General features: G+C 46.8%; 1 protein-coding gene across 3 annotated transcripts; it reads left to right on the forward strand.

Moving 5' to 3' along the window:
* Window positions 1–43,082: 43,082 nt before the first annotated feature.
* Window positions 43,083–115,914, forward strand: LOC147111463 (Krueppel-like factor 5). Of its 3 annotated transcripts, none has more exons than XM_085998485.1 (4): window positions 43,083–43,449; window positions 70,056–70,923; window positions 85,791–85,850; window positions 113,498–115,914. In XM_085998485.1, the coding sequence occupies exons 1-4, from the start codon at window positions 43,273–43,275 to the stop codon at window positions 113,674–113,676; spliced, it is 1,284 nt and encodes a 427-aa protein (XP_085854611.1). In that variant the 5' UTR covers window positions 43,083–43,272; the 3' UTR covers window positions 113,677–115,914. The 3 variants fall into 3 exon arrangements, with proteins under 3 accessions (XP_085854611.1, XP_085854612.1, XP_085854613.1); XM_085998486.1 differs by having other exon boundaries at window positions 43,083–43,350; XM_085998487.1 differs by having other exon boundaries at window positions 43,316–43,449; window positions 70,061–70,923.
* The last annotated feature ends 28,265 nt before the right edge of the window (window positions 115,915–144,179 follow it).

A 144,179-nucleotide genomic window follows, 5' to 3' on the forward strand; every position in this document is an offset into this window, starting at 1 on the left:
TTAATCTGCTGAATCTAGCTCCCTTACCCTGGCAGAAAAAATGATAGATTCAGTTTTTCATGAGCCTGCTACCAGGATAGGGAGACGAGCACGTGGGCACTGGTCTCCAGGCATCCGAACTGAAAAAAGCACCTATTAAAGAGCACACCTTCTCACACTGAGTAACTCCAATCCAAAATTTAAAGAAGTGCATAGGCGATGTGTTCAGAATACATAAAACAAGTGCTATTAGCTTGGCAACAACTACCAAGGTTTTCCAGAGCTGCACCGTTGGAGGTGTCATCTTTCGCTGCCGCGTTTCCTACATTACAACAGTGACTACAGTTCAAAAGTACTTTGAGGAGACCAAACGCAGATTGGGTGACCGCTTTGCAGAACACCTCCGTTCAGTCCGTAAGGGTGACCCCGAGCTTCCGGTTGCCTGTCACTTTAATTCTCCGCTCCACTCCCACTCTGACCTCTCCGCCCTCAGCCTCTTACATTGTTCCAATGAAGCTCAACGTAAGCCCGAGGAACAGCACCTCATCTTTCGATTAGGCACTTTGCAGCCTTCTGGACTCAACATCGAGTTCAACAATTTCAGATCATAACCTCTGCCCCTATTCTTTTTTTTTCATTTTCTTCTCTCACATGACAGCGGGACTACTGCTTGTCGGGTTTTACCACCTCCATCAACTTGTGGCCAATCCACGCTATTTTCCCTTGATTGACCTTGTTAAGCCCGCCCAGCAGGCTTAGCAGGCCAATTAAGGAAAGGCCGGTGACAGAGAATGACAACGTATGATGTTTCATCTGTCAAATATTTTTGACAGATGAATTGTCATCGTTTGGCAGCTTTGAGAAGCTGTCAAACATTGACATTCTCTGTTGTTTGGGGAGTTCTTGTACTCAAGACTCACCAAACCTATTTCCTGAGCAGAAAACAGATGGCCGTTGCATCGGAGAATGTAGCAGCCATTTTGTCATCTCTGCTGTGAAGATGAGGAGCCTCCGGATCCCCAACGATTGAAGCCTGCAGGAAGAAACAAAGGTAAGGAAATAAAAAGAGAAAATGCTGGAGAAACTCAGTAGGTCAGGCAGCATCTGCGTCTACCATCAATCTAGGGCAATTAGCACACTGTTGTATACTAAGGGGGAAAAACTGGGTTGCTTTGTGCCTCCCGTTAGCACTCTAAGAGCACGCTAATGGGGCACAAAGCAACTAGCGCCCGGGTGCAGCTCCGCCCACGCCGCTCGCAAAATTCAGCGGGAGGTTAGCGGCGGTGCTAACCGGTAGCGCCCCGCGGCGCTGTGCCACTGGCGATGATATCATCGCCATGCACAGCACCCTGCTTGCGCCCCAGCCGCGATCTTCAGGAGCGCCCCCTGACTTACCGCTGGACGCTATGTCCGACGGGGTCAGGGGGGCCTACCTGCGGCTGGGGAGGCGCTATTTAAAGGCGAGGTACGGGACAGCCATTTTTGTTGCTGGCCGGCTGCCAGCACCTGCCTGCGCTCTTGTTCCTGGCCTCCTGAACCGCACCCCACCCCCCCCCCCGCGCGGAGTGCCGGCTGCGCGCCAAGAGCCCGGCACTTCCCTTGCGTGCCGGGCTCTTTTGCCGGCACTCCCAATGCCCCGGGGCACAGCTGGGCCCCGGGTCGCGCTGCACAAGGCCCCTCCTCTTTAAGGAGGGGAGGAAGGCCTGCAATACTGCGGCGTGACGTGATATTGACTCGCAGCCCCCCAAGAGGGATGCGGGGTGCTTCCAGTAGCGCCCCGCTTCCCTCTTGGGGCACAACCACACAATTTCCGGCGCAGGGGCGCTAGCGCCCCGGCGAATTTAGCACCACAAATGGGATGCTACTCAATTTTTAGCCCTAAGTATTTGTTGTTACATGGTGGTGAGAAATATGAGTACCACATATTTAATAATGCATAATTATTTAATTCAGAAGAACCTGTTAATTAAAAGGAGATAGAACCACCAGCAAGTGTGCCAGTCAATTATTGCTTATTCTTATGCTTCATGCTTGAAGACTTCTGGTAGACTTCCCATCTTCAGTGTAGTGTATGTATCTTTAAGAGCCCCTGTGTACTGTAATACCGGTAGTGACCAATCGGGTATATAAGCCTGTATAGTGTCTTGTATCTTTTAGTTCACCTCCAGACTTTGTTCAGTAAACACCTGTTAAACCAACTCCTGCATTCCGTGTCCCCATTAATACACGGATACAACAGTGGCGACGAATTGGAAATGGACTTACCTGCAATTCGGCAGCACCTCAAAGAGATCGATTCCTCAGACAAAGGTCGAAGAAAAAAAAAAAGAAAAAAAACTGTGGTTTCACCAGCTAGCCAGGCTGGTGGCAGGTACTGCACTAATCCTTCCTGGGCGGCAGGCTGGGGCTCGATCGGGTGGCTCTGCAGCGGGGCCGAGCAGCGAGTCGGAAGGCGGAGGCAAACAGAGATGGAGGGTGGAGCACTCGGGAGACGGCCGGCGCTGCAAAGCAGGTCGGCGTTCGGACCAAGCAGAGGGAGGGAAAAATCCCAGAGAGTCCAGCGGGAACGAGTCTCCAACTATTAAAAATATCTGTGTAAATAAAAACCGCGGAGAACAGCGTTGTCAGCAGTGGCGGTGGCGGGAAAGCGCGGGAGGCACCATTTTTTCTCGGCAGGGAAGAAAGGAAAGCGCGAGAGGCGCCATTTTTGATTTTCAGGATGCCTAAGACTGGCAATATTACTGCTTTCAATAGTAATATAGAGGATTGGACCACATATGTGGAAAGAGTGGAGGTATATTGCACAGCGAATGAAGTAGAGGATGATAAAAAGGCATCGGTACTTCTAAATCTGATGGGCGCAAGGACATACGGGCTGTTACGAAACTTAATCACTCCAGCCAAACCGATGGACAAGAATTTTAAGGAAATTGTTGATACCCTACAGGAGCACTTAAACCCAACACCACTGCTGATAGCGGAACGATTCAAATTCTTCAGGAGGAATCAGCACAAGAATGAAAGTAATGCTGATTACCTCACCGAATTAAGAAAGCTGTCAAAGCACTACCAATTCGGGGCAGGACTGGCAGACTCTCTACGAGACAAATTCGTCTGCGGTCTCCTAAGTGAAGGAACACAGAAAAGGCTACTTTCTGAGAAAGATTTGACACTGGACAAGGCTTTCAGTGTGGCTGTATCATACGAAGCAGCAGCAAGAGGAGCTGCAGAGATACAGCAAAAGCCACAGGACTTCGGCACCCATGAAATGACACGGGGTTTCGAGAGATGTTATTGCTGCGGCAGATCCACCCATGACCAGAGGGACTGCTGGTTCAAGGACAAAGCATGCAGGCAATGCGGAAAGATGGGACACATTGCACGTGTATGCCGATCTGGAAACAAAAAATCCACTGACAGAAAAAAAATCAATATGGAAAAGTACAGAAAGGTACAAATGATGACGGACAGTAGCTCCGACGACCAGAAGAGCGATAGTGATTCCGGAAACAAGAGACTAAGCTGTCTCAAATTACATAATGTAATTGCCAAAGAAGATTACCAGACCATTTGGGTTACCCTCACGATAGCGGGGTCCCCAGTTAAAATGGAGCTAGATACAGGATCAGCTATGACCGTCAGAAGTCGACGGGATTACGAGCGGCTATTTCCGCATATACCTTTGAAAGACACATCCATTATCTTGAAGACATATACGGGGCAGAAAGTATACCCCAGAGGGAAAATAAGGGTGCCTGTTGTATACAACGGCAAGGAAATACAGAAGTTGTATTTATACGTTCTGCAAGATGGTGGTCCACCGCTGTTGGGACGTGAATGGATCAGGAAGATACGTTTAGACTGGCACTCCATTCAGGCACTGACGGTGACCAGTAAGAAAAAAAATGATGATGACGTCATACCTGAACGATTAAAAGACATCTTGGCCAACGCCAAAGAAGTGTTTCAACAGGAACTAGGAACCTTGAAAGGCGCCACCGCCTCAATAAAAGTGGAAGATGTGGCAATTCCCAAGTTTTTTAAGGCAAGGCCGGTGCCATACGCAATTCGTCCAGCAGTCGAGGCAGAGCTGGAGAATTTGGAAAAGGTAGGCGTGTTATCCCAGGTAGATTGGAGCGAGTGGGCAACACCCATCGTCCCGGTCATGAAGAAAACGTTGAATAATGATAAACCTGAAGAACAGAGAAAAATTTGCATCTGTGGGGACTTCAAGGTGACTGTAAACCCGGTTCTTCACACGGTACAGTATCCTCTTCCGAGGATAGAAGATATTTTCGCTTCACTATCCGGAGGGAAGCGTTTCACCAAAATTGACTTGGCACAGGCATATCTACAGATGGAGGTTGAGGAGGCCTCTAAAAAGTATCTCACGATAAACACACACAAAGGCCTGTACCAGTACAATCGACTGGTTTTCGGAGTAGCATCAGCTCCAGCTATCTGGCAAAGAGCTATGGAGCAAGTCCTCCAAGGGATTCCGGGGACTCAATGCTACCTAGACGACATCCTTGTAACAGGAGAAAACGACAACGAGCACCTTGCCAATTTGGAGCAGGTGCTCACTAGACTGAGAGAACGGGGCCTATGAGCAAATCGCCCCAAGTGCGAATTTTTCCAGAAACAAATATCATATTGTGGCCATATAATTAACAAAGAAGGGTTGCATAAGTCACCTGAAAAAATTGAAGCGGTCATAAAAGCCCCAGCACCTGAAAATGTCTCACAATTAAGGTCGTTCCTGGGATTACTAAATTACTATCATAAATTTTTACCGAACTTGTCAACTGTTCTGCATCCTCTTAACGCACTGCTACAAACGGGAGTAATTTGGAAATGGAGCGAAGACTGTAAACGTGCCTTCCATAAATGCAAAGGCTTGATCACGTCCAAGGAAGTGTTGGCTCATTACAACCCACCACTGCCAATCAGACTGGCGTGCGATGCATCCCCTTACGGCGTAGGAGCCGTATTATCGCATAGATTCCCTGATGGCTTGGAGCGGCCGATAGCTTTTGCGTCACGCTCATTGAACTCAGCTGAGCGTAACTACGCCCAGATCGACAGGGAAGCACTCAGCCTGGTGTGGGGAGTGAAGAAATTCAACCATTACCTACACGGACAAAAATTTACCTTATTGACTGACCATCAACCCCTCGTCTCCATATTCAACCCTAAAAAGGGCGTTCCCATTATGACAGCGCAAAGGCTACAGAGGTGGTCCCTTTTCCTAGGGGCACACCAATATGACATAGAATACAAAGGATCAAAACAGCATGGGAATGCTGACGGTTTATCGCGCCTACCGTTGCCAACGGTAGAAGAGGCACCTACAGTGGACCCAGTGGAGATGTTCCACTCAACCATAGTGGAATGTCTACCAGTAACAAATTCTACCATTGAAAAGGAAACGAGAAATGACCCGACTCTCTCACGAGTCTACGATTTAATGGTGAAGGGATGGCCAGCACATGGTGAACCACTGTTGCCAGCATTCTCGCAAAGAAGAGAACAGCTGTCAGTGTGCCGAGGAACCTTGATGTGCGGATCCAGAGTGGTGATTCCACCCAAACTCCAGGATAAAGTGCTAAAGGAGCTTCACGAGGGGCATCTGGGTGGAGTGAAAATGAAGAACCTAGCCAGAGCGTTTGTGTGGTGGCCAGGTATCGATGGAGACATCGAAGAAATGACCAAGAGCTGTCTAGGATGCCAGAAGGTCCAAAACGCCCCACCACAAGCCCCTCTACATCCATGGGAGTGGCCCTCATCTCCATGGCAAAGGGTACATATCGACTTTGCTGGTCCATTTATGGACTCAATGTTCTTAATCGCGGTTGATGCACACTCCAAGTGGCTGGAGGTAATAAAGATGTCCTCCACCACCACGGAAAAAACCATCACAGTATTAAGGACCATATTTGCCAGGAATGGGCTGCCTGAACAGATCTGTTCTGATAATGGACCGCAATTTGTGTCCGAAGAATTCAGGAAGTTCTTAAAAAACAATGGGGTTAAGCACTACACGTCCGCCCCATACCATCCCGCCACCAATGGATTAGCTGAAAGGTTTGTCCAAACCTTCAAGAAGGCCATAAAGGCCATGGGTAATGAAGACATAAATCTACAACATAAGGTAGATAACTTCTTGTTTGCGTACAGGAATGCAACACATGTGGTTACAAACCAAACTCCCGCCATGATGTTTTTCAATAGAAGACTAAGATGCCGGCTGGATTTGATCAAGCCAAACATCAGAAGGGACGTAGAGAACCGGCAATTTCAAGGCATGAATGAAAGGCCAACTAGAACCTTCCAGATAGGTCAACAAGTTTTGGCCCGGGACTACCGTACCGAGAAATGGCAGCCTGGAACTATTTGCACATGACTAGGACCGCTGATGTATACCGTGGACATTGGAGAAAGCATAATAAGGCGCCATGCTGACCAGATCATAGGGTCATCCGAAAAGGGACAACCTACACCACAACTCTATACACCTAATGATGAAGCAGAGATACCCATAGTATCTACCTCCGATCCGGTGATACTGGAACCAGATGAACCCGACACTGGCATTCAAGCCGAATCGACCTTGCCAAAAGAACCTACTACACCACCGAAAACTACGACACCACCGAGGCGTTATCCGGACCGAGTCAGGAAGCCTCCAGAGAGACTGACTTATAATTGATTAACTTCAGCAAATGTGTAGATTATTGTTCTTGTAAACATGTTAATTAATGATTACTTAAAATATTATGTACTAATTATCTAAAAGGGGAGGAATTGTAGTGTATGTACCTTTAAGAGCCCCTGTGTACTGTAATACCGGTAGTGACCACTCGGGTATATAAGCCTGTATAGTGTCTTGTATCTTTTAGTTCACCTCCAGACTTTGTTCAGTAAACACCTGTTAAACCAAGTCCTGCATTCCGTGTCTCCATTAATACACGGATACAACATTCAGCAAAGATTTACTTCTCCCATGCTGAGAAAATTGCCCTGTCATTACTGGGTAATTCTACATAATCTGCTTCCAGGATACTTCTGTCTAAGAGCTTAATACATCAAAGACAGGAACAAGGCATAGAATCATAGAATGGTTACAGTGCAGAAGAAGACCATTCGGCCGATCGAGCCTGTGCCGGCTCTCTGCAAGAGCACTTCTACCTAGTCCCGCTCCCCCGCCCTTTCCCCGGAGCCCTGCAAAATTTTTTCCTTCGGGTAATTATCCAATTCCCTTTTGAAAGCCACGATTGAAACTGCCTCCACCACCCTTTCGGGCCATGCAGTCCAGATCCTAACCATGGCTGCAGAATCACTGACAAGTGCGCTCATATTCCCTTTTAGTAGCATTTGAGGACTGTTTTAAATTCAGATGAATATGGTTCTCTTTTAATGTTGAAAGGGTTAAAGTGATACCACTTTTATTGTAGAGTTTCACACACATTTACTGAAGCTGTAAGAGGAAAGAACAGTAGTAGAACCCGTGCAACAGTCAATTAAAAAGCATTTACCTTCAAAAGTGCATGTTGTTTAGACTAAATTGCACCTTGGTAAACCATGTTAAAATATTTATCACTTTCCCATTAATCACTGACATGTTCTTACAATTCCAATAACCACAAGTATGCACATATTGGTTATAATGCAATCTTTTAGTTCAATTTGTGAAATTGCATTAGCTGCACGGTTTTGAACAACATGCTAAAGTTTTAATAAACTGAGTAAACAACATGAATTCATTCATTACTATATGTCTATGTTCAGAAGGTGTGCTATTTCACTCGACAAATAAAATAAGTACTGAAAAAAACTTTAGAAAAATGTCATGTCTGCCCCTCCACCCCCCTCTTAAATTTCCCCTCCTCTTACAGTGACACAATTGCATGCTTGCTGACTACTTTCCAGGACCTTATCCAAGTGACCAGTCTTCATGGGCAAGCTTGAGACTATTCTTCATGGGTAAGCTTCGAGCTATTCAAATCATGTGCACATCACTTCCAGACCTGATCCTGTCCTCCCCAGCATCCACAACCACGCTTTCCAACTACCATTAGGAACCGAAAATGCTGGAGATACTCAGCAGGTCAGGCAGCATCTGTGAAGAAAGAAACAGAGTTAACGGGCAGGATTTTCATTGGGCCATGGAGGCGGGATTGGAGGCATGTGGGGGGGTTAAAATCCTGAAATCGGGGGGCACGAACCCATCCCGCCCCCAACCTGCCTCCATGCCAGTTTCAAAGGAGGCGGATACCCGACCTGTGCTGGGACCCGCCTCCCCGAGGCGGGAAGGGACTAGTGCCAATTAACGGCCTGTTAACAGGTACTTAACAGGCAGTTTTTAGCCTAATCCCTATTTTTATTGCTGAAATGTGGGCTGCCCGACGGCTCCAAACCAAGCCAATTTAGCGAGGCGGGCCGTTGGGCTGAAGGACTTGGAGGATTCGAGATGTCCGGTGTTCAGGTGAGTGATGGGTGCATGAGTGCAGAGGTAAGTGTGTTTGGTGTGTGTAAAGTGTTTAAATAAGTTTTACTTACCTTTACTTCAGGCTTCCTTCCTTCAGGTCTCGGGAGTCCCGCATCACACCGGCACAGAAAGCAGAATGGCCGCGAGCTGTCAAAAGTTGCAGCATTCAGCTTTCTGTTCTGGAGAGATCTCTAAATCAGCCTGAGAGGAAGGAATTAACTTAGTGTACAGAAGTTCTTGACAGATGGAATATCAATCTGTGATGTCACCTGTTGCCGGGTGGCCCTTAATTGGCCTGCTGAGCCTGCTGGGCGGGCTCAACAAGGTCAATCAAGTGAAAATCGCATGGGTTGGCCACAACTCGATGGAGGCGGGACTACAACCCCAAAAGTTGTAGTCCCGCCTCCTACACACTTCCAGAATCAAAATCCAGCCCAACGTTTCAGGTCGATGACCCTTCGTCAGAACTGGAAAAAAGCAGGTAATAGAACAGATTTTTAAGCAAGGGTAGGGGCCTTCTATCCTATCACAGGCCTTCCCTTTTGTTCTTTCATCCCCTCCCCCATTTCCCAGCCTCTACACTTGCTTAAAAATCTGTTCCATTTCCTGCTTTTTTCCATTTCTGACGAAGGGTCATCGACCTGAAACGTTAACTCTGTTTCTCTCTTCACAGATGCTGCCTGACCTGCCGAGTATCTCCAGCATTTTCTGTTTTTATTTCAGATTTCCAGCATCTGCAGTATTTTTTTTTTGTACCATTAGGAACCCCTTGGATTCTGCTCACTCCAGCTTTGGGGTGTGAAGGTCAATTATGCCCCACTTGCTGCTGAAGAACGAGAGCTACCCATAGCACATGACACCTTATAAATCATAAACTGGTCATAGAGTGAATGTGGGGAGTCTTCTTTATGAATATAATAATAAAAGGCAAGACTTGCAAAGAATATTTAGAAGAAATGCTAAATACAGAAATCCAAATGAAATAATATACACTTTTCATATAATATATTGTAGACATAGAAACATAGAAACATAGAAGATAGGAGCAGGAGTAGGCCATTCGGCCCCTCGAGCCTGCTCCACCATTCAATGCGATCATGGCTGATCATCCAAATTCAGTACCCGGTCCCTGCTTTCTCCCCATACCCCTTGATCCCTATAGCCTTAAGAAATATATCCAACTCCTTCTTGAATATATTTAATGTATTGGCCTCTACTGCCTTCTGTGGTAGAGAATTCCACAGGTTCACCACTCTCTGGGTGAAGAAATTCTTCCTCATTTCTGTCCTAAATGGCCTACCCCTTATCCTTAGACTGTGACCCCTGGTTCTGGACTCCCCGACCATCAGAAACATCCTTCCTGCATCTAGTCTGTCCAGGCCTGACAGAATTTTATAGGTTTCAATGAGATCCCCTCTCAATCTTCTAAACTCCAGTGAGTATAAGCCCAATCGACACAATCTCTCCTCATACGTCATTCCTGCCATCCCAGGTATCAGCCTAGTGAATCTTCGCTGCACTCCTTCCATGGCAAGAACGTCCTTCCTCAGGTAAGGCGACCAAAACTGCACACAATACTCAAGGTGCGGTCTCACCAAGGCCCTGTACAACTGCAGCAAGACATCCTTGTTCTTGTACTCGAACCCTCTTGCTATGAAGGCCAACATACCATTTGCCTTCTTAACCGCCTGCTGCACCTGCATGCTTACCTTCAGCGACTGGTGTACAAGAACACCCAAGTCTCTTTGCACTTCCCCTTCTCCCAATCTATTGCCATTCAAATAATAATCTGCCTTCCTGTTTTTGCCACCAAAGTGGATAACCTCACATTTATCCACATTATAGTGCATTTGCCATGTTTCTGCCCAATCACCCAACCTGTCCAAATCGTGCTGGAGTTTCACGACATCCTCCTCACAGCATACCCTCCCACCCAGCTTTGTGTCGTCTGCAAATTTGGAGATATTACATCCAATTCCCTCGTCCAGGTCATTAATATATATTGTGAACAGCTGGGGTCCTGGGACCGATCCTTGCGGTACCCCACTAATCACTGCCTGCCACTCGGAAAACGACCCGTTTATTCCAACTCTTTGCTTTCTGTCCGCCAACCAGTTCTCTATCCAAGTCAATACCTTGCCCCCAATCCCATGTGCCTTAATTTTGCACGCTAATCTCTTATGCGGGACTTTATCGAAAGCCTTCTGAAAGTCCAAATACACCACATCCACTGGTTCTCCCTTATCTATTTTACCAGTTACATCCTCAAAAAATTCCAGTAGATTAGTCAAGCATGATTTACCTTTTGTAAATCCATGTTGACTTTGTCCGATCCAGTCACTGCTTTCCAAGTGCTCTGCTATTACATCTTTTATAATGGACTCTAGCATTTTCCCCACTACCGATGTCAAGCTTACTGGTCTATAATTCCCCGCCTTTTCTCTACCACCTTTTTTGAATAGTGGGGTAACATTAGCTACCCGCCAATCCATGGGTACTGTTCCAGAGTCTATCGAGTTCTGGAAGATGACCAGCAATGCATCTACTATTTCTAGGGCCACTTCCTTAAGTACCCTGGGATGTAGATTATCAGGCCCTGGGGATTTATCGGCCTTCAGTCCCATCAATTTTCCTAACACCATTTCCCTACAAATACTGATTTCTTTCAGTTCCACCCTTTCATCAGACCCTATGTTCCCTGGCATCTCTGGGAGGTTATTTGTGTCCTCCTTTGTGGAGACAGAACCAAAATATATATTTAGTTGGTCTGCCATTTCTTTGTTCCCCATTATAAATTCCCCCGATTCTGACTGCAAGGGACCTACGCTTGACTTCACCAATCTTTTTCTCTTCACATATCTATAAAAGCTTTTACAGTCAGTTTTTATGTTCCCTGAAAGCTTACTCTCATATTCTATTTTCCCTTTCTTAATTAATCCCTTTGTCCTCCTTTGTTGAATCCTAAACTGCTCCCAATCCTCAGGATTATTGCTTTTTCTCGCCAATTTATATGCCCTCTCCTTGGACCTTATGCTGTCCCTAATCTCCCTTGTTAGCCACGGTTGGGTCACCTTTTTTGTTTTATTTTTATGCCAAACTGGGATGAACAAATTCTGTAGTTCATCCATTCGGTCTTTGAATGTTTGCCATTGCCTATCCACCGTCAACCCTTTGAGTGCCATTCCCCAATCAATCCTACCCAACTTGCTCCTCAGACCATCGTAGTTTCCTTTATTTAAATTGATGACCCTAGTCTCCGAGTCAACTACTTCATTCTCCATCTTAATGAAGAATTCGATCATATTATGATCGCTCCGACCCAAGGGGCCTCGTACAACAAGATTGCTAATTAATCCTTTCTCGTTACATAATACCCAGTCTAAGATGGCCTGATCTCTGGTTGGTTCCTCGACATATTGGTCCAGGAAACCATCCCGTAAACACTCCAGGAATTCCTCCTCCACAGTATTGTTACTAATTTGGTTGGCCCAATCTATATGTAGATTAAAGTCACCCATGATGACTGCTGTGCCCTTATTGCACGCTTCTTTAATTTCTCTTTTAATGCCATCCCCAAACTCCGCCTTACTGTTTGGAGGTCTATAAACCACTCCCACTAATGTTTTTTCCCCCTTAGTATTTCTCACATCTACCCATACAGATTCCACCTCATCAGAGCTAATATCCTTCATTACAATTGTGTTAATCCCTTCTTTAACCAGTAATGCTACCCCACCTCCCTTTCCTTTTTGCCTATCTTTCCTGAATATCGAATACCCCTGGATGTTGAGTTCCCAGTCCTGGCCTTCCTTGAGCCACGTTTCTGTAATCCCAACCAAATCGTATTTGTTTACTTCTATTTGCGCAGCCAATTCATCCACCTTATTACAAATGCTCCTCGCATTAAGACACAAAGCCTTCAGGCTTGTTTTTTTAATGCTCTTAGACCTATTAGAATTATTATTTACTGTGGCCATGTTTGATTTAAACTGTTGATTTCTCTGACTGCCACTTTTGTTTTTCTCCTTCCTATCTTTTGCTTTTATCCTTGTTTCCCTTTCCTCTGTCTCCCTGCTCAGGTTCCCAACCCCCTGCCATTTTAGTTTAAACCCTCCCCCACAGCACTAGCAAACACTCCCCCTAGGACATCGGTTCCAGCCCTGCCCAGGTGCAAACCGTCCGGTTTGAACTGGTCCCACCTCCCCCAGAACCGGTTCCAATGTCCCAGGAACTTGAATCCCTCCCCCGGCACCATTCCTCTAGCCACGTATTCATCTGAAGTATCCTTCTATTTCTACTCTGACTAGCACGTGGCACTGGTAACAATCCTGAGATTACTACCTTTGAGGTCCTGTTTTTTAATTTATCTCCTAACTCCCTATATTCTGCTTTTAGGACCTCATCCCGCTTTTTACCTATATCGTTGGTGCCTATATGCACCACGGCAACTGGCTGTTCACCCTCCCCTTCCAAGATGTTCTGCAGCCGCTCGGAGACATCCTTGACCCTTGCACCAGGGAGGCAACACACCATCCTGGAGTCTCGTTTGCGGCCGCAGGAACGCCTATCTATTCCCCTTACAATTGAATCCCCTATTACTATAGCTCTACCCCTCTTTTTCCTCCCATTCTGTAAACATAAGTAAGTTTATTTCACTTTGCAAAGCGGCATTTATACAAAAGTACAGTTGTGACCTCCATATCAATCGGAAAATACTTCTGTTCCCCCCCTCCCCTCCCACCGAGATGGAGCCTTGTGAAAACAACTCTCCTGCGACCTGAGATACCTGACCAGGAGCACTTGGATCAGCAAGAACCCCTAAGGTATTGTTGGTGTTTATCTGAAAGATGCCAATGGGTCTGGTTGCAGATCTGTTGAATCAGCTAATGCTTTGATGTGTTTGCTCCCATCTCTTGATAAACCATTCCCTAATTATCTGTACACCATGTGCTATTGCCTTTGCAAATATCTGATCCACTCAGAGCAGAATTATGCATAACATCTTTAGTGTTGCTGTGAAAAAAGGATCAATGGCAGATCAAATGTATCTCCAGACCTAACTGTCTAACCCCAGCACCTGACGGTTTCAGCATTAAACTGCCGATCGCTGATCGTAGGGTGAATGTGGTCTTCTGTAGTTCGAGATCCAAAGTGCAAAGCTTAGGGGGCCAAGAGGAGGGAAAACGTAAACTTTTATAAAATCATTCTGCATTGGGATTTAGTTTTAAAACTAACAAAAAAAATTAATGGAGCTGCTATGTGTTGTGATGTCTTGATGTATCCCACCAATCTAATCCCTATTATTTCAGATAAAGGTGTGAACGGAGCCTCCAAATCCAAAGTGAATTCAGCAACAATTTGCTCCCAAGTTACATGATGGAGTTTGAGTGGAGCCTACGTTCAGGCCATAAGGAAGGTATTCTCTTATCTTGATTGTGGTTTTCTCTAACCAGAATCATACACTTTCGAAATAACTTCCAACGTCACTCGTGTTCCCTCAACTGCTTTAATGTATTTATATCCCTTTCTTGAGGTGATCCAAAACTCGGCTGCCCGTGTCCTAACTCGCACCAAGTCCCGTTCGCCCACCACCCCTCTGCTCGCTGACCTACATTGGCTCCCGGTTAAGCAGCGCCTCGATTTTAAAATTCTCATCCTTGTTTTCAAATCCCTCCATGACCTCGCCCCTTCCTATCTCTGTAATCTCCTTCAGCCCCACAACCCCCCCGAGATATCTGCGCTCCTCTAATTCTGCCCCCTTGAGCATCCCTGATTATAATCGCTCAACCTTTGGCGGTCGTGCCTTCTGTTGCCTGGGCCCCAAGCTCTGGAATTCCCTGCCTAAACCTCTCCGCCTCGCTACCTCTCTTTCCTCCTTTAAGACGCTCCTTAAAACCTACCTCTTCGACCAAGCTTTTGATCACCTGCCCTAATTTATCCTTATGTGGCTCAGTGTCAAGTTTGTTGTCTTAAAATACTCCTCTGCAGCGCCTTGGGGTGTTTTACTACATTAAAGGTGCTATATAAATACAAGTTGTTGTTTCTTGAATTGTTTGTTTCCCCCTAATTATCTCACAGAGCAGAAACTGAGTAGCAAAGTTGTGTTGAATGGAAAATATTGAATGCCACGGATTTAATTTCAACTTGTTTTTGTGATTGCATTTACATTCTTCCAAGGATGAATAATTTCAAGGCAAACAAAAGGAAGGAACTCCAACGTTGGAGTGCTATCTGCAGGTTGATCTGTCTTATTGCCTGGGCCTCGGGTATTTCCCCCTCCCCCCAGATTTGCAATTATGATTGAAGAACACAAACATTTTGATCTTGAGCTTGTTCCGATAGTTTTGTTGCATTGGATGCCATTATAGCTTGATGTCTTTGTGGAACACTGACCCATCTGGAAATTATTTTTGTCTTTTCAAAGACTACTGTTTACCATTACTACAATTTATTTTAAGTACTTTAGAAAAAAAACCATATGACTGCAATTGCCATTGATGACAGCATGTGGTGAAATTTGCTCGAAAGAGAGTAGGAGGAGGAGAAGATGGGGAATGTGCTGCTCACCACTGGTATCCTCTTCCCCATGCACACCACCATCCTCTCTGGGCCCCAGGAGCCCAAACAATCTGATGCTGCTCAATTGCCTATTGCTCACAGATACTGTGATCCTTCTCAGTCTCCAGATAGACTCCACCTCTGCTACAGCACTCTCTTTATGAGACTGTTTTTTTGCAATAATGCAGCATCTTCCGTGATTATATTTTAAAGCTGAGTTTTTTTAAATCTTGCTGAACTTCATTTTTTCCCCTAACGAATTCCCTCCTGCTCCTTTCTCTCAGCATAACTAAGGCCTATGCTAATGCTTTTAAAATGAATAGCAACAGGGCATTGTTGAATCCGTGAATGTTAATGTATGGTATTCTTCAATAAATCGACAGAGACTGCAGAGGAACAATTAACAGGTGTTTACTGGATGCAGGTTACTCAAAAACTAAAGTACAGATCCCTACTCAGGGTTTATATACCGGTGTGGTCACTGCCGGTACTACAGTATACAGGAGCTGTAAAAAGTAGTTCTCCCCTTAAAGGTACATACACTACAATTCCTCCCCTTTTAGATTAACAGTACCATAACATTCATTTAACAATTAATACTTTTAACATGTAACATTAACGGCAAATAGTCCATTTATAAATTCAGTCTTTGGGGCGGCTTCCTGATCCTCTCTGGATAGCGCCTTTCTTGAGTGTCTTACTCTTGGTGCGGAGGCGATTCTGGCCCCCTGTCGTCGGTTGGTTCATCAGCTTCCGATGCTACTGTTTCTGGGGTAGATGCTACCGGTATGTCGGGTTCATCACCAGGTACACGAGACCTGGGATGGACTCTTTCCTGTGACTGTAGGATCTGGTCGACATGGCGCCTCACAATGTTCTCCCCAACATCCACGGTGTACATTAGTGGCCCCTGCCGTGTGCATATCGTTCCTGGTTGCCATTTCTCTGTTCGGTAGTCGCGGGCCAAGACTGGTTGCCCTACATTGAAGCTCATTGTCGGCTTCTCATTGATGTGCTGGAATTGCTTATTCTCAACATCTCTTCGTACATTTGGTTTGAGCAAATCCAGACGAGATCTCAACCTTCGGTTAAAGAACATCATGGCCGGGGACTGGTTGGTGACTGTATGTGTCGCATTTCTGTAGGCTAACAGGAAATTGTCCACCTTATGCTGCAGTGGAATGTCGTCATCGCACATGGCCCTTACTGCTTTTTTAAAGGTTTGTACAAACCTCTCAGCCAATCCATTGGTGGCTGGATGATACGGAGTGGAGGTGTAATGCCTTACCCCATTCCTTTTCATAAATCTTCGAAACTCTTTGGACACAAACTGTGGTCCGTTATCAGAGCAAATCTGCTCTGGCAAGCCGTTCCTGGCAAAGATGGTCCGTAGGACTGCAATAGTTTTCTCCGTGGTGGTGGAGGACATTTTGATCACCTCAGGCCATTTCGAGTGCGCATCCACAGCTATTAAAAACATTGAGTCCATGAATGGACCAGCAAAATCAATATGCACCCGTTGCCATGGAGATGAGGGCCACTCCCATGGGTGTAGAGGGGCATGTGGTGGTGCATTTTGGACCTTCTGGCATCCTGAGCAGCTCTTTGTCAGGTCCTCGATTTGCTGATCGATCCCCGGCCACCACACATAAGCCCTAGCAAGGCTTTTCATTTTCATCCCTCCCAGATGGCCTTCGTGAAGCTCATTGAGCACTCTCTCCCTTAACTTGGGTGGAATTACCACTCGGGATCCACACATCAAGGTCCCCTGGCATACTGACAGCTGTTCTTTTCTGGATGAGAATGCTGACAACAGTGAGTCGCCATGTGCTGGCCATCCCTTCACCGTCAAATCATATACCCGAGACAGTGTCGGGTCATTTCGGGTCTCCTTCTCTATACCAGCGTTAGTTACTGGCAAGCATTCAATTATAGTCGAATGAAATATTTTGACAGGATCCACTGCTGGTGCTTCCTCCGCAGTAGGTAGTGGCAGGCGTGATAGCCCATCAGCGTTTGCATGCTGTTTCGTACCCTTATACTCGATATCATATTGGTGCGCCCCTAGGAAAAGGGACCATCTTTGTAGCCGTTGCGCAGTCATCACCGGAACGCCCTTCTTTGGGTTAAAGATGGAGACAAGTGGCTGTTGGTCAGTCAGCAAGGTGAACTTTTGCCCGTGCAGATAGTAGTTGAACTTTTTCACTCCCCACACTAGGCTGAGGGCCTCCCTGTCAACCTGGGCGTAGTTACGCTCGGCTGAGGTTAGTGACCGAGACGCAAAGGCTATTGGCCTCTCTGAGCCGTCCAGGAATTTGTGCGACAGCACCGCTCCAATGGCATAGGGTGATGCATCACACGCCAGCCGAATTGGTAGTGCCGGGTTGAAATGAGCCAACACCTCTTTTGATGTGATCAATTCTATGCACTTCTGGAAAGCTCGTTTACATTCGTCATTCCACTTCCATGGTACCCCCGTTTGCAGTAGGGTGTTCAGTGGGTGTAGAACTGTAGACAAATTCGGCAAGAACTTATGCTAGTCGTTCACCAACCCGAGGAACGACCTCAGTTGTGACACATTTTCCGGTGCTGGAGCCTTGACTACTACCTCAATCTTTTCAGGGGCTTTATGTAACCCCTCTTCATCAATAACGTGACCACAATACGAGATCTGCTTCTGGAAAAACTCGCATTTGTGGCGATTAGCTCGGAGCCCATAATCCTTCAATCTAGTGAGCACCTGCTCCAGGTTGGCGAGGTGATCACTGTCATTTTCGCCCGTGACCAGGATGTTGTCCAAATAACACTGGGTCCCTGGAATCCCTTGCAGGACTTGATCCATTGCCCTTTGCCAAATAGCCGGAGCTGATGCTACCCCGAACACCAGCCGGTTGTATTGGTAGAGACCTTTATGAGTGTTGATCGTGAAGTACTGTTTCGAGGCTTCTTCTACCTCCATTTGCAGGTACGCCTGGGCCAGATCAATCTTAGTGAAGTGTTTCCCTCCAGATAGCGAGGCGAAAATATCTTCAATCCGCGGAAGCGGATATTGTACAGTGTGAAGGACTGGGTTCACTGTCACCTTAAAGTCCCCACGGATGCGAACCTTCTTTGGTTCCCCAGGCGTATTACTCAACGACCTCTTCATTACAGGAACGATGGGTGTAGCCCACTCGCTCCAGTCCACTTTGGATAGCACTCCTGAACGTTCCAAACCTTCCAGCTCTGCTTCGACGGCTGGGCGGATCGCATAAGGTACCGGTCTGGCCTTAAAAATCTTTGGGCTTGCATTTTCCTCTATTTTGATCGTTGCTGTTATGCCTTTTAGTGTTCCGAGTCCCTCCTGGAACACTTCTTGTGCATCAGTTAGCATTTTTGACAGTCGTCCTGGTGTGACGTCATCATCCTTTTTGGCATCTACAGTCAGTGCTTGTATGGAATGCCAATCTAGCTGTATCTTCCGGATCCATTCACGCACTAGTAGTGGCGGTCCTCCATCTGGCAATACATATATGTCCATTTTTGGTGTTTCCTTGCCGTTGTATATCACGTTCACCCTTATTTTTCCTTTGGGGTAGACTTTTTGCCCCGTGTATGTCTTCAAGACAATCTCTGTATCTCTCAAGGGTATATGTGAAAATAGCCGCTTGTAGCCCCTTTGGTTTATGACTGTTAGGGCTGATCCTGCATCCAATTCCATTTTCACTTGGACTCTGTCTATCTTGAGCGTGACCCAGATAGTTTGGTGATCCTCCATTTTGATTACATGATGTAGTTTCAGACAACCCAGCTCCTTGTTTCCGGAGTCTGTATCACTTTTCTGTTCGTCTGAACTACTCTCCGTCACCTTATGTACCTTTTCTTACTTCTCCTGTGGAGATTTCTTGCTGCTGGTTTTCTTTCCCGACCTGCAGACACTTGCTCTGTGTCCTACTTTTCCACACTGCCTGCACACTTGGTCCTTGAAGCAATAGTCCTTGTGGTCGTGTGTTGTTTTGCCGCAGCGATAACACTTCACTGCTCCATATGACATTTCATTTGTGCCATATTCTTGCGATCTCCGTTGTATCTCTGCAGCGCCCCGTGCGGCTGTTTCGTGTGATACTGCCATGCTGAAAGCCTTGTCCAGCGTAAGATCCTTTTCTGATAGAAGCTGTTTCTGGGTTTCTTCACTTTGAAGCCCACACACAAACTTGTCCCTTAAAGTATTTGCTAGTCCCGTTCCAAACTGGCAGTGTTTCGATAGTTTGCGCAGTTCCGGTAAATACTCAGCATTACTTTCGTCTTTATGCTGGTTCCTTTTGTGAAACTTAAATCTTTCGGCTATCAGCAGCGGTGTGGGGTTTAAGTGGTCCTGTAGGATTGCCACTATGCTTTCAAAATCCTTTTCCACTGGCTTCTCTGGGGTTATTAGGTTTTGCAGTAAGCCGTACGTTTTTGCACCCATGGAATTCAACAATACCAGTGCTTTCCTGGCATCTGGCACTTCATTCGCCTTGCAGTACACTTCTACACGTTCTATATATGTTGCCCAATCTTCGACTTCATTGTCGAACGCTGTGACACTGCCACTCTTCTGCATCCTTGGGTGTGGTCAGACTGGCTAAAAATGGCATCTCCCGCGCTCTCCCTTCTTCTCCGCCGGCTCAAAATGCCATCTCCCGCGCTTCTTTCCTCCCCCCGCGGACGGTGCTCAGCCCTTGAAACCCCGGCCGCGCTCTGCGCGTTTTCCCTTCTCTCGTTGACGCCGCTCGGTCTTCAACCCTGGCTGCGCCCTGTGCGCTTCACCCTCTCTCTTACCCCATCGACGCTGCTCGGCCATTTTGTGTGCCCTCGATCGGCTCCAGCCGCTGCCGTCCACGAAGGGTCTGCGCCGTACCTGCTGCCAGCCCGCTGTACTGGATCGTCTCGACTGGGGAACCAAGCCCAGCTCTCCACAGCCTCCTCTGCGATGTTCAAGTCCTCTCCGGATGGTCGACGCCCGCACTGGTGGAATCGGCCTTCTTTTACAGAATTGCAGGTAAGTTCGAATCAACTCGTTGCCACTGTTGAATCCGTGAATGTTAATGTATGGTATTCTTCAATAAATTGACAGAGACTGCAGAGGAACAATTAACAGGTGTTTACTGGATGCAGGTTACTCAAAAACTAAAGTACAGATCCCTACTCAGGGTTTATATACCGGTGTGGTCACTGCCAGTACTACAGTATACAGGGGCTGTAAAAAGTAGTTCTCCCCTTAAAGGTACATACACTACAGGCATCCTGATGGCTCAGTGGGTAACTGCACCACGTGCTCTGGCTACACAGGCCAAGAAGGTCCCAAATTTGATCCTTTGTTTGCATTGAGTTGTGTGGTCTTTGACCAAAGCAGCAGAACCCAACCTCATCATTGTAGCCCTTTCTTAGAATGTCTGTCTGACTTGCAGCTTTTGAATAATGTACTTCACTTTTTTAAGAAAAGGTTATTTGCTAGCAGAAATCCAAAGTTAATTTTTTATAAATAAGCACAGAGGGTAAAAAAGCCAATCACATTTGTTTTAATGGATCACACAGCTGAGAGGGCCAGTAAGCGATCTGTTCCTAATCCTTTACCACTGTCATTAGTCTCTGTCACAAGAAAGCTAGGATGAGTCTTCCTCTGATTATATGACTTTAAAAAAATATGTTTTGGATGTGGGCAACACCAGAAAGGTAATGGTTATTGCCCATCCCTAGTTACCCTGAAGGTATTAAGAATCAACCATACTGGGCCAGAAATTAGGTTCGGGGGCTTGCCGCGCGTGCAAGCCCCCGATGTGCACTTACCCGGCGCGCTGACATTTCAATCCTGGCCCGCATTGCATTTCCTGTCACTGGCCCGCTTCAGGTCCTGCCGCGCTGTGCGTGCGTGACCCAGCGGCGTACTTAGTGCGATGAGCCGGCTGGGATCACGTGAGCACTGGGCAACCAATGGGAGGTTGCAAAAGTTCATTCATGAGTTTGATAGTAAGAACTGTCAAACTCATGAAAACTCCTGGCCCCAAAACACTACTTAAACTTAAAAGAAAATTTAAAAAAACATCGTACTACTTAAATAAACTATAAATAACTGTAAAAAACTATTTTAAACAATAATTTTAAATTTTGAAAAAATTATTATATAAAAAATCGGGGCTAAAAATACACTTACCTTACTGTAAAGTCTTCAAAAAAAATGAACCTGTGGAAAATTTTTCTAATTTTACTTAATAGACCACTTACCTGTTAAAAGTAAGTACTTACGGCTGCTTTTTCCACGTGTAAAAACCGGAGTCTTTTCCCCACGGGCAACTCTAATAAAAAAAAGGGAAGTTCAGCGCGCACACGCTGCCTGATACGTCGTACGCGTTCCGCCTCTTAACCCCTTGGGTCAGAGGAGAGGATATGCCGGTTTTCCCCGCATGCGCTGTGCATGCTGAAAACCGGCAATTCCTCCGGGCCCATGCGTGAGTACCCCGTCCGTACTCACGCGTTGGGACAGGAATTACTGGCCCATTGTGTAGGATTGGAGTTAAATGCAGGCCAGACTGGGCAGCAGGTTCCCTTCTCTGATGATATTTCTAAATTAGTTAGGGTTTTACAATGAACCAGCAATTTTATAGTAATTTTTCTGGATACTATCCCACAAATTATCAGATTTATTGAATCCAATTTTGCAATTTGCCATGGTGTAATTTGAACTTATGACCTGTGGGTTGCTAGTCCAGTATGATAACCGCTAGGATACCATAGTGGTTATTTCTCCTGTTCCTGTGGGGATTGGAGAGTTGCTACACTTCTACCCAATATGTTCCTACAATGCCATGGCTGAGACTGGGAACTCATAGTGCTGAATTGTGTATATTTGAACCCATATCCGACTATTCTGTTGCACATAGCATTGGAGCACCAGCTCAATATGCCGCCACAGTACCCCTTAAATTTGAAATAATATTTTGTTGCTAATGACAGGAAATCGGTTTTCCAAATTTGGACGTGGCTGTATGTAATGTGGGATTGATAATTCCAGTTTTCTCCTTAGTATGACTTTGCTCAGAAACCTATGATCTACCACAATAGGCTTGAATTAAAACAACCAGAGTATAGCATCTGTTTCAACAATTTTCTCAGAAAAGAATTAGAAGGAGTCCAAGTCACTAGTCAGAACATTTGTGCTTGACCTGTCTGGTGACTCTGTCCTTGGTTTGTCTGGTTCTCTCATTATGCTGAGGATTAGGAGTGATTACAAGATTTTAAAATAAAGCTGCCACTTTTTTACGGGTCAATTGATCGCACATGTCCTGGCAATTGCAAAATGAAATTTTACTTAAGGGCTCAGAAAGGAAATAGATAAAAACAATTATGTATTGAAGGGTCACCTGTCAATATATGAACACTTCTATACCTGCTGTTAAATTATGCTTTTGTGCATTCATCCAGGACTGCCACAACTAGTTAGTCCATAAATAAAATGAGATTGTGTTTTATCATTTCAAAATCTAAAATTAAATTGATTCTTTTTTGCAATCAAAATTTGCGGGGTCACACAGATTGAAATCTTGCTAATTTAAGATTGCTTCGTGCTAACTGTTCTTTGTCAACATAGGCAATGTAATGTTGGCCACAGAGGCATGACGATCTGAGAATATTATTCACATACTTGTTTCTTTAATTTCGTTTTGGTCTCGTGTTTTGATGCCAAGATGCTTGGGCTTTTAGAGAAGATTTGTGCTGGTGCAGCTTGGGAATGGAGACCAAAAAAGACACCCAGGACAAGAAGAGCAGAGAGTAAGTAGCAAAAAATCCCTTCGGTTAAAGTTAAATGGTCTCATGAAGGAAACGAAATAAGAATGTTACATGATTGCCAATTTTTATAGGGTAGTATTCTCAATCAGATGTCTGAATACAAGGTCCCGTTACCAGTGTAAGGTCATCAGATCCTGCCTTCTGAGTTGGTCCTGGCATAAATACAAGGACAATTCTGGAGTAAAATTTTATGCTTTGATTTCTGTGTTGGAAATAAAAAAATATATATATGTGTCTGGTGAAAATACACATCTTGCTACATCTTGTATGTCATGCATGTGTAGAAGTAAGTAAAAATGGCCACGGAACTGTTTGCTGAGAAGTAGTGGTATAGACTGGGCAACTCTATTCAAACCATACTTCTAGACTCATATACTGAGCCTGGATTATAGCACTCGGTTGTGGAACAAACAAGATTGAGGGTGTTTGAGAAATGGACCCCCAGATAAAGTGGTAGGAAGTGGACAGAAGTACACTCAAACCACCAACACATTATCAACCTTGATGTCATTACTATAAGAAGGTTATTTTTTTCTATTGTACAAACCACTACCTCATACTCACCTAAACCCGTGAGTAATGCAAACATTCTCAATTGCCATTATATCACATGGTGTTTTTTAACGTTTACAAAATGATTTGTTTTTGGAATGGCAGACTGTGCACCTTAGACATACCAGAAGGGAACAACAGAGAGGAATCGAAAGGAGAAAAACAACTAAGAAAAATGCAATGGGTCACGGTGAATTAGAAAGTACTTAGTGCCTTTTCTAAGTTACTTCTGAGTTGATGTGAACCTTCTTTTACGCGCACTTTCCCTATATTCTATTTTATCACTGCTAATCTTTTGCTTCCTTCTCCAGCCTTTGCACGGCTAAAGACTACACCCGACCTATTCAACATTTTTGTGGTTCAAATCATAGGCCTAGAAATTGAGTTGACGCCGCGCCAGGGCTTTAGCGCCAGAAATTTAGCGCTGGCGCTAATTCCCTTGCGCGCGCCAAAAATTCAGTAGCGCCGCGCCCAGACGGCTGCCGGCGCTACTGGCGGCCGTGAGTGCCTCCCAATGGGCGCTGAGTGCCGCATTGCGGCGCTAATCCGGCGCTGCGGCACCCGATACGGTGCGGCAGGCTGGGGAAGTGCAGGCCTCCTCCTCCCGTTAAGGAGGCGCTGCCTTCACCCGATCGCTGGCCGTTTGATTTTTTCAAAAATCAAGTGCCGGGCTTGCAGGCCAGACGCATCTGTTCCGCGGGGGGGGGCGGTGGAGGAGTCCGGGGAGGGAGGTGCGGGCAGGCGGCCGGCGGGAAAGCGGCCGGCCGCCGCGCGACCTTAATGCGCCGGCGCTAACTTGTGTAAGACTCGGTTGCCAAAGTCTTAGTTGCGGCTGCCACGGGCGAGGCGGCCGCAACTGAATTTCGGCGCTGGGGCCCGTCGGCATGGCAACCGGGACGCTGCGCACACCGATGACGTCATCGGTGCCGGCGCAGCGCTACCGGCTTAACGCCGACGGAAGGGCCCCACTCAATTTCCCAACTGGCCATAACTCCGGCGCTAGGCCCTCTAGCGCCTCAAATGCGGCGCTAAGGCTACTCAATTTCTAGGCCATAATCTTTTATTTCACAATGGTATCCCTGATTTGACCTGGTGATAAATCTTTGAAAGTCTGTTTTCAAGTACACCCGAGGAACATAGGAACAGGGGTAAGCCATTCAGCCCATCAAGTCTGTTCTGCCATTTAATTAGATCATGGCTGATTACATCAGCTCCATTTACCTGCCTTTGTTCCATATCACTTGATACCAATGTTCTCCCTAATGTTTTTTTGTGCACGGTTCCTTTAAATTTGCTGCCTGGTTTCTTCCGGCGGCAGCAGTTGGTGAGCGGCCTCCTTGGGACCACCCGATTGTTGCGTGGCCGCGCACCTTAGAGGGAACCTTGCTTGATACCCTGATCAAAAATGTCTGTCGATCTCGGTCTTGAAAATTTCAATTGATCCAGCATCCATTGCCTTTTGGGGAGCGAGTTCCAGATTTCCACGACCCTTTGTGTGAAAAAGTGCTTCCTGATTTTACTCTTAAATGGTTTAGCTCTAATTTTAAAATTATGCCCTCTTGTTCTGGATTCTCCCAGCAGAGGAAATAGTTTCTCTGTATCTACCCTATTGAATCTCTTTATCATTTTAAATACCTTGATTAAACATTTACTCAACCTTCTAGACTCAAGGGAATACACCAAGTTTATGCAACCTGCCCTCATAATTTAACCCTTTAAGCCCTGGTATCATTCTAGCGAGTCTGTGATGTTCCATTTCCAAGGCCAAGATATATTTCCTGAGTAACAACAGAAAATGCTGGAAAAACTCAGCAGGCCAGGCAACATCCGTGGAGAGAAAATAGAGTCAACGTTTCGAGTCAAACCCTTTGTCAAGACTGGAAAAGGCACAGGAAATGAAATAGATTAAGAGGCCAGGCTGGGAGAGAACAAAAGAGAAGTGAAGAGACATTAGAGGGATTCAAAATGAGACGAGATGGTGATAGGACTAGTGGAGAGACAAAAGACGGCTCTAGATTAGGTGTGAAATGCGCTGGCGGAATGGGAGACAGCTGCTATGTGGGAGAGAAAAAAATATATATATATTTCCTGAGGTTTAGTGCCCAAAACTTAATGACCAAGGTTTTGTACAAGGATGACTTACGCACTTTTGAATTCTAACCCGCTTGAGATAAAGGCAAATATTCCATTAGTCTTTTGGATTACTTTTTGTACCTGTGCACTAGTTTTTAGTGATTTGTGTACATGGACACCTACATTCCTTTGCTCCTCCACAGCTCCTAGTCTCTCACTATTAAGAAAATATCCTGATTTGGTCTTTCTCAGATCCAAAGGGGATAGCCTCGCACTTCCCCACGTTGAACTCCATCTGTCATAGTTTTACCCACTCTCTTAGCCTGTCTTATGTTCCTTTGTAACTTCTACTCTCATCCAAACAACTTGCCGTGCCTCTTAACTTAGTGTCATCTGCGAACTTGGATATACAACTCTGCATTGCTTCAACCACTTCATTAATAAATATGGTGAAAAGCTGAGGCCCCGGTACAGATCCCTGGGCAACACCACTTGCCACATCCTGCCAATCAGAGAATGAGCCCTTTATCCCTACTCTCTGTCTTCTACCTCCCAACCAATTACCAAGGGACCTTGTAGAATCTAGAGGGCCGAACACCTCAAACATGCAATTGCAGATCGACATCAATTCAGAATATACCATCCTGTCTTAAGGTGTATGGCAATGAAGACATTAAAACATGTGCCTGTTAAACTGGAATATCTGAGAAACAGTGTAAATTACTTTGCCCAGGAGGGGTGCTTTGTTGAATTTAAAAAAAAAGCTGCTGCATTAGGTAAACATCCTACTGTGCCCAGTAATTACAAATTCTCATTCTAATGATCCTCCTAATTTGGTTTTGTTTGGTATTAGCTTGGAATGCCTGATAGCAATTAATATTAAAATTCTCATGTTAAGTTATCCAGTGTCTGGCGTAGATACTTGATCAAAACATGCTTACTATGGAAGAAACCTGAACCAAGGATATAGCTCGTGGCAATTTAAAGTTTGTACATGTCCCTGCCGCTTTTCGTCTCTCTTCCCCTCCCCCCCACGCCCAGCCCGCTCCACCCCCACAACTCGCGTGTATCTGGCAGGTGAGCACAGAAACCAACTTTGTAGACATTGCAGTCTCTGCTGCTTTCCAGCCACTGAATACACCTTCAATGTTGAAATGAACGTGTGTGCAATTTTGTATACCTTCCTATGTCCCTGACCTCCTGAAACACAAGATACTTACAGATCAGGAAGGCCATTTTTCCAACATAAATTCATGCAAGCAGCAAAGTCCTGCAGTCCTCCCACCCCCACCTGCCGTTGCAACATCCAATTGTTTCTTAAATGCTTCCAGGGCTTTTGCCTCCAGTACTCTATCTAGAAATCTATTCCAAATGTTAATCACTTTCTGTGTGATGAAGGATTTCTTGACATCTGGCTTAAGTTTGTCTTTTACTAGCTTGAGCCTTTATCTTTTTGTCCTATTCTTATAAATTAATGTTTAAAATAATTTTCTGGATTTACCTATACATTGCTTTAATTGTCTCGTATATTTCTTAAGATCACCTCTCAGACTCCTTTCACGCTTGAATAGCCCAAGTTTCTCCTGTCTTTCCTGCTTAACTCAGATGTTTGAGACGATGGATTAGCCGTGTGCTGTCAGGCTTTATGGAAAAATCATGCATTAGAGAGTTGGGTCTAAATAACTCATGAGCCCTAAGAGGATGGAGTCTCCTGTCGAGTTGAGGGATAAGTCTCAGTTGTGCACCGATGAGAGAACAGCCCAATCCTGAACGCGCACATACTGCATTGAAAGCCAGATGAGGCATTAGCTGACTAACACAAAAAGAAAATACTGCAGATGCTGGAAATCTGAAATAAAAACAGAAAACGCTGGAAAAACTCAGCAGGCCAGGCAACATCCGTGGAGAGAGAAACAGAGTTAACGTTTCAGGTCGAAGACCCTTCGTCAGAACTGAGAAAAAAGTCCTGCGTTAACTCTGTTTCTCTCTCCACGGATGTTGCCTGGCCTGCTGAGTTTTTCCAGCGTTTTCTGTTGTTATTTCGGATTTCCAGCATCCGCAGTATTTTGCTATCACATTCATTCAAACTGGCCTGGCAGACCTGATGCCTGATTTCTTTGTAAACCTGCTCCTCTATCTCTTTCCCACTATTTGGTGGCCTGTAAGTAGCGTAAGAGCTCCTTTATTGTTTTCTTGACTCCAACCAAATAGATTCTGTCTTTCACTTCTCAAGGACATTTTCTCTTTCTAGTGCTGTAATATTTTCCTTAATCAAAACTGCCACCTCTCCTCCTTTTTTTTCCTTCCCTATCTTTCTTGAATACCTTGAACCCAGGAATATTAAGCATCCAATCCTCCCCTTTTTTGAGCCAGATCTCAGTTATTGCCACTACATCATATTCCCATGTGGCTATTTGCACCTGTAGCTCACCAACCTTATTAACCACACTTCGTGCATTTACACACATGCACTCCAAACCTAACTTAGACTTCTTTGTATTTTCTATGATCCCACCTACTTCTGTATTATTTCTAACTCTAACTGTCTCTCCCAGTCTTCTGTGAACCTTGTTTCTACATTTTAATACTACATCTTGGTGCCCAACCCCCTGTCGAATTATTTTAAACCCTCCCCCTCAGCACTAGTGAACCTGCCCGCAAGGATATTGGTCCCAGCTCTGTTCAGGTGCAGCCCGTCCATCTTGAACAAGTCCCTCCTGTCACAGAACTGGTCCCAATGTCCCAGGAATCTGAAACCCTCCCTCCTGCATCAGGTCTCTAGCCACGCATTAACCTGCCATATCCTTCTATTTCTACTCTCACTAGCACGTGGCACTGGGAGTAATCCAGAGATTACTAGCTTTGATGTCCTACTTTTTAACTTCCTCCCTAGATCCTTAAACTCTGACTGCAGGACCTCAACCCTTTTCCTTCCTATGTCGTTGGTTCTGACATGGACCACGACTTCTGGCTCTTCCCCTTTCCCCTGCAGAATGTTCTGCACCCTCTCCGTGATGTCCCTTACCCTGGCACCAGAGAGGCAACATACCATACGGGTCTCACGTCAACAGTAGCAGAACTGCCTGTCTGTCCCCCTGACTATCGAATTCCCAATTATTACTGCATTCCTACATTTTGCTGTACGCCCCTGTGCAGTCCTTTGCCTCACGGTGTCAGACTCGGGAATGCACTCCTTTGAGGTGTCGTCACCCTTACTGGCATTCAATGCTGAATATTGATTTGAGAGTGCTACACTCCTGGAGGATTCCTGCACTGCCTGCCTCTTCCTATCCTTCCATGCAGCCATGCACTTGCTATTCTGAACTCTATCTGGCTGTGAGGTGACCACTTCCTGGAACCTGCGATCCAGGAAACATTCAGCTACCTGTATGCCCTGCAGTGAATCCAGCTGCCCGTCAAGCTCAGAAACCCTCAGCGTGAGTTCAAGCAGCTGGAAGCTCGTCCTACAAACATGGGCCTCTGGGACACATGAAGCATCCTGAAGTTCCCACATGGTGCAGGAATTGCAGGCTACAGATCGCAGCTGTCTCTCCATTCTAATTAGAATCATAAAATAAACTCCTTGGATATAAGGTGACTATTTATATAATTGCGATTAATTAGGTCTAAACTACACTGCTATTTTTCTATTTGTTTCTAACTGACCATGCAGTTTCTTTTAAGTTACAAGACCAAGCTAAATTTCGATCTGATGACTACTTACCTAATACCTCCCAGTGAATTCATACTATAACCAAATTAAAATTCCGTGGAATAGGATTTGAACCCACAACCTTCTGACTCAGAGGCAAGGGTGCGACCCACTTAGCCATAGCTGTCCGCACCTTTGAACTTCCTGAGTGAATCATGTGTGATAAGAAGCATTTGCAAAAATCACATGAATTACAAGTGTAAGTGATGCTGGTACCTGAGAGCTTGGTCCCCTCCAGTTAAAGCTTTAGGCTTACTTAAGGTTGGAACATAAAGGGTCTCTTCAACTCACAGTTAAGAGTACTTGGCCTAGAAATTCAGTATAGCCACGTTTGGGGCGCTACAGTCGGGCAGCCGCTAAAGTTTGCGCCCGGCGCAAGTTCGCGCCACCTTCGCCGATATTCAGTGGCATCGCCCCAAGAGGTTGCTGCTGCGCTAAAACAGGCGATGCACGACTATCATTAGGCGCTAAGCCGGCGGCCCGGGGCGATACCCCCGAGGGCGGGCGCAGCGCAGCTGCGGTGAGTTGCTGATTGACGGCAGACACTCTGGCGCCGGTCAGCTCTTAAAGGGGGAGGGTGGATTTGTTTGCCTGCCACGCCCTGCACACTGCAGCCCAGAAGCTAGGCCTGACCACTTCTGCTTCATCTGTGCAACGCCCAGGGCTATGGAGAAGGCCAGGGAGAGAGCGCAGCGCTTCAGCGACGGCGACCTGAGGGTGCTGGTTGGTGCAGTGGAGTGCAGGCGCCATGTTCTGTTCCCTGAAGGTGGCAGGAGGCCGCTGCCCAGCGCCTACTGTCAAGCCTGGAGGGAGGTGTCCAACAGGGTGACCTCCAACAGCGTGGTTGCCAGGACTCCTGTGCAATGCCGGAAAAAGTTCAACGACCTCACTCGGGTTGTCAGGGTGAGTACCCTTTCCAGTGTCCTCCTCATCCCTGCATGTGCACCTCAGTTTATGGGCAAACGGACCTGAAAGCCCTAATGGCCAGCCCTCATCCAGCAGCTATGGGACTGTCATGAAAGTCACTTGCACATTCAGCACTTGACACACTGTACAAGCTATTCGACCATGGGAGGCAGTGCAGCCAAGATCAGGGCTTCACACTGTCAGGGCTAGTCCACCATGGGAGGCAGTGCAGACAAGATCAGGGCTTCACACTGTCAGGGCTAGTCCACCATGGGAGGCAGTGCAGACAAGATCAGGGCTTCACACTGTCAGGGCTAGTCCACCATGGGAGGCAGTGCAGACAAGATCAGGGCTTCACACTGTCAGGGCTAGTCCACCATGGGAGGCAGTGCAGACAAGATCAGGGCTTCACACTGTCAGGGCTAGTCCACCATGGGAGGCAGTGCAGACAAGATCAGGGCTTCACACTGTACTTAGAGGCCGTCCTTTCTCTTGCAGGCCAAGGTGGCGCACAACCGGAGAAAGCAGCGTGAGACCGGGGGAGGCCGTCCTGACCTCAAAGAGCTCTCCGACCTCGACCAGCGTGTGGAGCGCATTATGGCAGGCCGGCTGATTGGCCCTGTCGCCAGTGGAGATGCCGACCCTGTTCTGGGCCCCAATGGTAAGGGCATCACCTTTTTGACCTCTCTCTTTCCACTTGCGCCTCAGAACAGCATCCTTTGCCACTGTCCGACCAATGCAGTGCATGGCAGCACTCATGCCTCCCTCGCTGCCGCCCTGTCCTAACTCTAAAGCAACTCTTGTGCCTCCCTGCTTTCAGATGGTGAATCGCCAGGTGGAGAGGCGGGCCCTCAAGCTGCCACTGTCAGTGATTCCGAATTCGAGGAGGAGGAAGAGGAAGCCGGCCCAGCAGTGCCACCCTCAGCCGAGGCAGCCCATGGCGAGGAAGGGGACACGTCTTCCCTGGAGGGGAGCGGGGGGGAAGGGTCAGAGGAGAGTGAAGCTCCGGGGCCCAGCGGACTGCAGCAATGCGGGAGGGGTGGGGAAGCTCGGCGGACTTCTCCCCAGAGGGTGAGTGCGGCCTCCAGTCCTGCGACGGTGAGCGCAGAGGAGGTGCGGCTCCTCGAGGAAATGGCCGTCCAGGCTGAGCGCAGGCACACTGAGCTCATGGCTGCAGTGGCAAGGATGCCTGACTCCATAGAGTCTCTGTCAAGGAGTGTGCAGGAATTTGGAGCAGCACAGGCCAGGAGTCTGCAGGACTTCGCGGCAGCACAGGCGGCTTCTAGCCAAGTGCTCAGTCGTGCCGTCCATTCACTGGCTGGTGTCATGCGGACACAGACCAGGGCCACACGGGCACTAACTGCTGCCACCCTCGCTGGATCGGCCAGGCATCGCCAGGGCACTCGCCACGCAGCAGCAGCCCAGCATTCTGTTCTTCAGCAGTTTGCTGCGCATGCTGCAGTGCTGGCCCATGCGAGTGCCAATGTCTCAGGCGACCAGGGAGTACCTGTGATCTGTCAGGTTGGCACCATTCCTGCAGCCGACACTGCCACTCCTCCATTGCAGCTGCCACCAGCCGCTGGACAGACTGCTGCCACCCAAGCAGAGTTGGAGCAGTCAGCAGCCGGCCCCTCCAGGCCCAGAGCTGGTCCAGGCCGACCCCCAAGGGCATCTGCCGTCTCGCCATCTGACCCTCAGCAACCTTCCCCCAGCCTTGCTGCAGCCACTGGGGTCCCATTGAGGAGGAGCTGCAGGGCGGGCAGGGGCCAGTCACGGATGCGAAAGGCATCACCCTCACAGGCCAAAAAGTAGAAGGTCTGGCCAAATGCTTTGTGTTTGTTGAAAGGCCGAGACTAGTGTATTTCTTTTTTTGGAAAGGCCAAGACTGGTGTATTTCTTTTTTTGGAAAGGCCGAGACTGGTGTATTGTTTTTTTGGAAAGGCCGAGACTGGTGTATTCCTTTTTATGGAAAGGCCGAGACTGGTGTATTGTTTTTTTGGAAAGGCCGAGACTGTTCGTTTTGTGTTTTTTGAGGGGGCTTCTCTCCATTCGTTTGTAAAGTGGGAAGGCCAGAGGTTTCCAAGTAATAAATGTTCGTAAATCGCACTGCCCATGCTTTATTTTGCAAGTCCTGGTTGCCCTGCTCGGCTGAGGGCTTGTGGAGCAGCTACATTCATCTGGTGACATTGGCACAAGCCATTCCCTGAGAGGGGGCCTAGAACCGACGTTCAATAAGCCGCCGACGGGTGGCCCTTGCACTTTCTGCCTCCCTCCTGTGCTGCTCCTCCTCCTCCTCCTCCTCCTCCTCCTCCTCAGGTGGTCCTCCAATCTCTGGTGGCAGTGGCTGAGTCCTGCGGATAGCCAGGTTGTGCAGCATGCAGCACACGACCACGAAATGGGAGACTTGCTCCGGCGAATATTGTAGGGCTCCTCCGGAACGATCCAGACAGCGGAACCGTTGCTTCAGGATGCCGATTGTTTGCTCAGTGATGTTCCTGGTTGCTTGATGGCTGTCATTGTATCCCTCTTCAGCAGGGGTGTTGGGCGCACGGAGCGGGGTCATCAGCCAGGCGCACAAAGGATAGCCTTTGTCCCCGAGAAGCCATCCTCATGGGTAAGGCTGGGCCTGGAACATGTCTGCCACAGAAGTCTGGCGCAGGATGAAGGCATCGTGGCTGCTGCCTGGAAAGCGGGCATTGACAGCTAGGATGAGCTGCCTGTGGTCACACACCAGCTGAACGTTGCGCGAATGGTAGCCCTTCCGGTTGCGGTAATCCTCGGCATTCTCCAGAGGTGCCCGCAAAGCCACATGCGTGCAGTCAATGGCGCCCTGCACCATGGGGAAGCCCGCTAATGCTGCAAAGCCCATTGCACGCTGTTGCTGCTTGACAAGGGCCATGGAGAAGGAGATGAACTGACGTCTCCTTCTGAAAAGGGCATTGGTCACCTGGCGGACGCAGCAATGCACGGCAATCTGGGAGATGTTGGAAATGTCCCCAGTAGCGGATTGGAAGGAGCCGGTGGCATAGAAGTTGAGAGCCACCGTCACCTTCACTGCCACCGACAGAGACGTCCTGCTCCTCAGATGTGGCTGCAGATCACCGCCAAGCAGGTGGCAGATCTCAGTGACCAGCGCCCTTCGGAATCGCAGCCTCCGAACACACTGCTCGTCAGACATGTTCAGATATGAGAACAGCTGGCGGTATACCCTGGGTGGGTAAGGCCTCCTTTGCCGACGCCTGTTGCCCCCTCTCCGTCTGGCCACGACTGCCACTCTCTCACGGCGCCTGTGAGCCCTTTGAATGCAATGGAGAAGGCCAATGTTTGCACCCATTGCAGCCCCCATTATATGTTTGCAATCAATGATATGACACTGAAGGTAAAGAGAAGTGCAAAGCTGTGGCCTGAAGCCACAAGTACCTGTGCGAGTGTTGAGCCAAAGCAGAAAGCTCTCTACCTTTGTCTCTCTGCAAAGATCCGTCTCTCAAAAAGAAGGAGTGTTGCAAAATGGCTGCCTTTTCTACTGCAGGAGGAGTGCCCTTTAATTTGCGCCCCCCGCGCCCCACATCGACTGAGAACCGTTCCCCTCTACCAGTCGTTAGGGGCGCCAGGCGCACAATAGGGCGGCGCCACTGAATTTCCGGTTTGGGGCAAACAAAGGGCGTTGCACGATGAAATGACGTCAGGATCTGCGCGCGCAGCTGAGCGCGCACAAAGGCTTTGCGCCGCCGCTAATTCGTTAGTGAAGTTGGGGAGAGGCGCAGATCGCGCTACGCCCGGCCGCTAGCCGCCTAGCACCCAACATCTCCTCCTCCTAAGGCGCTAGCGGTTGGCGCAGACAACTGAATTTCTAGGCCCTTGTCGCTTATAATTTAAGGTTGCCATTGGTTTCGTTTTGGACTGAACACTGGCCTTGTTCCTTCAGTGTTCTGTGATGTACATGTGTTGATTAACTTTTCAATGCATTTTAATCAGAAAAGCAAATATCAGAATGCCAGTAGTGTGCATTCAGAACTGCAGCCATCACCCCATTCACTGTTCAAGTATGCACTTGGCAAAAGATGAAAACTTAATGATTCTCCATTTGATTTGGTCTCCCTATGAATCAGATGTGTGCATTTAGTATTTTCTCTCCTTTCCTCTTTAGGATTTCCTTATTCCATGCATCATTTCTTGAATGGGAGTGGGCAAGCAGCCCATTCCATACATTTGCTGAGGTCTTAAGCTGATTTCAATAGGTGTGGAAGAGCAGGATCGGTCACTGACTTTCTCTACATTTTCTGTTGGGTTTCCCCTTTGCACCTTCCCCTTACAGTATGTCTGGCATCAGGAGCTCTCTGTATTGAGTCAACTTTTATACAAGCAATTCATTTATTTGATTTTCTATGCTTAGCTTTGTCATAAAGCTCTCATCTTTAGTGGGTGAGAGATTCAACTCTTCACTCGCTGAAAATAATGTGTGACAGCGCTTGAGGATCATAAGTAGTCAACAAAAACATGAAAATTGATGGCTGAAACTGCCTGAATCTGAGAATGTGAAAAGAGAAATTAGCCGGCACGGACTCGATGGGCCGAATGGCCTCCTTCTGTGCCGTTTTGACTCTATGACAAGAAATTACATGTTGACTATTTCTAGAGTTTAAAAATGAAGTGAGATTATTAAATATATACAGGATTTGTGCATAACTATACACAACAGTGGAACATACTCAACTTTCAGGATTATTTTGTTTTCTCACTGACACAAGCGATTAAGATGGTGGGCGCCAAAGGTCTTGCTAGAGAAGATGACAAGTGTGACCTTTGACAGTCCAGTCATGTGACTGACCGAAGAAAGATGAGTCAAGATCAGTCTTGACTTTCCTCGATTTAGTCCCAAACTGGCACTTGGAACAGATCATTGCTCAACTCTGTCAGTCGTGGCTCAATGGGCGGCACTCTTGCCTCTGAGTCTGAAAGTTGTGGGTTCAGACTCCCACTCCAGTGACTAGAGCACAAAATCCAGGCTGGCACTCCAACGCAGCATAGTGGCATAGTGGTTAGCACTGTTGCCTCACAGCGCCAGGGACCTGGGTTCAAATCCGACCTCGGGTGACTGTCTGTGTGGAGTTTGCACATTCTCCCCGTGTTTGCGTGGGTTTCCTCCGGGTGCTCCGGTTTCCTCCCACAGTCCAAAGATGTGCGGGTTAGGTTGATTGGCCATGATTAAAATTGGCCCTTAGTGTTATGGGGGGATTAAATACGTGGGGTTACGGGGATAGGGCTTGGGTGGGATGGCTGTCGGTGTAGGGACCGGGTGCTAGGGTTTGGATGATCAGCCATGATCTCGTTGAATGGCGGAGCAGGCTCGAGGGGCCGAATGGCCTACTCCTGCTCCTATCTTCTATGTTTACTGAGGGAGTGCTGTACTGTCAGAGGCACTGCCTTTCAGATGTGATGTTAAACTGAGGACTCTGTCTGCTCTCTCAGGTGGATATAAAAGATCCCATGGCAACATTTCAAAGAAGGGCAGGGGAAATTTCCCTGGTGCTCTGGCCAATATTTATTCCTCAACCAACATCACTAAAAAAAAACAACTAAACAGATTATCTGGTCATTGTCACATTGCTGTTTGTGGGAGTTTGCTGTGTGCAATTGGCTACCACGTTTCCTACATTACAACAGTGACTACACTTCAAAAGTACTTTATTGGCTGTAAAGTGCTTTGGGACACCCTGTGGTCGTGAAAGGTGCTATATAAATGCAAGTCTTTCTTTCTTTTCAACTATTTAAAGTCCTGGTGAGAAGCGTTTTCTTTAACAGTTTATCGGTGGTGGACAGTTTAAACAGCTGATCAATAAACTATAATACTGTACAATCCTCGATTTAACAGTCAACCTGGAGATTAAACACAGGATCAAAATTCAATCTTTGCTAGCTTTTGTGATTAATGTTTTATAGGTTCATATTTTAAAGTATGAAAGATTGAAAGCAAGAGCACTTTAATGCTGGTACCAGATATGAAAATGTTTACGGAAAACTCCTACATCCAAATGATGTGCGCCAAATGAACAAAGCATTCCAGTTATTTCATTTGCAGAGCAGAAATTTGTTTTAGATGATTTCTCCAAAGCAGTTAATAAGAAAAAGAAAGAAAGACTTGCATTTATATAGCGCCTTTCAAGACCTCAGGACGTCCCAAAGTGCTTTACAGCCAATAACATACTTTTAGAGTGTAGTTACTGTGGTAATGGAGGAAACTCAGCAGCCAATTGTGCACAGCAAGCTCCCACAAACATCAATCTGTTTTTGTTAGGTTGATAAGGGTGCAAAATTCGGTCACGTTTTGGGGCAGTAGCCGAGTTAAGGCCAGACATATAGGACCCGCCAGGGAAGTACCACCCCGGCTGCTTAATTCGGCTTACTGCCCCGCACAGGAAGTGCTGCGCAATCTCGGGTGCTCCACTTCCTGGTGGGGCAATAACTGAGGCGATGTCAGGGTGCGACCGGCTGACACGTTTCAACGCCCCCCCCCCCTTTTAGTTAAAGGGGAGGGCCGCTGCGCACTCTGCAGGGCCTCCGATAGCCCCAACTAGGCCACCAGGGCGGCATGGTGCCATTTCAGCAGCCCGGCGCCGAGACGCGGTTCCAGGCTGCGTGATGGCGGCCAGGATCACGCCATGGCCCACGCCGGAGGGCCGACCTGGAGGTCGGCCAAAAAAAATGAAAATGGAGGCGCGGGTCGTGGCCGCACCTCCCCTTTAAATACCGTCCCACGAGCAGAGGTCGGCCTGGTTCGCAACCTGCGAGGCTGGCACGGACACCGTTTGCGGCAGCCTCGCGGGGCACAGCTGAATTTCTGCCACAGGGCGGTAAGGAGTTGCGGTGCACGGCGATGATGTCATTGCCGGCGGCGCAGCGGCCCAGGGCGCTACAGGCGGGGGCGTGGTGCTATCAGGTAGCGCCTCAGCAACGTCCCGCTGAATTCCCTGGGAGGCGCTTTTTTTGCCCCCCCACCCCCCACAGGCAATAAGCCCTTTGCGCCCCATTATTTCTTCACCCAGAGAGTGGTGAACTTGTGGAATTCTCTACCACAGAAGCCAGTAGAGGCCAGTTCATTAAATATATTCAAGAAGGAGTTGGATATATTTCTTAAGGCTAAAGGGATCAAGGGGTATGGGGAGAAAGCAGGGACCGGGTACACAATTTGGATGATCAGCCATGATCGCATTGAATGGCGGAGCAGGCTTGAGGGGCCGAATGGCCTACTCCTGCTCCTATCTTATATGTTTCTATGTTTCTATTAGCGCCTCCCAGAGGCGCTACAGGCACATGTTTACAGACAGAATCTTGAATATCTGTAGCAGAGTAATGTGTTTATCTTCCTGAAATATTTCAATAGGTTTTACATATGTAATCTAATATCGAGAAACCCATTAAATGGCTGAGCCATTAGAAGCATTCCATACAGGCTTTAGAAATTAGTACAATTAATTCACGAATTACACACAATGTAACACTGACTATCATTCGTATGAAAAACTTGTAACTCCTAAAGTTCATAACGGGTCTTTCACACGAAATGATCCATTATTGCAAATGCTTATTGCTCTATAGTCTTAGGCCTAGAAATTCAGTGGGCTGCGCCACCAGTTAGCGCCCAAAGAGGGCACTCAGTGGCTTTAGCGCCACTGGCCACGCCTCCCGCGATATTTAGCGGGGCGCTAATGGCGGCGTTAGCTTGTTGCGCTGCACCACCACCGATGACATCATTGGTGTGCGCAGTGCCCCGCTACCGCCCCGATCGCGATATTTGGTCGCGCCCGCCTCTGTAACGCCGGTCGCAAATCACGACCGGTTCACAGGGCCTACCTGTGGCGGTAGTGGTGCAAGTTAAGGTGGAGGTGCGGGGCGGCCATTTTTTCCGGTGGCCGCCTGCCAGCACCTCCTCGCGCCGCCCTCCCCGGCCTCCTGATCCACCCCCCGGGCAGTGCCGGCTGTGTCCCAAAAGCCCGGCACTTCTCCTCGGTGTCGGGCTCTTTTGCTGGCACTCGCGATCGGTGATCGCGCTGGTGCAGGCCCCTCCCCCTTAAGAAGGGGAGGAAGGCCTGCAGTACAGCAGCGCGCCGTGCCACAGCGTGTAACGCTGTGGCACGTAGCGCGGCGATATTCAGTTTGAGCGCCCCAAGCGGGACGCAGGGAGCCTCGAGCAGCGCCCCGAGTCCCTCTTGGGGCGCTCCAACTGAATATCGGGAGGGCGCAAGCGGCTCTGGCCGGAGCGCAAATTCCGGCGCCCAGGCGAGTTTGGCGCCCCAAACGCGGCGCCACCGAATTTTTAGCCCTTAATGTGCCATGATTCTTACTTTTCTGGCACTGTGAGGCTTTCAAACAGGTTTTCTTTCTAAGTAAATATAACTGAGTTGTCAGGAAATCTTTGTTCGTATCATGCTTTACATGTTTACATCTGGTATCTGTGCAAGTCAGGAATTTTTTTTTAATGTACTTCCTACTCCTACTTCTCCTTCTCCTTTACCCTGTTTACAGTAACAATTATTTTGAAATTTTCAGTATTTAAAAATTGCTCAAAAATAGAAACTATTAAAATTCTTGTTCAAAAATCGTAAGGGCAAAATGACTATTACATTTTGAGTGGAAATTAGTGAAAAATTCAATGTTCTTAAAAACTTTGAATCCTTCCGTCCTTTCCTCCCTGACCAGTAAATGTAGGATAATTTTCTCTGTTCCATAAACTACTTTCCTGTGGGTTTTTTTTAACAACTGCATTATTTCTGTGTCAGCTTGACTGAGTTGGTAGCATTCTTGCCTCTGAGTGAGAAAGTTATTAATAATAATAATAACAATAATCAACTTTATTGTCATTGTTAGTGCACAAGTGCAGTACAACAAAATGTAGGCTTGCGGCTCCCGAGAGTGTACATTTTGATTAAGACATTTAACATTCAACATTCATTTGGCTTGTAATACATTAACATAAACATAAACATAATAAAGTGCATTGGCAGATGTGCAGGCTTTAGAGTTTATTTGTGGAGTTTAGTAGGATGACAGCCCTGGGAAAGAAGCTGTTCCTAAATCTGGTCGTTCGGGTGCGAATGCATCTGTAGCATCTCCCAGATGGCAGGGGGGCGAACAAACTGTGGCTGGGGTGGGTAGGGTCTTTGATGATGGTCAGTGACCTCCGTAAACAGCGTTTCTGGTAGATGTTCTCTATGGTCGGTAGCCGGGTGCCGGTAATGCGTTGGGCAGTTTTGACTACCCGCTGCAGGGCTTTCCGGTCATAGGAGCTACAGCTGCCATACCATACTGTGATACAGTTTGTCAGGATGCTCTCTATTGTGCAGCGGTAAAAGTTAGAGAGGATCAGGGGTGACAGGTTACATCCCTTCAGCCTCCTTAGGAAATATAGGCGCTGCTGGGCCTTCTTCACCAAAGAGGAGGTATTGAGGAACCAGGAGAGGTCTTCCATGATGTGGACTCCGAGGAACTTAAAGCTGTCCACCCTTTCCACCACAGCCCCATGGATGTGTGTTCCACTCCAGACATGAGCACATAATCTGGGCTGGTGCTTCAAAGCAGTACTGCGGGAATATTGTATTGTTGGATGAGATGTACTGCCCTTTGGATGAGATGTTGAGCCACTCTTCAGATGGGATATTAAACCAAAGCCTCATCTGCCTGTTCCGATGATTTATGTGAACGCTAAAGATTCCATGGCATCACTCAAACAGCATGGAATTCTCCCTGTGTCCTGGCTAACATTCCTCTCTCAGCCAATTCCATCAATAACTGGTTAGTTGGTCATTTATCTGATTGTTATTTGTGGGATGTTGTGAGACCCAAAATAGCTGCTGCATTTGCCTACATAAGCCAGAGTAACTGTACTTCAAATTCAATGCATATGAAACACTTTGAAATGTTTAAGTCATAATGCGACACAATATAAATATAAGCCTGTTATTTTTTTCAAAGAGATTCCTTTGATTTGTGCGGAATTTAAAAAAATAATTCTTCTGTCGAACCTGTGTGTCCTATAGTTCAATGCATTGCCATGATGTTGAGAGCTGTTGTCTTTGGGCAATGTGATCACATTTACCAGGCCCGATCAGTGGCACCTGACAGACCATAATATCAACGTAAATCATCCCTGCCAATTATAGCAGACTATTGCAGACAGTAGTGGAGGTTCCAAGTCAAAACAAACTTTATAGCAGGATGTACAATCATAACTTTTTAAAAACACATAATGATGCATGCAAGATATGCTATTGCCTTTAATGGTTTATGAAGTAAAATGTACTAGCCATCTAGAATAATCCACTTAGTACAATAGCACTGCAGCATAAAAGATGTGCAATATCACTTCTGTTTATACGCTGTAAGTATGGGAATTTACCATCTTTTTAAACAGAATATTAACTTGTCGGTTTGTTTAAAAAAAAATCTAAGAATGAACCTTTATATGTTGCGTAGGGTTGCTCATTACCTGGAGTGTGTTAAAAGACAGTAATATAGCAGTGAATTTACAACAACAATTTGCATTTATATAGCACCTTTAATGTAGCAAAATGTTCCAAGACGCTTCACAGGAGCGTTTCAAACAAAATTTAACGCCGAGCCACATTAGGACAGTTGGTCAATGAGGTAGGTTTTAAGGAGCATCTTAAAGGAGGAGAGAGAGAGAGAGAGAGAGAGAGAGATCCGGGGAGGTTTAGGGAGGGAATTCCAGAGCTTAGGGCCTAGGCAGCTGAAGGCGCGGCCGCCAATGGTGGAGCGATGGAAATCGGGGATGTTCATGCGGCCAGAATTGGAGGAGCGCAGAGTTCTCGAAGGATTGTAGGGCTGGAGGAGATTACAGAGATAAGGAGAGGGTGAGGGCCGTGGAGGGATTTGTAAAACAAGGATGAGAATTTTTAAATCGTGGCGCTGTCGGTCCGGGAGCTGATGTAAGTCAGCGAGTGCAGGGGTTAAGTTAAAGTGTAAGAGGTTTATCAACATCATGGGATTCCCTCAGATGTCGCATCCTTGAAACAATCCAACTTGTGTTCATCTATAAGATGTAGAGTAGGATGTCCAAACTGATTTTGTGGACCTCATCAGGTCCTCGAAGCTCAGCTGACCCTATATTATTTCCTGGTTTGTCCTCTTTAAATTTGGGGGGCCTGGAGGTTTGTAAAGGGCTTTTCCTAGTGCTGTTGCCTCATTTGGTGGCTAAATCCTAAATCGGGGCACAAAATCTATTCATTTCAGTAACTTGAGCTGTATGCCAATTAATGGAGACATAAACTTACAGCTTATAATGTGACCTCCAAGGCTTTATGGTACCCTTCTATTCAAAGACAAATAAGTTTGGAAGCCCTGATGTACAGTTTTTCTTGTTACCAAGGTAAAAGTATAGTTCAATAGGCTTATAATATGCTTGCCAGCAAAGTTGAAGCCCATGGAATAAAAGGGACAGTGGCAGCATGTATACGAAATTGGCTAAGTGACAGGAAACAGAGAGTAGTGGTGAACGGCTGTTTATCGGACTGGAGGGTGGTATACAGTGGTATTCCCCAGGGGTCAGTAATAGGACCATTGCTTTTTGTGATATATATTAATGACTTGGACTTGGGTGTACAGAGCACTATTTCAAAATTTGCAGTTGACATAAAACTTGGAAGAGTAGTGAACAGTGAGGAGAATAGTGATAGACTTCAAGAGGACATAAACAGACGGGCGGAATGGGCGGATACGTGGCAGATTAAATTTAATGCAGAAAAGTGCGAAATGATACATTTTGGTAGGAAGAACGAGGAGAGGCAATAAAAATGAAAGGGTACAATTCTAAAGCGGGTGCATGAACAGAGAGACCTGGGGTTATATGTGCACAAATCGTTGAAGGTGGCAGGGCAGGTTGAGAAAACAGTTAAAAAAGCATATGGGATCCTGGGCTTCATAAATAGAGGCATGGAGTACATGAACCTTAATAAAACACTGGTTCGACCTCAACTGGAGTATTGTGTCCAATTCTGGGCACCGCACTTTAGGAAGGATGTGAAGTTCCTTAGAGAGGGTGCAGAAAAGATCTAGAAGAATGGTTCCAGGGATGAGGGTCTTCAGTTACGTGGATAGACTGGAGAAGCTGGGGTTGTTCTCTTTAGAGCTGAGAAGGTTGAGAGGAGATTTGATAGAGGTGTTCAAAATCATGATTTCTTCCTGTATCTGCAACAGGTACTTAAGTGCCAGATTGAATCTTATTTCATCAGCTGTGGCTCAGGTGGTAGCACACTTGCTTCTGAGTCAGAAGGTTGACCACTCCAGAGACTTGAGCACACAATCTAGGCTGACACTCCAGTGCAGTGCTGAGGGAGCGCTGCACTGTTGGAGGTGCCGCCTTTCAGATGAGATGTTAAACCGAGGCCCCGTCTCGGGTGGACATAAAAGATCCCATGGCACTATTTCGAAGAAGAGCAGGGGAGTTATCCCTGGCGTCCTGGCCAATATGCATCCCTCAACCAACATCACTAAAACAGATTTTTTGGTCATTATCGCACTGCTATTTGTGGGAGCTTGCTGTGCACAAGTTGGCTGCCGCGTTTCCCACATTACAACAGTGACTACGCTTCAAAAGTACATCATTGACAGTGTCAGCCATGGCTCAGTGGGTAGCACTACACTTCAAAAAGTACTTCATTGGCTGTAAAGCGCTTTGGGAGTTCAGGTGGATGTGAAAGGTGCTATAGAAATGCAAGTCTTTCTTTGTTATTGGCTCTAAAACGCTTTGGGACATCCGGTGGACGTGAAAAGGTGCTATATAAATGCAAGTCTTTTCTTTTTGAATCTTATCTGATCATGTACCTGCTGCAATATGTAACTTGACACCTCAAATTTCTCTCAGAGCCCGCCCCTCTGGCGCCCTTCGCCGATTGGCGACTTGGCAGATCACTCGGACGGGTAGGGGCTAATGATTGGCGGACTCGAGTGCCAATCACGCCGAGCCTGGACTCCAGCAGTGGAAGGGAAAAGAGTGTCAAAAGTGCCAGAATGTGTTTGGACACTCGGCATTCGCTCGCTGGGGCGCGAGTGAAGGGGGCGCGACAGATGCTGATCGGCCGCAACGGCAAAGGTTTCTTGGTTGCTGAGACTGAACCTGACTCACTCTTCACACACACACACACATACACTCACACTCATCCTCACAGCCCTGTGTGCGGAGCAGATGGCCAGCAGCGTACTCAGGGGCGCTTTGGGCGGGGGCAGCCTCCCGGAGGAGCCGGTCTTCACTCAACTCAAGCCGGTGAGTCTTGTCGGCGAGGAGCAGGCGGCGATGTTCGAGCGCATGAAGAGTGCACCGAGGATGCTGGCGGCGGAGAGCCAGGCGGACGATCTGGCCCAGGTACGGCTCCAGGGGAGGCAGGGTTACCTGACAACATTCGTGGCTTCCTCAGAGAAACCCCAGAGAGAGAGAGAAGGAAAAAAAACCCAACTTTTTTTCCTTTTTAAAAAGTTCTTGGAAACCCAACCTGCCCTTCCAGCCATTTGGGAAACAACTTTGTGTAAAACTTTCCCCACCCACCTATCCCAGCGCAGAAGTTTCTTAGCTTGTTTTTACCCTCGCTTGAGAATAAACGTGTGTTTGTAAAAGTTGGGATTCTTTTTCAGGAAGTGCTGGAATGGAACACTTTCTGATCTCCCAAGATTTTTTCTTCCGTTTTCCTAATTCAAATTCCTATGGCTTCAAACTTATTAAGTTACCGAAGTCCCTAAAACGTTTTTAAGAAGGGGGTGGGGGGAAAAAAACCCCGCCACACTTGGTGGGGGAAAGCCTCTCCCGCCCATTCATCTTTCAGTGTGAGAGCCACGGTGATTCTCGCAGGCACTGCCTTGTTAATGATAGTGTGGGCAGACTGCGGTGAGCAGCCAGTGCCCGCTGCTGTGGGGATCTCGGGGTCTCCCAAGTTGGCATCAGACTTCAAACCGGACCCCATTTCTTCCGGGGGATGGAGCCAGTTGTGAGTTGCAGCCTCTCGGCACTGACTTCCACCGTGTCCTGAGTTAAAAAGCACGTTAAACTGGAAGGGGTTGTTGTTGTTTTTGTTTCTTGCACTGGAATTGTAAAGGAAGCAGAGTTTGCATCGTTTAGCTGGTAGTGCATTGATTTGAAGATAGACAGTATGGTTGGATAGGCAACCCCACGATTGCATCTCCACTGCCTCCCAGTTACAGGTCAACAGGCGGGAGTGGCTCCTTCATGTAAACAGGTAAAGAAAGACATGCATTTCTATAGCGCCTTTCGTGACCTCATAGGATATACGGCACAGAGACAGGCCATTCGGTCCGACCAGTCCATGCTGGCGTTTATGCTCCACTCGAGCCTCCTCCCGTCTTTCCTCATCTAAATCTATCAGAGTAACCCTCTATTCCCTTTTCCCTCATACGCTTGTCCAGCCTCCCCTTAACTGCATCTATAATATTCGCTTCAACCACTCCCTGTGGTAGCGAGTTCCAAACGTCAGGGCAACCCAAAGCGCTTTACAGCCAATGAAGTACTTTTTCAAGTGTAGTCACTGTTGTAATGTAGGAAACGCGGCAGCCAATTTGGGCACAGCAAGCTCCCACAAACAACAATGTGGCAGCACGGTGGCATAGTGGTTAGCACTGTTGCCTCACAGCACCAGGGACCCGGGTTCAAATCCGGCCTCTGGTGACTGTGTGGAGTTTGCACATTCTCCCCGTGTTTGCGTGGGTTTCCTCCGGGTGCTCTGGTTTCCTCCCACAGTCCAAAGATGTGCGGGTTAGGTTGATTGGCTATGATAAATTGACCCTTAGTGTTAGGGGGATTAAATACGTGGGGATAGGGTGGGATATGTGTTGGTGTAGGGGTTACGGGGATCGGGTGGGATATGTGTCGGTGCAGGCTCGATGGGCCGAAATGGCCTCTATCTGCACTGTGGGGTTTCTGTGATTTCTGTGAACCTGTTTTAGTGATGTTGGTTGAGGGATATTGGCCAGGACACCGGGGACAACTCCCATGGCTCCTCTAAGAAATAGCGCCATGGGATCTTTTACATCCACCTGAGAGAGCAGACGGGGGCCTTGGTTTAACGTCTCATCCAAAAGACGGCACCTCCGACAGTGCAGCACTCCCTCAGCACTGCACTGGAGTGTCAGCCAAGCTTTATGTGCTCATTATCTCGGGAGTGGGACTTGAACCCACAACCGTTCCTGACTCAAAAGGCGAGGGTGCTACCAACTGAGCCAAATGGTAGTGTTGCAGTGGGTTAAAGTGATGGGATGTGTGTGGAGAGGGGCAACGTGTTCCCCATCTCCCCCCAGACTATACAATGTGCAGTGTGTACCAGGCGAGGGTGAGGATGTGTTTTTTATTTGAATTATTAATTTTTTTTTGGTTGCTGGCTGAGAATGCTGCAGCTGGTTTAGCACTTGCCATGTAGCATCTGACCCTCTCCTCGCCCACACAGCGAGTCATTGAGACCAGAAAAAACTTCCCAGCACTTTGAAACTCTCCCTGAGCCACACTACCCAAAATATGCCAACGACAGCTGGAAGATCTATAATCAGAAAACTCTAAACGTGTGGCCAGCACCAAACTTTGTAACATTTTTCAAGGGGTTGATAGAATCCGAATTCACTGCATAGTTGTTTGAGTGCAGTCATTGATCAGATTTTCCATTAGTCAGCTGATTTTCTTTGGCGGGTGTGTGTGGGGGGTGGAGGGGGGGGGGTTATTGCTAAAAAATATTTGGCATTATGCAGAGGTTTTTACAGATGAAGGGGGAATGTAGCATTCGTATCTTCAACGGCACTGTGCTTGATGAATGTTTTCCTGATGACTGTGAAAACCCACTACCCGCCGGCTGTGTTGATCTGTGTGTCAGGCCATTACCCAATAGTGTTTTCTATTTCAGATATTTTGATCTGTTTTGAAAAATATTTGAACAACTGCCTTGCAGTTTAAGTTTTACTTCAACTTTTTTTGAACTCATAAGGAATGTAGAACTTTATTTCCCCTGTATACCATAAAGGTATGGTAAAGCCTTTATATGTATTACTTTAATGGAATATATATTTTTTTAAACTTAGTGCTCTCCCTAAGTAATTAAGTGTGCTGTTTCACTTCAAATGGTAGCCTGCACATCATAATCCTTATACTTAATTCTTTCAATATGTTGTAATTGGTTACTAAAAGTGCCAAGCAATATGGATGTGTTTGCATGAAACATTTTAAGATTAAGGCTCTCTCATTTTAAAGTTTACATAAGAACATAAGAAATAGGAGCAGGAATAGGCCATTTGGCCCCTCGAGCCTGCTCCGCCATTCAATAAGATCATGGCTGATCTTGGGCTCAAAGCCACTTCCCCGCCCGCTCCCCATAACCCTCCACTCCCTTATCTTGCAAAAATCTGTCTATCTCCACCTTAAATGTATTTATGATCCAGCCTCCGCAGCTCTCTGGGGCAGAGAATTCCACAGATTTATGACCCTCTTAGAGAAGAAATTCCTCCTCATCTCAGTTCTAAAAGGGCGACCCTTTATTCTGAGACTGTGCCCCCGAGTTCTAGATTTTCCCCACGAGGGGAAACATCCTCTCTGCAATTCGTATTCGTATTCAAGTGGTTCAAAAGATCAGAGCAAAACAAGTAAAGGAATAAGAAGCAGCTGGATTAGGTTGCTGTTGTGAGAGTGCAGTGAAATGTTTCTGGTATGCTGGAGGTGGCTGCTAATTCCTGGTACCAGTTTCAGATGACTCTGTAGAATCCTATCCCAAACAAATGGAATGGGCTAGATTAGCAAGCTGCCAAAAGTTCATGTGTATGGTAGACTCCTATTAAAGATGTGTACCTGTGTTAAGCATGCCTAGTGTTGTTACTGGACATGTTAAATGTATTGATACCAATGTCATTTCAGAAAAGGTGCACTGAAATCAATGTGCAGTAAGGTTGTATGACACTGTTAATTCATCACCTCAAATTGATTTCACTAAAGTGAAAGAAAGGTGATATTGATTGAGGGATCAATATTGGCCAAAACACCAGGGATAACTCCCCTGCTCGTCTTCGAAATACTGCCATAGGATCTTTGACGTCCACCTGAGAGAGCAATCAATATCACCAGTACTTCACCCTAGTGTTGTGTTAGTACCGATACAATCTGCAATTGAACTGCTAAGTTTTTTTTAACAGTTCCAAGTGGATGCAGTATGAAAACTTTACATGCCCCACCATTAATTAACTGAAATCCTTGTGACAGCACTAAGCTGCATGTTTTCAGCCACATCAGGTTTGCTTTAACCCTCCCAGTGAATGTCACTAACATGCCTGCTTTGTTGGGAAAAGCCACCAGTTTTCAACAATGTTATGGATTGTGCAATCTAATTGTTGCTTGAGACTTGCTCAGTGCAAAACTTGCTCATACACTCGGTTTTTAATATAGCTTTTAATTGTGCAGGTGCATGTCTCACGGTCAACCTTGTAACTTCTGACTGTGCATTTAGAAACTTAACAATAAGATACAGTTTTCTCCCGTATGTTACAAACCTGTTCAAAGGTTCAGAGTTCAGTTTTGGGATTACATAATTTTTGTCTCATGTTGCCATTACCAGTTTTTCATTCCAGAATTTATGAGGAACTGAAAAGTTAAGAGCCTTTATTGGCATGAACGCACAGATTGTGAATTTGAAATTGACCTCTCCAAATTAATGATGTTGGAAATAAGTGTCCTAATTGACAAATATATTGTGTGTGTGGGGGGCGGGGGGGGGGGGGGGTGGAGGATGTGGGGGGGGTGAAGAAGAGAGAAGGGGTTTAAAAAATATATTACTTTAAAATTTTCTCCTAACATTTGAAGTTCCAGATATGTGATTATGGGTATTTAGGGTGGAAACCAGCCATGGTGGGCTTTCAGTAGTTGTGCTGATTGGGGGTCTGACACTTTCCAATTCCGGATGCTGACTGCTAGAAACAATTATAGTCTGGTCCTCAAAGATAATTTAACAAAGTTCATTGTAGGCCAGGAGTATAGTTAAGATTAGTGTTTGTGAGAATTAAAAATTCTCGTCCTGGTGTTCAAATCCCTGCATGGTCCGCCCCTCCCTAACTCTGTAACCTCCTCCACCCCTGCCACCCTCTGAGATCTCTGTGTTCCTCCAATCCTGGTTTCTTGTGCATCCCCGATTTCCATCGCCCCACCATTGTCGGCCCTAAGCTCTGGAATTCCCTCCCTACACATCTCCGCCTCTCTACCTCTCTCTCCTCCTTTAAGACGCTCCTTAAAACCTACCTCTTTCATCAAGCTTTTGGTCACCTGCCCTAATTTATCCTTATGTGGCTCGGTGTCAAATATTGTCTGCTAACGTTCCTGTGAAGCACCTTGGAATGTTTTACTACGTTAAAGGCGCTATATAAATGCAAGATGTTGTTGTAAGGATAACAATTTCTGCTTAGTGTCAGCTGTGGCTCAGTGGGCAGCACCCTCGCCTCTGAGTCAGAAGGTTGTGGGTTCACAGTCCCACTCCAGGGACTTGAGCACAGAATTCTAGGCTGACACTCCAGTGCAGTGCTGAGGGAGTGCTGCACTGTCGGAGGTGCAGATGAGATGTTAAACCGAGGCCCCATCTGCTCTCTCAATCAGTATCACTAAAACAGATTATCTGGTCATTATCACATTGCTGATTGTGGGAGCTTGCTGTGCGCAAATTGGTGGCTGTGTTTCTTACATTACAACAGTGGCTACACTTCAAAAAGTACTTCATTGGCTGTAAAGCACTTTGGGATGTCCGGTGGTTGTGAAAGGCGCTATAGAAATGTAAGTTTCTTTTTTAATGTGACCTAGTCAGAGTTGGTCGGCTAATGATCCAACCACATGTGTCATAGAGCAATTCTATTCCAGTTCTTCAAAAATAAAAAAATCCCGTACTGTGTTTTTTCCTGGACTTTAAATGTTCTTAGAGAACCCAGAAGTGAAGGATAAGTGCGCAAAGATTACAAGATAAATCAGGAATTAGAGATTAGTGGCTCGAATTTCACAGGGCCGCGGAGGCGGGAATGGAGGCGTGTGGGGTGTTAAAATTGCAAAAAGTGGTGGGCGGGCCCAACCCCGCCTCCATCCCGCCTCCAAGCAATTTTCAAGAAATCATGTTTATTGCTCCTGTCTCCGTCCTGCCTCCAATAGGCCCTTAAGGCCCTTAACAAGCACTAAATTGCCTCTATTATCCCATTTTGAAAGGCCTTGGTGATTTTAACCCTTTACCCACGTGAAGCATGCCAGCTCTGAAACACGACGGTGAAACCTGGCGGGAGCACAATTGGATTGCTGACTATTAGCTGCAGCTCCACCATTAAACTGGAGATTTGATCAGCCATCATTTGCAGGTGGCATGACTTTGTTGTCTCAGGTCTGGGGGAACTTTTAGAAGGCATAACCACAGCTGTGGAAGTTTAGAGCCTGACACCCATCCCCAGTGTGACCTCCTGGGAAGCCCCTCTCACCACCTTCATTGAGTGCTTCCTCAACTGAGGCATATACTGTACCAAGTAATCCTAAGCCCTCAATGTGGAAGTCCCATTAGCGAAATAACACACGCCACAACTGCAGTAGTAGCCATCAGATTTTTTATTTACAGTAACCATCTGATGGCTTTTTAACATTAAACATCAAATTTCACCCAAGTGACTACCCTTGTGACTATTTGTGCAGTATCTCTCTTACGCGTGCTCCTACATGGTGCTTCCCCTGTGGCTTCAGCAGATGTGGAGGCCCCTTGCTCACTTTCTTGCTGCTCCTGTCTCGACACCTTTGGCAGGCGTCCTCTGGGGTTGCAAACTTGTGAGGGCTCGCCAACAGTCTGCTGCTCCTGCGGCTGTGCAGGGGTTGAGACGCCGATCTCAGTTGGGTGTGGACTCTGGTGGGGCTCTGACCGAGGGCTCTGCAGTGGCATGGAAGTAGGAGCGCTTGGAGAGGAGCCCCCACTTCCTTGATGTCTGCCACCAACTTCCCTCTCATGGGTCAGGTCCCCCTCAGCGCTTGCAAGTGGCTTGAGAGCACCTTGCTGCACATCAGGGGGGCCATGGGGACCCGTATCTTCACTGGCAGTCCTACTCAGAAGGACTTCCATGAATGTCTGGTTTCTCTGTTCAATAGATGACCATTGCTCCTCCAGAGATGTCATTCTATTCAGAACACTCACCATGTTTTCTGCACTCTGGCGACTTATCACCTCCATGGAGGTTGCCATCCTTTCCATGGTGATGCGTTCATGCGCCAATGACTCCACAAAGGCTCTGCTCATGTTCGCAATGGACTCCTCCATTCGCTCCACACTTGCAGCGATCCTGGAGTCAAAACCTGCCAGAGACTCCTGCACCTGTTCCTGGAGTTCCAGCACCGCTGATCTTGTGGATGGAGCCAGAGGCAGAGGGTCGACATGCTGCTGAGCCGAGCTGGCAGCGTCCTGCGCCCTCCGACTAGGACTCTCCACTGCTGTCCCTGTCTCCACAATCTGCTGATGCTCACTTGTGAGCTGTGATACACCAGGTGACAACACTACTCTATCTCGCGAAGGTCCCACCAAGGTGTGAGTGTCTGCGCTGGTGCTGGGTGTGCTGAATTCTGCTGACGCTGCGCCCTCAGAGGTTGCAGCTTCCTCTGAGGAGTCTGGATGTTCAGACACTTCCTCCTGGCTAGTGGGGACGGGTGCTGTCGATGGTCCTGTGGGGGAGTAAAGGAAAGAGTTAGAGATGTGATGCCAAGGTTACATGCACATTGCATATTGCAGATGATCATAAGTCCATCTGTTAGAGCTTCAAAATCATTATCAGTGACTCATGCAATGTCATTGAGAGAGATGGAAAACTATTCTGTCACCAGCTTGCTGTGATGCACCCATCTGTCCGTCCCCCACTTTCGCATCGTCCTTCACTCCCACGATCTCCAGGACCGCCTCCTCCCAGGGCGTGAGCTGGGCTACTGAGGGTGGCCCTCCTCCTGTCCTCACTATTTCCCTCTTATTGTGAGCTCTCTTTTCCTGCAATGAGGGAGACAAGTGGAGTTTGAGTGAGAATGAAGGAGTGCGTGTAGAGAATCCATAACATAGATGCTTAGAAGGAGACAAAGATGGAGTGAGGTGGCAAGACCAAGGGCCCTCCCTGTGTGTTGTCAGTTGTTTCCATAGCATCACAGTGATAGGGAGTGTGAGGGCTGCATAGTCGAATAGTTAGGTGAATGTGACCATAGAGAGAGAGGGAATGGGTAAGGGTGCATGGATGTCAGTGTCAAATGGGATGTGGAGGAAGAGATTGCTAAAGCTGAGTGCTGGTGAGGAGAGGCAATGGGGATCAGATTGGGGGTGATGGGAAAGTCATACTCACTTTTCCAGTGCGCAGAAGGTCATGAAATCTCTTCCTGCACTGAAGCCAGGTTCTGCGGGTTATCGACAAAGAGTTGACCTCCTGGGCCACCTGGGTCCACACAGCCTTGGTCTGCTGGGGAGGCTTCTTCCCCCCTGAAGAAAGGAAGAGCACCTCTTTATGTGCTCTTGCTCCCTCCACTAAAGCTTGCAGGGCAACGTCGTCAAACCTGGGAGCAGACCTAGGTCTCTGGCTGATCATTCTGCCTCCAGGTGCCTCTCACTGCAAAGGCCAAAAGGTTGGCAGTCTGCAGAAGAAGCAAGGCTTGTTGCAGACCTTAAATGCAGCAGCAATGATGACTTCATCGGAGGCGAGTTTCAGACTGAAAAAATTAATTGGGCCATGGGTTCCCACACGCTGGAACTCAATTGCCCACTTAAGTTAAAATCGCTTCATTCTCCCACATCGATTTAGAATCGGGTGGCTAACACGAAAAGCGGATTACACGACCCCAGCCCGCCCCAGTAACAAAATCGAGACCCAGGTGTCTAAGCTTTAAAAGTGTAGGTGGAAGTAAAGATTGAGACAGGTAAACTATTTCATCATTTTGAGGTCCCAAGAAAGAATAAGTTGAAATAAGAGACTGTGATGATTCTTTATTTTTACACCATAGGATGTAGGGAGCAGGAAGAGAGGTATAACATGGTGTAATTGGAGCTAAGAAAGAACAGAGGGCAGTTCAGAGGATCACCAGCTCAAGGAGCATTGACAAATGAAGAAAGTTAAGAAAGATAACCGGGAAAGAGATTGGAAACTAGATGTGAGAGGTTGTCAATCAAGAAATTAGCTTTTGCTTACATCTTGTCCAAGAGTGTGTTCGAGCCTTTCTAGATATCTGTTAAGTCTGTGGCCTAGAAATTCAGTATAGCCACTTTTGGGGCGGTAAAGTCGGGCGGGCGCTAAAGTTAGCGCCCGCCGGAAAGTGGAGGCCACTTCGCCGAAATTCAGTAGCTTTGACCAAGGAGTTTGGGCGAGCGCTGAAACTGGCGTTGCACTCCTATCTTTAGGCGCTAAGCCGGCGGTGCGGACTGATAACGCCGAGGCCGGGCGCAGCGCAGGTGCGGTCATGTTTTGATTGACAGCAGACACCCTGACGCCGGCCAGCTCTTAAAGGGGGAAGGGTCGACTTTGTCTGCAGCCACGCCCTGGATAGTGGAGCCCTGCAGCTAGGCCTGAACACTGCTGGTGGACCCAAATAGCGCCTGAAGCCATGCAGAAGGCCCGTGAACGAGCGCAGCACTTCTCAGAGCATGCTTTGAGGGTGCTGCTTAGGGGGTTGGAAAAGAACAGAGAGATCTTGTGCCCGGACAGTGGCAAGAAGGCTCCCAGGAGGCAGTACAGGAGAGCCTGGAGGGAAATCGCCCTGAGGGTGTCAGCCAACAGCGATGTCCCCAGGACTGCTGACCAATGCCGCAAGAAGTTCAACGACCTCAGTCGGTTGGTCAGGGTGAGTACCCTTTCCAGTGTCCTCCTCATCCTTGCATGTGCACCTCACATTATGGGCAAAGGGACCTCAAAGGCCTAATGGCCAGCCCTCCTCCCGCAGCTATGGCACTGGCATGATCATCAATAGCACTCTCTGCACTTAACACACTGGCCAAGCTATTCGACCATGGGAGGCAGTGCACACAACAACAGGGCATCACACTGTACTTAGAGGCCGTCCTTTCTCTTGTAGGCCAAGCTGGCGCGGAATTTGAAGAGCCAGACTGTCACCGGGGGAGGCCGTCCCCAGTTCCAGCAGCTCAGTCAGCTGGAGGAGAGCGTGGCTCGACTCGTGCGTGGCCGGGTGACTGGCCCCGTTGCTATTGGAGATGCCGACCCTGTGCTGGGACCCAATGGTAAGGACATGACCGTTTGGACCTCTCTGGTTCCCCTTGCGCTTCAGATCTACATCCTTTGCCACTGTCCCACCAATGCGCATAATGGCACTACTCATGCCTCCCTCGCTGACGCCCTGTCCTCACTCTAAAGCTACTCTTGTGCCTTCCTGCTTTCAGCTGGTGAGGAGGAGGTCCCTGAAGCTGAGAGTGCCAGTCCCTCGGAAGAGGAGGACGACGAGGACCAAGAGGAAGGCGGCACATCGGGGGAACCCTCATCCGCGCCAGGGGATGGCAATGGAGGGGACACGTCTTGCCTGGAGGAGAGCCAGGGGGAAGTGTTGCAGGGGGGTGTAGCTCCTGGGCCCAGTGGCGTCCAGGCACGCGGGAAGGGTCGGGCAGCACGGCTGCCTTCTCCCCAGAGGGGGGAAGTGTTGCAGGGGAGGGCAGTTGCTGGGCCCAGTGGCGTCCAGGCACGCGGGAAGGGTCGGGCAGCTCGGCGGCCTTCTCCCCAGAGGGAGAGTCCGCCCTCCAGTCCGGAGATGGTCCTCGCCCAGGAGGTGCGCCTCCTTGATGAAATGTCCGCGGCCTCGGAGCGGCGCCACAACGAGTTCATGGGGGTTGTGGGACAGTTGCCTCAGGCCATTGAGTCCCTGGCTCATAGTGTGGCCAATTTCGGAGACTCACAGGCCAGGGGTGTCGAGCAACTCGCGGCAGCACAGGCCAGGGGTGTCGAGCAACTCGTGGCAGCACAGGACGCGAGTCGCGAGTTCATGAGTGGTACCGTCCAGACACTGGCTGATCTGATGCGGGCACAGACCAGGGCAGTTCGCGCACTCACTTCTGCCACACTCGCTGTGTCACGGAAGCATCGCCAGGGCACCCGCCGCCCTGCTGCAGCACAGCGGTCTGGCCTTCACCAGATTGCTGCACTTGCTGCAGTGCCAGGCCGGCCGAGTGCCAGTGTCTCTGGCGACCAGCGAGCGCCTGGCATCAGCCAGCTTGCCCCCATTGCTGCAGCTGCCACTGCCACTCCCCCAGCCAAGGTGCGACGAGCTGCTGGAGAGACTGATGCTGGCCAGCCACAGCTGCAGCAGTCAGCAGCCGGCCCCTCCAGGGCCGGACCTCGTCTAGGCCGACCCCCAAGGGCATCTGCCGTCACGCATTGTGCCCCTCAGGAGCCTTCCCCCAGCCTTGCAACACCCACAGGGCCCAGGTTGAGGCGGAGCAACAGGTCGGGCAGGGGCCGGAGAAGCCTGCACAAGGACTCGCCCTCTCGGCACACCAAGTAGAGTGTGTTGCCAACTGTTTTTTTTATATGGGGGTGTTTGTGTTCTGGAGGGGGGGGGGGCTTATTTTGGTACGGCCGAAGATGAAGGCAAATGTTTTTTTATATGGGGGTGTTTGTGTTCTGGAGGGGGGGGGGGCTTATTTTGGTAAGGCCGAGGATGAAGGCCAATTGGAAGGACAATTTTTCTTATTCCTCCCCAGGTTGTGGGAGTGAGATATGTTTTTGACTGTTTTTTGGGGGTCTTGTCTGTTTTTCTGTTTCTTGTGGGAATGGCCCTGAGTTTGTTAAATAAAGCTTTTTATTTATTCAGCTTGTCCAGGTGTCATGTTTCAAGTGGTTGTTGCGTTAACCGGCTGAGGGCTTGCGGAGCGGCTGCATTCAGGTGCGTTCATTGCCACAAGCCATTCCCTGACAGGGGGCCTAGAAGTGTCGTTCAATAAGCCGCCGGCGGACGGCCCTTGGACCTTGTGGCTCCCTCCTGGGCTGGTACTCCTCCTCCTCCTCATGGTCCTCCTGCTCGTCCTCCTGAGGTGGTGGTCCAACGCGAGGTGGCAGTGCCTGAGTCCTGCGGATAGCCAGGTTGTGCAGCATGCAGCAAACGACGACGAACTGGGAGACTCTATCCGGCGAATACTGTAGAGATCCGCCGGAACGATCCAGGCAGCGGAACCGTTGCTTGAGGACGCCAATGGTTTGCTCTATGATGTTCCTTGTGGCTTGATGGCTTTCGTTGTATGCCTCCTCCGCAGGGGTCCTGGGCGCGCGGAGCGGGGTCATGAGCCATGTACACAAAGGGTAGCCCTTGTCCCCAATAAGCCATCCCCTTGGTGGAGGCTGTGCCTGGAACATGTCAGCCACAGTAGTCTGGCGCAGGATAAATGCATCGTGGCTGCTTCCTGGAAAGCGGGCATTGACAGCTAGGATGCGCTGCCTGTGGTCACACACCAGCTGTACATTGAGGGAATGGTAGCCCTTCTGGTTGCGGTAATCCTTGGCATTGTCGATAGGTGCCCGCATAGCCACATGCGTGCAGTCAATGGCGCCCTGCACCATGGGGAAGTCGGCGATCCTGGCAAATCCGACTGCACGCTGCTCCCGCCTCTCTAGGGTCATGGGGAAGGAGATGAATTGGTGTCTCCTTGCGAAAAGGGCATTGGTGACCTGCCGGATGCAGCGATGCACGGCGAACTGGGAGATGTTCGCTATGTCCCCAGCAGCGGCTTGGAAGGAGCCGCTTGCATAAAAGTTCAGAGCCACCGTGACCTTCACTTTCACCGACAGAGACGTCCTGCACATCAGCTGTGGACGCAGATCTCTGTGAAGCAGCTGGCAGATCTCTGCAACCACCTCCCTTCTGAAACGCAGCCTCTTAACACAATGCGCGGCAGTCATGGTGAGATAGGACACCTGCTGCCGGTATTCCCTGAGTGGGTAAGGCCTACGTTGCCGACGCCTGATGGCCCCTCTGCGTCTAGGCATGGCTGGCCCTCTCACACAGCGTCTGCGAGCCCTTGGCACATAATGCTGGAACTGAGGGTTGGAACCCCATGCAGCCCCCATAATAAACTTGCAAACAGTGAAATCACAATTTCCAAGCTCTGGCCAGAAGCCAAAAATACCTCTCCTATGTTGTCCCAAATCAGTAAGGTCTGTTCCTTGGTCTCTGTCCAGAAATCCAAAGCACTAAAGTCATGGCAGCAAAATGGCTGGCCTTTATAGTTCAGTCTAAGTGCCCTTTAATTAGCGCTCCCCGAGGCCCGCAGGGCCTCTGCTGCGTTCCAGTTCACAGTTCTTAACAGCGCCACGCCCACATTGGGCGGGCGCCACTGAATTTCCGGTTTGGGGCGCACAAACAGCGTTGCACGACGAAATGACGTCATAAGCTGCGCGCGCAGCTGAGCGGGCGCAAACACTTTGCGCCAGCGCTAAATGTCAACTGAAGTTGGGCGTAGGCGCAGTTCGGACTGCGCCCGGGCGCTAAGTGCCTAGCGCTGGAAATCTACCCCTCTTAAGGCGTTAACGGCTGGCGAACGCTACTGAATTTCTAGGCCTGTGTGTTATATTGCGAATTACTACACAGACCACAAGAGTAAACTTTAACAGGTCTTTACTAGTTGAAGGTCAGGGCGGAACTGCCCAATAAATCATTACACAGCACTTATATACCGGTGTGGTCACCGCCGGTATTACAGTATACAGCAGCCAAGATAAAGTAGTGCAACTCTTAAAATAGTTCTCTTAAAGGTGGAACGGTTACATACAATAGTTCTCTTAAAGGTGGAACGGTTACATACACTACAATCCTCCCTTTTTAGCTTACAGTATATATATTCCCCATTAAACATAACATCATAACATATACACACAACTTCATGTAAAAACAGTTCACAGATTCAGTCTCTGCGGAAAACAGTTCACAGATTCAGTCTCTGCGGAAAACAGTTCACAGATTCAGTCTCTGCGGAGGCGCCTCCTGCGCTTCCTGACTCGGTCCGGATAACGCCTCGGTGGTGTAGTAGTTCTCGGTGGTGTAGTAGGTTCTTGTTGCTGGGGTGACTCATCTAATAGTCCTTCACTGGACTTAACAGCTTGAACTTTCGTAACTTCAGAACCAGCCTTGCTGACTTCTAAAGGCTCGAGTACCTTGGGAAGTTTTCCTACTTCCAGACTGGTTTGGCTCAGTTCAGAGGGACCGCGTGCGTGACCTGGTAGGGGTGATAATGGTTCAGATGAGTCATCATCTTCATCATCATGGGACAACTCACATGGATATACTAGATTGCTGTCCTCCTCAGTATCTACGTCCTCCAAATGGTTTATTATTTCTATTTTTTGGAGCTTCAACTGTGAGTGTGGCTGTGGTCTGTGCATTACTTGATTTGCAGCTATATTCACCAGAGTCTTTGGGTGTGAGATTTGTAATGGTAAGTTCTATCACATTCTTATTTTGTTTAAATTTGTAACGGTCAGAAGATTCGATTAAGCTCTGGTCTTTGTACCATCTGACCATCTTGGGAGTAGGTGTAAACTCACAGCTCAAGGTAGCAGAATGCTTCTCTTCCACTGTAATGTTCTGTAGTTCTTTGACTACCTTTGACGGAGGCTCTTTAATAGTCAGCCTTGCCTCAGATTTTGATTTCCCTGCAATAAACTGCAGCAAGCCGGTCATCTTACAAGTTGTTTTTTTCAGAGTGAGACGATGAATAGTGCCACGATGCTCAATGTCCACATCTTCAGAAGCATGAAGAATTTCACCATTTAGTATCCATTTTGGAGACTTCACGTCAGCAACTGAAAGCTCACACTCAAGAATGGCGTCACTTGGCTCTGACACTTCCACATCACATATGGGTTTAATGATGGCAATTGATTGCTCTTCTACATATAACTTTGCTGTGCTTTGGTCATCTATGGCGTCGCACATGTAGTTGCCTTCATCTTCAAAAGCGACATTATTAATAACGAGCTTCCTGTACACATCTTCACTCACAATCTCATATTTATTACTGGGATGAATCTCTTTGTCTTTGTAATACCACTTGACAGCAGCATTTGGCCTGGAAACCTTGCATTCGAAAATGACACGATGTTTCTCCATGTCAATCTTCTCTCTCAAGGGTTTCACAATTTTAACTGGCAATTCTTTAATTCGAAGCAAAGCTCTGGAAGTAGCGCTTTCAGCAACAAACTTGATCTCTGCAGCATCTTCAGTTTTTGCCTCTGCCACCAATTCCCTGAGTGGCTTATTACTGCTGACACTGCTCACAAAAGGGTGCTCTTTCTTCTTAGCTTTCAACTGATCGATGAATTGGACATATTCCCTTTCTTGCTCAGCTTTGATTCGTTTGGCCTCATCGCGCAGACGGTTTGTGTGTTCCTGATTCATTTTCTCAATCAGCTGCTTCTGCTGTCTTCCCAGATTTTCCAACTCTGTGTCAAAGAACTTTTTCTTTGCATTCATCTCCTGCTCAAAACGGCGAATCATTTGTTCTAATTGCTGTTGTAGTTTGAAATGGAGTTGAGTTCGAGCCCGGTGTTCCTCAGAAATGTGCATGTCTGTAGACTGGACAGACTCAGAATTCTCTGTCACACTATGTGGTTGTTGTTCAGTGGAATTCTGTTCTGATACTTTGTTCTCTTCTGAAGCATTTATGCACTCCTTTGTTTTTCCATCATTAGACTGCAAGTCCATTTTAGACTTGTCTTTTTCACATGAGCTGGTCTTACCATCATCAGTTCCAGAGTCTGAGCTGATTGTCTTCACCGAGTTCTCACTCTCTGCTTTGTCACTGTCACTGCTGCGTATGCCCTCATCCAATATTCTGGACAATCGTTCAGGTTTGACATCTTTTCTTTTTCCGGAATCTACCGTCATTGCTTTTAGGGAGTGCCAGTCCATATTTATTTTCCTGATCCACTCCCGTCCCAGAAGTGGTGGACCTCCCTCAGGTAGTACATATAAGTCCATTCCTTGGTGTTCTTTGCCCTTGTGTCTCACCTTGACTTTTATCTTCCCGATGGGGTATACTCTTTGCCCCGTGTATGTCTTTAATACTATCTCCGTATCCCGTAAGGGAATATGTGTGAATAACTTTTTGTAATCTTGCTTATTCATGACCGTCAACGCCGATCCGGTGTCCAAGTCCATCTTCACGTGGACTCCTGCTATCTGCAGTGTGACCCCGATAGTTTGTCGGTCAGCTTCCTTACTCACATTGTGAATTCTCAGACTACCCAGTTCCTGGCTGTTGGAGTCTGAATCCGAATTCTGTTCATCCGAACTCTTCTCAGCCACCTTATGTACCTTTCTGCACTTTTCCTGCGGTGACTTTTTGTTGCTGGTCTTCTTTCCTGACTGGCATACTTTAGCTATGTGACCAAGCTTGCCACATTTTCTACATTCCTGGTTTTTAAACCAGCATTGGTTCTGGTCGTGTGTCGTCTTACCACAACGATAGCATTTCGTTGTACCCAAAGCCATTTGATCTACGCCGAGTACCGCTGCCTTCAGCTGCATTTCCGCCGTGCCTCTCGCTGCGGCTTCGTGCGATGCTGCAATAGAGACAGCCTTATCAAGTGTAAGATCATTCTCTTCAAGTAGCCGCTTTTGTGTTCCTTCTTTCGACAATCCACACACGAATTTGTCTCTCAGTGCCTCTGTCAGACTTTCCCCAAACTGACAGTATTTCGCTAGCTTACGCAGTTCAATTAAGTACTCCGCGTTGCTTTCCTCTTTCAGTTGCGTTCTCGCATAAAATTTAAATCGTTCCGCTAACATCAGCGGTGTGGGGTTCAAATGATCCTTCAGGACAGCAACAATATTAGCGAAAGTCTGATCCGCCGGTTTAGCTGGTGATAGAAGATGCTTCAATAGCCCGTATGTCTTCGCACCCATTGAGTTTAGTAAGGTTAGTGCTTTATCATCATTTGATATCTTATTTGCCTTACAATATATCTCTATGCGTTCTACATACGTGGCCCAATCTTCCACATCGGGATCGAAATCGTTGATGTTACTACGCTTAGGCATCCTCGCAATCTTTTTGAGAAACAACAACGAAATTTTTCTTTAACTTTTTTTTTCAAAAATGGCGGTTTCCCGCGCTTGTCTTCTTCCCCGCCTCCGAAAATGGCGGTTTCCCGCGCTTGTCTTCTTCCCCGCCTCCGAAAATGGCGGTTTCCCGTGCTTGCCTTTCTCCCCCCGCGGGCTGTCTCTTGTCACTCCCGCTCGCTCGGTCTCGGTCTCCCTCGCTCGGTCTCCCTCGCTCGGTCTCGTTCTCCCTCGCTCGCTCGGTCTCGTTCTCCCTCGCTTGCTCGGTCTCGTTCTCCCTCGCTCGCTCGGTCTCCCTCGCTCGGTCTCGGGCTCGGTCTCGGTCTCCCTCGCTCGGTCTCCCTCGCTCGCTCGGTCTCTTTCGCTCGCTCGGGCTCTGTCTCTCCCGCTTGCTCGGCTCTGTCTCTCCCGCTCGCTCGGGCTCTGTCTCTCCCGCTGGCTGTAACGGCAATTGCCGTATTGCTGCGTTCGCCCTCCCCAGCGGTTTTCAATCGTGCCTCCCAGCCCCTCTTGCAGTCCGGTCCTTCCCCCCCCTGGCTGTGGCTGAGTTCTCCGCGGTTTTTTTTTTTCTCCCGCGCCTTTCGCTGTCCCGGTCGCTGCGCCTCGCGGCCTCGGTAGCTGCCCGGCCTTTTTCACCGGTCGCGGTCGAGCTTGCTCTCGACGCTGTTGCGTCTCCCAGCCCGCTTGCAAGCCCGGTCTCTCACACCGGCTGCGTTTGCATTCGCTGCGGTCTCTCACACCGGCTGCGTTTGCATTCACCGCGGCTTCTGTGCCTTACGCTGCCCCAGTCTCAGCGCCTCTGGCCCCGACTTCTGTCCGGCTCTTTTCCCTGGCCGTGGTCGAGTTATCCGCCCTTATAGCCTCCGATCTTCCCTCCCCTATTTCACAGCCAACGTGGCCGACTTGCTGCTCGTCGCTAATCGGCTTACCCACCACCGTGATAGAAGGGATGATCCTGCCTGTTGCTGATGGAAGGCTTCGTGTTAGAATTCTTCCGTTGCTCTGCAGACCCGAGTCTTTTCTCAGCAGAATGATGAGGGCGGATGCCTCTTCTCGACGACTGTTAACTGCCTTGGATAATCTCTGCCGCAGGGTAAGATCGTACTCATCGCCACTGTTAAGTCTGTGTGTTATATTGCGAATTACTACACAGACCACAAGAGTAAACTTTAACAGGTCTTTACTAGTTGAAGGTCAGGGTGGAACTGCCCAATAAATCATTACACAGCACTTATATACCGGTGTGGTCACCGCCGGTATTACAGTATACAGCAGCCAAGATAAAGTAGTGCAACTCTTAAAATAGTTCTCTTAAAGGTGGAATGGTTACATACAATAGTTCTCTTAAAGGTGGAACGGTTACATACACTACAATATCAACATTTTTTGAAGTCTTGAGCTGCTATTACGCTATTATTTTAACCGATTCTGGGAGCGCTGTACCCACGAGCTAGTTCCTGGCATTTATGTTCAATCGATTTTCTGTAGCTCAGCAGCAGACTTAAAGACCCAGGTAAATGGGTTTACAAGTATGTCACTGGGCGATGGGAAACTGATTTTATAGCATTAATTAATGCCAGGAGCTGGCTTTGAGAATCTGAATAAAAGAAACATATTGGCCCAGAAATTCAGGTCGGAGGCTTCCCGCGGGTGCAAGCCTCCGACCTGCACTTACCTAGCCCGCCGGCCGTTAAGCTGTGGGCCCGCGTGGGATTCCGATCCTGGGCCTCCTCCAACTGCCGGCGCGCAGTGCTTGCGTATCCCAGGAGCGCAGTTAGTTCAAAGCGTCCCCTGGGATCATGTGGGCCATGGAGTACCAATGGTAGCAGGGAATGCTTCATTCATAAGTTTGACAGGAAGAGCTGTCAAACCTATAAATACTATAAGCCCCAAAACATCACTAAATCTTCAAATACATTTTTTAAAAAACACATTTTTAAAATAACTATAAATTATATAGAATAACTATTTTAAACAATAATTTAAATTTTTGAAAAAATTAATTACATTTTCTAAAAATAAACTTAGCTTTCTTTAAAGTATTTAAAAATAATAAACCTGTGGAAAAAATGTTTTAATTTTAATTAATTCACCACTTACCTTGTTAAAAGCAGGCCTTGCGCCTGCTTTTTACATGTGTAACTCCTGGAGACTTACCCTCCCGGAAAAAAAACGTAAGTTCAATGCGCACGTGCTGCCTCTCCGGCACACGTGTTCCACCTCTTAACCCCTTCTTTCAGGGGAATGGAAGTGCCGGTTTCCCGCACATGCGCAGTGCATGCGCGAAACCGGCACTTCCATTGGGCCTACGGGTGAGTACCCCGTGCGTACTCACCCGTGGAGACCCGAATTTCTGGGCCACTTTTGGATAGACTTGGGCTTCGTAGAGAGGCAATAGATGTTGAGGAGCAGCAGGAAAGTAAGTTTAGCAATGACTGAGATGTGAGGGTTTCAGTTGAGGTCAAAGAAGGTCTGAGAGGCTAAGACTGTTGCTCAATGAAGGACTAAGAGATGGTAGCAGTTGGTTAGACTTTGAAGGAATAGGAACGTTATGGAAGAACAGTCTCCGTACTTTATAAAATAAGATTATCAGGGATAAATTTAATTTTGTTTGGTGTGAATTAAGCAAAGGGGATATCTATCTTTCACCTGCCAGGATTACTGTTAGAATTCTGTGTGTAATATGTCATGAATAAACACTGCAGCTGGAGATTGATTTTCAAGTGACAAACAGATTTGGCTAAAGGTCATTCACACAATCATGTGAAAAAATGATTGGCTGATGACTTAGAAGCAACAGGGAGAAACTAATTTAATTGGCACAGTGGTAATAAATCGTACTGAGGCAACGGTATAAGCGGCATTCAAATGTTTGCCCACCAAATATTGATCCACTTTGCAATTCTTCCTTCTTCTCTGCTTGCTGTACAGTGTTGCATTCCATTCAAGACTAAACCAGCAAGTTTACCAAAATTCAGATTTTCTTCTGAGGGTTGACCGTACTTTTCCCCATTGCACTTCATTCTTTCCTTTCCCCTCAAAGCTGAATGGGGGAGCGATGCAGAAGGGCAGACGTGCTCGTTTGGCATCAGCCGGGACCAGTGTTTTTGTAACTCTTGTAGTAAGCGGTGTGTATCCAGTATCAGGCAGGGGCTCCTCTAGCACTTATGTGTTAATCACACCCGCTACATATGTGCCTGTGATTATTGTGCAGAGCTAATTTGGGTTGTTCCACAAAATAGCAAATCCACACCGAGAGAACTCATTTTATAACCTGTGTCATTTTTTTTCCTCTTCACAATTTGCAAAATAAATTCTGGTTCTGTCAGAGGTCAGGCATAATTTTCTCATTGACAATTATACAATGGATGGGCTGGATAAATAGTGGGTTTTAATGCATTTATGTATGTTTTTATACAAGTTTTTAAAGGTGTTTTCCTTCGGGATGGAAGAGGGGGAGCGGGTAAATGAGCAGCACGTATAACTACTGAACATTGTGGCTAAACCCGAAGTTTCAGGCTGGTTTCTTTAAATAATCTTTTAGCCATATTGAACACTAGGACGATGATCATACATTTCCTTGTCTTGCAACCTTCCCTCATAGATACCCATTCATGACCCGAAGCACAACAATAAAGCCACCAGAAATTCTGAAGTGGTTTCAGAAGGTGTGAAATAGTTGATGTTTTAGTGTAAGTGGGGCACAGTTACATGCTTGGGGTTTCCTAATACCATCTGTCACATAATTAATTTAACAAATTTGAGTTCAGTCAAAACAGGAATCGTTTTTTTTATTTTTAAATCTCTTGGGGGGGGGAAATTGTGGGGCCCATTTTGGGGCGCTAACGTCACTGGGACATTAATTTTAGCGTCCTGAAAAAGTTAGCGCCCCCACGCCGTAAGTTTAGTAGTAGCATCCCAAGCAGGAGGTGGGGCACGGCGGGAAAGTGCTCCACCTCCTGGTTGGGGCGCTAATGAATTTCGTGCCGTAGCGCCGTGTCGTTGCAGGCCGCCTCCTCTGATTAAAGGGGAGGGGCCAAGCGCTGCGCACACCGGGACCCTGCTGGACCACTGGGGAGCGGGCTGCCGGGAAAACATCCCGGCGCTCAAGTGGAGTGCTGGGCTGAGCGATCGCGGCCGGCACCCCGCATACAAAAGCGAAAGGGGGCAGGTGCTGGCAGTCGGCCAAAATAAAAATGGCCGCCCGACACCTGCCCTTTAACTTGCGCCGCCATCGCTGCCAAACTGCCCCCGATCCTGTCGCACATATCGTGCGGCGATAGGTCAGGGGGCGCAAGGGAAGTTTGCGGCCGGGATGCTGCGCGCGGTGATTACATCATCGCCAGCGCTGTGGGGCGCTACCGGCTACTGCCGCCACTACACTCCCACTGAATTTTGCGGGAGGCGTTAGTGGCACCGCGCCTGGGTGCTAGGGGATTGGCACCCCATTAGCGCACCTCGGGGGCGCTAAAGAGAGGCACAAATCAACCCAATTTTCCCCCCTTTATGTCTCCATGTGTGTCTGTTCCTGTTCCCCACTCGCTTTCTTGTGTTACCCTCATTCAAGCTTTCTTGCTCTTGCTTGCTCTGTCTCATTCCAGATGTTGGGCAATTTTAAAAGTAAAAAAGCACAAACAAAATATTTAATAAACAACGCCTTAATTTTGTTCAAATTTCAGTGGCTTTCAGTGTCAGCCAGTGGCTCAGTGGGTAGCACACTCGCCTCTGAGTCAGAAGGTTGTGGGTTTAAGTCCCGCTCCAGAGACTTGAGCGCAGAAATCTAGGCTGACACTGCTAGGTGTCGTCTTTTGGATGAGCCGTTAAATGGAAGCCCCGTCTGCTCTCTCAGGTGGACGTAAAAGATCCCATGGCGCTATTTCGAAGAAGAGCAGGGGAGTTATCCCCGGTGTCCTGGCCAATATTTATCCCACAACCAACATAACAAAAACAGATTATCTGCTCGTTATCACATTTGTGGGAGCTTGCTGTGCTGTGCGCAAATTGGCTGCTGCGTTTCCTACATTACAACAGTGACTACACTTCAAAAGTACTTCATTGCCTGTGAAGCACTTTGGGATGTCCAGTGGTCGTGAAAGGTGCTATATAAATGCACTAAAAAAAAACACACTATGGGAAAGAGCGGGCGAGTGGGACTAACTCGACTGTTTTTCGAAAGAGCCGGCGCAGACTCGATGGGCCGAATGGCCTCCTTCTGTGCTGTTATGATTCTATGATTTTAAGATTCAAAACATACTTCTAAAGCTTGAAGAAAACTGCAGCCAAATGTTCTCTTGTGACCCATGAGTTTACAAACCATTAGCACATTCATCATTTTAAATTATTCTTTCATTGTTTTTGTTCCTGCAACTGTATCAGCTTAATTAAACATTAACTTTTACATGCAGTAACATTTAAAATGCAGCTGATTGCATTCTTAAGTGTCTGCACCTGGATAGATAAAGTTCATTCTCCAATCTGAATTGTTTGCAGAGTTGACATTAGACCAACTCTGGTCCAGCTATATTTTTGGGGAAAAAATTAGAAAGGTGAGTAATTTAAACACGTAATATTTTTAATTTTTTCTGCCCGTCAATCTTTGGGAAATTGTACATGTAAAGTTGACTGTTTCTGGTATATACATACAATCGAGATTATACTTATTCTACATGATACTATCCTCTGGTTAGTTTTTATATTAAGAAAATGTGAACATTATTGAAAAAGTGAGATGTACTTTAAAAATAGATTGTGTCTAGGTACAACCATTACCATATAAAGGGTATTTAGAAGTTTTGCTAGGAAATGCTCAGTTTCTAAACAACTTGCTTTGAAAACCCATCCCACTGACTGCCTGAGTATGTTTGGATTGTGGTATATGCAATATCTGCCATATTAAGTTTTGAGGTGTAGTCTTTAGATTTTTTCTGAAGCTGTGATTTAAAAAATTGTTAGTTGCAAATGGTGATGTGGTGCTTTTGTTGAATTCGTAGTTGTCTTTGAACCTTCCTTGTATATGTGCATGAAGTGACTTGCAATTTCTAATGTGACGGTAATATCCTTTTACTAATTGTGCAGAACCAACATTTAAGCATCAACCATCTCTCTTCGGATCAAGCTTGTATAAAATTCTTTAACTTGTTATAGAAAATAGTGCTATAAAGAGTTAGTGTAAAGATCTGTTTTCCTTAAAGTCTGCTTGTATTTTGCAAACAACTAGGATTACATTCACTTGAAATCATTCACTTAAGGTCTTGAACTGTGAATGTAATCCTTGGGGCTTTAAGATCAGAGTTACCCAATCAGCTTATGTACGGGGTATATTCAACACTTAAATTCCCGATCGCCGTGCAGTAATTTTTTTTAATATACAGGGGGTTTGCATCCATTAATATCAGAAGTCACACAACACCAGGTTATAGTCCAACAGCTTTATTTGAAATCACAAGCTTTCGGAGCGCTGCTCCTTCGTCAGGTGAAGTGGAGAAATGCATAAAGACACAGCTTATATAGTCAGAGAATCATATCTGACATGATTCTCTGACTATATAAGCTGTGTCTTTATGCATTTCTCCACTTCACCTGACGAAGGAGCAGCGCTCCGAAAGCTTGTGGTTTCAAATAAAGCTGTTGGACTATAACCTGGTGTTGTGTGACTTCTTACATTTGTCCACCCCAGTCCAACTCCGGCATCTCCACACCATGTCCATTAATATCAGTATTATACCGATGTCAAATTCCTGATAATCAACTGAGGAGAAAGAAGTGGGCCGCTTTATATTCTAAAAATCCCATAGAGTGAAACCATGATTTTATATTTTTCTCTTCGCTGCTGTGATTCACAAAGAGCAAATTCCCAGTACTAATTTACAAAGGTGGTAGCACAGACACTATACAAAATGCAAGCTTTATAACAGACCATACGTAGTATGATGTACTTTCAGATTGAATCTATACTGCATTTCATTCCAGGCATTTTTTTTCTGTTACGATGCATTTATTGATCAGTAAAACAGGGAATCTAAATCCTACTCTAGACGACCTGGAGATCCGCGCACAAGTATCTGCAACTGGTGTCTAATATAGCTCTATGCTATGTGAAATCAGCTCAGAATGATGGTTCTGTTCTTCCTCTCATGCGGCCTATACTTGACCTTTTCCCAGGGTGGCTTAGTTGAGATTGGGAACTCGAACTCCAGGGATTTACAGGCTATTTCTTTCCACTCTGGGGCAGTGCCTCTATGTCTAGAAATGATGCCTAGCACTGTTGGGTTAGCTTGAGGAGAGATTGGGTCGATTGAGCTTCTACTCGCTGGAGTTTAGAAGAATGAGAGGGGATCTCATTGAAACTTACAAAATTCTAACAAGACTAGACAGACTAGATGCAGGAAGGATGTTCCCGATGGTGGGGGAGTCCAGAACCAGGGGTCACAGTCTAAAGATAAGGGGTAAGCCATTTAGGACTGAGATGAGGAGTAATTTCATCACCCAGAGAGTGGTGAACCTGTGGAATTCTCTACCACAGAAGGCAGTTGAGGCCAATTCATTAAATATATTCAAGAAGGAGTTGGATAAATTTCTTAAGGCTAAAGGGATCAAGGGATATGGGGAGAAGGCAGGGACAGGGTACTGAATTTGGATGATCAGCCATGATCGCATTGAATGGCGGAGCAGGCTCGAGGGGCTGAATGGCCTACTCCTGCTCCTATCTTCTATGTTTCTATGTTTGTGCTTGTAAAAAGCAAAAACCGACGTTGAGACCTGTTGTCCACAGTTAATAGATGGTCATTTGTGCGCCACCTAAGTTTCAGTCTCGAAGTCTCAAGTTCGAACCGAGTTGATTTTCTGGCCTAAGCCCAATAGCACAGGAGCAGAACGGATGCGGGGGGGGGGGGGGCAAAATCTGGCTAAAGCCACGTATCCCAACGGCACTTTTGTGCTGAACATGATTTTCTGGCAGGCATTTTAGACCAGCCTAAATTGGTCCAGTTGAAGATGAGCCATAGCTTCATTTAACTGTATGAAGCCTGGTGAGATTGTCCATCTGTCGAGAATGGGATTGAGCTAGATGCTCACTTTGCCCATCTACAATGGACCTCAGGAGCGATAGACCTCTTCGTGGCCAAGGTTTATTAAACTTTGCCTTTTTATGAAGCGCAAGCTTCCGTTCTTTTTTTAAGCGCTGCGGATAATGTTCACCTTGGTTTTATTTTACTTTTCTGTCGTCTTACAGCGTGTTTAATTGGAAACCGAACTAGCTGAATGCTGTCTGCTAATTCACTGGCAAACGGATAATAATTGAAAAACTCACAGAGCAAAGAGAGATGAAAAATGGGACATGGAATAACTCGCCATAGAATTTTCACAGGTGCTCAGGGAGATGCTAGTTCAGATCAGTGATGGGGGGTTGGTTTTGAAGTTGCCCTAGTCACAGTATTTCATGGTTGAGTGGTACAAGGTGAAGTGAAACAGGCCATCAGGCACCAGTGCCATAACTGTATCTTAAGACCCCGGCGCATTGACCAGCCAGTGACTGAGGACAACTACCTCCACAAGCCTCTGGTCAGCGCAAAGCTCATTGTAGATCAGTACCATTTGATGGAAGGAAACTTCCATCACCATCAACAACTTGCATTTATATAGTGCCTTTAACGTAGTAAAACGTCCCATGGCTCTTCACAGGAGCGTTATCAAACAACATTTGACACCGATCCCACATAGAGCGACATTAGGACAGGGGCAACACTGTGCTGACGGTGAAGATCACTTCCTCCCACAACTTTTCCACCACCACATCCTGCTGTCCTCTCGGGAGGGCATCTTGAAGTTTCAAGCAAAACAGTCCTCCTCGCACACATCTCAATGCACAGCAACTCTGCTTTGCCAGCCATGAAACCGGGGACTTTGGGCACTGCATCCCTTCCATCAGTTGATAGATTCCATTTCCTGCCTCTGCATTTATTTTGCCAACCATATTGTGCCCCTGGAGACTTTGGAGAGGCTGAATTATGCAGTGGAAAGCTGTTTGCGTTGCCCCCATATGCAGCTACTTACCTTTAGATGGTGCATTCTCTTGCTTTTCCCAGCAACTGTCTAGCGCTTGTCATTTCTTGCGCCACCTCTTTGGTAAGCTCCCAGAGCCGGGCTCAATATGGGCGGGGAACTTGGCGTGATTATGTAATTAGAGCCAATCCCGGGAGTTTGTCATGAATATGTAACTAGAACCAATCCTACAAACTCCTGGGTGATTAGTCCTGCTGGAGACCGGCAAGTGTTGCATTTGGATGCGATTGATTTGCTGGTTTCTCTGGACCCGAGGAAAATCCATCCTAAAGCCTTTCAGCATTCAATATTCAGCGACCAGAATTTTTTCTTTTTCAAACTGGTAAAAAGCTTAAACTTCAAGGATGGAAATTTTAAAAAAAAGCAGTTGTATTTTAAACAAGATTTAGTGGAATGGTGCAACAGAATCAGTCATCTTGAAACCGAATGATGAGTGTTCATTTTCACCTCCCTGAAGTCTTATTAATGTTTAATGTAATTTGACAAATAACTGAAATGCATATATTTTGTAACACTACTAAGATTATCTTCCCAAACCTGCAGTTCTGATCGTCTTTCCAATATTTCAGCAGCGAAGTTGAGAAATGAAACTGTCTGCATCTCAAAACAGCGGCTGCTTCTCGGCTGTAATTTTAAAATATTTGGTCTGGGTTAGCAGATTTTTTTTAGCGGGTTTTTAAAATGCCACGCCTTGTAAGAAGTGATATTTTTGTGTCTCGGCTGTGCTTGATTTTATATTGGCAATTCTGCAAGTGAGGACAATTTGAATGCACTTTGTTCGTGTATATTTTTCAATTGTGCCCTTTTTGTACTTTTTAATGCTTATTGTGTGCTGCCTTTTACTTTTCATACAGACTAGGTGTGAGATGGAGAAGTATCTTTCACCCCAGCCGCTGCCAATCCCAGAGCTGAAGAAGTACAGAAGAGACAGTGCCTCGGTGGTGGACGAATTTTTCCAGGACGAGAGGACCTCGCCGTACAGCGTCAACATCAACGTGATTCTGCCCGACCTCACTTACCTGCGAACTGGTCTCTATAAGCCGCAAAGACCACCCATGGCTCAGCCCCATTCAGAACCGGTTACTGTTTTTACCCAGGAGAACCGAACAGTTACGACCCAGGCCCTGCCGGAGTTCACCAGCGTGTTCAACACCTCGCAGTCGACCGATGTCAACACCGCGTTTATCAAGCAGGAGCTGCCCTCACCCGAAATGCACCTGCCTGCTTCCCCGCAACAGGGTCAGTTGTACCAGCTACTGAGCTCCCCGGACTTGATAAGCATGCCCGGTAACACTCCTCGTGCGCAAGGTAACGCCGCGTGTATGAGCAACCTTGCCAATGCTTCCGTGTCGACAGGAATGACCGGCATGAACTCGCTGGCTGCGGTGCATCCGCAGACGGTGGTGAAACACTTCCACTCTATCTCAGCAGGCATGTTTGCAGTGCCGGCGCAGTTCTTCCCGCAGCAGCCTACCTACCTGCCACCCTCGCCACCAAACTCCGAGCCCGGCAGCCCCGACAGGCAGCCAGAACTGCTGCAAACTATGACGCCACCTCCATCGTATGCTGCCTCGATTGCCTGCAAGCTGGGGTCACCCACTGCAACCCATGCCCTCCCAGCGACCTTGCAAGTGACGCAACAGAGCATCACGCCGGCTAAGTTCAACCGCAGAAACAATCCGGAGCTAGAGAAGAGAAGGATTCATCACTGTGACTTTCCAGGTATGTTGTATAACTCTAAAAATAATTACATAGAACGTACAACACAGAAACAGGCCATTCAGCTCAACTGGTCCATGCCGGTGTTTATGCTCCACACGAGCCTCCTGCCCCCCCTCTTCACCTCACCCTATCAGAATGTCCTTCTATTCCTTTCTCCCTCATGTACTTATCTACCTTCCCCTTAAATGCATTTATGCTATTCGTCTCAACCACTCCATGTGGTAGCGAGTTCCACATATTAACCAATCTCTGGGTAAAGAAGTTTCTCCAGAATTCCTGATTGGATTTATTAGCGACTATCTTATATTTATGGCCCCTAGGTTTGGTCTCCCCCCCCACCCCCCCCCCCCCACAAATGGAAGCGCCTTCTCTGAGGAAATGGCCAATAGTCTTGGCCTTTATTTAAGAAAGGAGTTTTAAATTAAGTTAAAGTGTAATAGTCAAAGTGGGAACGATAATTATGTTTAATGCTCTGCCAAATAATAATTAAAGTACTACTGTTTTGGAAGATTGCTAGTTGACAGAGTGATGAATTTCCTTTAATGGTCTAGTTTTTCATCAATAAAATCTTATTTGTAAAGGAGGGTTTCTTGGTAATTAGTGAATGAGAATGGAAATCCTTAGGATTTAGGATGGCATCATCACAGTACAGCTGAACGCTGTTGTAAACAATTTGTGGGCCAGACATTGTTGCCGAGATGTAGATGTACATATTGACACGATTGCAATTTACTTGCATTAGAATTACATTCAGAATCCGAGTGCGACAGCAAACAATCAACAGTGTCTGCTCAACAACTACAGGCTGATTTCCTGCCCCCTTCAATTCCCTTCAAAAACCACTTTGACTCCCTGCCTCTTTCGCTGCCATCACAGACTTCCCGAAAACCTACCTGTTCGACCCTGCCTTTTGTTTTCCTCACTTCCCCTTCTCAAATGTTCCCCGGCTTTTGCTTTGTAAAGCACTCAGCTATTTTATTATGCAAAGAAGTGCTTTATAAATGTATGCTCTCATCCTGCATTACTGTTGAAAATGATGCTATATAACAACGCATGGTAATTTGCAGATATATAAGTGAGGGTGTTATGCAGCTATACAGTTTCTCACAGTTTTGAATTGCTTGCTGGTAGGGCTAAGGTCATTCTTTGGTATGAGGTTCAGATCGTATGGTGGGAGAGGAGAAAGAGATGGAGGATTTGTTGGGTAGTGAGTGCTGCCTGTGGGAGGTGAGGGAGCAGTAGGGAACTGAAATCTGCCTATTCAGTGGAAGTCTGAGATCCCTTTGATTGGTGGCTTAGGTGGGTATTAAGACAGCAGGAAGGGATTGATGTTTTCTTGACTCCTAGTGCAGCTTGCAGCACTTGCTCTGATTGACAAGTGTCTCACAGATATTTTGCCTGAGTGTTTCTTGTAAAGGGATATTGGATTGTGCCAAAGCTCACGGAGGCAGCTCCTTGCTGCTGGAAGACACGAGAGTGAATAGGTTTCATTACTCTGCTGCCAGGTAGGCTGAGCAGGCATGAGAATGTATCTAGGGGTTGGTAAGGCTGGGTATTGCTTGCAGACTTTCAAGATCTCTATCCAGAAGGGCTGGAGGAAGGGGTAAGGCCACAAGTTGTGTCGGTGTCTACCCTAAACAGTGACTACACTTCAATTCTTACTATTCTTTGGGTAAATACATTTCTCCTGAATCGCCCATTGGATTTATTGGTGACTATCTTATATTTATGGCCCTTAGTTTTGCTCTCTTCCACCCAAGCAGAAACATCTTCTTTACATCTACCCTATCAAACCCATTCATAATTTTAAAGACCTCTGTTAGGTCACCCCTCAGCCGAAATGCAAGTCCTTTCCTTTCCTGTAGTTCCTCCAGCATTGAATTGATTGAAATGTTCAGAGGTTGTGTGGAGTAAGGTATAAGCAGTGAAGAATTTTGAGCTAGTCACAGGTGGAGGCCATGCCAGTCAGCTTGAGCTCCTGTTCCCAAGATTTAGGGCAGCTTTGTGCATATAGCGATGACCAAGAACAGAGGCAGGAGATACCCGGGGTGGGGAGTTCTTGTTGCGGAAGCCTTGTTCTGACAGGGTTAGTTTGGACTGCATTTTAGGCAGCCGACCTTGGAGGTAGTTTTGGATCTGGACATATGGGGGTGGGGGCAGAATCCTCTTGGATAATGTGGAACCTGGCAGTGAGCCTCTGCAAGGACAGGCTTCTGACGCTATTAGTAAAATTATTTTATGCCCTAACAGTTATCTGAGTTCCTTCAGTTTACTTCACTTGTAGTGGACCTGGCTTGTCTGGATAATCAAGTAAAATGGACCAAAGCTATAATTTTTCAAGTCAACTGCATTAGAACTAATACATTTGATTGCTTAAAGTGGACATTTCTTTACTTAAATTGACTGTAGTTTCAGAAACTGGGATGAGAGGGTTGTTCTATGAGGAGAGATTGAGTAGATTGGAGTTTAGAAGAATGAGGTGTGATCTCATTGAAACATATAAGATTCTGAGGGGGATTAACAGGGTAGATGCTGAGGGTTTGTTTCCCCTGGCTGGAGAGTCTAGAACTAGGGGGTCATAGTCTCAGGATAAGGGGTCAGCCATTTAAGACTGAGATGAGGAGGAATTTCTTCACTCAGAGGGTTGTGAATCTTTGGAATTCTTTGCCCCAGAGGGCTGTGGATGCTGAGTCGTTGAGCATAATCAAGGCTGAGATAGATAGACTTTTGGACTCGGGGGAATCGAGGGACATGGGGATCAAGCGGGAAAGTGGAGTTGAGGTCGATGATCAGCCATGATCTTATTGAATGGCGGAGCAGGCTCTAGGGGCCGTATGGCCTGCTCCTGCTCCTAATTCTGTTCTTATAAGTTAGACACGATTTGACTGTAATCCAGATAATCGGGAATCACATTGCTCTTTGTGTTGCTAATGAAATTGAGCCCATTGCTTCTCCTTGAGCTCGTAATCTGAGTGTGCAGCTAGTAATCCGCCCACTCACAGGTTTGACTAAATGCTTCACACCAGAAATTATGAAGGTGACAGATCAACTAAATCTGACGAACATCTACATTGGTGGGTCTTAAAGGCATTTTTAAAGATTCAGTATAGTCGTCATTATGAAATCCAGGACAGTTCTGGTTACAATGGACTTCGGTTTAAGCAGACAAATCAGCTCTGATCTATGCGGAGGCTTGCACTATTTTAACAATTAAATGTAACATTTAATTACTACCATATGTTCTCATTTTATAAAGATAAAGTAAATGAGTACCTATGAACTGTCTATAGAAAGGACTATGAAGATGACTGGTTAAGTCTCACTGGTTTTTGAGGATTAGGTGTGTCTCTTTTCACAGAATCACAGAATCACAGAAACCCCACAGTGCAGATAGAGGCCATTTCGGCCCATCGAGCCTGCACCGACACATATCCCACCCGATCCCCGTAACCCCTACACCAACACATATCCCACCCTATCCCTGTAACCCCACGTATTTAATCCCCCTAACACTAAGGGTCAATTTATCATAGCCAATCAACCTAACCCGCACATCTTTTGGACTGTGGGAGGAAACCGGAGCACCCGGAGAAAACCCACGCAAACACGGGGAGAATGTGCAAACTCCACACAGACAGTCGCCCGAGGCCGGATTCGAACCCGGGTCTCTGGCGCTGTGAGGCAACAGTGCTAACCACCATGCCACCGTGCTGCCCTTTTAATCCGCTTAAAATGTTTTTGTACTATTTCAGGATTGTCGGCATAACATAGCTGATTTTATTTTTTATGTGAGTGTAATAATTGATGCAACAAAGCATCTAAACATCTGTCATGACTCAACTCAGGCTGTAGAATACTTTTGTTTTTTTCAACTTTTTTCTCAGCAATTTTCTCCTCTTCTCATCTCTCCTGAAGACTGACTCCTTACTGGGGCCCCATGGGTGCTATTCGCCCTCTGGTACCTTCACAGCCAGCCATTGCTCATACGGCTGGCTTTGTTACCTCTAGATTTGACTATTCCAACGTACTCCCGGCTGACCTCCCACGTTCTACCCTACGTAAACTTGAGGTCCTCCAAAACGCGGCTGCCCATGTCATAACTGGCAGTAGTGTCCAGTAGTGTGATGCTTATGATACTGTGTTGGCAACCCAGGGGTTCTGAGTTTAAAGCCCACCATAGCAAGTTGGGGGGGGAATTGAACTCAATTAACCTGGTAATTTGTGGGCCAGCGTAGAAAGGTAAAATGACTAACTGGTTCACTAATGGCCTTCCTCCAGGGAAGGACATCTTCCACCCCCACCCCATCTCGTTTACTCATAGGTGTGAAGTAAACTTTTAAACTCCATTCTTTTAGTAAGCCAGACTGCAAAAGCAGTTAATATATTATGATGTATATAAACCATTTCATCTTTAAAACTCGGCTGCCCGTGTCCTAACTCGCACCAAGTCCCGTTCACCCATCACCCCTGTGCTCGCTGACCTACATTGGCTCCCGGTTAAGCATCGCCTCAGTTTCAAAATTCCCATCCTTGTTTTCAAATCCCTCCATGGCCTCGCCCCTCCCTATCTCTCTAATCTCCCCCATCCCCACAACCCCCCGAGATATCTGCGCTCCTTCAATTCTGCCCTCTTGAGCATCCCTGATTATAATCGCTCAACCATTGGTGGCCGTGCCTTCTGTTGCCTGGGCCCTAAGCTCTGGAATTCCCTGCCTAAACCTCTCCGCCTCGCTACCTCTCTTTCCTCCTTTAAGATGCTCCTTAAAACCTACCTCTTTGACCAAGCTTTCGGTCATCTGTCCTCATTTTTCCTTATATGGCTCAGTGTCAAATTTTTGTCTTATAACACTCCTGTGCAGCACCTTGGGACGTTTTATTACGCTAAAGGTGCTATATAAATACAAGTGTTTTTTGTTGTTGTTATGAGCCTTGGTAAGAGCAGCCAAACTAGTGACTAGTGGGGTACCGCAGGGATCGGTCCTAGGACCCCAGCTATTCACAATATATATTAATGATCTAGACGAGGGAACTAGAAGTAATATCTCCAAGTTTGCAGATGACACAAAGCTGGGTGGACGTGTGCGCTGTGAAGAGGATGCAGAAAAACTCCAGTATGATTTGGACAGGTTGGCCGAATATATTTAATGAATTGGCCCCAATTGTCTTCTGTGGTAGAGAATTCCACAGGTTCACCGCTCTCTGGGTGAAGAAATTCCTCCTCATCTCAGTCCTAAATGGCTTACACCTTATCCTTAGACTGTGACCCCTGGTTCTGGACTCCCCCGCCATCAGGAACAGCCTTCCTGCATCTAGTCTGTCTAGTCCTGTTAGAATTTTATAAGTTTCAATGAGATCCCCTCTCATTCTTCTAAACTTTAGCGAATATAAGCCTAATTGACACAATCTCGCTTCATATGTCATTCCTGCCATCCCAGGTATCAGTCTGGTGAATCTTCGCTGCACTCCCTCCATGGCAAGAACATCCTTCCTCAGATAAGGTGACCAAAACTGCACACAATACTCAAGGTGTGGTCTCACCAACGCCCTGTACAACTGCAGCAAGACATCCTTACTCCTGTACTCAAATCCTCTCACTATGAAGGCCAGCATACCATTTGCCTTCTTAACCGCCTGCTGCACCTGCATGCTTACATTCAGCGACTGGTGCACAAGGAGCAGCCAAACTAGTGACTAGTGGAGTACCGCAGGGATCGGTGCTAGGACCCCAGTTATTCACAATATATATTAATGATCTAGACGAGGGAACTAGATGTAATATCTCGAAGTTTGCAGACGACACAAAGCTGGGTGGGCGTGTGTGCTGTGAGGAGGATGCAGAGAAACTCCAGTACGATTTGGACAGGTTGGGCGATTGGGCAGATGCATGGCAGATGCAGTAGAATGTGGATTAATGCGAGGTTATCCACTTTGGTGGCAAAAACAGGAAGGCAGATTATTATCTGAATGGCAATGATTGGGAAAAGGGGAAGTGCAACGAGACCTGGGTGTCCTTGTGCACCAGTCGCTGAAGGTAAGCATGCAGGTGCAGCAGGCGGTTAAGAAGGCAAATGGTATGTTGGTCTTCATAGTGAGAGGATTCGAGCACAGGAGTAAGGATGTCTTGCTGCGGTTGTACAGGGCGTTGGTGAGACCACACCTTGAGTATTGTGTGCAGTTTTGGTCGCCTTATCTGAGGAAGGATGTTCTTGCCATGGAGGGAGTGCAGCGAAGATTCACCAGACTGATACCTGGGATGGCAGTAATGACGTATGAAGAGAGATTGGGTCGATTAGGCTTATATTCGTTAGAGTTTAGAAGAATGAGAGGGGATCTCATTGAAACTTATAAAATTCTAACAGGACTAGACAGACTAGATGCAGGAAGGCTGTTCCCGATGGCGGGGGTGTCCAGAACCAGGGGTCACAGTCTAAGGATAAGGTGTAAGCCATTTAGGACAGAGATGAGGAGGAATTTCTTCACCCAGAGAGTGGTGAACCTGTGGAATTCTCTACCACAGAAGACAGTTGAGGCCAATTCATTAAATATATTCAAGAAGGAGTTGGATATATTTCTTAAGGCTAAAGGGATCAAGGGATATGGGGAGAAAGCAGGGACAGGGTACTGAATTTGGATGATCAGCCATGATCGCATTGAATGGCGGAGCAGGCTCGAGGGGCTGAATGGCCTACTCCTGCTCCTATCTTCTATGTTTCTATGTTTCTAACTCAATTGTGCCATTCTCTGATGTACCACATCCAGCACTTACAGTGGGGTCACTAGATAACTCTCAGTAGCAGGACCCTGGCTATCACCATCTTGGTTTCTTAGCCTAGAGATACTGAGGCCCATTGCACTCCCACCCTGAGAGTTCAGGTTACTCAGCACAGACTAGGAATTATACTTGAAACAACATGGTCTTTATACGTGACTGGCCAGTCTTGACCCAGCAGGGAGTTAATTCTTTATTCATCCCAACTTTGAGAGAGAGTGGTGGGTGTGATGGCCCAACTGATGTAGTGATAGCCTTGTCAGCTGGTTCCACTGGGCGATACGCTGACTGCTAAAGCAACCATTGAGGCAAACACTGGGAATTTCCGCTGGAGGTTCTCCTGCTGCAGCTGTGGTGAAACCACCAGAGAAACGGCGTAACTGGCCATAAACAGTTGTGTACAGTTTCTCCAGAGTTGCCGCTGGAGTTGCTGACGGAGATGGGAGAGGCCCGTAGAAATTCTCCCCCACAATGTTTAAAGATCTTAAATTGACAGAACATCAGTTCAAAAATGAAAAAAAAATCCACATGGAGTGGTTGACGCGAGTCACATACATGCCTTTAAGGGGAAAGTACATGAGGGAGTAGGAAGATATGTTGATGAGGTTAGAGAAAGTAGGGTTGGAAGAGGCTCGTGTGGAACATAAACACCGGCTTAGACTAGTAGGGCCGAATGGCCTGTTTCTGTGCTGTAAACTCTATGCAATTCTATGTAATATGTGTCCTTATTCTCTTTGTAGATGAAATTACTGTGTGCCTTGCTTTTAGCCTCCAGTGGTGGTCTGCAGTCACCAACTATAGTGGGCCTCATGCTAAATATTAGTTGTAGCTGTCATGAATTTCTTTTTTAAATTGGGCTCCACGGTAACTTAGAAATTGACACTTCTGGGACTGGAATTTGAGCCTGTCACAGAGCGATAGCCTCTGTCTGCCACTTGAAATGTATTTGGGATAGGCTGAATCCAGTTTGAGGCTACACCCAAACTGGGAGGACTTGATACCGACACTGAGTTTAAAACACACAAATCTGTTCTAGATCCAAAACCAATGTTCCGGACCTTGACTAGCGCAGAAATTCACCAAAATTCTAAAGTAACGTAATGATAAATTGATTACTCATAAGAACATAAGAAATAGGAGCAGGAGTCGGCCAATCGGCCCCTCGAGCCTGCTCCGCCATTCAATAAGATCATGGCTGATCCAATCTTGGCCTCAACACCACTTTCCCGCTTTCTCCCCGTACCCCTCGACTCCCTTGTAGTTCAAATGTCTGTCAATCGCCGCCTTGAATATATTCAGTGACTCCGCCTCCACAGCTCTCCGGGGTAGAGAATTCCAAAGATTCACGACCCTCTGAGAGAAGAAATTCCTCCTCTTCTCCGTTTTAAATGGGCGACCCCTTATTCTGAAACTATGCCCCCTAGTTCTAGATACCCCTGATGTAAGAAAACTACTAGGCACTTGGTCTAAGCGTTAAACAAAGCTTTAATCAACTGTTTTACAACATGGAGGTCTAGTTGTGTCCTTCACTAGTTCCTGTTAAGAATGTCCTGCGCAAGCTGGGCCTGTGCCCGAGTATTTATACTCTCCCTGGACAGCGCCACCCGCAGGCCGCTCAGTATTATTTCATAAGTCTTTCTTTCATGAATGACTGATTCATGTCAACCCCCACTAGGGGAAACATCCTCTCAGCATCCACCCTGTTAATCCCCCTCAGAATTTTATATGTTTCAATAAGATCACTTCTCATTCTTCTAAACTCCAATGAGGCTAGGCCCAACCTGCTCAACCTTTCGTCATACGTCAACCCCTTCATCCCAGGATTCAACCGAGTGAACCTTCTCTGCACTGCCTCCAATGCAAGTATATCCTTCCTTAAATATGGAGACTCACTACATCATTTATGTTTCAACAGCTTGCTTTTCCTAATTGAGGCGTAAGAACACTGCATTTTCTCAAGAGATTATGACCCCCAACTGTACTGTAGCAATACAAATCTAGAGATAGTGAGGGGGTGCAATTGATCTTCAACAGTAGGGCCACATGGTGACAGTGAATCAACAGCCCTTTTACAGCCGGTCGATATTTTTTCCCATTGAAGGCAATAGAAAAGAAAATTGGGTTGGGTGGTGTGTAAAAGAAGCTGCCGCTTCGCTGTTGCCCATTTTGTGCGACCATCGAGGACCAACTTCACTCCCTGTGTGTTTATCTTGAATGCTTAAAAGGGGAGATTCCTTCTTTCCTCTTTTACTGCTCCTCAGCCACCACTGTATAGCGTCCTAATGGGAGGAGGGAACTTAAAAAAAAAAATAATATATATATATAATGGGAAAGGGCAGTCGCTCTCTCTCTTCCCCCCCAGTCGCTCTCTCTCTTCCCCCCAGTCGCTCTCTCTCTCTCCTCCAACAACAACAAGCCCTCAAAAGACCCTCGGCACCGCCGGGCACTTCAGCTAGTATATATATATAATGGGAAAGGGCACATTGAAAATACTCCTGGCCCCTCCAGAGTGTGCACTTTAAGATAATGTAATAGTGTATGCTAACTGCTTATTTAAAATATTAGCAGATGTTTTGAATACTCTTTTATTATGATTCAACACTGTTGAATTTCAGTGGTTTATTGAGCAGTGGCTTCCCCTGCTGTAGTGCTTGCTTTTTTGTGTCAATATCATTGCAGTAGGATTATATTTTTTCTCCATGGCTGTTGCCCTTCCTGCGGAGAAAACGTAAACTCAATAGCGTACCTGTTTTTTTTTCTATTCCAGGTAGATTTTTTAAGTATTTGGACTGTAGGGGGTGATTTTGCCAGCCCTGGCGAGGCGGGTTTGGAGGTGGGACTGCCGGGAAAATGTCAGAATCTGGGGGCGGGTACCCATTCCGCCCCCAACCCGCCTCCGTGCCATCTTCCCAGGAGGCGGGTACCCGACCCGTGCCAGGTCCCGTCTCCTCGAGGCGGGAAGGGGATTACAGCCACTTAATTGCCTGTTAACAGGCAGTTAAGAGGATTATCCCCATTTTTCAACCAGAGGTGCGGGCTTCCCGACGTCGGGAAACCCCGCCAGGGTCAGCGAGGCGAGCAGTGGGTCTGTGGGGGTCAGAGGGGTGCAAAAATGCGCTGTGGAGGTGAGTGATGAGTGCAAGTGTGGAGAGGTAAGTATGGGAGATGAGTGAAAAGTGATAGAAAATGTTTACTTACCTTTGTTTCTTCCTGCAGGGTTCAACAGTTGGGGATGCGGAGAGTCTCGCATCTCACTGGCAGAGATGACAGGTGGCTGCTGCATTCTCAGATGCAACAACCATCTAATTTCTGCTCACAAAAGAGGTTTGCTGAGTCTTGAATACAAGGACTCATCAAACAACCGAGAATGTCAGTGATTGACAGCTTCACAGAGCTGTCCAACGATGACAATTCATCTGTCAAAATTTTTCTCTGTAACCGGCTTCCCTTTATTTTGAAGCAAGGAGCCAGGAAAAGTGGCGGGGTGGGGGAAGAAAGAACAAAGGGGAAGAGCTGTGGTAGGGTGTGCAGGAGTGATTAACTGACAAAAGGGATGATGGGGGCAAAAAAGGGGGTGGTAATGAGACAAGTAAAGAAACAGAAGATGGGTGTAGAGGCGGTGTAAATGGTGACAGCAGAATAACAGAGGGGGAGGGACGCATGGGAAATCTGGCAATGAGGAGATGGCTCCTCGTGGCCCAGGAATGTGGGTAGGAGAAAGGTGGGTAGACCCCAGGGGTGCGGACCACCCTGCCGGCCGTGTAGCGATAGGGGATCCCCACCTCAAACACCGGTCCACGCCTCCTCCACTCCCAGTGGCTCTGGTGCAGTCATTCTCCATTACCAGCACCTGCTGGCCGAGAAAATGGGAGCGGTGTTGAACTCAGTGTTAAGGCCGGAAGGCTGTAAAGTGCCTAATAGAAAGATGAGGGGCTGTTCCTTGAGCTTGCATTTGGGAAGGAAATTTGATGCTGTTTGCACCCTCCTCCGGGACCAAACCATGGCATAGGCTAAGAAACTATTGTACATTGTGATGGTGAAAAGGGTATATTGAAAATCTTCTTTCAAGTTCCAAGGCACCAAAACTAAACATGAAATGATTAGTCACTAGTTTCAGAGTGACTTGTTTTAGTTTCGTAGCTGAGATTAAAATCTTTCAACAAGTGATGTGAACCTCCAATTGACCTGTTAGTTTCTATCGAGGCATTGTGGCTTTAGAGGAAACTGAAAGCTCAATCATTCTGTTCAATGTACTGCTTGATTCCAGTGACAGATTCCCCTCTCTCTGTCTCTCTCCCTCTTTCTTCTCCCTTATCCATCCCAAGAAATCTAGAGCCATTGTGAAATGTTCTTTTTCTCTGTAAAATATGCATTCTCTCTCTCCCCCCCCCCCGCCTTCCCCCTTCCTCCCTGAAATATTCTTGTGAGTAGCCAGAAGGGGGGAATAATAAGAGTAGAATGTTCTGATTCGAGGAGTAAGAAATCACTGGTGGCATTCACAGAAATTAAATGGCAAGATTATTGAGTAAATGTGGCGCAGCGGAATTTGGTTTTGGTGATTATTTGCATGTTCTGGTTACCAAAACTGCAACTCATCTTTGTGATTGTGTCTCCTTATAAAGCTCAGTTTGGTTATATTAATCAGATTTGTGGTACTGTACCTCCAATCATAATCTGTTGTTCCAACCAGGGCCGAGAGTTTGTTCACCTCGGCGGGTCCCGTGTGGCGGTGTCGGTGGCGGGTTGCGACCCCCGCTGCTGGCTCCATCCCGCTGTACAAAGTGAGACTTGTTAAGCCTGCCCAGCGTGTTTCTTGGCCCAATTAGATGGAGCGGGTCTGGTGACGTCATTCATGACGCATCGTGAGCCGGTTTCCTTAAAGGGACCATGGCCACCTTACTTTTGACAGTTGTGCTGTCAGCGTTCTACAGCATTGAAGTGCTGCAAACACTGACAATCACTGCACAGAGGTGCAGGGCTGCACCCAGTTCTCCCATGACTCCCTCTGTATGTTTATGGAGGGAGTCAGAGCATGCAAGGAGGTTCTCTTCCCTTCTGATGGGCGGAAGAGACCTCCCCACGAGACCAACACAGCCTGGTTGCACATTGCACAGGAGGGCACAAGCAGGGATGTCATCAGGAGGACCTAGGTGCAGTGGTGCAAACCTTTCAATTATCTCATTAGATCAGGAAACGTGAGTACAAAGCCACACTCAACCTCATCCTGCTGTGCCACTCATCACATCCCCTCACTCTGCCTTCCCTACCCTACTCCTGCACATCCTTACTCACACCAACTTACCTTGCACCTCCACCCAGCCCTCTCTATCTACATTATCACTTCCCCATCTCACTAGCCACCCCTCACACTCACCCTCACCCTACTGCAAGCATACCAACTAACAACACACAAGGGTAGCCACTTGGGTGTTTTATTCAATGTTCATGTAAAGTTTCTGTTAATGTGATGTCAAATATTGAAACCTTTATTTTCAACACTTTGTGTTCTTGGACAGATTTGTGGGAACCTTTGGAAGTGGCTTAGTGAGTTGCAGTGAATGGTGAGACATAACGGTATTCCCCGCAATGGTGATGAGTGTGAAAGGAATGGCTTGGATATTGTAGGGATGCTTTATGGTGTTGGTGTGGGGTGATGCCAACCTGGTGCATCATGTGGCAGCCAGGGTGTACAGCGTCAAGTGAAGTAAATCTGGCCATGGTGAGGCCATTCCTGGCATCCCGGGCAGCAATGTGGTTGGGTGCTGAAGCCCTGTGTCCTGTGCAGCATCAGGTGAATGCGGGGAAGGTTGTTGTTGTTGGTGCTGCTGGTGTGCCTGGTGCTGCTGGTGTTGGGGCTGATCGTGGTGGGATTTTTAGGACCAAGGTGAAACAGTGTAAATGGTACCCAGGCTGATGGAATAGATGGCAGGTGAAGTTGAGACGACTGACCCCCGAAAATTCCGGCCCAGGAAATTCTTTCCCTGCTGCTAGACTATAATTAACGGTGCAGTGCTGCCATTCTATTTGGGGCACAAAGGAACCGGCTTCACTTTGAATGTCGAGTTTACAAAGCAAGGACTAGCATCATCGAATTGAAGTTCGGAGTTGCTCTTTTACCAGACCTGAAAATTCACTGGAAGAAAACCTAATGCTGTAAGAACTCTTAGAGCCAGTCTTAGTAAGTCTTCCTTCTCTGTTGCTCCCCTAATCTGTCTACAGTTGAAGATACAGCAGAAGACAGAGGTAAAACAAAATAAAGTGAAAGGGAAGAAGGAAAAGTGGGCTCGAACTTGTTTCTACTTTGTGGCTTTTTATTGTAAGTTTTTCTTTAAAACGTAGTTTCTGGACATGACCAAAAATGCTACAGATGTATATGTCAATATTGAAAGACTTTTTAATGAGATCTGAGGTGATCTGTTTGAAATCTTTGCTCCTCAGATGAAGTTACCACTCAGTTATAATGATCAAACGTGGGACCTTTCCAAATTGATCATAACTGAACTTTTTCGTAACTGGAAACCATATGATATTGGCATTGAGTTTCCCTTTAAGTAGGAGTGACTACAGGTAGACTATCCTTTATCCGAAAACCTCGGGACCAGCCGTGTTTCGGTTTTTGGAAAATTTCGGATTTCAGAGGGTATTTTAAAGACTGGGAAATTTGTCGGGGGTGGGGGTCGGCGGGGGGTCGGGGTCGGGGGTGGGGGTCGGTGGGGGTGGGGGTCGGCGGGGGGTCGGGGGTGGGGGTCGGCGGGGGGTGGGGGTCGGTCGGGGGTGGTGGTCGGCGGGGGTGGGGGTCGGCGGGGGTCGGCGTCGGCGGGGGGTCGGGGCGGGGGTCGGCGTCGGCGGGGGGTCGGGGGTGGGGGTCGGCGTTGGCGGGGGGTGGGGGTCGGTGTCGGCGGGGGGGTCGGTCGGGGGCGGGGGTCGGCGTCGTGCGCACGACTTACGCTGAATGAAAAAACTTTCGGTTTTTAGAGGTTTTCGGTTTTCGGAAGTTCGGATAAAGGATAGTCTACCTGTACTATGAATTTAAAAAAAAATTGCAATGAGTTGAAACGTTTTCTGGATTGACGGCCCTTTTCAAATTGTAGGTGCCCTTAAGAAACAAGAATAATTGAGTCTATCTGTGAGAGTGATTGTTTGCCGAGGTTTAAATCTCAGCTGTGGCTCAGTGGTAGCATTCTTAGCTCTGAGATAGAACGTTGTGGGTACAAGCCCTACTGCAAACACATAATCCAGGCTGACACTTCAGTGCAGCGCTGATGGAGAGCTGCACTGTCAGAGGTGCCACCTTCCAGATAAGACATTAAACTAAGGCCCCATCTGCCCCCTCAGGTGGGTGTAAAAGATCCAATGAAACTATTTAAAGAGCAGGGGGAGTTCTCCCTGGTGTCCTGACCAACATATATCCCTCAACCAACATTGCTAAAAACAAATTATTTGATCAATTATCTCATCAGTGTTTGTGGGAGCTTGCTGTGCGCAAATTGGCTGCCGTGTTCCCTACATTGCAACAGTGACTACACTTCAAAAGTACTTCATTGGCTGTAAAGCGCTTTGGGATGTCCCGAGGTTGTGAAAGGCGCAGAATAAATGGTTGCTGCATTTCCCTACGTTAAACAGTGACTACAACTGAAGTCTTGAAAGGCACTATTTAAATGCTAGTTTGTGCTTTTGTTCTTTGTACTTGCAGTGAAGAAGAAAATAACCTTCATAAGTAACTTTTTTAAAAATGAGGTTTCTCCCATATTTCCTACTTGGCATAGGTGAGAACATCTTTCAAAACGCTTTACGTTGATTGCTGGTAATTTTACTGTACCTGGTTATGGAGTGATATTTAGCCTGCGTGAAGAGTAAAGTGCAGCAGTTGAATATATGCAGCTGCACATCACCATCAAAGGGTCGAAAGCAATACTGACTTAACGGTGCTCGGGTACACAGTGTTGATGAGCAGTCAATAGATGTACATGTCGAAAGTTGACACGCGCTGTATATAAAACGGTGATCCACATGATGTTCTAGTAGTTAAAAACACACCATCATATTTTTAGCATGAATGTGAAACATGCATTTAACCGCCTGTCATTCTGTTTTCTAGGTTGCTCTAAAGTCTACACCAAAAGCTCCCACTTAAAAGCACACCTTAGAACTCACACCGGTAAGAGCTTTTAAAAAAAATTCTGTTTACTCTTTTCAAAATGCCATGAGGGTATTTGGGTTTAAAATAGAGATGGTTGACAACTGAACGCACTCTCTTTTGATTTGTTTGGCACAGTGTTGTATAAGGGCAGTAGAATTCGTGCACACCAGTGCGACAAGTAGGAAATTCAAAATCAATGTCAGAAATACTGGCGGGTGTGGCCGGTATAGGCCTGGTTCACTCTTTTTTAATCGGATAATTGTTGGAGCAACAGTTCACTTTGTTTTGGAATTAATCTTGCCCAATGGTGTAGATCCAACATAACTACAATAAGACAAAATTCTTAGGGGGAAAATTCGGTTGCATTGCGCCTCCCGTTAGCACCTTAAGAGGGTGCTAACAGGACGCAAAGCAACTAGCGCCCGGGCGCGGTGCCGCCAGCGCCTCCCTCGAAACTCAGCAGGAGGTTAGCGGCGGCGGTAAGCGTTAGCGCCCCACGGTGCTGCGCCGCTGGCAATGATGTCATTGCCGTGCGCAGTGCCCCCGCTCGCGCCCCGGCCACGATCTTCGGTAGCGCCCCCTGACTTACCGCCGGATGCTATGTCCGATGGGGTCAGGGGGGCCTACCCGCAGCTGGGGCGGCGCTATTTAAAGGCGAGGTGCCGGGTGGCCATTTTTGTTGCTGGCCGCCTGCCAGCACCTGCCTCCGCTGCCGCCCCTGGCCTCCTGAGCACCCCCTCCCCTCCCCTGTGGAGCGCCAGCTGCGCTCCATGAGCCCAGCACTTCTCTCGAGTGCCAGGCTCTTTTGCCGGCACTCGAAGTTAGCGCCCCAAAGGGGGCGCGACTCAATTCTTCCCCCTTAAGGTTTTGGTTGCATGAGCCTGTAGCATTCACATTACCCATAATTTCATTGTGTTGGGTCGGGGGAGGCGTGGGGGGGGGGGGTGTGGTAGAAAGGGATGGAAGAAATGAAGAAATCAGATGAAGAAGCAGACTTGAGAGAACTTAGTCTGAGCTCAAATTCAACTCTTGCAGTAAAATGCAACCATGTTGTTATGACTGTGACTGTATTATTTCAGCAGGAATTAATATCTAGTAATGCTGCATTTTCAATATCGAGGGAGTTGAGAAAGGATGGAAAATAGCACCAGACCTTGCATGGTTCATGAGGATTGTGTTTTTGCTGCTAATACACTTTTACCAATATTACCGCTGAGGGAACCGGCTGAAAGATTCAACTTTAACCAAACCAAAGTTTGTTTATTTAATTCTCTTGGTCCAGTGAAAGCTTTTATACAGTCGGCGGGGTCGATTTTAACTCTGCCCTCGAGCTTACCCACTCCTTTCCCACCCCGATCTGACCGACTTCAATTTTAAATTGCAGGCAGCAATCGAGACCCACCTCGCGCTTGAAACGCCTTTATCACTGCTGATCAGAACGGCTCACTGGGCTGGATTTCTAACTCCTGGACGGGAAGGCGGCAACGCGAGTCGCAGGGAGGCTCGGCCGATTTTAACCGCTGGGCCTCACTAACATGCCGCTAGCCAACTTCCTGACCAAAACGGCTGGGCTTCGCATAGAATGAGCAGCACAGAAACAGGCCAATTGGGCCCAACCGGCCTAGGCCGGTATTTATGCTGCACTTTCCTTTCTCCCTCATTTGTTTATCTAGCCTCCCCTTAAATGCATCTATGCTGTTCGCCTCAACCACTCCCTGTGGTAGTTGAGTTCCACGTTCTCATCACTCGTTGGATAAAGAAGTTTCTCTTGAATTCCCGATTGGATTTATTAGTGACAATCTTATGTTCAGGGCCTCCTAGTTTTGGTCTCCCCCCACAAGTGGAAACTGACGTAAGAAAACTACTAGGCACTTGGTCAGTGTATTAAACAAGGCTTTAATCAACTGTTTCACAACATGGAAGCCTAGTTATCCTTCACTAGTTCCTGTTTACAAAATGTCCCTGAGCAAGCTGGGCCCATGCCCGAGTATTTATACGCTCCCTGGACAGTGCCACCAGCAGACCGCCCAGTATATTTCATAAGTCATTTCTACATGAATGGCACAATTTATGTCAGAAACATCTTCTCTACGTCGCCCCTGTCAAACCCATTCATAATTTGAAAGACCTCTATTAGGTCACCCCTCAGCCTTCTCCTTTCCAGAGAAAAGAGCCCCAGCCTGTTCAGTCTATCCTGATGGTTAGACCCTCTCAGTTCAGGGCACTCGGCGTAAAGCTGGCTCTTAAACTCAGGTGGCAGGAGGCCACCGCTGGGGACCCAGGGGAACAGTCCCCCGGCACAAGGAGGGAATCGTGGGCTGGGGCGGGAGGGGGGGAGAGGCCCTTGCATTCCTGCTCTTCCTGCCCCACAAGGAAAGCTGTAAATAAAAAAAATGTTTTTAAAAAAAGAAAACCCTCTTCTGGCCCTGGCTGCTGTTCCCAGCAGGTTTTGCCTGACAGGGAAGGCATCGCTGCTCCTCTACTCGGGCCTCAGGTAAACATGCCTATCTGGCCCCGATGACATCATCGGAGCTCGATCTGTAGTTTTAACAAGGACCCCGCTGTCTTGTGGTGGGTTTTGTTTGCTGCTTGCAATTTAAAATTGCAGTCAGTCCAATCAGGGCGGGAAAGGAGTGAGTAAACTCAAGTGCAGAGTTAAAATCGACCCCACTCTACACTTGAGCTTGTTGATACTGTACTTCAGTGGCAAATTTTATATTATCCCAACTACATTGAAGCAGTTTGTTCTGCTACACAACATTTGCCTCAGTCTTGTCTGCTAATAATTGTTGCTGAACCCGTTTTCAACAAATGTGCTAGAACTGGAAAACCAGTAACACTAGTTGCATTTGTTTATTCACATAAGGATAGACTAGTAAACTTGTCTCTGGGTAATTGTTTCAACTTGACCGGGATATGACCATCCCAGTCTATACAAGTGGAAACCGAACTCGTGAACCAACTTGAGTTCAGATCAGGTGTGCATTAAACAATATCTCTGCACACGGTCTTAACCTCAAATACAAATCAAAGTGACTAGGTTTGAGGATCACCTTCCTTTTTCCGCCCCAGTGCCCTGTTTACCTGTACCCATGAGCAGTTTTTTGTTATTTGTTCCTGGGATGTGGGCGTCGTTGGCAAGGCCAGCATTTATTGCCCATTCCTAATTGCCCCTCGAGAAGATGGTGGTGAGCCGCCTTCTTGACCCTGCTGCAGTCCGTGTGGTGAAGGTACTCCCACAGTGCTGCTAGGGAGGGAGTTCCAGGATTTTCACCCAGCGACGATGGAGGAACGGCCAAGTCAAGATGGTGTGTGACCTGGAGGGGAACTTGCAGGTGGTGGTGTTCCCATCTGCCTGCTGCCCTTGTCCTTCTATGCGGTAGAGGTCGCGAGTTTGGGAGGTGCATTTGAGCATTTATATAAACCACAGCTTTTGTAGTTAAAACACTAGGAGACACAGGGGTACAAACTCGCAACTGAAAAAATGAGGGTGTCGCTCACAAACAGCAATACTGACAGAATAATCCTGGGTGAAAAGACTATTTTTCAACCATTGCGATCAAGCATTCCAAACAACTTATAATTTACCTATCGTGGCCCACGTTCCTGACTTCACTTCTGCGAACCAATATTTTAACATTCAACTTCAATACCTTTTACATGACACCAACACAGGTACTGACACTAAAAGGTAACGTACAGGCTAAATAGGTATAATTGACTTTTAAATTGAATTGAAAAAAAAATTCCACCCTACATTAATTTTTTTTTCATGCAAGACTTTAAAGGTGAACTTGCAAGCTGCAGCTGTTGACCCACTTCTCTGCTTTATATAATATGGTGCCCGAACGGTAAGATTTTACAATCAACTTACACAATGGGTTGGGACATTTCCCTTGTCCATACACTGAAGCAGGAAATAAGGAACAATATGAAGGAAACTAGGATAATAGGAAAGAAAAAAAAATGTAAAACCAATGGAGACAGCAAACTAATTAAGAGAATTTTTCTAAAATAAAAATGGCACGCAGGTGTTGAAACGTTTGAATATTATATGTAAAAATGAGATTCAGGAAACTCTCTTTTAACTGGCACCTAAATAACCGGAAATCTCTGTTAACCGGCAAAATTCAGGAGTAGGTTCAGGTAAGTTTTACTTTATATTAGTGGCAGTTCCTGGATCTGTGGCTGTGTAACTGGGGTTCGTGCACTTGTTGCTAAGCAACAAGGACGCTTGGTCTGTGGCCGGAGTTCCTGCACATGTTGCTAAGCAACAGGGAAGCCTGGATTTGTTGCTGTGTACGGAGCTCTCGTACCTTTTAAACTATACCTCTCTGTAATTTGGCCTTTTTGATAAACCGGCACCACGCCAGTCCCGTCGGTGCCGGATAATAAAGAGTTTCCTGTACTGTCAACTTTAATGCTCTTGAAATCCTGACATTTCGAAAGAACCACAAGGACTGAATAGGGCTAGGGCTGAAAAGCAGTCAAGAAGGTGGTTTGGTGTTTTTAACATTGTAGTGCAAATATAGCTGCTCAACTCCAAGCAAAGCTCAATTTGTAAGTTTTGTCATTATTTGTGAAATAGTAAAACCCTTTAACTTGGAATTATAACGTTAAACTTTCATGGTGCCGAGTTTCTTTTCAACCGTAAACTTGTATTGTCGTGTCGGATTTAACAGCTTTCAGAGTTTGTTTCCAATTTGTATTATTGGAATTGCCTGTCTCATTTCGGGAAGTGGGGACTCAAAAATAAACTTGATGAAGATAAGGGAATGAGCTAATGCGATATGTTGCATAAGGTAATGGGAGACAGAGCCTGTGGTAGAACAAGTATTTGAAAACCTGCATTTGTGTTGCTTTGAAGTGTTGAATTATGGTGGAGAGTGATTCACCTCAGGGTCGATATTACTATGGAAAGTAATTTCAGGTAAATGGGGTATTTCTCAGTAGTGTAACCCGGTCCGTTAGTGCAATATTGAACACAAATAAATTTAGAATTGCCAGTCATTGCTTGTTGGAGCGGAGGACAATAAGTTGTCTGTGGTATGCACATAGAGCCAACTTCTTTGCTATTCATAATAGATTTTCTGTGTACATTTGGTGTCTGAGCGAGTACAAGAAAATGAAATCCTGATTTGACTCTAATGTAACTCTCTTACATTGAGAAGCTTTTAACACTTGCACAGTTTCCACATACTGGGGGCAAACGGGTTTGGATTTTTTTTTTTGTTAACTGGTGCTAAGACGTACTGTTTTTGTCTACTTTGGCTGAGGTCCAAAACAAGTACAGATAGCTTACCTGTCGTACATTTTTTAAAATCTTCAGTCCAGCCAGTTATATAGCATTTCAGCTCAGCACATGGTGACTCGGAACAAACTCGTGTGGGGCTAGGGTTTTTATTTTGATTAAGATGCTGAAAGCGACCTGGTTTTGTGGGCAATTCTGGAAAAAAAGCAATCTTCACCAGAGCACAGGAGGGAGGGGGGGAGGGAAATCATCCTTTTTTATTGGAGTCCTGTGTCGCGTTTCGCCATCGCAACTTAAAAGGACATTTTTTTCTCTCACCCCCCCCACCCCCCCCTCGTTTCCATCAGATTTATTCGCTGTCCTTTTTACCTTTTATGACAAAGCTGCAGTGTGCAAAAGAAAATGCTGTTGTGTAGGTTTGAAAAGGCATGTGTGGTCCTGCTGATATGTTGATTGCATTCATTTGATCTGTGGCAACCAGAAAAACAGGGTGGAGGATCTGCCCTTCAACTCGAAGTAATTTTGAAATGAACCTTGCACAAAAAAGGAGAGAACTGGTGTCTTTAAAGCAAAAACTAAAGTCTCTGATCACAAACATGAAGTTGTCAGTATATGTGCTGCTTTTCAATCAATCAGTATGGGGGGTGGAGGGGGGAAAGAAAGACTTTCAATAGAGACATTTTGTAGCATCTGTTTCTTTCGAACTCAGTGATGTATTATCCTCAGTATAAAATCTACGGTTGCCAAAACTATAGCTGGAGTTTTCAATTAAGAGGATTTGAAGACAAGTCATTTCTGGGAATCACTGTGTTGTCACCGTGTAAAAGCCAGTTTGGTAGCAATTAAGGCTCTTAGTGCTCGTAAGCATTGGAAGATCTTTATCAAAGTACAGTATTGTGAGTCTTCTGTGGTGATCCGTGTTATTCATTGTATCGTGAAAAGGGCATTAAGGCAGTCGCTGGCAGTCTAAACAGTCTGCGTGCCACTGCTTTTGTCTCTGAAAGTCTTCAGATGTGTTTTTAGCTTTGGGATTGCCAAAATACTTGGTTTTATTTTTAAAGGAGCTTCAGGCCCCTTCTGTAGAATTATCAGTGAATGCGGGACAGGAATTGATTGTTATGTAGAAGTCAGAAAAATACTGTGACGGTTTTCCTTGGCAGGTGCTCTTACAGCCTGAATCACAGACGCGACCCATAACTTTGGGGGTGGGGTTGGGGGGGGGGGGGGGGGGTCGAAATCTAATGGACAAGGTCAGCTGAATTTCATTGGAAACCCAAGTGCAGCTTTTCACATGGTGGAAGTGTATTTAAGGGAGCGGAATCCCACCACATGAGTCTTAACTAAAGATGTTCAGTGCAGTTTCTGATGTATTGTAAATGTTTGGTTCATGGAATCTTTTAAACTTATTGAAACCTGTTAAAAGTGCTGATGTAGCAAATGAAGAGAATGCGTGACAACTTAAGAGCTCGTGTGGTGATAGTTACATGCAGGTATGTTAAGTCAGCGGTCTTTAAGACGTGTTGCTAAGTGTCTGGCTTTTGCATTCCATCCTCTCCACATACAGAAAAGAAATAGTCTCATATGACCTTTAAACATAATTCACCTGTCAGTAAAACCTTGGAATATTGCGTTTGTCTTTCAACAAAAATTTTTAGTTCAGTGCTTGGCTGCAAGAGGAGAGAACCATGTCAAGTCATGAGTGATATTCCTTAGTGATTGTAACTCCACAGGAGGAGCAGGAGTCCTCCAGGTCCCCCGCCCCCTGCAAGGGAAAGCTTAGGTCCCTCCTTGAGTGATATGGCCCTCCCCTCCCCTGCACTCACTGAATGCAGGAACCCCCGTGGGACGGCCCGGCAGTCAATGCCGTCACTCACCCGCTGTCGACGGGTGGTTTCCGGGCCGCGCGATTTTTCCGCCGCTTCCCACCCCAGAACGAGAGGCAAGTCGGCCGACAGGATTTAAATGAGGCCCGAGAGTAAAAATAGCCTGAGGCTCATTTTTTTGGAGCAGCGGGATGAGTTTATAACTCACGCCGCTGGTCGCTGGAGGAAAACCGACCCACACTCAAAATTGAGGCCTTGAAAAAAGATGCAACAAAGCTTGGAGAAGTGGAAGATTCCCAGCAGAAGAAACTGAGGAGTTTCTCACGGCATTGGCGGCATCTTGTCCGGGAATGCTGGCTTGTGGTTTGAAACAATGTGGGAATTAAGACATTCCACTGCAGTAAAGGTCTGACTCAACTTATAAAATTACAAGTTGTAGCAAATATAATGACACTGGCTTCAGTCTAAGCAGTGTGTTTACGCTGTTCGCTGATCTATTGTCACATTTTGTTGCAGGAAAGGTGGAGTTTGCTCCATTTGTTACGGCTAGAATTTAGCATTAACAATACTGTTGGTGTTTAATCTATACTCGCACTAACAAAATTGTGGGGATGTAAAATATTAGATTTTGTTAAATATTAGATTAATTAGAGAGGCAAACAGGCGGTTTCATTTTCCATTCAAGGTCTGTCTCCAACAGATTATTCTAAAATTGTTTCTTAGTGATCTTCACCTTACTTATGAGAAGCTTTATTCAAAATTAAAGGTGTGATATGCACACATTAGCTGTAGAATTACTTGCATAATTCCACTACGAATAACCTGGCAATTTATGGCGTGGTCATATAGTTCTGGTTAGGGGCTGTTACCCATTTGGAGCAATACAGAGCTGGTAATGTTGAGTTATAATGCTAGTTCTGCATAGTCTTCTTGCTAGATAAAGGAAAGCTCCATGCACTGAGCTCTACTGACTGGCATTCAAACATTGGTTCAATTTTTTAATCTGGCGTCCCGGGAAATGCATCTCGGGAGTCGGGGCAACCATGGGTGGGCAGCAATGTTCCCTGTAGGCTGCACTATGTTCTGCGCGACCTGTTTTCTTTCACTGCGCGGTCCCGTTAAATCTCTGAGCATGCGCGGTATTTCCCGTGTAAAAGCTTGTGAGCGGCCTGCGCGGGACCTGGTAGATTACTGCACGGCCGTGAACGCACGCAGCTTAAGGGGGTACATTTGGTGGGCAGACAGTGATCTTTTTTCATCGATTCACTCTCAATGGGAAGAAAATAACGGGCTGCGAGGCCCCGGTTTCCTGAGACGTGCTTCTGCTGAGGGCCGTTCCTTACTGGGAGCACCAGATTGTGAACTAACCGCATGTCTATTCGCTGCCAACATTGATCAAAAAAAAGTTGAAATGCTTTGAAAAGTCAATTTTGCACCAGTTGCATTGATGCTGCAGCCAGTGATCAGTCAAGGTGGCGCAATTCCACTTGAGCTAGTCAACAACAACAACTTGCATTTATATAGCATCTTTAACGTAGTAAAACGTTCCAAGGCGCTTCACAGGAGTGTTATAGGACAAAAAATTTGACACCGAGCCACATGAGGATAAATTAGGACAGATGACCAAAAGCTTGGTCAAAGAGGTAGGTTTTAAGGAGCATCTTAAAGGAGGAAAGAGAGGTAGCGAGGCGGAGAGGTTTAGGCAGGGAATTCCAGAGCTTAGGGCCTAGGCAACAGAAGGCACGGCCACCAATGGCGGAGCGATTAAAATCAGGGATGCTCAAGAGGGCAGAATTAGAGGAGCGCAGATACCTTGGGGTGGTGGGGGGGTTGTGGGGCTGAAGGAGATTACAGAGATAGGGAGGGGCGAGGCCATGGAGGGATTTGAAAACAAGGATGAGAATTTTGAAATCGAGGCGTTGTTTAACCGGGAGCCAATGTAGGTCAGTGCGCACAGGGGTGATGGGTGAATGGGACTTGGTGCGAGTTAGGACACGGGCAGCCGAGTTTTGGATGACCTCAAGTTTACGTAGGGTGGAATGTGGGAGGCCAGCCAGGAGTGTCTTAGAATAGTCAAGTCTGGAGGTAACAAAGTCTTTGCAAAGCAGGTGACTTTAGTCCTGAGTTGTGTTATGTATTGTGTGTTCTCCTCCCACCTGTGGTGGCGCTGTCACAGGAGATAAATGGTTGGGTGTTCTCTGTTAAGTTTGAGCTCTCTTTGTTCGGAACTTTCCAGAACTTCCTTTCCTTCCAATAAAGCACTTCATGTTTGAATCTCTGAGTTCTGAGTCCTAAATTGTGCCTAGGTAGAAAGGTACCGACACAACAAGTGGCAACGAGGAGCGGATGAATCTGCGTACGTTACGGGTGCAGTGAGTAAACAGAAAATTTAATTTGAAACGTGAGATGGCTACTATATTAGGAAACATCGGTGATTTTGATGAAAATGTGGAGCAATGGAGCGCATATACGGAACGTTTTGACTATTTTGTATTGGCGAATGCGGTGGCAAATGAAAAGGTCGTGCCTACCTTTTTGAGTGTAATCGGGCCGAAGACTTTCAATTTACTTCGCAGCCTCGTGCAGCCAGATAAGCCAGGAACTAAAACATATAAGCAACTAGTGGAAATTCTTGGAGCACATTTTTCACCAAAACCTCTGGTTATTGCTGAGAGATTTAGATTTCACAAACGGAATCAAGAGGAGGAGGAATCAGTGACGATGTTTATTGCTGCTTTAAAAAGGTTGTCGGAACACTGCCAGTTCAAGGAGGTGCTGAATGACACCATTAGAGACAGACTTGTGTGTGGTCTGCAAAATGCAGCCACACAGAAGCGCCTTCTTACTGACGACAACCTTACTCTTGAAAAGGCCATTGAAGTCAGTGTCTCCATGGAGATGGCGGAAAAGGAGGCTCACCAGTTGAGTTCAACAGGGAGAGTTCACAAGGTGTCGTCTGAGCCTAAAGGTGCGCGGAACGGCACATGTTACCGTTGTGGGAAAACGGGCCATCATGCTAATGACTGCTGGTGTACGGAGCTGGAATGCCGAAATTGTGGCAAAAAGGGTCACATTGAACGCGCCTGTAGAGGTAAAAAAAGAACAGACAGAGCTGGGAAGCATGGAAGCAAAATGTCTGTATTTGGACAAGAGAGGAAAAAGAGTGTTCATTCAGTGCAGTATGATGAAACAAGCAAAACAGAGGGGAGCGACACCTCTGAGGAGGAAGAGGTGCATATACTGACGGTTGCAGGTGGTTCAAATGGCTACTGGGCATCACCACTGGTGGAGGGACAATCATTGCGGATGGAGGTGGACACAGGCGCGGCTGTGTCCCTTGTTTCAGACACTGTCTACAACAAAATGCTAAAGCATCTTACCCTTCAGCCAACAAACATTGTGCTAAAGACGTATACCGGCGAACCTGTGGCCATGAGAGGCGTCATTGAGGTGACAGTTAAATTGAACGGACAGACTGCAAAACTGCCACTATATGTGGTAAAGGGAAATTACCCATCGCTACTGGGACGTGCGTGGCTAGAGAAAATCATGCTGGACTGGCCTGCAGTCCGCATGATGTCAAAAGGGGAGTCAGGTCTGACTGCAGTGTTAAACAAACATGCAGAACTCTTCAATGGGGAACTTGGGAGCATGAAAAAGATCAGCGTGAGACTGGACATTAAACCTGACAGCAAGCCGAAGTTTCACAAAGCCCGACCTGTACCCTATGCAATTAGGCCAAAAGTTGAGGCTAACTTGGAGGCCTTAGTCGAGAATGGAGTCCTGGAGCCTGTGAGTGTGAGCAAATGGGCCACACCCATTGTTCCTGTCCTGAAAAAGGATGGATCTGTTCGAATCTGCGGGGATTTTAAAGTGACTATTAACCCGGTGCTGTCTGTGGAACAGTACCCTCTTCCCCTCATTAATGATCTTTTTACGGGCCTGGCTGGAGGGCAAAAGTTCAGCAAAATAGACTTATGCCAGGCTTATCTACAAATGCATGTCGATGACAAATCAAAGGAGCTGCTGACAATTGTGACACACAAGGGGCTATACAGGTACTGCCGCCTTCTGTTTGGAATTACGTCGGCCCCTGCTCTATTCCAAAGGGCAATGGATCAGATTTTGAGTGGACTGCCAGGAGTCCAGTGCTACCTGGACGACATCCTTGTCACTGGGACAAATGAGGAGGATCATCTTCTGAACTTGGATGCGACACTACAACGACTGAAAGAGTATGGACTCAGAGTTCGTAAAGACAAATGTGAATTCTTTCAGTCTTCAGTTGAGTACCTGGGGCATGTGATTGACGCTACTGGCCTGCATAAGGCGCCGCCAAAGGTCAAGGCGATCATGGAGGCCCCAGCACCCCAGAATGTGAGCCAGTTACGTTCATTTCTGGGGCTACTTAACTACTATGGGAAGTTTATTCCAGACTTAGCAACATTGCTGAAGCCGTTACATCAGTTGCTATGTCAAGGCAAAACATGGAAATGGACTGAACTGTGCAACGAAGCTTTCGCCCAAGCAAAGAAAGCATTGCTGAATTCGGAGGTCCTGACACACTTCGACCCAAAGCTACCCGTGCAGCTAGCATGTGATGCATCACCATATGGTGTGGGAGCAGTCATATCCCACATCATGCCTTCGGGTGAAGAGAAACCTATCGCCTTCGCATCACGCACCTTGAACAAGGCCGAGAGTAACTATGCGCAGATCGAGCGCGAGGCCTTGGGAATCGTTTTTGGAATTCGAAAATTTCATCAGTACCTGTTTGGGAGAAGGTTCACACTCCTGACGGACCACCGTCCATTGACTTCAATCTTCGGGCCCCACACCGGAATTCCGTCTCTCGCTTCAAGCAGGATGCAAAGGTGGGCTTTACTGTTGTCAGGACACACATACGACATCAAATATCGCAAATCAGACTTGCACGGCAACGCAGACGGTCTCTCGAGGCTACCCTTGCCTGTTACTCCCCCAGAGCCTCGTCAGATAGACATCTTCTACTTTAGACAAGTGGAGGGAGCACCTGTCACTGCAGTTCAGGTGCGAAGGTACACCCGCAACGATCCAGTCCTGTCTGAGGTAATGGACGATGTCATTCGAGGGAGAGCGATAGGAGATTCTCCTAGTTTGAAACCTTACGTTTCAAAAAGAAATGAGCTCTCCGTCCAGGCAGGTTGTCTTCTTTGGGGACGCCGTGTCATCATTCCGCCACCCCTGAGGGAACCTATACTGCAACAACTTCATACAGGCCACAGTGGGATGGTTCGGATGAAGGAAATGGCAAGAAGCTACTTCTGGTGGCCAGGTCTCGATGGGAATATTGAGGAGAAAGCCAAAACATGTTCCCCATGTCAAAGGGTCCGGAATGTTCCACAGCTGGCAACCCTACACCCCTGGGATTGGCCTGCAGAAGTGTGGCAGCGAGTACATGTGGACTTCGCCAGTCCTTTCGAAGGGAAGATGTTTATGGTGGTTGTGGACGCTCGAAGCAAGTGGCCGGAGGTCGCTGTGATGAGGTCTACCACGGCAGAGAAAACAATTGAGAAACTTGGTGAGATGTTCAGCCGTCATGGCTCACCAGAACAACTCGTAAGTGACAACAGTCCACAATTTGTATCACAGGAGTTTGCAACCCTCCTGCATGTGAATGGTGTCCAACACATCAGGTCTGCGCCCTATCATCCCTCTACTAACGGCCAGGCAGAAAGGTTTGTGCAAACTTTGAAGCACGCCTTGAAGGCATCGCAAGGTCAGGGCACAATCCACCAACGTCTGAACAGATTCCTGTTGTCCTACAGGAACGAGCCGCATGCCACAACCAAAACTTCCCCCGCTTCGCTCATGATGAAGAGGCAGTTGCGGACAAGTTTTGACTTACTCAAACCTCCAAGGGCAGAACAGGTTGTCCATTGTCAACAACAAGCTCAAGTTGAAAAGAGAGAGAAAAGAGCCAAGGATAGACGGTTTCATCCGGGAGAGCACGTCCTAGCTCGAAACTACAACGCTGGACCGAAATGGGTTCCTGCTACGGTGATCGCGCAGACGGGCCCTGTGTCTTACACGGTTGAGACTGCTGAGGACGTCGTCTGGAGAAGACACACAGATCAACTGTTGCTAGGAGCAGAGACAGCCACAGAGGCTCCAACAGCTGGTTGGCCTGAACTGTTTCCGGATGATACCGCAAACCAGCATCCTTTGCCACAGTGCTCTTCCCCAACACAGGAAGTCAAAGAGACTGTTCCACCTGTGCAAACTCCTGACTTTCAACTGACACAGGCACCTTCTCCATCCAGACCTGTGTTAATGCCTACTGCTGTGGAAGCCAGCGATGACCGCCGGTATCCTGTCAGAGAGCAGCGGCCTCCAAGACGCTTGGATCTGTAGGCTTAGTGACTTACCCACAAGACTGGGGCAGAATAAACCCCAGGGTAAAGTCAGGGTTTGTGTCTAGGTAGAAAGGTCTTCAGAACCATTTTTGCATTGACCCACAAATAAACAATTAATGAAATTGTAAGAGAACAGCATTCCAGGTGATCAACAAGAGCCACTATTAAAAGCAGCTGAAGTTACCGTTAGTCCCTGCTCACCACTAGTCTGACCTCTCTCTTAGGACACAACGGGTTCATTACATTTCTTACTCCAGCTGCACTTGGGAGAATAATTAGAGGTACGTTAGAAGTTTTCATTCATTTGGGCGGGGGGGGAAGTTTCTTAACCAGGTTCACAATATTACTTGAAACCATTTTTAAAATAACGAATTGATGTGGCATTTTGAAACTTATGCTAAATGGCCATGATTTATATGTAACTGTTGTAGAACGAAATGTGCTGCACATTAGCATCATGTTACTGCAATTTAGAGACCTGGCTCAGCCTGGTGATTAGCCGCATATAACCAGGCTTCAATTTGACCTGTCTCACGACGAGGACATTTTGCTCCAAATTGCATCATCTTGTAAAGCTAAACTTGAAATAAAATTTAATCAAAATGAATTTGATTGGAGTGTCTTTGATGTGTAGGATGCAAGCAGGATGGAATGAAGTGCATGCAATGTAGACATGTCAATCCTGTGTCAGAGCCGGGGGTTCTCAGTGGAAGAGTACACAGAAAATGAAGTGAACTGTGAGTTTACTCTGGATTGGTTTGATCCACATTTGCTTCACTGCCTCTGTGTAATTTGAACTAAGACAGCCCTCAAATTAATATTTTTTTCTCTGGGAACACTTAGCTCCCAACAATAAAACTCAAAAATAGGAGCCAAGTTTTAACAAAAAAAACACACAACAAATTGTTGCCACGTCATATATGGCGTGTCACCAGTTACTGTAAGCCAAGCAGTCAGTGACAACTAGGTGACAATCTTATGCATCAGTGTTGGCTAAATTGAAGTTAATTAAAAATAAAATTTTAACAGAATATTCAAAGTTTGGTTTTATATGCTCTGTATAAATTTGCTAAAAAGGAAGAAAATAGATGTTAAATGTACTTGGAGCTCTCGCTTGGAATATCCTGTCTGGAAACGCAGCTACCACATCCTTCAAGCTGGTTGCCTTTAACACTGCACCTCAAGCTCCCAGCATCTTCTGCTGCCGGACTTACAGCACTGATGGCACCTTTACTTTCAATGGAGCAGCAACAGGCTTTGGGAACAGTTTTGGAAGTTGCATTTAAAAAAAAATGTTTGCACGGTCAAATAAAATAGGGTGGGAGGAGGCTCGTGTGGAGCATAAACACCGGCACAGATCAGTTGGGCCGAATGGCCTGTTTCTGTGCTGCAAATTCTATGGCGTAGATCCTGACGTAATAAAACTCACTACACACTTGGTTCGAGTATAAAGCAAGGCTTTAATCAACTTGTTTCAGAACATGGAGGTCTAGTTGTACTTCACTAGTTCCTGTCTTACAAAATGTCCCTGAGCAAGCTGGGCCCACGCCGAGTATTTATACTCCTTGGACGGCGCCACCAGCTGGCCTTCCAGTGTTATTTCATGAGTCGTTTCTTCATGATGATGAGATTTATAACAGATCCCACTTAAGGTGGAGAGAAAAATCTGTACAACGCAATACTCAACCTGATACTTGAAGGAATATTGTATAATATGCATGTAGAATGGTTTTATTCATGTGCGGCGCATCTAAATCTTGCCTATAGCGCACACGTTTCCCATCACACTTTGTTGATAAAGCCCCTATTATTATAAAACATATCCTTTGACTCACTGAGCCATGTCATGGACGATGCGCTAAATATAGATTTGGGTTCAGAGAAGGTTCACTCGGTTCAATCCGGAGATGAGGGGGTTGACGTATGAGGAAAGGTTGAGTAGGTTGGAACTCTACTCATTGGAGTTCAGAAGAATGAGAGGCGATCTTATCGAAACATATAAGATTGTGAGGGGGCTTGATCGGCTGGATGCGGGGAGGATGTTTCCACTGATGGGTGAGACTAGAACTAGGGGGTATAATCTTAGAATAAGGGGCTGCCCTTTCAAAACTGAGATGAGGAGAAACTTCTTCACTCAGAGGGTAGTAAATCTATGGAATTTGCTACCCCAGAGAGCTGTGGAAGCTGCAACATTAAATAAATTTAAAATGGAGATAGACAGTTTCCTAGCAGATAAGGGAATTAGGGGTTACGGGGAGAGGGCAGGGAAGTGGACGTGAGTCTAGATTCGGATCAGCCATGATCCTATTGAATGGCGGAGCAGGCCCGAGGGGCCGTATGGCCTACTCCTGCTCCTACTTCTTATGTTCTTATGTTACTTCATATTTGTATTCTTTTTGTGGCAGTATTTTAAAAAATATGCTTGTGGCTGTACTCTCAGTTTTTTTGGTGTAAGGGATGGGAAGCGATGAAGCACAACATTTCAGAACCTAGCCTTATACAAGTATCACTGCTGGTACCCAGCAGCTCCGAATCTGCAGCAGTTGATATTTCAGTAGGAGGTGGGGTGGAGGAGAGGGTGTGGTTGGTGATGTGTTTTAAGCGAGGTACTGAATGAAACACCTCCAACATCAGAGACTCTCTCAAGTGTTCACTATTAACAAAACAAAAAATGTACTTTCTGTATTCTGCCAGTTAAACACGACACACCTGTAGTGAATGCACTGCGATCCAGCCATATCAGATCGCATCGCGCTACACCTATTAATTTCTTTTTCCTGAAACGCCCTCTGTGGTTGCACATGAAGTGGAGCATAAGCAATTCAGTGAAACTCTTCAATTCTTCAGCATACTGCCCTAATCTGATTCCATCAGTACAGATTTGTGATTCCGTTTGTAATGAGTGGCAGTCTCAGGATTTCCACTGAAGCGTTTGCCCAGCGCTCCACTGATCAGCTTAATAGCTGAAAAAATCATCACATGAAAAACTGGGAGATCATTGCATACTACAGGAAACTTTCGATTTACCGGCACCTAAATAACTGGAAATCTCGGTTAACCGGCAAAATTCAGGAGTAGGTTCATACTTCATATTACTTGCCTTCATCGATCTGTTGCTGTGCAAGGGTGTGGCTGCAGCTGTTGCTAAGCTACAGAGACGCTTGCAACTTGTGGCCATTGTTCTGAACCTGTTGCTAAGCAACAGGGTTTGTTGCTTTATACGGAGCTCTCAGCTCTCCCTATCTTTTACTATAGCGCTCGGTTATCCGGAATTTTTGATGAACCGGCACCACGTCGGTCCCGTCGGTGCCAGATAAAAAAAAGTTTCCTGTATCAGTATTTTAAAAAAAGCAGCAAGGCCAGAATTCTCAACATTCATTCCACTGGTATTCACAAAAATGATCAACACTAAAAGGACTTCTGATTGGAGATTTACAGAATACCACAATCTGACCTCATTACAAGTGTATCTAAAACCAATTCCGTGTTTAAAACATGGTGCAGGAACCTTATTGGGAATAAAGATATCATTTGTTTATTTTGTTGGCAAAACGTATTAGCATTTTAGAGTTGCAAACTGTTTTCTCAATCAAAACATTTATGGCACCACAATCTTTGTTTTGCATGTCCACAGGAGATTGGAACGAACGGGCAGGGATTATTTTTTTGTTGTGAAGGGTTTCCTGAAATGACTGTTCCCTGATCCATTGTCATGGAGGTTTAAAAAGAATCTAAACAAAAACAAAAATGTTTCACCTCGGAATATTTAATAAATGAACTTCTGTTGCAGTCATGCTTACTGATACTGAGTTATCTACCATAACCACTAGCGGTAAGAACATCTGCTCTCTACCAAAGTCTCATGCAAATGGATTGGGGCAGGGGTGCGTGGTGTGCATTTCTGTGGTCATTGAATCATGCATTTTGTACTCATGATGCTACAGGTGCTTCTTCTGGCCGACATAGTCATAAAGTCATCCGGACTTCAGCAAGAAATGTGGTCGTCCTCCCTTCCGTGCTTACATTTGTATCTACTTTTGTTTGTGGTGTTATAACTTTGTGTTTCATGTCGGGGGTCCAGTAGTGTGATGCTTATGATACTGTGCTGGCAACCCAGGGATTGTGAGTTTAAAGCCCACCATAGCAAGTTGGGGGGGAGGGGATTGAACTCAATTTAACCTGGTAATTTGTGGGCCAGTGTGGAAAGGTAAAATGACTAACTGGTTCACTAATGGCCTTCCTCCAGGGAAGGACATCTTCCACCCCCATCCCATCTTGTTTACTCATGGGTGTGAAGCAAACTTTTAAACTCCATTCTTTCAGTAAGTCAGACTGCAAAAGCAGTTAATATATTATGATGTATCTAAACCATTTCATCCTTAAAACTCGGCTGCCCGTGTCCTAACTCGCACCAAGTCCCGTTCACCCATCACCCCTGTGCTCGCTGACCTACATTGGCTCCCGGTTAAGCAACGCCTCGATTTCAAAATTCTCATCCTTGTTTTCAAATCCCTCCATGGCCTAGCCCCTCCCTATCTCTGTAATCTCCTTCAGCCCCACAACCCCCCGAGATATCTGCACTCCTCCAATTCTGGCCTTTTGAGCATCCCTGATTATAATTGCTCAACCATTGGCGGCCGTGCCTTCTGTTGCCTTGGCCCTAAGCTCTGGAATTCCCTGCCTAAACCTCTCTGCCTCTCTACCTCTCTTTCCCCCTTTAAGACACTCCTTAAAACCTACCTCTTCGACCAAGGGGAATTTATAATGGGGAACAAAGAAATGGCAGACCAACTAAATACATATTTTGGTTCTGTCTTCACAAAGGAGGACACAAATAACCTCCCAGAGATGCCGGGGAACATAGGGTCCGATGAAAGGGTGGAACTGAAAGAAATCAGTATTTGTAGGGAAATGGTGTTAGGAAAATTGATGAGACTGAAGGCCGATAAATCCCCAGGGCCTGATAATCTACATCCCAGGGTACTTAAGGAAGTGGCCCTAGAAATAGTAGATGCATTGCTAGTCATCTTCCAGAACTCGATAGACTCTGGAACGGTACCCATGGATTGGCGGGTAGCTAATGTTACCCCACTATTCAAAAAAGGTGGTAGAGAAAAGGCGGGGAATTATAGACCAGTAAGCTTGACATCGGTAGTGGGGAAAATGCTAGAGTCCATTATAAAAGATGTAATAGCAGAGCACTTGGAAAGCAGTGACTGGATCGGACAAAGTCAACATGGATTTACAAAAGGTAAATCATGCTTGAATAATCTACTGGAATTTTTTGAGGATGTAACTGGTAAAATAGATAAGGGAGAACCAGTGGATGTGGTGTATTTGGACTTTCAGAAGGCTTTCGATAAGGTCCCGCATAAGAGATTAGCGTGCAAAATTAAGGCACATGGGATTGGGGGCAAGGTATTGACTTGGATAGAGAACTGGTTGGCGGACAGAAAGCAAAGAGTTGGAATAAGTGGGTCGTTTTCCGAGTGGCAGGCAATGACTAATGGGGTACCGCAAGGATCGGTCCTAGGACCCCAGCTGTTCACAATATATATTAATGATCTGGACGAGGGAATTGGATGTAATATCTCCAAATTTGCAGACGACACAAAGCTGGGTGTGAGGGTATGCTGTGAGGAGGATGTCGTGAAACTCCAGTACGATTTGGACAGGTTGGGTGATTGGGCAGAAACATGGCAAATGCACTATAATGTGGATAAATGTGAGGTTATCCACTTTGGTGGCAAAAACAGGAAGGCAGATTATTATTTGGCAATAGATTGGGAGAAGGGGAAGTGCAAAGAGACCTGGGTGTTCTTGTGCACCAGTCACTGAAGGTAAGCATGCAGGTGCAGCAGGCGGTTAAGAAGGCAAATGGTATGTTGGCCTTCGTAGCAAGAGGGTTCGAGTACAGGAACAAGGATGTCTTGCTGCAGTTGTACAGGGCCTTGGTGAGACTGCACCTTGAGTATTGTGTGTAGTTTTGGTCGCCTTATCTGAGGAAGGACGTTCTTGCCATGGAAGGAGTGCTGCGAAGATTCACCAGGCTGATACCTGGGATGGCAGGAATGACGTATGAGGAGAGATTGTGTCGATTGAGCTTATACTCACTGGAGTTTAGAAGATTGAGAGGGGATCTCATCGAAACCTATAAAATTCTGTCAGGCCTGGACAGACTAGATGCAGGAAGGATGTTTCTGATGGCCGGGGAGTCCAGAACCAGGGGTCATAGTCTAAGGATAAGGGGTAAACCATTTAGGACTGAAATGAGGAGGAATTTCTTCACCCAGAGAGTGGTGAACCTGTGGAATTCTCTGCCACAGAGGGCGGTGGAGGCCAGTTCATTAAGTATATTCAAGAAAGAGTTGGATATATTTCTTAAGGCTAAAGGGATCAAGGGATATGGGGAGAAGGCAGGGACAGGGTACTGAATTTGGATGATCAGCCATGATCTCATTGAATGGCGGAGCAGGCTCGAGGGGCCGAATGGCCTACTCCTGCTCCTATCTTCTATGTTACTATGTTTCTATGGTCACCTGCCCTAATTTCTCCTTATGTGGCTCAGTGTCAAATTTTTTGTCTTCTAATACTCCTGTGCAGCGCCTTGGGATGTTGTACTATGTTAAAGGCACTATATAAATGCAAGTTGTTGTTGTGTTGAATTACTTTTTTTTTAATCTCCTTTAATTAAAAATGAAACTGATTCCTTCGCCCTATCAGTAGTGGCTGTACTTTCAGCAGCTAAGGCCCCATGCTCTGGAAATTCCCCTCCTAAACTATATCTCCCCATCTCCCTCTCTTCCTTAAAACCTACCTCTTTGATCAAACTTTTGGTCCCCGCTCCTAATTTTTGCCTTGGCAGCTCTATGAAGGATCTTGGGGCGTTTTTCTATGTTGAAGACACAATGGGCTGGAATTTGAGGTACGCCTCCGACCCGATAAAAAAATCCGCACCTACCTTCAGGCTCCCAGGCTTCTGAGACTTCGGGGTCCTGGGCCTGCGGGCGTACACCTGCGGAAAGGCCCGCGGATCCCAGGGACGCCGGCGGTTCGGAAGCGTCCCTGGGATCACGTGGGCCTGGTCCTCCAGTCAGAAAGGAGGATCCCTAATATGCTTATGGGGATTCCATTTACGAACTGAATCCCCATAAACATATGAGGAATCCCCAAATAATTAAACAATTATGCAACTGGAATAAAAATAAAAGTTCCCATTTTCACATTTAGTTGAAAGTCTCTTCAAAAAAGCAGTTACAATAAAAAATTAATTCTTTGAAAAATAATTTTAAACATTTTATCCGGTCCAAAATTTACATAAACTAATTTTCAATGTTTGTGCATGATTTTTAATTTTTTAATTTTTAATTTAAGATTTATATTAACCCTTACGCTGGTGAAAGCAGGCCCTACTCCTGCTTGTACCAGGCGTAAGGGTTTCGTGGGCATTTGCTGGGCAGTAGTTGGGCAAATAGCCCAACTCTTATTAACGTGTACTTATATTTGCAAAATTATTGTCGAGTTATTTTTTGAAGAATACACAAATAGATAAAATCTGTAATAAGCAGAAAACAGATTAACAATAAGATCCAGAACTTGCCGCTTGTCCATTTATACTGGCAATTGTGGTTTATTACTCAATCTATAACAGGAACATAGGAATTGCTAGCTGAAAAAGGACTGTAGTCCTGGCACTCACATGATACAATGATAATGGAGTTGTTGACTAATCATAGCAATCAATCTCTATCAAGTAGTCTACAACAGATAGTGGTTATGTTAAATAACAACAGAAAATGCTGGAAAAACTCAGCAGGCCAGGCAACATCCATGGAAAGAAATTAGAGTCGACGTTTCGGGTCTAACCCTTTTTCAAAACTGGAAAGGAAATGAAATAGATCGAAAGGCAGGGCTGGGAGAGAACAAAAGAAGTGAAGAGACTTTAAGAGGTATTCAAAACGAGACGAGATGGCGATAGGACAAGTAAAGAGACAAAAGACGGCTCAGATTAGGTGTGAAATGTACTGGCAGAATGAGAGACAGCTGCCATGTGGGAGAGAGAAGAAAAAGGAAAGGTGGGGGAGGGAAAAACCAAAACAAAGGGGTGGATAAAAAATATAAGTAAAAATGTAATAGGGGCCGAGGTTATGATCTGAAATTGTTGAACTCGATATTGAGTCCGGAAGGCTGCAAAGTGCCTAATTGGAAGATGAGGTGCTGTTCCTCGAGTTTACATTGAGCTTCCGTGGAACAATGCAAGAGGCCAAGGACGGTGAGGTCCGAGTGGGAATGGAGCGGTGAATTAAAATGACAGGCGACCGGAAGCTCGGGGTCACTCTTACGGACTGAACGGAGGTGTTCCGCAAAGCGGTCACCCAATCTGTGTTTGGTCTCCCCAATGTAGAGGAGACCGCATCGTGAGCAGCGAATACAGTATACTAGATTGCAAGAAGTACAAGTAAATCGCTGTTTCACCTGGAAGAGGTGTTTCGGGCCCTGGACAGTGGGAAGGGGGGAGGTATAGGGCCAGGTGTTACATCTCCTGCGCTTGCACGGGAAGGTGCCAGGCGAAAGGGAAGGGCTGTTGGGGTGATAGAGGAGTGGACTAGGGTGTCTCGGAGGGAGCGGTCCCTACGGAATGCTGAAGGGGGAGGGGAGGGGAAGATGCGTTTGGTGGTGGGATCACTTTGGAGGTAGCGGAAATGGCGGAGGATGATCCGTTGAAGGTGGAGGCTGGTGGGGTGAAAGGTGAGGACAAGAGGAACCCTATCATGGTTCCGGGAGGGAGGGGCAGGGGTGAGGGCAGAAGTGCGGGAGATAGAACGGACACGGTCGAGGGCCGAGTCAACCACGGTAGAGCGGTTTTTCCCTGCTGAGTTTTTCCAGCATTTTCTGTTGTTATTTTGGATTTCCAGCATCTGCAGTATTTTGCTATCGTAGTAGTGGTTATGTTACTGGATTAGTAATCTTGTTAGGCCTCGACTAATGATTTAAGCACAAAAGTTCAAATCCCACTGTGACAGCTGTGGAATTTAAATTCAGTTAAGTAAATAAATCTGAAATAAAAATCTAGTAACTAGTGTTGGATTTTAACTACCGGATTGTTGTAAAAACCCTCAGGGAAGGAAATCTGGCCTATGTGTAATGCCAAATCCACAGCAATGTGGTTGACTGCCCTCTGAAATGGCCTAGCAAGCCGCCTTGTATTCAAGAAAGTGGCTCACCATCACCTTCTCAAGGGCAATTAGAGACGGGCAATAAATGCTGGCCTTGCTGGTGACGTCCATATCCCATGAATGAGTTAAAAAAAGACCTGGACATGTGGGGTAGGGCTCCGGTGTCCTGAATGATCTCTGCTGACATTGCACTTTGACTTTGTGCGATAGTGTAAAATGGGTGATAGCGAATCAGCAGCCTGTTTTGCATCTCTTCAGATTTTTATTTCCATTGAAGTCCATTGATAACTGCAGAACATCCCAGACTTACTTTCTTTACACAAAGGGTGATCATCCTAGGGAACAGACTTCCAGGTACAGGAAACTCTTTTTTTATCCGGGACCGGCGTGGTGCCGGTTGATGAAAAAGTCCAGATTACAGAGAGGTATACTTACCAAGGTACGAGAGCCCCGTACACGGCCACAAGTGCAGGAGCCCCGGTTACACGGCACTTGTGCAGGAGCCCCGGTTACACGGCACTTGTGCAGGAGTCCCAGTTACACGGCCACAGATCCAGGAACCCCGGTTACATGGCCACAGATCCAGGAACCCCGGTTACACGGCCACAGATCCAGGAGTCCCTGTTGCATGGCCACAGATCCAGGAACCCCGGTTACACGGCCACAGATCCAGGAGTCCCGGTTACACAGCCACAGATCCAGGAACCCCGGTTACACGGCCACAGATCCAGGAACCCCAGTTGCACGGCCACTAATATATAGTAAAACTTACCTGAACCTACTCCTGAATTTTGCCGGTTAAGAGAGATTTCCGGAATTTTTTAAGGTGCCGGTTAAAAGAGAGTTTCCTGTAAATTGGAAGCAATAACCAAAGATTTTTAATGAAACAATTGGATATAGCAATGAGAAAACTGTAGGATCTTTCTGGGTGGATGAACCAAGATCGGTTCAATGGTCTCCTTCATTTGGAACTATTTTGTAAGTATTTACAGCATTGTTAGGATCAGTGAGAATCGACAAACCTTCTATTGTTTACATACTTTTACAACTATGTAAATGGTGTCATTTTTCTTGTGTAGCAGATGACAGAGATAAAAGTATCCTTGATGATTTTACAGGGATTGCTTCGCCACTTTGAAATGGAGGAATTTCTTATTCCATTTTTGGAATGATCCCTCATTATTCTGAATGGAGAATAAAATTTGAAAATCTATGCGGCAACAAACTTTTAGTGTGACTCAAGAATGCTGTCTTTAAAGTCAATCGAGTCGCTTTATGCAGGTTATCTGTTAGCCTTGTTGTTATGTTCCTCAAATGTGAAGCATAAGGCATCACAACTATATAGGGCAAGCCAGATGGACCAATTGTTTTTTTTGCCTGAGATGCTGTCAGAGGTGCTGTCTTTTCGGCTGAGAAATTAAACTGAAACTCTGACCACCTGTTCAGGTAGATGGAAAGAATCTCACGGCAATATTCGAGGAACAGGAAGTTGTCCTTGTATCCTGGCCAGCATTTCTCCTTCAATCAACGTCATCAAATACAGATGCGTTGATTATTCATCTCATTTGCTGTTTGTGGAATCTTGCAGTATGCAAATTGGCTACTGTGTTTGCCTACAGAACAACAATGACTTCACTTCAGAAGTAATTCATTGGCTGTGCAAAGCTATGGAATGTCCTGAGTACATGACAAGGCGCTATATAAATACAAGTTCTTTCTTCGTAATATCGCACTTCATGATTTCAATCCGATTATATATTACTAGGGTGTTATATTGGGATATGATAATCTGCCTACCAGTCAAAGTGCTGTAAAACTGCAGTCACCTTGCATCCTTTTTATTTTGTATTAACCAGTTAAGTAACCTTCTGCAGTGCAATTTTGTTGCTTAGCCTTAACTTTATTTTTGAAAGAAATGAAAAAGTTTAAAACTATTCGGGTGGTATAGCACATTCGTACTCTAGAATGGAAGGACTAGGGGACTCACTCACATGATCTGAGTCACACCATTTGGTAGATACTGGGCCGGATATTCCGATCATGTGCCGAAAACCGGCATTTCCGATCTGTCAAGAATGCTCTTGACAGATCGGATGCCTGCCCTGGAGAAGGGCCTCTGCAGGTGGATAGTTCCGCTTTCTGCAGAACCTCCACCCGCTGAAAACCCTTAGAAATTTTACGCCTGGTAAAAGCCTGCGTAAGGCCTGCTTTTACCAGGATAAGAGTTGAAAAAAAGTTTAAAAAAATTTTTTCCTCTCATTTATCATTTAAAAATACTTTAAAAAAGGTAAGTTTATTTTTAGCCCCGTTAAAATCTTTAATTATTTTTTTCAAAAAATTAAATTTTTGTTTAAAATATTTAATTTATTGTAATTTCAACTCATTTTAAAAGTTTTATTTAATGTTTAAAGTGTTTTTGGGGTGATCTCCATTCACATATTTGACAGGTCTTCCTGTCAAGTGTATGAAGGGAGATTCCCTTCTTTGATTGGCTCCCCATGGCCCACGTGATCCCAGGGACACTTGCGAACCGCCTGCGCCTCTGGGATACGTGGGTCCTGCGCACTTGGAGTTGGAGAGGCCCAGGAGCGGAAGTGTCCGGACCTCGGGAGCCCTCAGATAAGTGCGTAGATTTTTTCCACGCGGAAAGCCTCTGATTGAAAAGTACGACCCAATACGTAGAGGCCAGTGCCTTGTCCTTGAAGAGGAAAATCGGAAAGCCACTCCAAGCTGTTCTTCCGTGCCTCCTCAGTAGTTTAGAGTGGTATTAGTAAAAGTATGGTGGCCTCTGGCCCACTTTTATGAGTTTATGTGAGTGTCACATGGTGAGACCTGAAAAAGAAAGGGGAATAAACACAAAATAACTGAGATAAAAACAGAAAATGCTGGAGATATCTCCAGCATTTTCTGTTTTTATTTCAGATTTCCAGCATTTGCAGTATTTTCTTTTTGACAAAATAACTGAGTATGTTTCTAAAATAAATTGTAATCGTGTGTATCGATTTAGCTGGAAGCAAACTTAATTACCTTTCAGCATTAATCTTATAGAGGTTTTATTTTTATGAATATGAGACTGTATTTTTTTTGTAAGTTAACACACTATTCAACAATTGATAATTCCTTAGTTCTTGGTCAACCATTAGTGAGAGCAACTCTTAATGATTTGCAGAGGAGTTCCTTGTGGAACGGGATCCAAGAAATTGGCAGTGCCCACTCCTTCTTGGCATGTGTTTTTAGATCTGTTGGTTTTGTTTACAGACCCACGGGCAGTTTTTATATACAATATAAAAATGCATACAGATCAGTCCCTCTTACCTCAGGGTGAAGGCACTATCTGTTTCCTGGATCCCAATCCATGGAATCTACAATCATTAAGGCTGCTGCTGCGAGTATTCTGAGAATCTTGGAATCACAACATTTACAGCACAGAAGGAGGCCATTTGGCCCAGCCTGCCTGTCCGATGCTAGCAGTTCAACAGGAGTTGTCTACTTGAATCCAAGTTCCCTGCCCTTTCTCTGTATCATTTTTATATTCTACTTTTTCAAATGCTTATCCAATTTCCTTTAGGACGATAAATGAGCAGTTTTGATGAGGGGTCATAGATCTAAAACACTAACCCTAACTTCCTTTCTCCACAGATGCTGCCTGACTTGTTGAATGCTTTTAGCATTTTCTGTTTTTATTTCAAATTTTCAGCATATGCAATATTTGGCCTTTAGTTTTCCCTTTTAAATGATGTTATAGTCTCTGTCTGAATAGTCACTTGTGATAAAGCATTCTATGCCCTAACAATAATACTGCCTGGGGATTATCTTAGTTGACATCACTGAATCCCCAGTGCATCAACTCCAGTCTTTCGGGAACGAACTTGATCGTTTTTGAAAAGCAACACTTTTATATGCATATAAATGCGATCTACAGGTACTTGCCTGTTGACCTGCTTTTAATAAAGTGGTGTAAAGGGAGACAGTATGCGTCTTTATGCTGTCCAACCAGAGTATTGGTAAACAAAAAGAAAATACTGCAGATGCTGGAAATCTGAAATAAAAACAGAAAATGCTGCAGAAACTCAGCAGGCCAGGGCAGCATCTGTGAAGAGAGAAACAGAGTTAACGTTTCAGGTCGATGACCTTTCGTCAGAACTGGAAAAAAGCAGGAAATGGAACAGATTTTTAAGCAAGTGTAGGGGCTGGGAAATGGGGGAGGGGATGAAAGAACAAAAGGGAAGGTCTGTGATAGGATAGAAAGCAAGAGAGGTTAAGAGACATTGAGAGACATTAAGAGATATTCAAGGCAAAAGGAGATGGTACTGGGACAGGTTAGAAACAAAGGATGGCTCTAGATGAAGTGTAAATTGCGCTGGCAGAATGGAAGACAGCTGCCCTGTGGGAGAGAAGAACAGAACAAAAGTGTGGATAAAAAATATATATATGATAGGGGCCGGGGTTATGTCATGGAGGGAGTGCAGCGAAGATTCACCAGACTGATACCTGGGATGGCAGGAATGACGTATGAGGAGAGATTGGGTCGATTGGGCTTATACTCGCTGGAGTTTAGAAGAATGAGAGGGGATCTCATTGAAACATAAAATTCTAACAGGACTAGAAAGACTAGATGCAGGAAGGATGTTCCCGATGGCGGGGGAGTCCAGAACCAGGGGTCACAGTCTAAGGATAAGGGGTAAGCCATTTAGGACAGAGATGAGGAGGAATTTCTTCACCCAGAGAGTGGTGAACCTGTGGAACTCTCTACCACAGAAGGCAGTTGAGGCCAATTCATTAAATATATTCAAGAAGGAGTTAGATATATTTCTTAAGGCTAAAGGGATCAGGGGATATGGGGAGAAGGCAGGGACAGGGTACTGAGTTTGGATGATCAGCAATGATCTCATTGAATGGCGGAGCAGGCTCGAGTGGCCGAATGGCCTACTCCTGCTCCTATCTCCTATGTTTCTATGATCTGAAATTGTTGAACCATTGCTGCTATCAAGTAATTAATGCCAGCATTATTTCATTCTAGGGGAGAAGCCTTACAAGTGCACCTGGGAAGGCTGTGACTGGAGATTTGCACGCTCAGATGAACTGACTCGCCACTTCCGCAAGCACACCGGGGCGAAACCCTTTCAGTGCACGGTGTGCAGCCGCAGCTTTTCACGCTCCGACCATTTAGCCCTGCACATGAAAAGACACCAGAACTAGAAGGTGGATCCGCCCTGAGGCTGAGGTTCATTATGCAAACAAGACATTGTTGTCCAAACAAAACACCAGACTACCATTGTGTGTACGTTAGCCTTGCTGCCGGGGGCCTTCTTTTCCTCTGTGTAGTTTTGATGAAACACATAACCTTGACTTAAGGTTGTAAAACTGGAACCCTGTATATTTTGTATATATCCACTGGGAATTAAGAGCTGTGTTTAATAGGCAAACTTTATGAAATTTATAATGGGGATTGATTTTTCTTGGTTATTTGCTTTATGTATAAACTAAGCTCACGTCCATTTCATAGACACACTTGCACTACAGTGTAGTTGGTTAGTACTGGTATTTACCTCTGCCAAGTTCACAGCGTTAAACCTTTTCTAATGTTTTGACCAAAGCACTGTATGGTCTTGGCAGTGTTTAGTAAATGTAGCTGAGGACATTGAAAAGATCTCACAAAGGGCACAGTGTGGACTAATGCAGATAATATTTTCTACTGAACACAGAAAGGGAATTCAGCCTAGTTAATACTTAAGGTTATCAAATCACTTTATGGAAGTTCTCATCTCATCAGCAGGATGTGGGGTGTTGAATTTAACTGTATAACTACAAAAGGTTGCCTGGGGTAAGACAACTAACCTGAGTTTATTAAGACAAGAGTGCAGAAGCAGCATACATTTGGGGTGCTTTTATACTGCATTCAGCGAACGGAAAGCAAATTGCTTTCGAGATCTTGCAGAGCTGATTTACACGGGCCTCGCCAAACCTTGTTCTCCTATCCTCTTTCTGAAGTCAGCTTTCAAGCCCTGTGACATTCTGACGTGATGTTACGAGGCTGCGCGCAGGAGGAAAAAAGGAGTTTGGCCATGTTTGCTAAAGACCATGTTTAGACTGCCGTCAGGAAACTGCAGTTTGGGTTCGAAACCCCAAGTTACTGGGGATTTCACTTTCCAGTTCCAAGTGCGATTAGGAATGCAATTGCTTATCTGACTTGATGTTTACACTCCAGTTTTAGCATCACCGTGAGGTTAAAGTTGGTGTGTAAATGTGGCCAAAAATAGCCTCTACGTTCATTGGAAATTCTCAATGCCTTGTGGAATTGGATTAAACCTCAAAAGGCTGACTCTTACGTTTATAGTTATTTTAGCACTCCATTCCAGTTTGAAACTACTGCTGCAATAAAGATATTTATATAAATATATATATATATATACTGTACAGACAGTGGCACTGATGCTGAATAGAACATCTCATTCTGCACTCAAAGATAGCGGAATTATTCTTCTATTGTTTTTTATTAAAGAATTTTTTGTCCTTTTTAAAAAAAAACAATTTGACGTGACTATGTTTCTGATGCACCTCTTTATTATGGATTAAGTCTGATCAGGAAGCTGAGGATTCAGCTTAACCACACCCAAAGACACAGGATCAGCGTTGTATGTGGAAAGCTTCAACGCAACAGTTATCTCTTGTTTGCATCTGTGGACAGTTCTATCCAAAGAAAACCTCGATTCCTGTTGCACGGAGCACCAGATCTTCCCCCCCCCCCCCCCCCCCATCTGAACTCTTTCACCCCGCCCCATTTCCTGGGGTTGGGGGAAAACAGGAGAGAAGACGGCAGTTAGTTCTTTTTTTTTACTGTTGATCTATATTGCCGTAACTCTTAATTTGTATTGTTGTCAAATTGGTTAAATGCTTTTTCTAGTTGAATGGGAATATTATGCATTTATGAGGTGTGGAAATTATTAATAACTGGGCTTTGTAGGCTTGGGCTGGCTGATTAAAGAAAGGCATTTGAAGCCAAAGGCTAAACTCCACTTGGGTCTGACTTTTGTGAAAAAAAAATGCTGTTCAAGATAATTATCCTCTTGTTTTATTTATTTCTAATCATAAAATGGCTTTCTAAATGGATCGTTTACAAACCTGATAAATTATAGTGTTCTTCATTGTGATGGCTTGGCAAAATAAAGGCAGTGAGACTATGTAAATAGCATTGAAAGATGTATATAATTTTATAAGATGCTGCAAAGTTTATACTTTGAACAAAGGGGCAAATGTGGTAGCGTCATTTTGCTTCGGCTTGACTTTCTTTTTTGTTACGATGTATTTCCCTTAAGTTGTGTCTGTATATTACTTTCTACAACCGGCATTAAATAGAATGAGATGGTTTGTATTTGTGAGGGGGAGAAATGTAAATAACAAAAAACTTCAGTAATAAACTGTTTAAAAAAAAAACAATTGCCCTTCGGTGTCATCATTAATTCTTTGTGACGTTTCCTACATTACAACAGGAAGTACACTTCAAAAAAGCACTTCATTGACTCAGAGAGGGTGGTGAATCTTTGGAATTCTCTATCCCAGAGGGCTGTGGAGGCTCAATCTTAGAGTATATTCAAGACGGAGATCGATAGATTTTTGAATGTTAAGGGAATCAAGGGATATGGGGATAGTTTAGGAAGGTGGAGTTGAGGTGGAAGATTAGCTATGATCTTATCGAATGGCGGAGCAGGCTCGAAGGGCCATATGGCTGATTCCTGCTCCTATTTCTTATGTTCTTATGTTGACTGTAAAGCACTTTGGCATGTTCTGAGGTCGTGAAAGGCACCATATAAATGCAAGTTGTAGTGTATGTAACCTGTACCACCTTAAGAGGATACCTTAAGGTGATGGACTACTTTTTGATGGCTCCTGTACATTGTAGTACCGGTGGTGACCACACCGGTATATAAACCCTGCAGAGCAAAGTTGTATCCCAGTTCAGCCTTGACCCTCAATCACTAAAGACCTGTTTAATTATTTCTGTAGTCTGTGTCCTGTTATTCAGCATAACTACATTTGAAAACACAGACTCAACAGTGGTGACGAGTCTGATCTTACCTAGCGGCAGTTGCATCAAAGGAAGCTTCGCCCTCTGAAACGGGCGTCGAACAAGGACATCCACCCTCAACATCCTGCTGGACACTGCATCGCACGGGAGGCCATTGGGAACCCGGGTTGGGTTCTGGCCACGAAGTCAAACATCAGTGAACATCCCTTCGACGACAGCGGCGGGTAAGCCCGATCGAGCGGCACGGGGGGGGAAGTCGGCCGAGTTGTCAGTAAGAGAAGGGGAGGGTAACGACAAAAAAGGCGGAGAACATGACCGCAGCCAGTGTCAGGGGCCGGACTGCAATTGGGGCAGAGACGCGCAGCAGCCAGGAAAGCGTTTATGACCACAAGGACCGCGGGAGCGGCGGGGAACAAGAGCAGCAGCGTAGGGGAAAATAAAGGACCGCTGGGAGGCGAGAACGGCAACAGCGCGGTAATCGCCATTTTGAGTCGGCGGGGGAAGAAAACAAGTGCGGGAAAAGCCGCCATTTTGAAAAAATAAGATAAAATAAAAAAATAATAATCATATCCGAAGGAAAGGAAACTCAACAAGGATGCCAAAAACGGGTAACATCACTGCTTTTGATAGCGATGTAGAAGATTGGGCCACTTATGTGGAACGCATCGAAGTTTACTGTACAACGAATGAGGTACCGGAGGGTAAGAAAGCACTAACCCTATTAAACTCGATGGGTGCGAAGACGTATGGGTTATTAAGGAACCTTGTAACACCAGATAAACCGGTAGGAAAGAGTTTCGCGCATATTGTTACTATCCTGCAAGAGCATTTAAACCCCACGCCGCTGCTGATAGCGGAACGATTTAAATTCTACAAAAGAATTCAGCTTCAAGAAGAAAGCAACGCTGAATTCTTAACCGAACTGCGCAAGTTATCAAAGTACTGTCAGTTCGGTACAGGACTAGCAGACGCACTGAGAGATAAGTTTGTGTGTGGGCTCCTAAGGGAAGGAACCCAGAAGCGACTGCTAGAGGAAAAGGATCTTAAGCTGGACAAAGCTTTCAGCATTGCAGCATCGCACGAGGCAGCAGCACGAGGCGCTGCAGAGATACAGCAAAGGCCATTGGAATTCAGCACCAATGAAATGGCATTGGGCGCAGTAAAGTGCTATCGTTGCGGAAGGACAACACATGACCAGAACCAGTGCTGGTTCAAAGATAAAGGCCTATAAATTCAGTGACGCCCCGCCAGCACGTTTGCGCCAGAAATTTAGCGCCCGCCGCCGAGCCAGTTGTGCCCGCCCCAAATTTACTTTCAGCGCCCCAAAGCGGAAGCGGGCGCTGGTACAGGGTGTGCCCGCCCCGCTTGGGGCGCTGAAAGTGAATTTCAGTGCTGCCGGTCCCGCTGCGCCACCCGATGCGGAGCGGCAGGCTGCTGTACTGCAGGCCTCCCCCTTCTCTTAAGGGGGAGGTGCCTGCAACGGCCGGAGCCCCGTTGAAAGTGCCGGCAAAAGAGCCCGGCACAACGGCGAAGTGCCGGGCTCCACGGAAACCAGCCGGCAATGCCGCGGGGGGGGGGGGGTGGTGGAGGAGGCCGGGGAAGGAGGTGCGGGCAGGCGGCCGCCGAAAAAGCGGCCGGCCGCATCTCCGCTTTAAATAGCGCCTCTAAGGCTGCAGCACGGCCAGGTTTTCAAAACGTTGTTAGCGGCCGCCAGGGAAGAGGCGGCCGCTACTGAAGATGGGGATCGGCGTGGTTTCGGGCGGTACCGGGGCGCTGCGCACACCAATGACGTCATCGGTGCCGGCGCAGCGCTACCGGCTTACGCCGATTTAAAGGCCCACCTAATTTCAGCGGCGACGCAACTTCCAGCGCAACCCACTCTTGCGCCCCTAAATGGGCGCAAACCCAAGGGAATTTCTAGGCCAAAGAATGCAGGCAATGTGGCAAACTTGGTCACATAGCGAGAGTATGCCGGTCAGGAAAGAAGACCAGCAGCAAAAAGTCGCCGCAGGAGAAGTACAAAAAAGTACACAAGGTGACAGAGAACAGTTCGGATGAACAGAAGATGGATTCAGACTCCAGCAGTAAGGAACTGGGTTGTCTAAAAATACATAATGTGGGTAACACAGCAGACCACCAAACTATCTGGGTCATGCTTCGGATAGCAGGAGTCCAAGTGAAGATGGAATTGGACACTGGATCGGCATTAACGGTCATGAATAAGCAAGATTACAAAAGGTTATTCTCGCACATTCCCCTGAGGGATACGGAGATTGTATTGAAAACATACACGGGGCAAATAGTATACCCCAAAGGAAAGATAAAAGTAAATGTGGTCTACAATGGTAAAGAAAGTCAGAACATGGACTTGTATGTGTTACCTGATGGAGGTCCGCCACTACTGGGACGGGAATGGATCCGGAGAATAAATGTGGACTGGCATTCCATACAAGCACTGGCTGTAGATGCCTGTAAAGAGGACGACGTCAAACCTAAACGACTGTCCAAAATATTAGACGATGCTAAGGAGGTGTTCCAACAGGGACTGGGAACACTGAAAGGAATTACGGCAAACATCAAGGTTGAAGAACATGCAAACCCAAAATTTTTCAAAGCCAGACCGGTACCTTATGCGATACGACCTGCTGTGGAAGCAGAGCTGGAAGGGCTAGAACATTCAGGAGTACTGTCCAAGGTGGACTGTAGCGAATGGGCCACACCCATTGTTCCTGTCATGAAGTGTGCGTTGAGCAACAAGCCGGGGGAACCTGGGAAGGTTCGCATCTGTGGCAATTTCAAGATCACTGTTAATCCGGTTCTTCACACGGTGCAATATCCACTTCCACGGATTGAAGATATCTTCGCTTCGCTGTCTGGCGGGAAACACTTCACCAAGATAGACCTGGCGCAGGCGTACCTACAGATGGAAGTGGATGAAGCGTCACGCCAGTATCTCACGATCAACACACATAAGGGCTTATATCGGTATAATAGACTGGTTTTTGGAGTGGCATCGGCTCCAGCGATTTGGCAAAGGGCCATGGAGCAAGTATTGCAGGGAATTCCAGGCACACAATGCTACCTGGACGACATCCTGATTACAGGAGATGATGATAAGGATCACCTCGCGAATTTGGAGCAGGTGCTCACCAGATTGAAAGAATATGGGCTCAGAGTTAATCGCCAGAAATGTGAGTTCTTTCAAAAGCGAATCTCGTACTGCGGCCACGTCATTGACCAGGAGGGGCTCCATAAGTCACCTGACAAAATCGAAGCTGTTGTGAAGGCTCACGCTCCGGAAAATGTATCCCAGTTGAGGTCGTTCCTTGGGTTGGTTAACTATTACCACAAGTTTCTTCCAAATTTATCCACGGTGTTACACCCGCTGAACACTCTTTTGCAAATGGGAATACCATGGAAGTGGAGCGATGATTGTAAGTGGGCTTTTCAAAAGAGCAAGGCACTGATCACCTCTAAGGAAGTGTTGGCTCACTTTAACCCAACGCTGCCTATTCGCTTAGCTTGTGATGCTTCTCCATATGGTATCGGGGCAGTGCTCTCACATAAGTTTCCAAATGGCTCGGAAAGGCCAGTCGCGTTTGCATCCAGATCATTGACCTCCGCAGAGCGCAACTATGCTCAGATAGATAGGGAGGCTCTCAGCCTCGTGTGGGGTGTTAAGAAATTTAACCATTACCTGCAAGGCCAAAAGTTTACGCTGCTGACAGATCACCAGCCGTTGGTTTCCATTTTCAACCCTAAGAAGGGTGTTCCGGTAATGACGGCGCAGAGGCTTCAGAGATGGTCCCTTTTCCTAGGGGCACATCAATATGATATCGAATTCAAAGGTACAAAGCAACATGGTAATGCTGATGGGCTGTCGCGCCTGCCACTACCTACAGTGGAAGAGGCACCGGCAGTTGACCCTGTCGAGATATTTCACTCGACCATCATCGAATGCTTACCAGTCACCAATGCGGGTATTGAGAGAGAGACCCGAAATGACCCGACACTGTCTCGGGTCTACGACTTGACAGTGAAGGGATGGCCAGCACATGGCGACCCACTGTTACCAGCATTCTCAGCCAGACGAGAACAGCTGTCCGTATGTCAAGGAACATTGATGTATGGAACAAGGGTGATTATTCCTCCTAAATTAAGGGAGAGAGTTCTGAAGGAATTGCATGAAGGTCATCTGGGGGGAGTCAAGATGAAAAGCCTTGCTAGGGCTTATGTGTGGTGGCCAGGTATTGACAAACAAATAGAGGATCTGACTAAAAGCTGCTCAGGGTGCCAAAAAGTTCAAAATGCACCTCCAATTATACCGCTGCATCCGTGGGAATGGCCTTCAACCCCATGGCAACGTGTGCATATCGACTTTGCAGGTCCATTCATGGATTCCATGTTTTTGATAGCAGTAGATGCACATTCTAAATGGCCAGAAGTGATTAAGATGTCGACCACTACCTCTGAGAAGACGATCGCAGTTCTAAGAACCATATTTGCAGGGAATGGGTTGCCGGAACAAATATGTTCAGACAACGGACCACAGTTCGTGTCAGAAGAATTCCAGAAATTCATGAAAAAGAATGGGGTGAAACACTATACATCTGCCCCATATCATCCGGCTACAAATGGGTTGGCCGAGAGATTTGTACAAATGTTCAAAAAGGCGATAAAGGCCATGAGCGAAGACCATATTCCACTACAACACAAGGTGGACAATTTCCTGATGGCATATCGAAACGCCACACATGCAGTGACAAATCAAAGCCCTGCCATAATGTTCTATAACAGGAGGTTGCGGTCCCGGTTGGATTTGTTAAAACCCAATGTGCCAAGGGAAGTCGAAAACAAGCAATTCCAGCACGTAAATAACAAGGCCACTCGGAGTTTCGAAATAGGACAACCAGTGTTGGCCAGGGATTATAGGGATGATAAATGGCAATCCGGAACAATTCGTGCCCGACAAGGACCCTTGATGTACATGGTAGACGTTGGAGAGAACATAATACGACGTCATGCTGACCAACTCGTGGAATCGAGAACAAGGGTCGACCCCATGTCTATGGCAGAGACACCAGTTGAAGAAGTTATTGAGCCTGTAGCATCTACCTCAGACTCGAACGTACATGATGATGTTCAATCCATAGGAGATCAAATAGATGAGTCACCCCAGCAACGAGAACCAGAGACCCCTGAAAGGCATTATCCAGCCCGGATCAGGAGGCCTCCTCAGAAACTGAATCTTTGAACAGTTTGTGTGAAAATTGTATATATGTTATCCATGTAATGTTTAATTTGGGGTGTACACTGTTAAGCTAAAAGGGGAGGAATTGTAGTGTATGTAACCTGTACCACCTTAAGAGGATACCTTAAGGTGATGGACTACTTTTTGATGGCTCCTGTACATTGTAGTACCGGTGGTGACCACACCGGTATATAAACCCTGTGGAGCAAAGTTGTATCCCAGTTCAGCCTTGACCCTCAATCACTAAAGACCTGTTTAATTATTTCTGTAGTCTGTGTCCTGTTATTCAGCATAACTACATTTGAAAACACAGACTCAACACAAGTCTTTTTATAATCGCGGTGTTCAGGTTGCTGCAGGTAGTTTGCTACATATCCAGCTGCCAAACTAAGGACATCTGTTAGCTCCGTGTATGTTAATTAAAAAAACTAACATATATACAATGCTACACAATAGGTTTACTTTCCAACTTTCAATCTGATCTCTAAGGTATCTGTACCATTAACTAGATCGGATAATAAGTATCGGATAATATGCCTTATATCCTGGAGTGAGCCTGATAATGAATAAGACACTGTCTCCATCTCCTGCTTAAAGCCTAGCTACAGTGATATTATCTACCTGTGTTCATGACCTTAACTGCAATGTTAAGTTGGCTTAATGACTGTTTCCTTCAAACAAAATGAATTGGTCTCAATGCTAATGTAATTTTTAGTCCCACCCCTGTATAAAAGGCGAGGAGAGAAGTAGTTCTATAATTGAATTGAAATTTTCAAGACTGAGATTGAAAATTTTTTGTTAGGTAAAGGTATAAATGGGCTATGGATCAAAGGCGGGTTAATGGATTTGAGGTACAGATCAGCCATGACCTCATTGAATGGCGGAATGGGCTCGAGGGGCTGAATGGCTTACAGCTGTTCCGATGATAAAAATGCATTCAAAAGCATTTTATTAGCAGTGCATTCAAAAGTGGTGGTGGAGTGACACTATGAAGTGGATGCAAGTTTTCTTTCTGTGCTTTCCGCATGAATTTGCTGATCCTAGCTATGGGGCCATGCAACATTGTCTGACCTCCTATGCTGCAGAATTCAGAAAGAGAATAGTCAAGTCTAGAGGTAACAAAGGCGTGGATGAGGGTTTCAGCAGCGGATGAGCAGAGGCAGGGGCGGAGATGGGCGATGTTACGGAGGTGGAAATAGGCGGTCTTAGTTATGCCGCGGATATGTGGTCGGAAGCTCAATTCAGGGTCAAATATGACACCAAGGTTGCGAACAGTGTGGTTCAGCCTCAGACAGATGTTAGGGAGAGGGATGGAGTCAGTGGCCAGGGAACGGAGTTTGTGGCGGGGACTGAAAAATGGCCAAAAAAATCCAAAAGGAAAGGTAACGTGCTATTTTGGCAAACTCACAAGGTGAAACAAGGACTACTTGAAGCAGAACATGTGATCAACAAAATCACACTGCAATGTTTTTGAAATAATGAAGCCTATCTTGTATACTCATTGATGGTAGTGATTGCGATCAAGATGACCCAACTTTCATATGACAACCGTTCAGCAGTAAATCGAGAGAACCTTTCACACCTCCAACTTGCTGGTTAGTGGTGGCAGATTAAAATAACCTGTATTCACACGGTGTCTTTCACACCCCAAAGCAATTCACAGGTGATGAAGTACTTTTAAAGTGCAGTCAATATTCTTATGCAGGCAAATGCAGCAGCTGATTTGTACATAGCCAGGTCTCACAAACAAAAATGAGATAAATGACCGGTTCAGCATTGATTCTGGGCTGATAGCGACATTAGGACAAATACAACTACAGGTGCTCCTCTCCCCCCCGCCCCCACAAGGAGTAGGGCACTACTAGTATATAATGGGTGGCGCAGTTTAACTAAAAGTGTGTGTGTGTGGTGTTAAATGACAATCTGTTTCTCGTAGTCAATAAGGCAGCTTATGTCCTGTGGTGCCCAATGGTCACGGAAGGCATCAGACATAACATTGGGCACTGTGTGATCACACTCCAAGGTTGCCTGGACACATACTCTGAAGAGCGGCGAGTTGTTAGAGAAACCTGGCAATCCAACGTATCCTCGACCTATGGGTGGCGGACTTCGCCAGACCCACATGGAGGTTTTCGAATTTGTTCACCGTTTTGAGCAACAGGGGACCAAAGATACGAGTGTGTAATGAAAAATGCAGTCAGTGGTTGAGGACTAGCCATGTCTGGTGTAGCGAGAGCCCAGTTAAAGAGTGAATGCACCACCTAAAGCGAGGTGACATGGGGATAGGGCGGGACAGTGGAGTTGAGGTAGATGATCAGCCACGATCTTATTGAATGGCGGAGCAGGCTTGAGGGGCCGTAAGGCCTACTCCTGCTCCTATTTCTTATGTTCTTATATGTCATTCAACTCATATGTAACCTGTGCTGCTATTGGGAGAGCAAGATCTCATCGGCAAGAGCACCGATTCTCTGACACACAGTGGAGGTACTTATGGAGCAGGTGAGTCTACGCACGCAGGTTCTGTTCCCCTCGAATGGCAGGAAGGTACCCAAGCAGGTGTTGCAACAGGTTTGGAGGGAGGTGACAGACAATATCAATGTCATAGAATCACCCCCAGGTTAAGTGCCGCAAGCTCCTCAACGACCTGACCCGAACAGCAAGGATGAGAATGATGTCTTCCTATCTGTAGTGTATGTACCCGTCTACCTTTAAGGGAACTATTGAATGTAACCGTTCACCTTTAAGAGAACTACTTTAGGTGTGGCACTATTTGTTTGGCTTCTGTATACTGTAATACCGATAGTGACCACACCAGTATATAAGTGTTGTGGCAGGATTGCTGGGGCAGATTCGCCCGGACCTTCGAATAGTAAAGACCTGTTTGTTTGTTACTTCTGAAGTCTGTGTATTTATTAACTGCACAACCCACAGACTTTACAGTGGCGACGAGTCCGATCGTACCCTGCGGCAAGACTACCAAAGCAACGAAGAGCGTCGAAGAGAGGCAACCGCCCTCGGCGTGCTGCTGAAAGAAAACACGAGGCTGCAGCAGGAGGAAGGAGGAAGACTTTAGCAACAAAAGCTTCCATCTGCAACAGGCACTGACTACCCTTCTACCACGGTGCGGAGTGAGCCGATCAGCTGGAAACAAGGCGGCCGCGGAGACTGTGAGTAGGGGAAGGTGTAGAGAATATCCGGAGGATAAGGGCTGTGCACTCGACCACGGTCGAGGGGGGAACGGAGCCGGTCAGAAAGTCGGGTCCAACGGCGTCGTGAGACAGTCGGACCTCGATCGGCGGGAAAACCGGGCAGCGACCGCAGCCACGAAGCGCTGAGACTGGGAGTAGGCGCGGGAAGAGAAACCCAGCCGCAGCCGGGGAGGGAAACACCGGTCTGCGAGAGGGCTGGGAGGTGAACAGGAACGTGCGGGAGAGGGAGAGACAGAGCCGAGCAAGGGGAGAGAGACTGTGCGAGAGCCAGTCCAGCGGCTGAACTGTTCTCCACCAACGGGGTACCCAGGGCCGGTAGCACCGAACGTGCGGGAGAGAGAGCGACAGAGCCGGGTACGGAGAGAGAGACTGCGCGAGAGCCAGTCCAGCGGCTGAACTGTCCTCCGTTAACGGGGTGTACCCAGCGCCGGTAGAGCCGTGCGGGCGGGAGGAAAAGACACAGCCGAGTAAGGGGAGCTGTGCGGAAGCCAGCCAGCGGCTGAACCTGTCCGCTGTGGGGGAAGTGTACCCCTTCCACCGGGAAGAAACGTGGGAAGCCGCCATTAGGCGGAGAAGACGCCAGAAGCGGGAAACCGCCATTGAAGTGGGCGGGGCGAGAAAGGAAGAGCGGGAAACCGCCATTTTCGCGGGAAAACCGCCATCTTAACTGACATACCGCCGTTGAAGTGGGCGGGGAGAGAAGGAAAGAGCGGGAAACCGCCAATTTCGCGGGAAAACCGCCATCTTAGAAATAAACAAATAAATAAGAATACTTAAAGAAATACTGGTGCTGCTCCCAAGGGAAGAAAGATGCCTAAGCGAGGGAATATTAACGACTTTAATTCTGAAATAGAAGACTGGGCCACGTACGTGGAACGCATAGAGATCTATTGCGAAGCCAACAAAATAGAGGAAGACGACAAGGCGATAACATTGCTAAACTCGATGGGGGCAAAAACATACGGGCTCTTGAAGCATCTAATAGCACCAAATAAACCAGCGGATCAGACCTTCGAAGAGATTGTGGCTGTGCTGAAGGACCACTTGAACCCCACACCGTTGATGCTGGCTGAACGATTCAAATTCTACGCAAGAACGCAGAGGAAAGACGAAAGCAATGCGGAATACTTGGTCGAACTGCGTAGGCTAGCGAAATACTGCCAGTTCGGAGGGAATCTGACAGAAGCGCTGCAGGACAAGTTCGTATGCGGATTGTCCAAAGAAGGGACGCAGAAGCGACGACTGGAAGAGAACGACCTCACACTGGACAGGGCTGTCCTTATAGCTGCATCGCACGAAGCCGCAGCGAAAGGAACGGCGGAAATGCAACTAAAGGCGGCGGCACTCGGGGTGGACCAAATTACTTCAAGCACAACAAAATGCTACCGTTGTGGGAAGACAACGCATGACCAGAATCAATGCTGGTTTAAGAACCAAGAGTGTAGGAAATGTGGCAAACTGGGTCACATCGCGAAGGTATGCCGGTCCGGGAAAAAGACCAACAATCAAAGGAAGCCACCACAAGAAAAGTACAACAAGGTACACAAGGTGGCTGAGAAGAGTTCAGACGAACAGAATTCAGACTCAGACCCAAACAACCAGGAGCTGGGTAGTCTGAGAATCCACAATGTGGGTAAAGAAACGGATCTACAGACCATCTGGGTCATACTAAAAATAGCTGGAGTCCAAGTAAGAATGGAGCTGGACACTGGATCAGCTCTATCAGTCATCAACCGAAGGGACTACCACCGGCTATTCTCTCACATACCTTTAAGAAATACCAAGTTCGTATTACAGACATACACGGGGCGTAACGTATACCCCGTGGGGAAAATAAGAGTCAAGGTGAGAGATAAGGGTAAAGAACACCCAAGAATGAACTTGTACGTATTACCTGAGGGAGGACCACCACTTCTAGGACGGGAGTGGATTAAGAAAATAGACATGGAATGGCATTACCTAAAAGCCATAATGAGGGAGGACTCGGTGCAAGCTATTAGCTCAGATTCTGAAATGGATGATGATAAGACCAAGTCGAATATGGAAGACAAGGCTAAAAGGGACTTGCCGACGATGGGGAAGAAAACGAAGACATGCAGAAGGACTTATGGTACCAAGAAGAATAAAGCTGCAGAGCAGAACTCCAGGTTGACAGAGAATTCTGAGCCTGTTCAAGCAAAGGATTCATCCACGACGGAAGAACACCGAGCTCGGACGCAAACTTATGTCAAAGTACGACAACAATTAGAACAGTTGAGTGACCGTCTCATACAAGAGATGAAAAATATGGAAAAGTTCTGGGACACCGAATGGGAGAACCTGGAAAGAGAACAGAGACAGCTAGCTCAAGCAGAGAGCGACCATAGAGCCATCGTGGTCAAATACCAATCACATTCCCCTGATGCTGTTCAGGAACTAGAATATTTACAGAACGAACCAAAGGAAGAGGAATCTTCAGGAAGCCAGGATTTTATTCCAGTTCTTCTCTACGACTCCTTACAAGCAGAGTGTGAGAAGTTGAAAGAACAGTATGAACAGGCCCAGGCTACAATTCTGGAGGGGGTTAACTCGGCAGCCTCCGAAAAGCTAGTTTCAGTAGAAGCATATGAACAACTAAAGGTTGAACATGAGCAAGAAGTCCAAAGGCTGCAGGAAATTCTTGATGAGCTCAAGGCCAAGACAGACTCATCGGTAGAAGTTCCATCCATAGATGAGAAATTAGAGGTGAAAAACATGGCAGAGCATGAAAGACAGGATGTCCAAGAACTCATAAAAACATTGAAGGACACCCAAGACAAATATGAGGCGGCAATGACCGAGGTTCAACAACTTGAAGAACAGATTCAACTGGGAATCCTTTCAGTGGAAGAAAAGGAAACTGTAAGAAACTCAGAGACTGTAAGAATGGTCCCTGAACATGAACTAGAGAGCATCAGGGCGCAACTTTTCCGAGCGCTGAAAGCCAAAGTTCAAGAGGAACGTAAGGTGGAAGTATTGGAGAAAGAGGTGGATGAAATGGAGAAGACTCTGATCCACCGTGTTCCCAGGGAAGAGTTAACGGTCAGCCAACTCCTTCATATGCTGAAGGACAAGACTCTGCAAGGGGAACAATCTGAACACGAGCTTCAATCCTCAGGGGGAACGAGTTCGGAGCTCTCAAAAGTCACGGAGATAGCTGAGGTGGCAACACAAATTTTACAAGGATGCCAAAAGTACGTTGAATCACGTCAAGGTGAACAGAAGAATGTGGAAACCGTTACTTCAGTAGAAGGTTTAAATAGCCTGATAACGCAATTCCCGATGGAAGGGAAGGTATTGAACTCACAAATGAGGTCTGTCGTGAAGGAATGGCAGACAACCCAGGAAGAGCGGGATGAATATGAATGCATGAAGAAGTCTTTTCAAGAAAGATGTCTAGGGAAGGAACCACCGTCAGCAACGTCCAGACGGGTGAGGAGGAAGAAGAAGGCTCTCTCGCTGGCCTAACTCAGGACGAACCCGAATATTACCATGACCTATTGAGTGACACTGAATATTACGAGGATGTGGTCTGCCCAGCTTGTGATGAAAACTCCCAAAGTGCTGAAATCCGGATGAAGCACTTAAGGTCTAAGGAACATAGAGAGTTGGTGGCGCTACAGCTGGCAGCCGAGAAAGGAGCTCTGAGAGTTTCAAAAAGGCAGAAAAGAAAAAGAAGAAGCAGAAGATAATAACTGTCTAAAATATTAGCACTTCTACCATCCCAGGCGGGACATTACTAAAGGGGCTAAATTAGTTGCAAAACTGGAAAATGTCAAGACAGCCAGTTGGTTGTAAAAGTCCGCACTGCTGGTTCAACAGGACGAAAGTTCAAGCTGTTACGTCAAGAAAAAGGCTATGGAGGAGTCACGCTAGCCAGGTGAACCGGCTACACCAAAGAAATGTTGTTCGGAACGAGTCAAGATCAGAGACTGAATCTATGAACTGTTTCCGCAGAGACTGAACCTGTGAACTGTTTCCACCGAGATTATATCTGTAAATTGTTTTATATGACATTGACTCCACCGAGATTATATCTGTAATTTGTTTTATAGTAAGTTGAAGATATGTATGTTTAACGGGGACTCTGTAAGTAATAAGCTAAAAAGGGAGGATTGTAGTGTATGTACCCGTCTACCTTTAAGGGAACTATTGAATGTAACCGTTCACCTTTAAGAGAACTACTTTAGGTGTGGCACTATTTGTTTGGCTTCTGTATACTGTAATACCGATAGTGACCACACCAGTATATAAGTGTTGTGGCAGGATTGCTGGGGCAGATTCGCCCGGACCTTCGAATAGTAAAGACCTGTTTGTTTGTTACTTCTGAAGTCTGTGTATTTATTAACTGCACAACCCACAGACTTTACACTATCTCTATTTCTTTACATTAGATTTTGCCATAGCACTTTCCCTTCTCCAGTATTCCAAATGCTTTCCTCTCCCACTCCACATGCTTCTCCATGAATGACTAGAAGACACTGTACCGACTCTCTTCATACCAATGACACACTCGCCTGTTGCTGCTTCCTTCACCACAGGCACAGGCAGCATTCTGCTTTTACCTGGTAGCAACTGCAAAGCATTTTACTCCTCTGCTGACTGCTTTCACACTTCACACTGGAGCTACTTTCTTGCGCATGACCAGCTCCCCAACCTGCTGCTTCTCACTCTCAGCATGCACACTATATGAAGCTGCCTTAGACACCTGCATAGCCTTTTACAACAACCACATGTTAACTCTCTTCCCTCTTTCTCTGCTGGAGAAACTGGCTCATAATAACTGGGAGAGCACCAGAAACAGGGTAGGGCCACCTTCCATCTCCATCCAGGCCATCACCCATATGGAGGAGAACGCCATAGACATCACTGGAGCGATGAAAGTCACATTCAACGGGCATCTATTACCTTTTCTCTTTTCTGAAGCAATTACGTGTACAGGCAGTGTGGCAACATGGTACTGCATAGCACTGCCAGTCACCTGTTACTGCCAAGCACATTTGTCCAATGCTGACCCTTGCCCCTCTCCCCTTTTTCTAGGTCCATCTGAACACCTGGACCCTGCAGAACATGACTTGGAGGAGGACAATACTCTAGAAGGAGCACCGGCGCTCACTCCAACCCTCCTCAGAACCAGCACAGAAATCGGCACCCCAGGTAGGATAGAAAGTGGGCTAGACGGCGTGCAGATGGTGAATCACAGAGCACGGGGGAGCAGGGGCTAATAGGTATTGGAAAGCCTTGCTGTGCCTAGGAGCTGCTGCACCATGTCTGAGAATATGGAGGCGCCTGCTTCCCAGTTGAATGGCATTCTGTCACAAGACAACAGCGCTCTGCAGTTTACCATAGAGCCCTATTGTCACCTCTGTGGACGCTGCAGTCTGGTCCTCACACCAGGAATCTGTATTATCAGCTCATGCAGATTTGATTGAAGCACAAACTGGGGCCATTCAGACTCTGGCCTCCACAATCCCCACTGCCTTTGAAAGACTGGTGGAATGCATTGATAGGGGCTTCAATCATATCACAGATCTCCTACAGTCCACGTTCCTGCAGATCAGTGGGAGTAATGAGCTGTACTCCCGCTTATTCCGGTGAAAATGCCGTTGGGGTCCTATGACACCATTGGACCCCGATTTAAATACTTAAATGAGGCTCCTGTCTGCTTTGGGTAGACCCATGGGCTGACTTAGGATAGGCCTGACCAAAATGACAGCAAGCGGGAACAAGGTGATAAGTACAGCACTCAATTTTCAGGCCGCTACCACAATTTAAAATCAGCCCTCCTCTGTCCAGTCTTTGCAAAGCAGCAATCAACAAAGCAACACAATGCTGAGCTATCTTCCCACATCGGTATAGTATAAGTCTAAAGTTGTTGTGCTGAAGCTATGTGATCCTAAGGCCAGATAGCACCTTGAAATCTGCACTCATTCCAGTATCGCCAAAGCACAGGGGAATTATCCAACTCTCATAAATGGTGCAGAGAAGGGATAAAAGGATGATTTCCAGTATCTGAAGATTGAGTTATAAAGTTCAGCATTAGAAAGGATTGAACGAGCAGAGACCTTGTAGAGGTATACAAGATATTAAGCAGGAATAGAAAAGGTTAAATCTGAGGACTATGATTGCAGGACAAGGGGACTTAGGTACAAACTAGAAAAAGGCAAGTCAGGGCTGATGTCGGGAAGCAGTCCAACCCACAAAGTGATTAATACCTGGAATGCCCTTTGGCATTGGGCACATTACGACAGTGACTATTTCGAAGAAGAGCAGGGGGATTTCTCCCCGGTGTCCTGGCCAATACGTATTCCTCAACCAATATCGCTACAGCAGATTACCTGGTCATTTAGCACATTGCTGTTTGTGGGAGCTTGCTGTGCGCAAATTGGCTTCTGCGTTTCCTACATCATAACAGTGACTACACTTCAAAAGTACTTCATTGGCTGTAAAGCCTGTTTGGGACGTCCCCGAGTCATGAAAAGCGCTGTATAAATGCAAGTTATTTCTTTTTAGTAGGGGCCAATACTCTGGAATCATTCGAGATGCGGTGGAATGCTGCGATGGTGGGACCAAAGGTGCTATGGACTCCCCCTTTTATACTTCATGACCTTTGTGATGAATTCTATCCGTTCTGCAGCCTTGTTTTGCTTGAAAAAACCTCTGTACTGTAGAAGTGGTTAATCGGTTCCAATAAAGCTACAACTTATAGCTTTGATTTTCAACTGGCAACTTTAGCTGCTTTTACGAACCTCTACCAGTCACATTGTTTACTAAGCAGCATGGTTAGTTGCCAATCGAGTTGATCGTTCTGTCTCAGTGCCTCCTGGCCTAATGATACAGCATGTTTAGAACAGTTTTTACAGACTCTTCCAAGTACTTGGTAATACATCTACTATTGTCTGCTCACATGCAGATTCAAAAAGAGTACGCTACACAAGGTACAGAACAATCCTACTGCTCTGTGACCAGAGGAACTCATGGAAACTAAATTCCAGAGAATCAATCTAATACAGAGCGGCTGAAGGAGATATTAGGAGGGGGTTACCAAAAAAATGTGGTCAACGGTGTAGGTTTTCAGCAGGGGCTTAACGGAAATGGAAGATGGAGGGACTTAGGGAGGGGGCTCCAGAGCATGAGGCGTAGACAGCTGAAGGCACGGCCGCCAATGGGGGAAGTGAAGGAAAGGGGGGATGCACAAGAGATCAGAGTTGGAAAAACATCGATTTCTGGGGCTTGTCGTGCTGGAGGAGGTTACAGAGATAGGGAAGGGCAAGGCCATGAAGTGATTTAAAGACAAGGATGAGAGTTTTAAAATGGAAGCACTGGGGGACCAGGAGCCAGTGTGTGGTAAACCACTGTATTGTATATTGCCACCTCTGGGTGGCGCTGTGTATGGAGGCATGCCTCAGCTGACTCCACCCACCACTGTGTGGGTTTCGTTCAGACTTGTTCAGTCACTCACGAAGAAGCATGGTCTCTTCTTAGCTAATAAAAGCCTTATTCATCTCTTCTTTCGACTCATCATCTCTTCTTCGACTCATCACCTTTTATGAAGTAATTGATAAGCGTATCAATTTTATTAGCTAAAAGTTAAATGGCGACACCTGAGGAGCAACAACAGCAACGGATACAGCAGACATTGCTGAGAGCCCTCAGACCACCACGCCTGGACCTCGACCCTCAAGATGTGGGTGCATCAGCCAAGTTTGAACACTGGCTGAGCTGCTTTGAATCCTTCCTCGCAATCTCACAGGTTACAGAGGAGGATCACAAACTGAAAATTTTGACCGCCCAGGTGAGCCATCAAGTATATATGCTAATCCGGGACTCTAATACGTACGTAGCGGCCCTCGAGCTACTAAAAGGGCAATATACGCGCCCAGTGAACACAATTTACGCCCGACACCTCTTGGGATCCCGCAGGCAGCAACCGGGAGAATCGGTAGGGGCATTTGCACGGGCGCTACTGGCACTCTGCAGAGACTGCGATTGTAAAGCGGTAACGGCTGTGGAGCACGCGCAGGGACTCGCCTGTGATGCCTTCGTCAGGGGCCTCCAGTCAGACCACACCCGGCAGAGACTGCTAGAAAGCAAGGAACCCGACCTGAAGACGGCCATTGCCCTTGCGCTCTCGTTAGAGGAGGCCCACCGAAACCTCGAGGCATACCCCCGTAACGGCGCCGAGACATGGCAATCGAAACCGTGGGACACGGGACCGCCGCCCCCGGCACCAACCGCTGCAGCGACCCAACCGAGACAGCAGCCTCCGGTAAGAACTGCTTCGATGCCCAGTAACCAGGCCCAAAAATGCTATTTCTGTGGCCAGTTAAAACATCCCAGAGCGCACTGCCCAGCTAAGACAGCTACCTGCTCGGGCTGCGGGAAGAAAGGCCATTACGCTAACGCCTGCAAGGGGAAGCCAGCCAGCAGCGCAGCGTGCGGGCCGTGGGAGCAGCCATCTTATCTGCCATTTTGTGTACCCCCGGCCGCATGGCATCCGCCGCCATCGTATCCAACGCACTCAACCGCCATTTCGTCACCGGAACCGACCACCGTCTCGGCGGATGACTATAGTGACTCACTAAGCCACATACTGGCCTCCGTGACGCTGGATCAAGGCCACCCTCACCATCTATCCAGCTCCATGATGGATATCGCGGTAAACGGCCGCGCCACCAGTTGCCTGATCGACAGCGGGAGCACAGAGAGTTTCGTCCACCCCGACACGGTACGTAGCCACTCCCTCACGATTCTGCCAACGCACCATCGCATTTCTATGGCGTCCAAGTCCCAGTCAATGGACATCAGCGGCTACTGTGTGGTGACCCTGTCAGTAGGGGGCACTGAATATCAAAAATTTAAACTGCTAGTCCTGCCCCGTCTTTGCGCTGCCGTCCTGCTAGGGTTGGATTTTCAGTGCCACCTTAAGAGTGTCACACTAGCATACGGTGGACCCCTCCCCCCACTCACAGTCTGCAACCAACAACTTTTAAATCGCCCGCTGCAAACCACCTGCAGCCTTTCCACATTAAAAGTCCCCCCCCCCTCCCCTGTTCGCTAACCTCACCCGCGACTGTAAACCCATCGCTACCAAAAGCAGGCGGTACAGTGCCGGGGACAGAGCTTTTATCAGCTCTGAGGTGGAGCGGCTCTTGAAGGAGGGCATTATCGAAGGTAGCACTAGCCCCTGGCGAGCCCAGGTTGTAGTCGTTAAAACCACTGCAAAACGCCGCATGGTAATCGACTACAGCCAAACCATAAACCGGTACACCCAGCTGGACGCGTACCCCCTCCCTCGCATATCTGATATGGTCAATCAGATTGCGCAATACAAAGTATTCTCCACCATCGACCTTAAGTCAGCGTACCACCAGCTGCCCATCCGCCATGAGGACCGCCAGTATACTGCCTTCGAGGCAAACGGCCGCCTCTACCACTTCCTTAGGGTCCCCTTCGGCGTCACCAACGGGGTTTCGGTCTTCCAAAGGGAGATGGACCGAATGGTTGACCAGAACGCGCTGCGGGCAACCTTCCCCTATTTGGATAACGTCACCATCTGCGGCCACGACCAGCAGGACCACGACGTTAATCTAGCAAATTTCCTCCGTACGGCCCAACGGCTGAACCTAACGTACAATAAGGAAAAATGTATGTTTCACACCAAGCGCCTGGCCATCCTCGGCTGCGTGGTGGAGAACGGAGTCATCGGGCCCGACCCCGACAGAATGCGCCCCCTAATGGAGCTACCCCTTCCCCACTGCCAAAAAGCACTGAAGAGATGCCTGGGGTTTTTCTCCTACTACGCCCAGTGGGTGCCCCTCTATGCAGACAAAGCCAGGCCCCTCATCAAAGCCACCTCCTTCCCCCTGACACCAGAGGCGTGTGCAGCCTTCACTCTTATCAAGAACGATATCGCGAAGGCCGCAATGCACGCGGTGGATGAGTCCATCCCCTTCCAAGTGGAGAGCGATGCCTCCGACTTCGCCCTAGCCGCGACCCTTAACCAGGCGGGCAGACCCGTGGCCTTTTTCTCAAGGACCCTCCAGGGCCCCGAGACGAGACACTCCTCCGTCGAAAAGGAGGCCCAGGCTATTGTAGAAGCGGTGCGTCACTGGAGGCATTACCTGGCCGGGAAACGATTTACCCTGCTCACTGACCAGCGTTCAGTAGCTTTTATGTTTACTAATAAGCAGAGGGGTAAAATCAAGAATGACAAGATCTTGAGGTGGAGAATCGAACTCTCCACCTACAATTATGATATCTTGTATCGGCCAGGGAAACTCAATGAGCCCCCAGATGCCCTATCACGTGGTACATGCGCCAATGCGCAGAGTGATAGGCTGCAGTCCCTCCACAATGACCTCTGCCACCCGGGGGTCACCAGGTTTTTCCATTTTATCAAATCCCGTAACCTGCCCTACTCCATCGAGGAGGTCAGGACCATGACCAAGAGCTGCCAAATCTGCGCCGAGTGCAAACCGCACTTCTATAGGCCGGACAGAGCAAGCCTGATCAAGGCCACCCGCCCCTTCGAACGCCTGAGCGTCGATTTTAAAGGGCCCCTCCCCTCCGCTGACCGCAATGTGTACTTCCTCAACATAGTTGATGAGTACTCCCGTTTCCCCTTTGCCATCCCTTGCCCAGACATGACCAGTACCACGGTCATCAAGTGTCTGAATGACATCTTCGCTCTGTTTGGGTTCCCCAGCTATATACATAGCGACAGGGGCTCATCGTTCATGAGCGACGAACTTCGGCAGTACCTGCTAACAAGAGGTATCGCCACGAGCAGGACCACCAGTTACAACCCCCGGGGGAACGGCCAGGTGGAAAGGGAGAACGCGACGGTTTGGAAGGCAGTCCTCTTAGCACTAAAATCTAAGGGCCTTCCGACCTCCCGCTGGCAGGAGGTCCTCCCTGCAGCGCTTCACTCCATTCGGTCACTGCTTTGTACTGCCACTAATGCGACCCCTCATGAGAAAATGTTCGTTTTCCCCCGGAAGTCTACATCGGGAACCTCGCTACCAGCATGGTTGACTTCTCCTGGGCCCGTCCTACTGCGGAGGCACGTGAGGACGCATAAAACGGACCCCCTGGTCGAGCGGGTGCACCTCCTACACGCCAACCCCCAGTATGCCTGGGTGACATACCCAGACGGGCGGGAGGACACGGTCTCCATACGAGATCTCGCACCCTCGGGTACCCCTGAATTACCACCGTTATCCCCCTTACCACCGTTATCCCCCTTACCACTGTTATCCCCCACCACCCCTCCCAACCCAACCCCTGCAGACGGCATGCCAAAGCCCCAGGAATCTTCGCCAACCACCCAGACACCAGACCCGACGTCGGATGCTGCAACACCACCGCCGCCACCACGACGATCAGGACGTCAGACAAGGCCTCCTGATAGACTTAACTTGTAGACTTAACTTGTAGTACCCTTCACCCCTTAAACAAGGGGTGAATGTGGTAAACCACTGTATTGTATATTGCCACCTCTGGGTGGCGCTGTGTATGGAGGCATGCCTCAGCTGACTCCACCCACCACTGTGTGGGTTTCGTTCAGACTTGTTCAGTCACTCACGAAGAAGCATGGTCTCTTCTTAGCTAATAAAAGCCTTATTCATCTCTTCTTTCGACTCATCATCTCTTCTTCGACTCATCACCTTTTATGAAGTAATTGATAAGCGTATCACAGTGTAAGTCAGCGAGGACAGGTGTGATGGGTGAACGGGATATTATACAGGCAGCAGACGTTTGGATGAGCTGAAGGGCATGGAGAATGGAAAGTCAGCTAGAAGAGCATTGGAACAATTGAGTTGGAAGGTGACAAAGACATGAATGAGAGTTTCAGCAGTAGATGGGCTGGCAGGGATGGAGGCAGGAGATATTGTGGAAGTGGAGGTATTAGTGATGGAGAGGATAGGGGGTTAGGTGTTCAGCTCAGGGTGGAATAGGATGCTGAGGTTGTGAACAGTCTGGTTCAACCTGAGACAGTGGCTGGGGAGGGGGATGGAATTGGTGGCAAGGGGTATGGAGTTTTTGCCAGGGACAAAAGACAATGGCTTTGATATTCTTAATGTTCAGCTGGAGGAAAGTGTGGCTCATCCAAGATTGGACGCGAGACAAGCAGTTTGACAGCACAGACGCAGTGGAGGGGTCGAGAGGGATAGTGGATAGGTAGAGCTGGGAGTCGTCAATGTACATGTGGAAGTTGGCCCATTGTCTTTGAATGTTGACAAGTGGCAGCATATAGATGAGGTAGAGGAGGGGAGCCAAGATGGATCCTGGGGAGACTCCAGAGATAACGGTGCGGGGATGGGAAGAAAAGCCATTGCTAGAGATGCTATGGCTAAGATTAGATAGGTTATTGAACCAAGAATCTGGCTGAAGATTTTGCACTTTTGCTTGGCGAATCTTGGCGCCTGTTTGTTGCAGGGAACATGCACTGTTTATCTCAGCCCAGATGGCGGGATATTGATAGGAAATGAATGAAAGAAAAGGGAGGGCGGGGCGACCTCGAACAAAGAATCAGCAGTGAGAAAAAAAAGGGAAGCCAGGAAGAATGTTTCGGAGCGCAAGGACAAAAGAAGTAACATTAGATTAAACAGCAAGTAAATGCAGGATGGTATTACATCTGCGACTTTAGTCTATCTGCCTTCAGTTGTTTTATTTTATTGTTTTATTCAGCCCTATTCGATTGCTGTTTGCAGACTGGGGACATAATGGGAGGGGGTGGGGGGGGTGGAAATAACTGCTGGTAGCAAAATCGTAAATGTGCAAAAAGAATGTGCTTTCAATTTCGCTATTAGTGAACGAGAGAAATCTTCCCCCTTCCCGTATTAATATTTCTTACCTATTCCATCCTGTCTTAATAACTGTTTTGGTTCTTAAAAGGTAAGTAATAATTATTTTCTAAACTGTTAGATAAAATCTCTTGCATGTATGAAAGAGAGCACTTAAAAAAGGAGCAGGTGTATTTCCACCCTACCGTTTGGAGCATTTGCATTTGCCGGAGCTACAATCTAGCAAGGAAAAAATAGTACCATATACATAGAAACATAGAAGATAGGAGCAGGAGTAGGCCATTCGGCCCCTCGAGCCTGCTCCGCCATTCAATGAGATCATGGCTGATCCTCTATCTCAATACCATATTCCCGCTCTCTCCCCATATCCCTTGATGCCTTTTGTGTCTCTATTTCTATCGATCTCGATATCTGTTATTTCTTCTCCAAATCCCTCACCATGGAAGTTGAAGAAGAAATAGAAACATAGAAACATAGAAGATAGGAGCAGGAGTAGGCCATTCGGCCCCTCGAGCCTGTTCTGCCATTTAATTAGATCATGGCTGATCATCCAAATTCAGTACCCTGTCCCTGCTTTCTCCCCATATCCCTTGATCCCTTTAGCCTTAAGAAATATATCTAACTCCTTCTTGAATATAGTTAATGAATTGGCCTCAACTGCCTTGTGTGGTAGAGAATTCCACAGGTTCACCACTCCCTGGGTGAAGAAATTCCTCCTCATCTCAGTCCTAAATGGCTTACCCCTTATCCTTAGACTGTGACCCCTGGTTCTGGACACCCCCGCCATTGGGAACATCCTTCCTGCATCTAGTCTGTCTAGTCCTGTTAGAATTTTATAAGTTTCAATGAGATCCCCTCTCATTCTTCTAAACTCTAGCGAATATACAGGAAAGTCTTACGATGCAGAAGAGGTTTTGTCCTGTCTAGAATTTGCAACTGGTTACTGTTAAAGGACACAGCCCGGGTGTGCCTTTCAATTAAAAAAAGATATCCTGCAGATCAAAATAAAAGAGCGCACGTCAATCCAAGCACCCCACCCACCGTCTGCCCCACCTGTGACAGAGACTGTAGGTCCTGCATTAGACTCTGAGAACTCATTTTTAATGTTGAAGCAAGTCATCCTCGGTTCCGAGGGACTGCCTAAGAAGAAGATAATCAGTGTTGAAGATTTTGATATCGTTGACAGTCTTTTAGTAGATCATATGTGTAGTGTATGTACCTTTAAGGGGAGAACTACTTTTTACAGCTCCTGTATACTGTAGTACCGGCAGTGACCACACCGGTATATAAACCCTGAGTAGGGATCTGTACTTTAGTTTTTGAGTAACCTGCATCCAGTAAACACCTGTTAATTGTTCCTCTGCAGTCTCTGTTGATTATTGAAGAATACCATACGTTAACATTCACGGATTCAACAGTGGCGACGAGTTGATTCGAACCTACCTGCAATTCTGTAAAAGAAGGCCGATTCCACCAGTGCGGGCGTCGACCATCTGGAGAGGACTTGAACATTGCGGAGGAGGCTGTGGAGAGCTGGGCTTGGTTCCCCAGTCGAGACGATCCAGTACAGCGGGCTGGCAGCAGGTACGGCGCAGACCCTTCCCGGATGGCAGCGGCTGGAGCCGATCGATGGCACACAAAAAGGCCAAGCAGCATCGATGGGGTAAGAGAGAGGGTGAAGCGCACAGGGCGCAGCCGGGGTTGAAGACCGAGCGGCGTCAACGAGAGAAGGGAAAACGCGCAGAGCGCGGCCGGGGTTTCAAGGGCTGAGCAGCGTCCGCGGGGGAGGAAAGAAGCATGGGAGACGCCATTTTGAGCCGGCGGAGAAGAAGGGAGAGCGCGGGAGACACCATTTCTAGCCAGTCTAACCACACCCAAGGATGCAGAACAGTGGCAGTGTCACAACGTTCGACAATGAAGTCGAAGATTGGGCAACATATATAGAAAGTGTAGAAGTGTACTGCAAGGCGAATGAAGTGCCAGATGCCAGGAAAGCACTGGTATTGTTGAATTCCATGGGTGCAAAAACGTACGGCTTACTGCGAAACCTAATAACCCCAGAGAAGCCAGTGGAAAAGGGTTTTGAAAGCATAGTGGCAATCCTACAGGAGCACTTAAACCCCACACCGCTGCTGATAGCTGAAAGATTTAAGTTTCACAAAAGGAACCAGCATAAAGACGAAAGTAATGCTGAGTATTTAACGGAACTGCGCAAACTATCGAAACACTGCCAGTTTGGAACGGGACTAGCAGATACTTTAAGGGACAAGTTTGTGTGTGGGCTTCAAAGTGAAGGAACCCAGAAACGGCTTCTATCAGAAAAGGATCTTACGCTGGACAAGGCTTTCAGCATGGCAGTATCACACGAAGCAGCCGCATGGGGCGTTGCAGAGATACAACGGAGATCGCAAGCATATGACACAAATGAAATGTCATATGGAGCAGTGAAGTGTTATCGCTGCGGCAAAACAACACACGACAACAAGGACTGTTGGTTCAAGGACCAGGTGTGCAGACAGTGTGGAAAAGTAGGACACAGAGCAAGTGTCTGCAGGTCGGGAAAGAAAACCAGCAGCAAGAAATCTCCACAGGAGAAGTACAAAAAGGTACATAAGGTGACGGAGAGTAGTTCAGACGAACAGAAAAGTGATACAGACTCCGGAAACAAGGAGCTGGGTTGTCTGAAACTACATCATGTAATCAAAATGGAGGACCACCAAACTATCTGGGTCACGCTCAAAATAGCAGGAGTCCAAGTGAAATAGGAATTGGACACAGGATCAGCCCTAACAGTCATAAACCAAAGGGACTACAAGCAGCTATTCTCACATATACCCTTGAGAGATACAGAGATTGTCTTGAAGACGCACACGGGGCAAAAAGTCTACCCCAAAGGAAAAATAAGGGTGAACGTGATATACAACGGCAAGGAAACACCAAAAATGGACATATATGTATTGCCAGATGGAGGACCGCCACTACTAGTGCGTGAATGGATCCGGAAGATACAGCTAGATTGGCATTCCATACAAGCACTGACTGTAGATGCCAAAAAGGATGATGACGTCACACCGGGACAACTGTCAAAAATGCTAACTGACGCACAAGAACTGTTCCAGGAGGGACTCGGAACACTAAAAGGCATAACAGCAATGATCAAAATAGAGGAAAATGCAAGCCCAAAGTTTTTTAAGGCCAGACCGGTACCTTATGCGATCCGCCCAGCCGTCGAAGCAGAGCTGGAAGGTTTGGAATGTTCAGGAGTACTATCCAAAGTGGACTGGAGCGAGTGGGCTACACCCATCGTTCCTGTAATGAAGAGGTCATTGAGTAATACGCCTGGGGAACCAAAGAAGGTTCGCATCTGTGGGGACTTTAAGGTGACAGTGAACCCAGTCCTTCACACTGTACAATATCCGCTTCCGCGGATTGAAGATATTTTCGCCTCGCTATCTGGAGGGAAACGCTTCACTAAGATTGATCTGGCCCAGGCATACCTGCAAATGGAGGTAGAAGAAGCTTCGAAACAGTACTTCATGATCAACACTCATGAAGGTCTCTACCAATACAACCGGCTGGTGTTCGGGGTAGCATCAGCTCCGGCTATTTGGCAAAGGGCAATGGATCAAGTCCTGCAAGGGATTCCAGGGACCCAGTGTTATTTGGACGACATCCTGGTCACGGGCGAAAATGACAGTGATCACCTCGCCAACCTGGAGCAGGTGCTCACTAGATTGAAGGATTATGGGCTCCGAGCTAATTGCCACAAATGCGAGTTTTTCCAGAAGCAGATCTCGTATTGTGGCCACGTTATTGATGAAGAGGGGTTACATAAGTCCCCTGAAAAGATTGAGGCAGTAGTCAAGGCTCCAGCACCGGAAAATGTGTCACAACTGAGGTCGTTCCTCGGGTTGGTGAACTACTACCATAAGTTCTTGCCGAATTTGTCTACAGTTCTACACCCACTGAACACCCTACTGCAAACGGGGGTACCATGGAAGTGGAATGACGAATGTAAACGAGCTTTCCAGAAGTGCAAAGAATTGATCACATCAAAAGAGGTGTTGGCTCATTTCAACCCGGCACTACCAATTCGGTTGGCGTGTGATGCATCACCCTATGCCATTGGAGCGGTGCTGTTGCACAAGTTCCCGGACGGCTCGGAGAGGCCAGTAGCCTTTGCGTCTCGGTCACTAACCTCAGCCGAGCATAACTACACCCAGATTGACAGGGAGGCCCTTAGCCTAGTGTGGGGAGTGAAAAAGTTCAACCACTATCTGCACGGGCAGAAGTTCACCTTGCTGACTGACCACCAACCACTTGTCTCCATCTTTAACCCAAAGAAGGGCGTTCCGGTGATGACTGCGCAACGGCTACAAAGATGGTCCCTTTTTCTAAGGGCACGCCAATATGATATCGAGTATAAGGGTACGAAACAGCATGGAAACGCTGATGGGCTATCACGCCTGCCACTACCTACTGCGGAGGAAGCACCAGCAGTGGATCCTGTCGAAATATTTCATTCGACTATAATTGAATGCTTGCCAGTAACTAACGCTGGTATAGAGAAGGAGACCCGAAATGACCCGACACTGTCTCAGGTATATGATTTGATGGTGAAGGGATGGCCAGCACATGGCGACTCACTGTTGCCAGCATTCTCATCCAGAAGAAAACAGCTGTCAGTATGCCAGGGGACCTTGATGTGTGGATCCCGAGTGGTAATTCCACCCAAGTTAAGGGAGAGAGTGCTCAATGAGCTTCACGAAGGCCATCTGGGAGGGGTGAAAATGAAAAGCCTTGCTAGGGCTTATGTGTGGTGGCTGGGGATCGATCAGCAAATCGAGGACCTGACAAAGAGCTGCTCAGGATGCCAGAAGGTCCAAAATGCACCACCACATGCTCCTCTACACCCATGGGAGTGGCCCTCATCTCCATGGCAACGGGTGCATATTGATTTTGCTGGTCCATTCATGGACTCAATGTTTTTAATAGCTGTGGATGTGCACTCGAAATGGCCTGAGGTGATCAAAATGTCCTCCACCACCATGGAGAAAACTATTGCAGTCCTACGGACCATCTTTGCCAGGAACGGCTTGCCAGAGCAGATTTGCTCTGATAACGGACCACAGTTTGTGTCCGAAGAGTTTCGAAGATTTATGAAAAGGAATGGGGTAAGGCATTACACCTCCGCTCCGTATCATCCAGCCACCAATGGATTGGCTGAGAGGTTTGTACAAACCTTTAAAAAAGCAGTAAGGGCCATGTGCGATGACAACATTCCACTGTAGCATAAGGTGGACAATTTCCTGTTAGCCTACAGAAATGCGACACATACAGTCACCAACCAGACCCCGGCCATGATGTTCTTTAACCGAAGGTTGAGATCTCGTCTGGATTTGCTCAAACCAAATGTACGAAGAGATGTTGAGAATAAGCAATTCTAGCACATCAATGAGAAGCCGACAAGGAGCTTCAATGTAGGGCAACCAGTCTTGGCTCGCGACTACCGAACAGAGAAATGGCAACCAGGAACGATATGCACACGGCAGGGGCCACTAATGTACACCGTGGATGTTGGGGAGAACATTGTGAGATGCCATGTCGACCAGATCCTAGAGTCACAGGAAAGAGTCCACCCCAGGTCTCGCGTACGTGGTGATGAACCCGACACACCGGTAGCATCTGCCCCAGAAACAGTAGCATCGGAAGCTGATGAACCAACCGACGACAGGGGGCCAGAATCGCCTCCGCACCAAGAGCAAGACACTCAGGAAAGGCGCTATCCAGAAAGGATCAGGAAGCCGCCCCAAGACTGAATTTATAAATGGACTATTGCCGTTAATGTTACATGTTAAAAGTGTTAATTGTTAAATGAATGTTATGGTACTGTTAATCTAAAAGGGGAGGAATTGTAGTGTATGTACCTTTAAGGGGAGAACTACTTTTTACAGCTCCTGTATACTGTAGTACCGGCAGTGACCACACCGGTATATAAACCCTGAGTAGGGATCTGTACTTTAGTTTTTTGAGTAACCTGCATCCAGTAAACACCTGTTAATTGTTCCTCTGCAGTCTCTGTCGATTATTGAAGAATACCATACATTAACATTCACGGATTCAACAATATGGAAGTTCAGTGCTCAGTATTATGAATCCCAGTTGCATTAATCATCAATTTGCACAAATTACCGTCATTATTGATTGTCAAGATGTGGTCACTTTCAACAATTGCAGTTAACTTTCGGAATAAATTTACTCAGGAGGAGGGTAATATTGCACCATGGCACAGCATATTTCATTCAGCCTCTGAATTCTAACCGCCCTAATTAATGGTTACTCAATTGTTTTATATTTATTCAGCTGATTATCATTGCTCCCACACCACA

This window comes from Somniosus microcephalus, chromosome 10 (assembly GCF_052327205.1).
Source record: "Somniosus microcephalus isolate GS21.2 chromosome 10, FLI_Smic_1.0, whole genome shotgun sequence".
Taxonomy (NCBI): Eukaryota; Metazoa; Chordata; class Chondrichthyes; order Squaliformes; family Somniosidae; genus Somniosus; species Somniosus microcephalus.

Bases quoted from the DNA above. Each gene is read 5' to 3' on its own strand.
- LOC147111463 (XM_085998485.1), top strand. From the start codon at position 43,273: ATGGCCAGCAGCGTACTCAGGGGCGCTTTGGGCGGGGGCAGCCTCCCG. The intron at 70,924-85,790 runs GTATGTTGTATA...TCTGTTTTCTAG, and splicing joins TCATCACTGTGACTTTCCAG to GTTGCTCTAAAGTCTACACC. The intron at 85,851-113,497 runs GTAAGAGCTTTT...ATTTCATTCTAG, and splicing joins ACACCTTAGAACTCACACCG to GGGAGAAGCCTTACAAGTGC.